This window comes from Orcinus orca, chromosome 4, assembly GCF_937001465.1.
Source record: "Orcinus orca chromosome 4, mOrcOrc1.1, whole genome shotgun sequence".
Classification (NCBI taxonomy): Eukaryota; Metazoa; Chordata; class Mammalia; order Artiodactyla; family Delphinidae; genus Orcinus; species Orcinus orca.
The window spans coordinates 113941956-114086134 of record NC_064562.1 but is presented as its reverse complement, the minus strand read 5'-3'; the positions used below and the strand labels follow the sequence as shown (position 1 = coordinate 114086134).

Below are 144179 nucleotides of genomic sequence, written 5' to 3'. Positions count from 1 at the left end.
GCTGCACATGCCTTGTCAATGGAGGTCATTACCAGCTTCCCTCCTTCCAGGCCCACTCTCTGGGCTCATCGTAGGCCTTCTCACTTTGCTCCTGACTTTGCATCTTGCCTCCATACCAATAACTGCTCCTCCAATTTCCAGCCCCATGTTTACTTTTTAAATTAAACTTGGATTTCTTGACTTGACCATGGTCATGTACATTCTACCCACTGGCTCCACCCACTCCTGGTACACTCATGTTGACCCCTGCCTCACCAATGTCCACCAATAGCCTCTCAGATTCTGAGATAGCTTACATTTTTGATACCCTAAGGTGTGCCCATCTTGGTGTTGGTGTTTTTCCCTATACCTATGATGCTAAAGCTTTTAGGTACACGAGAATTAGTTGAGGAGAGGTAGAAAAATGAATTTCTGAGTCTTATCTTCAGAATTTCTGATTCTATAAGTCTATAATGGGTCAAGAACCTGCATTTCTTATGGTGGATGATTCAAATGGAGGGAGAATCTGGGATGTACTTTGAAAAGCACAGCCTGAAACTGCCCTCATGTGCCTTTGCTGGAAAGTGACCATTTGAAAAAGTAACAACATTTTGCACCCATATGATGCACAGAACTTTTCAAGCAATTTCCTGGCCATTTGTTCTTTCTATTCTCTCTGATTCTCTCTCCATGAATAAATTAAAGAACAACCCAGGCCTTGAGCAGCATCTTCTCTCCCTCCCCCTGTCTCTCTGCCACTTTAACAAGGGCAGTAGCCTTTCCACTGCTCCCTACATCAAAGCAGATGCTCAGAAAGGGATCTGCTCTGAGCACTTGACTGTGGGCCCTCTGGGGACAGAGACCATGGGTCAGAGACCTCTGTATCCTCCCCTGCATCAGAGATGAAAACCAGTGCTCATTACATGCCTGATAACTCTATGTTGAAGTGTTGAGTGGGATTTGGGGAGAGTTATTTGAACTAAAATCTGGTTTCTTGCCCTAAATGAAAACCTACTCTCTGTTGGAAGAATTTCTAGTGGCAGAGAGCAGGTGGGAGCTGGCCCTATGGTTATGTGAAAGGCAGTGCTTATTGGGCCTCACAATGACCTCACAAACATAAGGAGTAGTGTGGCCCCAAGAAAACAGGCTTTGGAGCCAGACAGGGTGTATATCCTGGTTCTACCCACTTGCCCTCTGGTCACATTTACAGGCAACTTCTAAACCTCAGTTTTCTTGTCTGTAAACAAGAATAAACCACCCCTTCCTCACAGGTTAGTTGTGAGCATTAGCAAGTAAATTTTTGTTTGGACCTTGCACCTACAAGGAACTTAATTAATGGTAGTTTTATCAAATGCTCGTCTCTGAATTTTAAAATATAATCTCATTAGAAAGAGAAGACTCACACACAAGAAAAATATGAGTCAGGCCATGAGACTAAACAATGTGGTACTCACCAGAAGAGCTGCAGGGGTTTGGAGAAGAGTAACAATCTGGAAGAGCTCTTAGAGGATGTGGCACCTCCCTGAGCCTCAAAGGATGAGAAGTTGGAAAGCCAAAAAATGGGAGGGGCACTGGCCGGAGCTGCAGCAAGACAGCATATTGATTCAGAGGGCCATTTGGGGAAGTGAGCTTTTAAAAAAAAATTATGCCTGCTTCAATATAGAAAGGATGTGAAAAAAGTCAGGACCAAGAAGATTATAATTTTTTTCAACTAGATGTCAAGACCAAGAATGGGAAATGGAATCAAAATATTTAGGTCATGAAGGGCTACATCTCAGCTATCTGGGGACCATAGATTTTCACCCCAAGTATCCTGGCAACCAAAGGGGAAAGGCAGCCAGAGGCAGTTCTGTAATTCCTTCTGTCAGAGAGAAGGAAAAGATACATATTGTTCTTCAGAAGATGGAAGACTTTTTCCTGTTGTTAGACTGTGAAGAAATTTCTCATTGGAGTTATTTCAAACAATGCTTTATAATCTTAAGCCAGATTCATTTTATATAAAGAGGTCTACAAGGCTATCTCTCAGAGAGTCCCACTATAAAAGATGGAAGTATCACTCAAAATCCAGGAGGATAGAAAGGACAGGATGACACAGCCTCTGTACAACTTACTGATGCTTGGGTTTGAGTCAGCCTGGAGCAGGGCTGCCTGGACCTTCTCCTCATCCCTGAGCACTCACTGTCCACTGGTGCTGAGCTTTTCAGTGGCTTCCCACTACTTTTCCAAGAAAGCCCAACCTCCTCACCAGAGCCTGCAGAGACCAGCACCATCTGGCTCCTGTCTACACCCCAGACCCCTCCCTCCCACCCACTCTGCACCATGACACTCCAGCCACACTGGCCTTCGGGAAAGGTGCCAATCTTTCTCCCACTTCCAACCCTTTGTGCTTGCTCACTCTGCCCAGATGACTCAACCAGCAGCTTCTCACGTGGTAGCTGCCCCCTTCCATTTCAGGTCTCAACCTACAGTTTCTTCCTCCTGTGGGTCTGCCCTGTCTGCCCCTCTAAACCAGGCCTCTCCTGTAATTCTCCAATTCATCCCTGGTGTCTCTCCTCCACGGTACTGATCACAAGCTATACATGATTTATTCCTGCCTTTATTGGGGTATTAATGTCTCCCCACTAGAATGAAAGAACAATATGTATCTTTTCCTCCATGGCATCCTTAGGGCCCAAGATAGCATCTGACAAGTGGTTGGTGCCCAACACGTATCTGTTGAACAAATGGAAAAAAAAAAAGAAATGTTCTTTGGTGAGAGCCTGGTGGGTAGGCTTTTCTGCACTAAATCCTGGCTTAAAAGATCCAACCATTCAAGAAGATATCCTTCCACGAAATCAAGGAACCCCAAACAACATTCACTCCAAGAACAGCTAGTCAACTTCAGTGCTCAGATAGCTCACACCTCTTCAGACAAGGTCAGATTTCTCTTAGGAACTTGTTTTGGGGAAACCAGGTTTGTTCTTTGCTGCAGTCTTTAACAAAAGTGAGGTGGGGGCAGAGGATAATGGGATTCTTTTCTTCTATCCCTCTCAATCCAATCTCCAAAGAAAAGTTCCCCCAGTGGGATGAGAACAGACCTCCAATCTAAAGGCACCAAAGAGTACTACATGGTGTAACAAAATAAAAAAGAGACACTGTCTGGTCATGAATGAAAAAAAATCTCTTACTTGGCCCTTTGCTCATACCAGGGTCCACTGGCATTAGTGTGCAGCTAAGGGCAGCAGCCTCTCTTGAAGTGAAGCTTCCACACCACCCCCCGCAGAGAGGAGCAGTAATCAGGGCAAGGCCACACACCACCGTTGTCCACAGGCCAGACAGAACTGAAGGCTTATTATCACACTCCAGCCCTCTCTGTTCCCTTTGGTTTCCTCCTTCTTTCCCACACTCTTCTATGGCTCCAAACAGGCTACCTGGTGCCCACACCAAATTCCTACTCTCCAGTCTGTCCTTCTCTACCACTACGTGGAGTTAAAGATGCAATTTCTCTAGCTGGAGTCCAAGGTGGTCAGAGAGTTCATTCCTTCTCAGCTGCTCTCAAGCTGTGGGACCTTGAGCAAAACTCTTCCTTGCCTTGGTTTAGTCATCTATAAAATAAGCAAACTGTTCCCCTTCATGCACTACCTTCATGATCTTTACCATGTCTTCATCTTAGCTATTCTATTATTTAAAATATGATTATCTCATTTTTGCCTTTATACTTGCTCACTTGTTAAACAATGATGTCATGGGCATTCCATGTATATTTTTCTAATGTACATTCAAAATATATAACTATTAAAAAATTCATCCATCTACCACTAAAAGCCATCAGTCCAAAATAAGCACACTTTTAGAAATATTGGATTAATTAACTGATTTCTGAGATAAGTTCCTACAATGTATGATTCTAAGGATAATTCTAGAACATAGAACTACTTTTGATTTCTGAGAGTACAAACATTAAAACATTGTGGCTTGCATTTCATCACATCCATGGTGATGAATCCTCTGCTTGGTATTCATGGAATCTCAAATCCACTGTTGTTGGCAATAAGCCCCAAGAGTGAAGGTCGTACTCTTAGCATAACTAGATTTTTCAAGCGTTTAAGCCCCTATTATGTGTCATGTCTGATGCTAGATACTTGTAGAACAAAAACAATAGAAGACATAGACATAGATCTCTCTTCATTAGGTCTAGCAGGAGACAGCCATGTAAACTAAAATTTCCATTGCAGTGTAGTAAGAAGACCAGGCTGCAAACTCCTTGAGAGAGAAGACTGAATATTATTGTCCTGTGAGTACTGGCACCTGGCACTGTACCCAGCACACGGTGGAGACTTTATTGGCTTACATGTTGATGTTCTAGAATGGAGGTATTTACAAATTACTCCAGGGGAATAGTGAAGACAGAGATTTATTCTACATTGGGAGGATCCCTAAAGGCTCTGCTAAGCAGGCTTTTGAAAGAGGAGGTATTCTCTGCTGAGGAAATCCCTCTGGGCAGACAAAATAGCCTCAACAAAGACCCGGAGGAGAAACACAGAAGGAAGTGTAGCAACCTATGAGTCATTAAAACTAGCAGGACAGTGGTTCTATGCAGGGGAGTGATAAGGGCTGAAGATATCCAGGTAAGCTGGACACATGGGAGGCAAGTAAGTGAGCTAAGAGGATTGAAGGTCAACTGTGAGCTGGTAATTAGGAATATTAAGATGGAGAGAAGAAGGCAGATTGACTAGAGACCTCAGGCCCCAAAGGATAACATGGCAGTGAGGTCCCTGGGTTTTCAGGTATTCCAGACTGAGTGCAGAGAAGGCAGGAAGCCCAAACTCCAAGAAGTGCAGACAAAAAACTAACCAAAGGACCAAATGAGAGGCAGCCTAACAAGACAGGAAACTTTTAGATGCTAACTGTGCTACTCCAGCCAAACAGAAAAACCTGCACGCCTCTCCTACCACCACCACCAAGGCTAAGTGGGGAGCCTACATTTCCACCCTCACAAGACATCCACCTCCTCCCCCAGGATGGTATTAGAGAAGGCAAATTAAAGAAAAGGGACGTTCATCTCTCCTGGGTAGTAATGAGCTCTAGGAGCCTGAAGTTCCACCCCTACCTGGCAGTAGAGAGGCGACACACCCCAGCCCTGCTGCTCAGAGCCAGATGAGACCTAGTAGAGAACCAGGACTTTCACAATTGCCCAGAAATAACAATACCACTCTGCAGTGTCGGTGGAGGCCCCCTGATGAGCAGAAAACCTCAAGCACCCCTGCATCTCTCAGCCAGGATGGCATCAGCTGAGGCTGAATGGAGGATCTAGACTTCCACCTCCACCTGGGATCCATAGGGCAGTGCTCTCCTCTCCCACCAGAGTAGTGTCAGAGGAGGCTGATGAAACAGAAGATTGAAATAAGATCCAGATTCTCATAACATAATTCCCAAGTAGTCTAGGTTTCGATCAAAAAAAAAACTCTCTTTCTCCCAGGAGAAAGGAACCTGGAAAATCTCAACTTAAATGAGAAAGACAGTCAACAGATGCCCACACCAGGATGATACAGATGATAGAATTATATGCCCAAGATTTTAATGCAGCCATTGCAAGAATGCTTCAATAAGCAATTACAAATAGTCTTGAAACAAATGAAAAAATAGTCTCAGCAAAGAAATAAGAATCAAATGGATATTTTAGAACTGAAAAATATAATAGCAAAAACAAAAAAGAAGGAAGATTCAAAATCAGTGATCTAATCCAAGGGTCAGCAAACTACTATGGCCCAAAAGCCAAATCCAGTCTGCTGCCTATTTTTGTTAATGGTTTTATTGGAATTCAGCCATACTTATTTGATTACATATGTCCTATGACAGCTTTGTGCTACAATGGCAGTGTTGAGTAATTGCAACAAAGAGTGTATGGCCTCCAAAACCTAAAATATTTACTATCTAGCCCTTGACAGAAAATGTTTTCCAACTTGTGATCTAAACTACCACCTCTAGAAACTAAAGAAAAGAAGAATGAAATCCAACTAAAATAGAAAAAATAATAAAGGGTGATGATGGAAATTTCAAGACTAAGGGAGATATTCTATATCTTGACTTAGGTGATGGTTTCACGGATTTCACATTTTTCAAAACTTACCAAATGATACTCTTCAGATCTGTGCATTTTACTGTATGTAAAATAGGCCTCCAAAAATGACATGGGTCAGATTATGTCACTCTTTAGCTCACAGTCTTCCAATGGCTCTTCTTTTCACACAGAGTAAAAGTCAAAAAGACCTTTCAGTGGCCTCGAAATCCCTGCACAACCCACCCCCCACACTCTGCACACCCCTTCTATTATTTCTCCGACTTCATCTTTGACTCTCCCTATTGTCACTTCTCTCCAAATACATTGGCCTCTTTGATGTTGCTTGAAGATTCTAGACACTCTCCTGCATCAGAGCCTTCACACTGGCTGTTCCCTCTGCCTGGAATGCTGTTCCCCCAGATACTCCAGCCATCACCTCTCTCACCTCTTTTAAGTCTTTACTCAACTGTCATCTTCTCAATAAGTCCTAACCTGATGACCATATTTAAAATTGTAACCCAATCCACCTGGAGGAACCCTGAAACCCTAAACCTGCCCTACATTTTTCTTTTTCCAAAGTATCACCTTTAACACACTATATAAGTTATTTTTTGTGTGTATTGTTTGTCTTTTCATGTTAGGGTGCCAACACACCCTAACATGAAAGCACAAAGGAGGTAAGGATCTTTTTGCCCCACTCACTGATATGACACAACTACTTAGAATAGTTGTGTCACATAGTGGATATTCAAGAAATATTTGTTGAATAAGTAAGTGAACAATAGATAAAGCTTGTGAAGACAATTTAAGTGAAGAAAAGTATGTATAACCTTTATGTGAATCTAGCAAAGCAAAAAATGCTGTTGCTTCACTTTTGGTATTTACTCCCTCTTCCTTGTCTCTTCCCATCTTGGCCTTACACTGATTGAGCCCACATCCTGAAAACCTACATTCTCTGATTAAAAAAAACAAAACAAAAAACAAAAAACAAACCCTAACTCTATGAGTGGCAAATGTAGCACTTTTACCACCTGGTGCCTTATAGGATTTAGAGCATTTTTGAAATGGGAGAGTGATTGTCTCCCTCCTAAAACATGTGGGATCATGGTGTATTTTAACAATGGACTGGCCTCCACTCTCACCAAACTTGGATTTGCAGAGCTCCATTTGTATTTACTACTATTATTGTATCATTAATTTTCAGCACCTTTTAAAAAGATAGTCAAGAATGTGAGGAGAAGGGTCTTCCCTAGTGGTGCAGTGGTTAAGAATCTGCCTGCCAATGCAGGGGACACGGGTTCAATCCCTGGTCCAGGAAGATCCCACGTGCTGTGGAGCAACTAAGCACGTGAGCCACAATAACTGAGCCTGTGCTCTAGAGCCCACAAGCCACAACTACTGCACCCACATGCCACAACTACTGAAGCCTGCATGCCTAGAGCCCATGCTCTGCAACAAAAGAAGCCACAGCAATGAGAAGCCCACTTGCCGCAACTAAAGAAAGCCTGCACAAAGCAACGAAGACCCAATGTAGCCAAAAATAAATAAATAAATACAATTTTTTTTAAAAAGAAAAGGTAATTTCTTAAAAAGTATATTAAAAAGAAAAAAGAATGTGAGGAGTGATTATCAACATGTGGAATTCATTTCTACACTTCTTCAATTATGTTGAAAAATCATCTCAGGTCTTATTGCACTATACCCTTAAGTGCCCTGAACATTTCCCTGTAACTTACAGAATAAAAGGAGCAGTCTTGAGATAACCTTCAAGATGGCAGAGGAGGAAAACGTGAAGATCACCTTCCTCCCCAGAAATACATCAAAAATACATCTACATGTGGAACAGCTCCTACAGAACATCTACTGAATGCTGGCAGAAGACCTCAGACTTCCCAAGAGGCAAGAAAATCCCCACGTAGCTGGGTAGGGCAAAAGAAAACAGAAAAAACAGAGACAAAAGAATAGGGATGGGACCTGCACCTCTTGGAGGGAGCTGTGAAGAAGGAAATGTTTCCATGCACTAGGAAGCCCCTTCACTGGTGGGGACAGAGGGTGGGTGTGGGGGGAAGCTTTGGAGCCATGGAGGAGAGCACAGCAACAGGGGTGCAGAGGGCAAAGTGGAGAGATTCCCACACAGAGGATCAGTGCTGACCAGCATTCACCAACCTGAGACGCTTGTCTGCTCACCCGCCAGAGCAGGTGGGGGCTGGGAGCTGAGGCTCGGGCTTTGGAGGTCAGACCTCAGGTAGAGGACTGGGGTTGGCTACGTGAAGACAGCCTGAAGGGGGCTAGTGCACCACAGCTAGCAGGGAAGGAGTCTGGGAAAAAGTCTGGACCTGCCGAAGAGGCAAGAAACCATCGTTTCGGGGTGCGTGAGGAGAGTGGATTCCTGCTCCATGTGCCCACAGAAGGCAGAGTACTGCCTAAGTAAGCTCAGAGACAGGCATGAGCTTCAGCTATCAGCTGGAACCCCAGAGATGGGCATGAAACGCTAATGCTGCTGCCACTGCCACCAAGACACCTGTGTGCAAGCACAGGTCACTACCCACACCCCTCCAGGAGCCTGTGCAGCCCGTCACTGCCAGGGTCCCAAGATCCAGGGACAACTTCCCTGGGAGAACACACGGTGTGCCTCAGGCTGTTTAAATGTCACACTGACCTCTGCTGCCACAGGCTTGACCCACATTCCAATTATGACTACTGTACCTCTCCCTCTCCCTGGCCTGAGAGAGCAAGAGAGCCCTAATGAGCTGCTGCTTTAACTCCCTCTTGTCTGGGCAGGGAACAGATGCCTGAGTGCAGCCTACATGCAGAGGCAGGGCCAAAACCAAAGCTGAAGTCCTGGAGCTGTGCAAACAAAGAAGAGACAGGGAAATTTCTCCATGCAGCTTCAGGAGCAGCAGATTAAGTCCCCACAGTCAACTTGACGAACCCTGCATCTGTGGAATACCTGAGTAGACAACGAGTGTTCCCAAAATTGAGGCGGTGAACTTTGGGAGCAACTGTAGACTTGGGGGGTTGCTTTCTGTGCCTGATTTGTTTCTGGTTTTTATGTTTATCTTAGTTTAGTTTTTAGTGCTTGTTATCATTGGTGGATTTGTTTATTGGTTTGGTTGTTCCCTTCTTTTTTATTTTTTTTATTATTTTCTTTTATATATTTTTAAATTTTCTTTTCCTTTTTTCTCTTTTTGTGAGTGTGTATGTGTATGTTTCTTTGTGTGATTTTGTCTGTTGAGTGTTGCTTTACCATTTGTGGTAGGGTTCTGACTGTGCACTTTTTTTTTTCCTTTTTTTCTTCCTTTTCTTCTGAGCCATGTGGCTGGCAGTGTGTTGGTGCTCTGGCCGAGTGTCAGGCATGAGCTTCCGATGTGGAAGAGCTGAGTCCAGGACACTGGACCACCAGAGACCTCCCAGCCCCATGTAATATCAATTGGGAAGAGTTCTCCCAGAGATCTCTATCTCAACACTAAGACCCAGCTCCACCCAAAGGCCAGCAAGATCCAGTGCTGGAGGCCCCAGGCCAAACAACTAGGAAGACAGAAACACAACCACACTCATTAGCAGAGAGGCTGCCTAAAGTCATACTAAGTTCACAAACACCCCAAAACACTCCATCAGGTGTGGCTCTGCCCACCAAAAGGACAAGATCCAGCCCCACCCACCAGAACTCAGGCACCAGTCTCCTCCACCAGGAAGCCTACACAAGCCACTGAACCAACCTCACCCACTGGGGGCAGACACCAAAAACAATGGGAATTAAGAACCTGCAGCCTGCGAAAAGGCGACACCAAACACAGTAAGTTAAACAAAATGAGAAGACAGAGAAATATGCAGCAGATGAAGGAGCAAGATAAAAACCCAGCAGACCAAACAAATGAAGAGGAAATAGGCAGTCTACCTGAAAAGAGTAGAATTCAGAGTAATGATAGTAAAGACGATGCAAAATCTTGGAAATAGAATGGAGAAAATACAAGAAATGTTTCACAAGGACGTAGAAAAACTAAAGAGCAAACAAACAATGATGAACAACACAATAAATGAAATTACAAGTTCTCTAGAAGGAATCAATAGCAGAATAACAGAAGCAGAAGAACAGATAAGTGTGTGGAAGATAAAATAGTCGAAGTAACTGCAACAGAGCAGAATAAAGGAAAAAGAATGATGAGAATTAAGGACAGTCTCAGAGACCTCTGGGACAACATTAAATGTACCAACATTCAAATAATAGGGGTTGCAGAAGAAGAAGAGAAAAAGAAAGGGACTGAGAAAATATTTGAAGAGATTATAGCTGAAAACTTCCCTAACATGGGAAAGGAAATAGTCAATCAAGCCCAGAAAGTGGAGAGAGTCCCATACAGGATAAATTCAAGGAGAAACATGCCAAGACACATATTAATCAAACTATCAAAAATTAAATACAAAGAAAAAATATTAAAAGCAGCAAGGGTAAAGCAACAAATAACGTATAAAGGAATCCCCATAATGTTAACAGCTTATCTTTCAGCAGAAATTCTGCAAGCCAGAAGGGAGTGGCAGGACATATTTAAAGTGATGAAAGGGGAATACCTACAACCGAGATTACTCTACCCAGGAAGAATCTCATTCGGATTTGACAAAGAAGTTAAAACATTTACAGACAAACAAAAGCTCAAAGAATTCAGCACCACCAAACTAGGTTTACAGCAAATGCTAAGGAACTTCTCTAGGCAGGAAACACAAGAGAAGGAAAAGACCAAAAAACAAAACAAACAAAAAAAAAAACCGCAAAACAATTAAGAAAAAATGGTAATAGGAACATACATATCAATAATTACCTTAAATGTAAATGGATTAAATGCCCCAACCAAAAGACATAGACTGGCTGAATGGATACAAAAACAAGACCCATATATATGCTGTCTACAAGAGACCCACTTCAGACCTAGGGACACATAAAGACTGAAAGTGAGGGGATGGAAAAAGATATTCCATGCAAATGGAAATCAAAAGAAACCTGGAGTAACAATTCTCATACCAGACAAAATCGACTTTAAAATAAAGACTATTACAAGAGACAAAGAATGACACTACATAATGATCAAGGGATCAATCCAAGAAGAAGATATAACAATTGTAAATATTTATGCACCCAACATAGGAGCACCTCAATACATAAGGCAAATGGTAATGCCCATAAAGGGGAAATTGACAGTAACACAATAATAGTAGGGGACTTATCACCCCACTTTCACCAATGGGTAGATCATCTGAAGTGAAAATAAATAAGGAAACACAAGCTTTAAATGACATGTTAGACCAGAGGGACTTAATTGATATTTATAGGGCATTCCATCCAAAAACAACAGAATACACTTTCTTCTCAAGTGCTCACAGAACATTCTCCAGGATACATCATATCTTGGCTCACAAATCAAGCCTCAGTAAATTTAAGAAAATTGAAATCATATCAAGTATCTTTTCTGACCACAACACTATGAGACTAGAAATCAATTACAGGAAAAAAACCGTAAAAGATACAAACACATGGAGGCTAAACAATACATCCAAGAGATCACTGAAGAAATCAAAGAGGAAATCAAAAATTACCTAGAAACAAATGACAATGAAAACACGACCACCCAAAACCTATGGGATGCCGCAAAAGCAGTTCTAAGAGGGAAGTTTAGAGCAATACAGTCCTCCCTCAAGAAACAAGAAATATCTCAAATAAACAACCTAAACTTACACCTAAAGCAATTAGAGAACAGAAGAACAAAAAATCCCATAGTTAGCAGAAGGAAAGAAATCATAAAGATCAGATCAGAAATAAATAAAAAAGAAATGAAGGGAACAATAGCAAAGATAAATAAAACTAAATGCTGTTTTTGAGAAGATAAAAAAAAAAAAAACCTGATAAATCATTAGCCAGGCTCAACAAGAAAAAAAGGGAGAAGACTCAAATCAACAGAATTAGAAATGAAAAAGGAGAAGTAACAACTGACACTGCTGAAATACAAAGGATAATGAGAGATTACTACAAGCAACTATATGCCAATAAGATGGACAAGCTGGAAGAAATGGAAAAATTGTAGAAAAGCACAACCTTCCAAGACTGAACCAGGAAGAAATAGAAAATATGAACAGACCCTCACGAGAACTGAAATTGAAACTGTTATTAAAAATCTTCCAACACACAAAAGCCCAGGACCAGATGGCTTCACAGGTGAATTCTATCAAACATTTAGAGAAGAGCTAACACCTATCATTCTCAAACTCTTCCAAAATATAGCAGAGGGAGGAACACTCCCAAACTCATTCTATGAGGCCACCATTATCCTGATACCAAAACCAGACAAAGATGTCAGAGAAACAGAAAACTACAGGCCAATATCACTGATGAACAGAGATGCAAAAATCCTCAACCAAATACTAGCAAACAGACTCCAGGAGCACACTAAAAGGATCATACACCATGATAAATTGGGGTTAATACCAGGAAAACAAGGCTTCTTCAATATCTGCAAATCAATCAATGTGCTACACTGTATTAACAAACTGAAGGATAAAAACCATTTGACCATCTTAATAGATGCAGAAAAACCTTTCAACAAAATTCAACACCCATTTATGATAAAAACTCTCCAGAAAGTAGGCATAGAGGGAACTTACCTCAACATAATAAATGGCATCTATGACAAACCCACAGCAAACATATTCTCTGTGGTGAAAAACTGAGACCATTTCCTTTAAGATCAGGAAAAGGACAAGGTTGCCCACCCTCACTACTATTATTCGACATCATTTTGGAAGTTTCAGAGAAGGAAAAGAAATAAAAGGAATCCAAATCACAAAAGAAGAACTAAAGCTGTCACTGTTTGCAGATGACATGATACTATACATAGAGAATCCCAAAGATGTTACCAGAAAACTACTAGAGCTAATCAATGAACTTGGTAAAGTAGCAGGATACAAATTAATGCACAGAAATCTCTTGCATTCCTATAGATTAATGATGAAAAATCTGATGAGAAATTAAGAAAACACTCCCATTTACCACTGCAACAAAAAAAATAAAATACCTAGGAATAAACCTAACTAAGGAGACAAAAGACCTGTATGCCGAAAACTAGAAGACACTGATGAAAGAAATTAAAGATGATACAAACAGATGGAGAGATATACCATGTTCTTGGATTGGAAGAATCAATATTGTGAAAATGACTATACCACCCAAAGCCATCTACAGATTCAATGAAATCCCTATCAAACTACCAATGGCATTTTTCACAGAACTAGAAAAAAATATTGCAAAATTTGTATGGAAACACAATAGACCCCGAAAAGCCAAAGCAATCTTGAGAAAGAAAAACGGAGCTGGAGGAATCAGGCTCCCTGACTTCAGGCTAAACTACAAAGCTACAGTAATCAGGACAGTATAGTACTGGCAAAAAAAACAGAAATATAGATCAATGGAACAGGATAGAAATCCCAGAAATAAACGCACGCACATATGGTCTCCTTATTTTTGATAAAGGAGGCAAGAATATACAGTGGAGAAAAGATAACCTCTTCAATAAGTGCTGCTGGGAAAACTGGACAGGTACATGCAAAAGAATGAAATTAGAAAACTTCCTAACACCATACAAAAAAATAAACTCAAAATGGATTAAAACCTAAATTGTAAGGCCAGACACTATAAAACTCTTAGAGGAGAACATAGGCAGAACACTCTATGACATACATCACAGCAAGATCCTTTTTGACCCACCTCCTAGAGAAATGGAAATAAAAACAAAAATAAACAACTGGGACCTAATGAAACTTAAAAGCTTTGGTACAGCAAAGGAAACCATAAACAAGACGAAAAGACAACCCTCAGAAAGGGAGAAAATATTTGCAAATGAAGCAACTGACAAAGGATTAACCTGCAAAATATACAAGCAGCTCATGCAGCTCAATATCAAAAAAACAAACAACCCAATGCAGAAATGGGTGGGAGACCTAAATAGACATTTCTCCAAAGAAGACATACAGATTGCTAACAAACACATGAAAAGATGCTCAACATTGTTAATCATTAGAGAAATGCAAATCAAAACCACAATGAGGTTTCACCTCACACTGGTCAAAATGGCCATCATCAAAAAATCTACAAACAATAAATGCTGGCAAGGGTGTGGAGAAAATGGAACCCTCTTGCACTTTGGTGGAAATATAAATTGATACAGCCACTATGGAGAACAGTATGGAGGTTCCTTAAAAAACTAAAAATTGAACTACCATATGACCCAGCAATTCCACTACTGGGCATATATACCCTGAGAAAACCATAATTCAAAAAGAGACATGCACCACAATGTTCATTGCAGCACTATTTACAGTAGCAAGGACATGGATGCAATCTAAGTGTCCATCAACAGATGAATGGATAAAGAAGATGTGGCATGTATAAAGAATGAAATATTACTCAGCCATAGAAAGAAATGAAACTGAGTTATTTGTAGTGAGGTGGATGGACCTAGAGTCTGTCATACAGGGAGAAGTAAGTCAGAAAGAGAAAAATAAATACTGTATGCTAACTCATATTTATTGCATCTAAGAAAAAAATAAAAACGTTCTGAAGAACCTAGGGACAGGACAGGAATATAGATGCAGACTTAGAGAATGGACTTGAGGACACAGGGAGGGGGAACGGGAAGCTGGGATGAAGTGAGAGAGTAACATTGACATATATGCACTACCAAGTGTAAAATAGATAGTGGGAAGCAGCTGCATAGCACAGGGAAATCAGCTCGGTGCTTTGTGACCACCTAGAGGGGTGGGATAGGGAGGGTGGGAGGGAGATGGAAGAGGGAGGGGATACGAGGATATATGTATACTTATAGCCGATTCACTTTGTTATAAAGCAGAAACTAACACAACATTGTAAAGCAATTATACTCCAAGAGAGGTTAATTTAAAAACAACAATAAAAAGGAGCAGTCTTTATCCTAACCAGGGGAAATTGCTGTTCCTATGTCTAGAGCAAATGTTACAGAAGGTGGGCCTAAGAGAAATTAATGAGCTCAACAGAAACAAATATTTAGCAAAGTTGACCAGTCAGGGTTCTATTTACATTCTGACTGTCAACTCTAATCATGATTTGAACTCCTATCTGTGTTTATCAATGGAATTAATAATGCCTGTTGGTTCTGCATTTCTCAACCAGGACCCAAGCTCAGTCAACATTTTCATGTCAGAGCAGCAAGAGTTAACTGTGACAACCACCGTTTATATGTCTGCCTAAGTCAGGTCACTTGGATCTTTTGTCTCTGGGAATTTCTCTCCCCACCTGGCTGCCTCTGGCCATCGTATTTGCCCTTTTGATTCTACATCTCTAGCTATGACTGCTTGAATCAAAATGAATACCTGACCTTAGCTCTTTGACTTTGAGCTAGGATTCTAGGTCAGTCAATGAGTCTTTGCAAGTGGTGGCATGGAAATATTATGATTATTAATTATAATATATTAAACCTTATATTATAAATAAAACTAAGCAAATAACTCTTACTACCCAAAATATTGAAAAGTAATACTCCAATTAATTTATTTACTAATTATTTTTTCCAGGTTTGTATAATAGTCCTAAAAACAATCCTAAAATTCCTTATAAGGAATTCTGAATGCAAGAGCTTCATAACTGGCCTCCCAGGCCCCCACCTGTCCATTCTCCCATTCTTCCTGTTTGGTTTCTTCCCTAAGTGCATGGCTTATCAGGTTATGTCCCAGATCCAGAATTTTGACCAGTTTTTCAATGCCTTCAAAATAAAACTCAGTTCCTTTTGTGACATCCATCGTCTGACAACCATCAGTCCTCCTCTCTTACATATTTTACGCCCTTCACTCAGCCCAGTCCCACCCAGGAATGAAAGGCTCGCTGTTCCCCATGATGCTCTTACCGTGACCATGAAGCTGGAGCTCCCTAGACCTACACTGACCAGTATGACTGCCAATAGTCATGTGTAGCTACTTAAATTTAAGTTAATTATAATTAAACAGAATTAGAAATGTATTCCCTCAGTCACACTAGCCACATGTCAAGTGTTCAAATGGCACATCTGGCCGGTTGCTACAACATTGGATGGTACAGATAGAGAACATTTCCAACATCACAGGGAATTTTATTGGACAACACTTCTTTCTTCTAATCTCTACATGTCCTAGCCTACTCATCCTTTCTGGTCACACTCTCATATGCCACAATCTTTCCACATGAGAGCCATATAGCCACTCCGAGAAATTTCAGTCTTTCAGTTATTCTTCTCTTGGTAGTTGTGATAGACTGAATGTTTGTGTCCCCCCACTCCAAAATTCATGTGTTGAAATTCTAACCCCCAATGTGATGGTATTTTGAGGTGGGGATTTGGGGAGGTGATTAGGTCATGAGAGTGGAGCCCTAGTGAATGAGATTAATGCCCTTATAAAGAGGGCTGAGAAAACTCCATGCCACCTTCCACTATATGAGGAGACAGCAAGAAGACAGGCTGTCTGCAAGTCAGGAAGTGGGTCCTCACCAGACACTGAATCTGCCAGTACTTTGATCTTGGACTTTCCTTCATTCAGAACTGTGAGAAATAAATGTTTGTCTATTAATTCCCTCAATCTGTGGTATTCTTCATAGCAGCCCAGATGGACTGAGGCATAGTTAAGTGTCTAGGCTTTGGATCTTAGCTGGAAATATCTCTACTGATTACTAGCTGTGTGACATTGAGCAATTCACTTAACCCATCTGTGCTCAGTTTCTTCATATGTAATATAGAGATAAGATGTACTTGCCTGGTTGCATTATCACAAGTATTAAACAAGTTATTAATATTTGTATTAATGGACAATGTTAATGTATGCAAAGTCTTCCAGCAGAATACTTCTATTAAATACATAGAATATCTTCTATTAAAGGATACAGACAATAGGTAGGCAAGCAAATAAACAAGAAGCTATATTAAGGAGAGACTGGGTGGGAAAAACAGCAGAGTAAGGAACAATTGGAGTGGCCATGGTGGGTAGGGAGGCAGTAACTTCTATGTAAAGGAGGTGGTCAGAATAATTTTCCCTGAGAAAGCAAAGACTTGAAAGTGCTCAAGGAGTGAGTCACTACAATATCTGTGGTAAAAGCATAGTGGCGCAGAGAATACCCTGTGTGAAGGCCCTGGTGGATACAGATTTGAAATATTAAAACAGTGGTTCTCAAAGGGTGGCCTGAATTTTTTCCTACTTAAAATGTCTGAATCAGGATTTTGATGTGGCCACTCCTCCTATGCTGGGGCATTGGGCTTGCCAGGTGGAGAATCTCCATCAAACTGTTAACTAACCTCATCTTCCAAGTTGTCCCTCCACGTAAAACATCCACTACTTGCAAAGTGATGCTGAGGCTTAAAGAGAGCTTGTCCATCCAGGATTCAGTACCAGCCTGGGCATGCAGTAGGACACACTACCTGGTCTTTTTTTCGTATTATCACTGTACAGAAAAGAAAAAAGATGTTTTTCATTGAAATAGGCAAAATTATACTTTGGTTACAAAAATGCTCACATCGCATTTGCTCTTTTTCCCCATAAAGCCCACCATGGATTCAGGTGACACCAGGGCAGATGGTTCAGAGATTCATTCTGCCTCAGGCTTGTGGAACCCCCATCCCCCATGGTGCTGCCAGCATGGGCACAGCAGCGGATATGAGCACATGAGGGTCTCACGCAGGAGGTTAAATGCTTTAATCTGGAGGTAACACACCTCTCCTGTGCTTACAGCCCATTGGCCAGGACTGATCATATGACCCACCCAACAACAAAAGTAATGGTGAGGAGTGGCCCTCGCATGGGCTGAGAACTGTATGTGGCCAACATCGGAAGTCCCCACCACAAAGGTCCATTCGGAAATGACTCTCCCAAGATATATGGCTAAGCAGGGGCACTAACAGGATGAACACCAGCTCTGCCAAACTACAATATCCTTGCTCTCCTACCACATCCCATGCTGCTACAAAGGGCTCCTTGGCAAATAGAGAAAATTCCTCTCAGATCTCAACTGGCTGCTGAGTAAAATCTGAGGTGGACACACTTCCGAGGACACCACCCAGAATCTGTTCAGAGGAATCCCAAAGGAGCGAGATCACACACAGAGAGTCAGAGGAGGGATTCTCCCAGACTGAAGACCAAGGTAACATGAGCACATCTTCAAAGCAAAGACATCACATGTGATACTCTGGAAATGCCTCTTCACAACAGCATCCTCTGCTTATTGTCAGTAACCCACCCACCATCCCTGGGTCCGTACTTCTGGGAAAATGGCAATTGCTCTGTTCCCTAATCTCTAGTCAAACCAAATATCTGGCTTGTGTCTCTTTCGTTGGACAGCTGCAAAAGGCACCATCATTGCTCTGGCATTCGGACAGCTGAGCAAAGCCTGAGCCCAACTGTCACCTGTGCGTGGAGAGAACCGGCTTCCGCTCACTTAGTACATCCAGAATGGGACTTGGTTGCTCCCGGTCTGGAGTCTGGAGAGTCTCTGTGAACAAAGTGTTCCTTTGTAGACAAGATCCCAGTAGAAACAAGCATCTTTTGACAAATCTCCACAAGACAATAATAGTGCTCAACAAGAAAACTCAGGAGGGAATTTCATTTTAAACATGTGCTCCATAAAATGGAAGCCAAAAGCCCAGAGGATGCAGCTTTGGGATGCAGAATTTCCCAAGTTCATATCTTGCTGCTTAAAAAGAGCCCTTTGACTTCAGCACTAGTGGGTCAAGCCACGTTTCCTGCCCTTCATCAGGCTGCTTCGAGGCCAGCTGTGGTGCCAGGTAGCACAGAGGAAAAATGCTGTCTTTGGGAACTAGAGTCCTGAACTCAAGGCCAAATGCCCCATTTTAGCTGTGTGAGCAGCAAAGAGTGGCTCAGTTTACTCATGTGTAAAATAAGGACGAAAATACTGCTCGTGCAAAGTTGAATTAGATAAAATGAGACATAGTGAAACACCTAGAATGGTGTCTGGCTTAAAATGACAATTCAATCTGTTGTGCCAGTCTTCTTAGTTATGTGAGTACCGTTAACTTTTGAAAGGAAAGTCAAAGACAGTGCTGATGAGGTGACATCAGAGGGTACCCAAAAAGTTGGTGGCCCTCAGTGGAGCATCCTTTGGGAATGCATCAGGTCCAGGGTCTGGTCCTTAGTCTCTGAGGTTGAGAAACTTGTTCAGCACACTCAGAGGATCAGTCTCTTACTGATGGGTGGATATAAGAAGTCTACCCTTTCCTGGGAACCCTTCCTAAATACCAAGTGTTAGTCATCAAAATCATCACAGGGTGAGCAAAAGGAAAGAAAAGGCACAGAAGGGTTGCATCCAGATGCCATCTAGACCACTGTTCTCCAAAGTTTAATTTTCATCTAAATGTTGTGTTTTCTTTTAGATGACAGTCTAAAAAGAGCATGTAACCACATTCTGGATCTGAACTACCATATGTGGCTACCAAAATTTTTAATTCAAATTAATAAAAATTAAATAAATTTTAAAATTCAGTTCTTCAGTCACACCAGCCACATTTCAAGTGCTCATGGCTACATGTTGGACAGCACAGCAAGTTCTATTAGACATTGCTGTTCTAGATGACTATTTCATCCATGAGTATTGCCGTAAGATTTAAGACCTCCAATTATGATTTGCCTTTACCACCGAATAAGAGCCAAATAATATCACTTTGTTGAAGGCTGATACTAAAAAGGACCAAGAACATAATTGGTACGACACAGTCCCAGTAGTAGCAGTACTCAAAGTTGTCATATTAACAGAGAGGAGAACAGGTGGGTGACAGCAGGAGGGGTCACTCTATTGGTATGTGCAATCACAGGAGTCCGAGCAGCAGAGGTTTAATCTGTGGCTTAGAGTCCACGATCATAGTGAGAAAACAGAATCGTCAGGCTCTAAAGGAGCCCCTGCCTCCTAATTCCTCCCAATCCATTCAGAAAGTCTCCACGGGGTGTCCCCTGTGTGCCTGCGAACACACAGACTGTTGTTTGGAAACACAGTCCTCTGGGCCGTGGGACACAGCCTGCCATTTTGTCTTTTCCTGCCAGGCCTGGCCAGGTGATACATCTGCCACTTCCTGCTCCAGAGACAGGAGACCCCTGTGGCCTCCTCCCAACCTGGGGAAGCTTCATGCAGAAGAAATATCTACCACCTGTATGCCTTTGTCTTACTAAGTGGCAGCTTTCAGACATTTCAGTGATGTTGCAGCCTTTGTTAGTTTTTTACTGGTGCATCTTCCTCTTTTCAGGCACCGGCCTGAGTCCCAAGCAGGAGGTAGGGCCAGAAGTGCTACATACCATGCTTCACTCACCCATCCCTCCACACCTAAAGGTTTTGGGCGGGGGGTGGAGGAAATGTGCATCTTCATTTTCTTTCCCATTGAGGTGCCCTCCTCCGGGCTAAGTGGAAATTTTTTTTTAATTTAAAATTAAAATTTTTTCACACTGCTATATTTAAAATAAATAGCTAACCAGAACCTACTGTATAGCACAGGGAATGCTGCTCAATATTCTGTACTAACCTAAATGGGAAAAGAATTTGAAACAGATTAGGTACATGTATAAGTGAATCACTTTGCTGTACACCTGAATCTAATACATCGTTAATCAACTATGCTCCAATATAAAATATTTTTTTAATAAATAAATAAAATTCATGATGACAAAAGTAAAAAAAAAATAATTTTTTTTAATTAAAAAATTTAATGAAAAAGAACCTAAGATCCTCCACGTAGAACTATGTTAAATACATTTGTAAAAAGAAGGAAAGAAAAACTATTTCCTGTGGTCAGGTCTGGGTAGTGGGACTCACTTGTTCCACAACTACCTATTGGATGCCTTCTAGGTGCCAAGCACAGTTCAGACACTGAGGATATAGCAGTGAACACAACAAATATCTACCTTCATGGACTCTAGTGGAGAGAGAAACAGTAAAAGCAAAACGAGTGAGAGATATAGTCTATTAGATGGTGATGAGTGCCATGAAGAAAAGTGAAGCAGAGGTGGGAGACAGGTAAGTCTTGGAAGGTAGAGGTAAGTGCTGTTTGACAGTGTTCATTCAGCAAGGGCTCCACTGGCAAGGTACCATTTAAGCATAGAAAAAGGGAAGGGAGTAACCCAATCCCAGTGCAGATTCTGAAATTCCTCCTTGTGGGGCCTCAGCCCTCTATTCTTCAAATCCTCATGAATCACTTCTGTCTTCCAAGTACCACCAACCCAGTTTTGTTGAACTTCCAGGAATTTGCATTAACAAAACAATACCCTGGGTTGTTTGGGGTTTTTTTTAAGCACTCCAAATATAAAATTATGTTCTAATATTAAATATGTTCTTTTAAATGAAACAGCCATTGCCCAGAAATTCTGATGGACGCTCTGTCCCCAGATAACTGCCTTATGGAAAGCAATACTTACAGCAGGTGGCATTCTTCCAAAACCCACTTTGGGCTTTTGTCTTTCTGAAAAATCTGATTTTTCACATTTTCTCTTACTCGGAGACATTTGTGCACATTATACCTTATTAGTAGCAGTCAAGAATTAGTCAGAAAAATACACTGTAGGTATTTCAAACAGGAAGGGAAATAGGTTCTAACAAAATCATTGGAAGAGCTGAAGAAGAGAGAGTTAGGGAAAGCTTCTACCAGATCTCAGATTCACCACTAGTTTTTAGAGGATTAGCAAGTTGCAGTCACAGAACAACCACTGATGATAACCACAGGCAGCAAAGAGACAGGTAATCCAAGGATAACATCTGGAGGCCATCGCAAAGCCTCCCACTTGCCAAAACTCATGCATCTGCCCACCACTGCCGGAGAAGGAATAATATTGATTTGGCCTCTGTTCACCTGGTGAATCACATCTTAGTGCCTGTGGTCATTGATGAAATCTAATATGGAACCTTGCTGCAAGGAATTCTGGGAAATGTTATTCCCAGGCTCCAGCCTCTGTGATTTAGGGGAAAGCATGATATCTTCACCCTAGATAGGTGAGAATGGTGCCTACATTGACAGCAGGCTCTCCTGCCCAGTCAACTCACTATGATTTTCAACTGATAAATGTAACTTGTGCAAAAGTGGTATCCCTCCCCCACTATCCCAGCTGAGCACTCCGAGAGGCTCAGTTTAGCATCTCAAGTAGAGTGACAGAGCTTTTATCTCCTAGGTCTCCTGAGTCTTTCAGTTGTCCTGAGGGAAGACAACAGATAGAATTCTCCCAGTGGCAGAACTTAGCTCCCTGCGGGAGTGGTCAGCTGGTGGGCTATTGACCCAGCACTGTTCCCACTCAGACAGGAGAGTTGACCAGCACCTGAAACAGGACACCCTACATTCAGGTTCTCTCCCTCTTCCTTGTAGCTCCATCACCCCATCCCATCCCACTTGACATCCCACACAAAAAGCCCTGGAGTTTAAGATCTCTCTCCATGGACCCTGATGGGCCATCAGAAAGGGGTTCAGTGGAGCATAAAATAGATCTTCTAATTAGTAGAAATTAAAGCTCACTCCCTTCTCCTCAAGGGCCCCATCTACACAAAACATTGTCTATTTCCATTCTCCTGGGGGGATGTTTTCTATCAATCCCGGGAGAGATTACCCACCTCTGTAGAATGACCTAAAATATCACTTCTTTCAGTTCCCAAAAGGAAGACAAAACAAGTTGAGTGTCCATGTAATTTTGTAAAGGTGTTGAGCCCCTGCTACGTGCACTACAATAGGGTTCCCAGGCACTGAGAGTGAGGGCTGCAACAATTGTGCATTTGAGAACTCCCCAGATTAGGACTCTCCTGAGTTCTGACTGTTGGAAATTATGGTGAATTTTCAGGGATGCACAGTCAAAGACAGTCAGACCGTGATAAAATCACATGGTGTGAAATTTACATTTTACAGAGCACAGAATTGTTTTTATTTGTTCCAAGTAATTTGGAATAACTTTATCAGTAGACTGTGCAGATGAAGTAAATCCAAACGCAATATGTCTTCTAAAAAGAAAATGAAATCACAAACACACTTAGTTTGCAGAGCAAGTACTCAAAGCACACTTGTGTGGATGAAGCAAAAATGTATTCCTGTATAAAAACCAAATGTTCCATATTCTCAAGTTAGGCCAGGAGAGTGTTTAATGTGACCTAGTACGAAGTCCATGATATGGCCTTTGGCTCTAAGAATACCTAAGGTTCTTAATCTTTTTGATCACAGACCCTTTTAACGTCTGGTGAATGGTGGCCTATGTTTGCTATATGTGTTTACTGCTCCATGTGTTTACTCATGTCTCTTCTTCTGGGGCCTGTACAGGACTCCTCTCCCACTCCACGTGGTTCTGTAAGACTGTCAATAACACTGTGGGGCCACAGGGTGCAGATGTGACCCAGGTAGATCAACAAGAGTGGCTCAATGCCCTAAACTCAGTGAATGGTGAAGGCATGTCTGAGTGACCCAGGCAGGGGACTGAGAACCATTCTCTTTCTACTCGGTAGTACTAAGCTGGGAGGTGTGAGTGCAGGGTTTCTGGCAGCCTTTATGTTCACCAAGTGCAAAGAACCTTGAATCAGAATGAAGTGAGAGGCAAGCTGAGTGGAGGGGTGGAGAAAGTGAGAAACAGAACAACCATATTCAGCCATTCTGGAAGCTACTATTGTCCCGGGTATGAGCCCATGGAAAATAAGCCAATAAATTACCTTTATGCTCAAAATTTCTCTCTTATCCAACTAAGAGTTCAGGATAAACAGATCCTCTGCCAACACACATACCTACAACCTGTGTGCATAAAATAATTCATATAATATCAGAGGCTGAAGTCCTTCCAAGGACTCTAGGTAAAGAGGCCCTGCCCATCCAGTTTTCTAGATGGTCTTAGAGTAGAGCAGATTTTACAGTCAAAACCATCTTCTTCCTACGTATCAATGTTCTGTTACACATTAAAAGGTTAGCCCCTGGAAAGGTAAATACCACGAGCCATTACCAGTTGTAACAGCCATTAGCAAACAGTCCAAGGGTCATAACTATAATTCAGAACTACCTGCATAGACTTATTTGGCCACAGATGACAGACAAGTGACATTTTACGCTTAGGATTTGAGTTCAAGCAACTCATTTTCCCCATTTGTGCAGTTTCCCTATTTGTATAATGAAAACTTTGGACATGTTTCCAAAGGTCCTTTTACTACCGGATCTGTTAAATTAACCACAAGTGCTTCTTCCATTTTCGATTATAATATCATCTAAAGCCAAGTCAAAAAAGGAAATATTTCTTCAGTGAGCACAGCACTTTGCTTTCCCCCATCTGTGAGTCCTGATGTTATACAGACTAGCTTTGGTTTCCTCTCTACCAGAGCTGTTTATTAGAATAGTATGCAGAGGAGGCTACAGATTAATAGAGACATCCCATTATCCTTTAATGGTTGCTCTTTTAGTTATTCCAGAAAGACTCCAAACTCAATTAAATTCTCTAGGTTCGCAATCTCCTTGGGAAGGTTGGGAAATGAATGTGTTAATAGTTATATTTATTCATAATTTTTTTTTTTTTTTTTTTTGCGTTACGCGGGCCTCTCACTGCTGTGGACTCTCCCATTGCGGAGCACAGGCTCCAGACGCGCAGGCTCAGCGGCCATGGCTCACGGGCCCAGCCGCTCTGCGGCATGTGGGATCCTCCCGGACGGGGGCACGAACCCATGTCCCCTGCATCGGCAGGCGGACTCTCAACCACTGCGCCACCAGGGAAGCCCAATTCATAATATTTTAAAACAGATATATATGTATAATTAATATATATTGTAATTATATACATATAATATATGTAATTATGTTTATATATGTAATTATACGTAATATGTAATTATATACATATACATACATATATATATATATATATATATATGAACAGAGCAAAACATTTTAAGATACAATGCCCAAATACATGGGAATATTCTCATTGGAGGAATAAAATTTAGATCTTGCAATTTGGAACATGGAAACAGCTTTGTGCTAGAATCATCTCCAGAGGAGAATGTGTGAACGAATAACTATAGCCGAAATATAGTGTTTTTCTCTTTGAAATAATGTAATGCGGGTCCCAGTCTGAGCCTCATCTATGCCCACCCTGAGGTTTATTCACAGCCTGCAATCATGGATGCACAGTGAGGTCCCAACGAGATTTATTTCAATAAGGGAGAGAGAGAAGAGTGCCCTGGTAGGGAAAAGCTTATGAGTGCCTTTATACAAGTTTGACCAGAGAGCAATGTGTCTGCACCTGTGGGGTGAGTCTGGGTACAGCTCACACTGTCAGTCAGAGATCCCTGAGGTCCTCTACACAGGATCTGAGCCTGATTTGTGATAAGGGGGCTACCATACAAAAGCAAATACAAGTTAGAAGAATGGGATACATTATGTGTAAGTTACCCGCACCCCTGAAGCCAGCAGCTGAGGCACCATTGGACAAGGTGTGTTTGAGGTCAGTTTCAGTGGCCTTGAGCAGGCACTGGTAGGCACCAGCAGTCCTGCTGAAAGCTTTGACAATCAATGTCCAGAAAACATATTGAGCTAGAAATCAAGACTGGGAGAGGAACAAAGCTAAAGCCACACAACTCGAAAAGGACAGGTTCCTAGAGGAAAGAAGATGGACCCACTTCTTGGGATTCTCAGAACCATATGGAAGGCTTTGGAGGATACTTGGAGGCTGGAGTTTCTCCCCATTCCACTCCCACCCTCCCCCTGACCCGTGCAGTAAGGCAGAGTTTCTTTATTTTTTATGTTCTGCATTCTATGCAGAAAACCACCCTATCTCCCCTCAAGATGATATGGCCTGGGCAGCAGAAGTACCAATGAGGTAGGCCAAATGGAGCTTTGCCCTACAGTGGTCAGAAGATAATTAGAACATGGAAATTCTGGGCTGGGTTCTACCATTTCAGGCCCTCTGCCCAAGTCGACATTATAGATTCAAACTGAGACCAGCTGCCAGATTTCCAGTTCTCCTTTCTCTGGATTCCCTATTTGTAAAACAATGCTACACCATTTGGATACCTTTGAACGGAAATGTCCAGTGATTGTCAAGGTGATGAAATGAGATTGGAATATTCCAGAAACAAATCTATATAAATGACACTTGGAAATCTTGGGCCTGAAATGAGGAAAGAGTGGGCAGACCTGTTTAATGGTGACTGACTCTAAAAGTCACAGTTCACTGTTCCCTGGTCTGTTATCCAAGAATCTATACTGTATACAACTCAACAACAAAATCCAAACAACATGGTTTAAAAAGGGGCAAAGGATATGAAATGACATTTCTCCAAAGAAGACACACAAATGGCCAAAAAGCGCATGAAAAGATGCTTAACATCGTTAATCATTATGGAAATGCAAATCAAAACTGCAATGAGATACCACTTTGTAACAGATGGGTGGGTAAACAAAATAGGGTATATCAATGGAATATCATTTGGCCAGAAAAAGGAATGAAATTCTGACACATAACAGGATGAACCTTGAAGATATTATGCTTAGTGAAATAAATCAGATACAGAAGGACAAATATTGCATGATTCCACTTCTATGAGGTCCCTAGTGTAGTCAAATTCATAAAGAGCAAAGTAGAGAGGTGGTTGCCAGAGGCTAGGAGGGCAGAAAAATGGAGAACTATTGTTTAATGGGAACAGAGTTTGCATTTGGGAAGGTGGGAAATTTCCGTAGATGAATGGTGGTGATGGCTAAACAACAATATGAATATACTCAATGCCAATGAACTGTACACTTAAAAAATGATTAAAATGGGGCTTCCCTGGTGGCGCAGTGGTTGAGAGTCCACCTGCCGATGCAGGGGACACGGGTTCGTGCCCTGGTCCGGGAAGATCCCACATGCCGCGGAGTGGCTGGGCCCGTGAGCCATGGCCGCTGAGCCTGCGCGTCCGGAGCCTGTGCTCCGCAACGGGAGAGGCCACAACAGTAAGAGGCTTGCGTACTGCAAAAAAAAAAAAAAAAAGATTAAAATGGTCAATTTTATGTTATGTATGTTTTACCACAATTTTTAAAAAAGAATCTGTACTTGCGACCCTTTCCACGTGCCTTTGAGCAACGATCACGTGTTCAGGTTGAGTGTCTCTGACTCTCGCTGGCACCACACCATTTGCTAAGTTGGACGCCCTGTCACGAAAGGTGGCTTCAAGTACTCTGATGAACAAAGTTTACACTCCGAACACTCCCCTTTGCTGATGTGACTAAGTGATTCCACAAGATCCTGTGCAACCCAGGCTACCACCGTGTGGCAGAGAACAGGAAGGGACAAAGAAAAATCGGACATCAGTGTCAGAATGTCAAGCTCCTGCTGTCTCAAGTGGCTGGAGGAGCCCTTAGAGGCACCAAGCCCACTGCAGGGGGGCCGTGTGTCCTCAGTCCGCTCAGCCCCATCTCAGAGAGGCTGGCTTCATTTATGCAGCGCATGTGGTTTACAGAAAAGAGAAGCAGCAGCACCAAAACCACACCACTCCATATGCATATGAAGCCCTTGTTTAGAGAGACTCAAAAGGGAAGTTCTTAGTCTATAATATCTCTTCCCTGAAAATTCCTTCCGGGCCTCCTCCGACCTCAGCACTATATAGAGATGTCAAGTGTTTATCCAAGTCGCCTCCTGCTTTCTGTGGCTCAGCCTATTCAGAAAGAATGTGGCTTCTCTGTTCCCTGCCCCTCTGAATATTCTGGCTCCCCTTCGATTCCCATAGCTGATTTTCTAGCTTTCCTCTTGCTCACCCATTCTTCTGGTTTTCAAATTGATTTTTACCTCACTTGCTTGCACAAAGGACCGGTGAAGCACATACGTACATAAAGATTAGCAAAATGACACAATCAGGATTGAAGAAGAAAAGGAGTAAGAAAATACTTAAGCTGTAAAATTTAGCGTAGCTACTGTAGCTTCAGACAGATGCATTGTTACACCAGCTCTCCGTGCCAAAACGAAGACGCCTAGAAGTTTCTAAGGGAAACAGTGCTTTTGAGGAGAGTAAATTCTGAAATTTCTTACTTTATAAAAGGGACATTGACAGTGAGACATTGTCACACTTTCATGGGATATGAAAAATTTCATATGGCTTTGTCGTGTTCCCATTTTTACTGCTTCCGGATCGGTTAGACCGTTTTCTCTTGGGTTCTATTCTCTTTTCAGTGGCCAACTTGGAGATCAAGAGTTCTTCAAGTTACAAACTTTTCTATGCCATATTTCCTATTATGTGGGAAAACTCAGGTCCTATGGCAAAGCCAGTGAGGAGCTATGGTGTCAGCCTGCACCAGGAAGTCCTTCCTCCCCTATAGATTACTCTCTAAGTCAGCATATCTGACCATCAGATGCTTTTGACTACCTAACCCCTTACCCACTGCCCCGTCCCATTACTGTGTCTAAACAGTTGAAAAGTGGACAGAAGAGCTTTGTGGTGTAAATTTTCCAACATGGTTAATGGTGGATCAGTGACAGCAACTGGTCACAATGCTGCATCCTATCCCCTCCTCCTTGATGTGAAGGGAATAGGGGTCAACCTCTCATCCACCCTGTGTAAGACACAAAAGCAAGCACCCAAACTCATCTCCTTTAACTACTACAGGACAGAAAACAGGCCAGGACACCTGAGATTAACCCACAGAGGAAGAGAGAGAGGAGAGGAGAGCGCAAGCAAGAAGCATGCTTGAACAATGACCTTTAATATGGTAAACCCACCAATTACTGATTTAAGACAGTAGTCTTTTTTTTTTTTTTTTTTTTTTTTTTTTTTTTGCAGTTCGCGGACCTCTCACTGTTGTGGCCTCTCCCGTTATGGAGCCCAGGCTCCGGACACACAGGCTCAGTGGCCATGGCTCACGGGCGCAGCCGCTCCGCGGCATGTGGGATCTTCCCAGACTGGGGCACGAACCCATGTCCCCTGCATCGGCAGGAGGACTCTCAACCACTGCGCTACCAGGGAAGCCCAGTAGTCTATTTTTAAAAAAAATAATTTCATTGAGTCAAGTGAGACTGTAAGGTGTATTACCCCCTGGATAGACCTGCTTGGCTATTTGTTAATTATTTCCCAGTGTGGCAGACACTGTTGGTTGGCTGTCATGTCTCAGTGGTCATTTCCAGACCCTACTACATTATCCATATTTTCTATATTGTTCTAAAAGCTAAAACTTGATCTCCTGGCCTGCCCTGAACTAGGGATGGCCTTGTGAGAGTCCAGTGGTGGCCAGTGAGAGAAAGGAAATAGCCCCTTGGGGAAGCTGTCTGTGGTAGGCAGAATAATGGTCCCCAAAGTTGTTCGTGTCCTAAACACTGGAACTTATGGATGCTTCCTTCTCTGGCAAAAAAAAGACTTTGCAGATGGGATTAAGGCAAGGATCTTGAGATGGGGAGATTATTCTGGATGATTCAGGTGAGCCTAATGTTACCCCAAGGGTGCTTATAAGTGAAAGAGGGAGGCAGGAGAGCCAGAGAAGGAGATGTGACACGGAGCAGAGTGAGAGTGATGTGATGAGAGAGTCAACCAGCCACCGCTGGCTTTGAAGCTAGGAGGGCTTCACAAGCCAAGGAATGTGGGTAGCCTCTAGAAGCTGGAAAAATCCAGGAAACGGATTCTCTCCTGAGAGTTTCCAGAAAAAACAAACAAACAAACAAGCAAACAACAACAACCAGAAACCGCAGCCCTGCCCACACTTTAACCTTAGCCTGCCCACACTTTAACCTTAGCCCACTGTGAATCCTTTTCGACTTTTGACCTCTAAACTTGTGTTGTTTTTAGCCACTGCTGCTTCGGTGTTATGTTTGTGGTAGTTTGTTACAGCAGTAATTAGGAACTATACAGTGTCTCTTCCCAAATGCTTCACTCTTTTTCTCCTTCCCCCTTCTTGCTGAGTGAGATGTAGATACAGGGTCTGGAGGGATAGCAGCTTTCTTGCAATCTTGCAGCAATACCCATGAGGATGAAGGACTCAGGCTCAGGATAGCAGAGCAGAGTCTGGGTCTCCAAAGGCTTCACCAAGCCACCAGCCCTGGGCTGTCCATCCCTGAACTTCATGTCACATGAGACAAATAAAATGTGATATGTTTAAGTCACTATTGTAGGACTTTGTGCAGTGGTGTGCTGGAGCTGACTCAACCAGCCCCTGAGAGGGAATTATTAAATTTTCAGGAATTTTGTGAGCCAGTTATTAAGTACAAACATTATTAAAACTTGTTATATAGTCTTACAATCAAATAAATTATGTTAAAAATAAAGGTAATACTCTTTGATTTCTAAAATATTTTACAAATTTTACTATTATCTATAATCTTGAGACTATGTACCTCTATTGTATCTGAATGATGTTTTCATTTCCCAATTCTACATTATGTACATAGTATATACTATACTAGATACTATATATCTTCACAATTCCATATCCAGTTCCATTACACTCATAGCTTAAAACCAGCCATGATGGGAGTATTTCCACTATGGAAATCAGCAAACACTACAAGTCAGGGTTTTATTTTTTCGAGCGTCAACTGTTAATCATTTACTTATCCGACATTGGTTTTGTATTTCTGCAGCCAAATACATTTCTAATTGATGCATCCCTAATGGTTCTTAATGCTACTTATAGTAAGAGAAGAGCCACAACTTGTCAGTTCAAATTATATTTGTAGGGAACTGGATTCTCCTTGTTTCTTTTAAATAAAGATTTAGGTACCAGGCACTGTGCTAGGCAGGCTCTTTCATATTCTACCTTATATAATCCTTCCTGTATCCCCAAAAGGTAGATATTATAACCCCATTTCACACATGAGGAGACCAAACCTCAAGGGAAGAAGGGATTTGCCAATGATCTGTGGCTCGTTAGAGGCCAAGAGAGGATTTGAACACCCTTTTGACTGAATCTGTGCTCATTCTTCCACAGTACAATGGGCTTTGAACATAGCAGGCACTGAATAGATATTTGTTGAGTTATTGAAACAAATATTAACTCTTCCTTCCAGATAGTTGGGGACCCAAGATGCTGGACTCATGTGCAAGGCGGCTTTCACACCATATGTGCAAAAGACATTGGCACCAAGCAACTTTTCCTGAACATCAAAGAGAGCCCTGAAACACTTATGGTTAGAAGATTGAGTTTCATGAAAGTATTAAATTTATGTTTTTTTGAAAAGCATCACTGGGGGAGGCACCGTGGTTACAACTCTCTCATCTTGAAATAGACACAGAGTAATTTCCTCCTTTGCTGGTTGTCAGCCTGGCTCCCAATCATTCCCCCCAGAGCTGGCAGAATTTCAATGACTCTAAAATTAATCTGTGGGGCAGAGAGTTTGTCCAGTGCCTTGAAACTCTGGGAGCTTTGCTGTGGTCTCAAAGTCAGTGCCTGGGATGGAAAGTCAGGAGGTCAAAGGTGAAATCCCAATTCTTGGCCCAACTGGGGACTTTGAACAATCCTGTGGACACACTTCTTCCCTAGTTTTATGACAGAAAGCCCCACAAATTATTCTGAACTAGAGTGATCTAGTAACTAATAGAATTGCTAGGCACATACATGGAATTTTTAACTTAATTTTTTCAACATTTATTTGAATTCCTAAGGAAGACAGGCATGTGAACAGTTAATGTGATGTGTGTAGTGAAAAAGACATGGACAGGCTGCTATGATTGCACAGAACTTCAGGGTGACTAAGTCCAGTGAGGTGGGGAGGGAGAGATCAGGAAAGGCTTTTTGAGATGATGATGCCTGAGGATAGGTTTAAAGAAAAAATGGAACTAGATAAGTGCGAAATTGGGGTGGGGATTACAAGCAAAGGGAATCATGAACCTACGAAGCAATTAAGATGGCTAAACTACAAGCAGCTCAGTGTTATAAAGTAACACACAGAATGGCAGAGAAATAGTTACAGGAGTAAGCAAAGGTACGGACACATAGGGAACATGGATGTTACAGTAGAGTACCTGTGGTTTATCCGTTATGCAGTGAGAAGCCATCAGAAGTTTTAACCAGGAGTTGACACAGTCCTGTTTGTGTTTAGAAACTCTCCTGAAGGCCCTGAGATCCATGAAAAAGTTCTTGCAAAAGAATAGGTAGGAGATGAGCACCAAGGATGGAACTGTGGTTAGAAGGTAGAAGGTTAACATACACATTCAGAAATATTCATTGAAAGAAGCATAAAACGTACAGATTGAGGTTAGAGCTAACCTAGGGTAATGCTGAGTTTCTGACTGGAGCAACTAGCCGGATGGTAATACCATGAACTAAGCATGGGCACTGGAACAGGTCTGGGTGAGAGAGAGTTATAGAATGAGCTCAATATGAGTTGTGCGTGTGTCGTCCAAGTGGAGATGTCCAACAGCAAATGGACATATGAGTCTTCAGAAAACAGTGTGCTTTATTCATGTCTGAATCCAATCTAGAGCAAATCCTGGCATACGCAAAGCTCTTGACATGTATTTGTAAATTGGAAGGATGGAAGCCTGAATAAAACTTAGGAGAAGGGTTCAAGGTAGGAACAGAGGTTTGATGGAGTGAGGTTAGCAACTTACTGAGTGTGGTTTAAACTGAGAAAGAATGAAACTCCAGAGAAAGAGAGAGTCTCTATAGTGAGTAGAGGGCCAAGAAGAGATCCTTGGGAGCACCAACAAGCAAGGGAGGGGCAAGACAGACCATGCAAGGAGATGGAGACTGGGGGCACAGAGAGATTGGACGGGGACAGAGACAGACATCCCAGAAGCCAAAGGAGTCAGGTGGAGAAGCAAGATACACCCTGAGAAAGGTCCATGGGAGTTCTGTGGGAGTCTTTGCAAGAGCAATTCCCGTGGAATGGAGGAGGTGGAAGCCAGAATACCCTGAGATGTAACACAGAAGTGAGGGAAGGAATATTAGATAGGGTAATAGTGGGACTCAAGGTCAAGGGGGTGATGTTTTAGGACAGGAGAGCCTTACACATGCTGGAAGTGTTAAAGGGTTGAAAATATGAAAAAGAGATGGGATTATCTACACTATAAGATCCCATAGGAGGTGCCCAGGTAGAAGACTGGCAATAAAAGTGGAGAGAAAGGGAGATGTGGATTTGTCTGAGACTGAGAAGATATAGGCTAGGCATGGAGATTCCTTTGAAAGTGCATCATTTACTTACATCATTGACAGAGGATGCAAAGTGCATCATTTACTGTAGCTAAAACGTTGGGGAAACCCTCTGTGTCCAAAAAAAGGGAAACGGTTGTATAATTATGATATACCTACCCAATGAAATATTTTACATTTATTAAAAGCAATAGTTATGAAACCATGTGGTCATATGAAAAAAGGAGTTATAAATGATGCTAAATGAAAAGGACGGAAGATTGCCAATTCAAGAGTTACAATTATTTTTAAAAGAAACTTCAGAAAAACTTCTGGAATATTAACACCAGCTATGATCATGTTATAAAGATTTTGAAGGTGCTTCTTAGTACTTTGTGTTTGATTTTCTACAAATTTATTTAATTTAGCTTGAAAATTAAAAAAATAAAAAGTAGGACTTACTTGATGATAGCCAAGTTTTTCCATTAGCAATAATTCTCATTCTTCTGCGTTAATCCAAGAATCAGAGCTCCAGATAGCATTTCCCTCTGCTAGAAACCTTTCCTCCATCTCAGCTGCCTCATAATTTATTCTTCATCTTTTCCTTCACAGCCCTTCCCCTGGAGAATCTGAAGAATACCACTGTCATGGACATAGGTTTTCAGTTGGAATGTCCAAAGAATTATGTCCAATCCACAGGACAGCATCTGTTCTCACCATAGGGCAGGTGGCCAGGGTGCCAGCCAGCCCTGAAGTTAGCATATGTTTCATTTGACACTTCGCTTAAGGCCTCACCTAATTCTGAAAATGTAATTGAGACACAGAATTTAGGGGGAGAACTCAGGGATTGGAATAAGACAGAACTGGGTTAGAATCTCCATGCCTTCTTCCTATTAGGGCAAAACAATTATGGAAATGGAGCTTCAGTCTCTACATTTGTAAAATGGGGGTAATGAAACCTACTTCACAGACTTTTGAGAATCATAAAAAAGGCATCACCTATGTGTGTGTACGTATATGTCTTATTATATCTATATAGGACAATATCTATATCTATGTATCTATATTTAAATCTATATTAACTTTAGAATTTCTTAGCTTGGGTTTGTATTTCAGTGTGGTCACTTACAAACTATGTGAGCAGGTTACTTAACTACCAGTGATTGAGAATATGACAGGATAATGGAGGAGGAGGATGGTAGTAAAGGTCAAATGGATCAGCCTCTAAAAAGCTTACAGAATTTGCTCATGACCCTGGGGAAAGATGGGACAGACCACTCAAGAGTAAATGGGACTTGAGACAAAAATTAAGTTCATTGTAGAAAAACAAAGGTATATTTCTTGCAGCCCTGAATTTGTGCAGTGAACATTACCTGGTAATTTGGGTGAAAAGGTAGTAGTGGAGATAACTGGCAAATGTGGAAGGAGATAACAAGACAAACCTTCTGTTCCATTCCTGGTCTAATAATCTCATTTTACAAACCAGTCAACGAAGGCCCAGAGAGATGAAACAAATTGTTCATAGCAAACTAGAACTCAGGTCTTCTGGCTCTCAGACCCATGCTGCCTCCCAAAATAGTTTTGTTATGGTTTTACCAAAAAATAAATAAATTAATTTAAAAAAATTAAAAAATAAAAAAAAAACACACAGAATAGGAAGGCCATGTGACCATGCTCTGGGTTAGAATGAACCAAAGCATTGAAGCTGAGCCATTTTCCCAAAGTGCAATTGCTCGAGGGAAGAGTCTTCATGGGAAAGGCAAAACCAAGTCTCTACATTTCATCTGATTCCTGAGTTATGTCTGATGACACATAACCAGTGCATCCTAACTGGTTGGCCTGAGAGATTTTCACCTATAGAGTACACTTATATCAGGTTTGGCTCAAGCCATGATGGCCCAGGCTGATGACTATCAACTAATTGCTTCAGCTCTGTGGTCACTCCAAAATCTTTCAACAGGATACATTCTTAAGTTCAGATTGCCTGTGAGAATCTGTCAATTAGCCATCTTGAACTGATCCAAGTGACATGGGGTCATTTTCTAATCTAAATTATTGTGTTGCATAAGACTCCTTTGGCTGCAGGTGACTGAAACCTGCTTTGAACTAACTTAGATAAGTGTGCAAGTTTCTTATAAGGATGCTGGGTCTCACTCAGGGACAGTATTTGGACTCCAGGACATATTGGAACCAGGGGCTTGAATGCCATCAAAATATCTGCCTCCATCTTTTATTCCTGAGCCACTGTGTCCTTCCTAAATTGAGGAATCCTAAAGAAGGAACTCACTGGCCTGTTTGGGTCAGGAACTGACTGCTGATCAGATCAACTTGGCTAGAGAAGGTGAGTCACAATAGTGTCTCCGTCTCAGCTTCTATGTAAGAGTGAGGTGGGAATAGATAGGCACCAAGTGTTAATTTTAGTATTTACTAAGTGTAGGGCTCTATACTAGGTTCTAGGAAACAGGAAGCAAGGGCAACCAAAAGTTGGAGAAGAATCAGATTCCCCCTCAAGGACCCTCCCACGCTGGAAGAGAAAATGACGTAATACAGCCTAGGCACTGCCCCCACCATGTTGGGTAGAGAGAATAAAATTCCATCTTATACAGGGCTTGGATTCCAAAATTAACAAGCAAAACAAAAGAGGTCTATAGTTAAACACATTTGCCCTAAATACTTGAATCACACCCCACACAAGATTCTCGCGGCACGAGAGACAAGCAGAGCCAACACTGACTTAGACAACTCAGGTCCACATCTCCCACCTCTCACTCCAGGGTACATGCTCACTGAATAGATGGGCAGGCAAAATCACCCCCACTGTCAATAATCATCTCTCTTCTTCTCATGCTCTTTTACCAAGCTTGCGGATTTAAATCTATGGAAGTTAAACACACATAGGATGTGACTCATTAACTTACCAAAGCCACACAGCACCAAGTTTGAGAACCAGGATCCAAGTCCAGGGTTACCTGACTTTTCAGTCCATGATCACACCCTTACACTGGGAAGGCTGCTAGAATTACTTCATGCTGATTCTCTGAGCCTTTTAAAGATGGAGGTCCCCACCTTCTCCTCCTTGGAAATCCCTGGCCCCCAGGATGGAGCAGCACAGAGCTCTGCTTAGGTGGGTCCACATGTGTAGGATTGGGCTGGGCTGGGCCAAGCTGAATTGGGAGGTCATCTGGACAAGCACAGGGGCACAATGATTCTAGGGCAGCTGGTGGGAAGCCATTCATTTTCCTACATTGTATATGCTATAAAGGGCTTATCAAGGAGATGTTTACAAATGGGGAGCCTTGCTGTTTTTAACAGATTAACTGTAACATATTGATTCAGTGACCTGACAACCCATTTCCATGAACTGCTGGTTTACATTTGACTCTTTTCCTGGTCGGTAGGCAGATAAAGAGGCCACCAGGTTGACAGGGAAGAGGCTGGCCATGCCCAGAGCTTCCATTAAGCAATTAAGCATGGGCTCTGCAGGCTCTGATACACCCTAGGATCCAGCCAGAACTCACACCTCACTCTTTCCTACATGGTCACCGAAACCTTCCACCCAACCCTGCCTTCGGCGATGTTCTGACCAACTCTGTGCCAAGCCTCTGCTCCAAACAACACAGAGGAACGTTGCTGTTGTTGCTTTAGTCAATCAATCAGGTTGCAACCACGTTGGACAGGCCAAAAGGCCTCCAGGGCAGGTCCAATTATATTTTCTGGTCTGGAACAGGAAAATCTGACCTCTAGGGACATTAACTTGCAGGTACTGAGCCCTAATCCATGTCAGCTGTTGTCACTGCTTTGATCTCATTTAACCTCAGAACTACCCCAAGAGGTAGGTAGTATTCTCTTCATTGCTTGGGTAAGAAAACTAAGACTCAGAGAGATTAGGTTAACCAAACTGATGCAATTTACAGGTGGTAGAACTGGAGTTCCCACTCAGGTCTGTCAGATTTTAATGTATTTTTTTTCACAATACCATGTGGTCTAATCCAGATACCCTTCCTGTACCTGTATTGGCAGATGCATTTGGATAACTACTACACTGCCCTTTCTAGAACTTCAGTTGGCTCAGATGTCCTATAGCCATGTTTTTCACTGAAGACTAGGATGCTCCCCACCCCAAGGAGGGAAACTTGGAGAGTCTAAACCAATGATTCTCAACCCTAGATGCTCATCAGAGCTCTTTGGAGTGTACACACACACACACACACGTGTGTGTGTGTGCACAACAGGGCCCCAACTGAGCCCAGTTAAATCAATCTCTAAGGGTAGAACCTAGACATCTGTATGTATTCTAAAGACTCCCCAGTTCAATCTCAGCCAGAGTTGAGAATCACTGGCCCTAATCATTTCCCTTACCACTGGTCTGGGATGAGCATCTGATAAAAATTCTGGCCAACGAAAGGGGTGGGAAGTCTTCTGGACCCCTGGGCTTTGAGGAAATTATTCTTCTTTATTTAAAAGAGGCATGGGATGGAATGGGCCCCCTTTTCTTTTTCTGACCTTTGGATTTCGTGCTGTAAAGATGTGATGCCTGGGGTTATTGCAGCCATCTTGAGACCACAAGAGAGCCAATCTAACAGCCAATAGGCTGAGGATGGCAAAGAAGAAAGGTAAGAATCTGGGAACTTGGTAGCATTTTTGAGCAGCTTAACCCCAGAATCACCTTACCCTGAGAATACTTGTTGTGAGAGGTGACCGATATTAATTTTTAAGACCCTTTAAGTTGGATATTCTGTTGCTTGCAGCCAAAATGATCTCAACAGATAACACTCCCTAGTGAGCTTCACCTGCCTACTGCCTGGGCTATTTCTAATAGGGGCAGAAGTACATCAGCAGCTGGGGCCCACTAGACAGTAAGGCCTAAACTCCGTCTTGCTGCCCAAAGGACTAATAACTAAAGCGAGCCCTGGGTGTGTCATTAAACAACTAGTTACCATGAGACCCATTCCAATAATAACCATGACATTTATTATGCACTTACTTCATGCCAGGAACTGTGTGAAGCAAAGTGCTATAAGTATGTCATCTCATTCCATCCTTATAAGTACCCAGTGAGATAAGTATTATTATCTATGTTTTACACATTAGGAAACAGAGACCCAGAGAAGCTAAGGAATTTGACCAAGTTTGCATAGCTACAGAGTGGCAGAGACTGGATGCTAACCCCAATCTGTCAAACTCTCAAGATTTTTCTTAGTTCCAGGAGACCATGTTGTTTCATTTCCCTGTGACTTATGATGTTCTGTGTGCTCACACATTCACTGAAGTGCTTAACGATGCGAATAAAAGGCATTCATCATTGTAATCCCTAATGGAGATAACAGAAATATTAGCAAAGGCTGAAGTGAAAACAGTTCAAGTGAGGCCTAATTTTTCCAAGGCCAAGGGATAATTTACTTTATCACGGCAAAGAATTTTATTTGACAAATGCACACTTTATCATCTCTGGTCTGCTGAAAACGTAAGTTTACATTTTTCCTAGCCATAAAATTAAAATAATTTTGGCTCCAAAAACGTAGAAGAAATCCCGTTCTAGGTTCAAGCATTTGCCTGGAACTTTAAATGCTAAATATGGAGCTTGAATAAACACCATTCCCGTCAGGCAGGGCAGACTCCTGAGTCAATCAGAGCAGGGTTCAAATCCTAGTCCTGCCTCCTGCTGACCAGGTGACATTGGACAAGACGTTTCACTTCTCCATCTCAGCTTCCTGATCTGGAAGATGAGAATCACAACTCCCACTGCAGGACTGGGATGAGGGTTAAACTAGATGCCCTACGTAAACTGCGTGGCAAAGGAGATGTGCTATAAAGCTTGGCTATTATGAAAAATATGTACAAAGTGCCTAGAATGGGACCTGGTGCAGAGTAGCTCCTCAAGAAATCTTTGATGCCTTCCCTCTCTCTTCCCTCTCTTGTTCCTCATCATCAACAGTCTTCAGGGGTGGGCCTTCAAAGAGAGCACCGAAAACAAACTAGACCAGGTCCCCTCTGTTCCTGGTTGTGGGAGGAGTAACGAGACAGCACCCACATCTTGGTTCACTCAGCTTCTTGTCAACTTTTACAGCATCATCCCTACACCTCACCCAAACACAGGGCAGTCAGCCAATCTGTGAGTGGGCCACCTGCCAACTTGGAAGACAAATTTGAGAAAGTGTCAGAGAATTGGGATAAGGGACAGAACAGGCGGTAGAGGTGGGGTGAGAGAAAATGGTTAAGCTGGCTCAAGAGCCAAGGGTTTTGGGGAAGCTGGAAAGAGAAGGTCCCCCACTCTCAAGTTAGAAACAAATGAGGGGATTTCAAGAGAATCTGGACTGCTAGTGGGACAAGCAAAACATGCGGCCTCAGCAGGGCATTATCTAACATGGGGGGCTCTATTGCTGCTCTGTAAGGGTTGGTTAGCCGAAACTGGACTCCAAATCACACTGAGAAAAGCAGACAGAAAAGGCCAATAGTTCATGTACATGTTTAGAATTGTTATAAGTTTTTAAGGTCCTCCCCAACCATGATTAGAGTTTCAGTTCAGCCCCATGGAGTTCTCAGGGCAGTCACCATAGTTATCATCCCCATTTTACAGATTTGTAAACTGAAGCTTCAAAGCTGGCAATATGTTCTTTGTCATATAAGGGAGAAGTAGATACACAGAGAAATGAGCTTGTCCGGCGGTTCCCAAACAGAATCCAGGACACTACATCTGGGGTGGAGCCCCAGAATCAGTATTTTTTTTAAGCTTCCCAGGTGATTCTGATCATAACCAGGTTTGGGAACCACTGATAGCATCTAACAAACTCACTGCAGATAAAGAAATGGAGCCTGACAGAAGTGGAGGAATTTGCCCACATTCACATAGCTGGTTAGTGGCTAAGACAAGGTCAGTAGTCTCTTAGCCAACAGTCTCCAGGACAGCGCTCCTCCCAGGTCACCCACTGGGCTGCTTAGTTGCTTATGACAGCCTACAATACAGATGGGTTTTACTCATTCAATAAACCTTTATTGAGTGCTTCTTCAGTGCCAGGCGCCAGGGAGATACAAACAATAGGGTTGTTGGCCTTAGAACCCTGGGTGGCCTGGTGGTGCCCTAAGCTCAGGGCTAGTGCTTCTAGCTCAGGGCCTCTGGTGAGGCTGTGGTGAGATGAAAAGCTGGAGGATTCACTTCCTTGTACAAGCAAAGGGCACAAGAAAGCTTGGTAACTTCTGTTTGGGGGAGGGGGGGGTGGAGGGTGGGCAGGGGGACTTATAGGGAGGACTGAGGCTTCAGAGGAAGGGAGAGAAAAATAAGGAAAACAGAGGCTCCTTATATGGGAGGTGGGTGACTTTTGTTTTAATAAGCCACTTGTGTGCTGTGACTTTATACAATTCAAGTTAGAATAAACAATTCTGAACTAAAGCTTTCTAAGGATATTTACTGGGTATAAGAAACAATTTGACATTACTGAAATATGTTAAGACCAAAATAGAGGCACCAGGAAAACATCCCTGTAGGCACGAGTCTTCACTACCACACAGAGATCATATCTGCCTTTGCTCACGGTTGCTGGTGAAAGTCAGTCCACACCAGTGCCATGTAGAGGACTATACAGGTCAGAGAACCCACTACATTTGCATGAGGAATTTATCGTCTCTAATGCTGCCAAGGTCATGCGGAGGTGGGCACTTTCATTTGCCATGAGCAGGATAAGTTGTACAACATTTCTGAAGTGCAGTTTGGCAAATTTTATAAAAATATAAAATATTTTCAAAATACCCTTTGAATCCAGCAATTCTACTTTTAGGAATTTATCTCAAGGATAAATATATAAAGGAAAACATAGAAAGAGATACATAGGATGTTCAACAAAGCATACTTTATAATAATAGTGAAAACTCGAGGGGAAAACAAATGTCCATAGATTGCAGAATGACTAAATTATCCTGTTACACACTTGAAAACCATGAAACCATTAAAAATGGTGATGTGTATTTATGTTTATGGATGTGGAAAATGTCTATAAAATCACTTTTATTGACAAAAGCAAATTTCAAAATGAGTTATTTAATATAATGCAATTTATTATAAGTATAGCTTCTGGAAATATGCATTTATGCATATTTGGAAGATGGTTTTTCACCAAAATGTCAACAATAATGAGCAGGGGAGGGGTGATTTTAATATCTTTATTTTTCTCTGTATTAAGTATTTTACAGTACTTCTATAGTCAGAACAAATGATAGAGTTATTTTCATTTGGAGATTAAAATGTTTAAAGAAACTAGGCTAATTCCAACCTGATTTAATAGAGACTGCTAATATTCATTCATTCTTTATTTTTACAGGCTCCCCTTGTAAATATATATTCATGTAATTCATTTATATATTCAGTCATGAAAACAGTTGTTCATTCATTTGAAGTTGTTTAATAAGCACCTACTGTGAATGAGTCACAGGAATGGTAATAAGTAAGTATAACATGATAGCTAAGAGGTCAGGCTTCTGAGCCAGGCAGACCTGGGTTTGGATCCCTGTTCCACCACTCCCCGATTATACAACCTCAGACAGGTTATCATACTGCCCTGAGCCTCAGTTTCCCTATCAGAGATAATACAAGTACCCATTGTATTAGTCACCTATTGCTATGAAGCAAATTACCCCAAGATTTAGTGGCTTAAAACAATAATAATGATGTATTATCTCTCATAGTTTCTGTGGATCAGGAATTTGGGGGCACCTCGCCTGGGTTCTTCTACCTGGAGGTCTCTTGGTGAAGTTGCAGTCAGATGAAAAGCCAGAGGGTTCACTTCCAAGCTGGCTGCATCAGAGGGCTGGCAAATTGATAGCAAGAATCATAGGGGCCATCTTAAAGGCTAACACATATACCAAATGAGAAGAGGTTTATAAAGGGCTCAGTATATCTGCACTGCATCCATTGTAAGCCATGGTGATGATAAAGAGCACATATAACCTTATTCACAAATGAGCCTGAGGAAACAGCCCAGAGACATTAAGTGGTTTGACCAGTCACACAGTCAATTGATTCTTGAGCCGGGAGAAGCAGCACATTTTCTAACTTGTCTCTACAGGGTCCCTTTTTCCCTGCAGGAAATCCCAGTGGAGACACAGAGGTGAGGGACCACTTGCTAGAACAAAGTAGTCACCAGAGTTGAAGATAAACAGATGTTTCAGAAGGAAGGATGGGGAAGCTGTCAGAGGATTCTGAATGTCAGGCTGAGGAAGACATTTTCCTTTGAAGGAAAAGGGCATGAGGAACCACGGGGGGTTTGGAACAAGAGTGACTTAATTCAAACCTGTGCGTCAAATTCAGCAAGCTGTTGGAGCAACCCAGGCATCAGGGGATGAGGGCAGCAGCAGTGGAAAAGGAGGAGGGGCCCGTGGCTGAGTCCTATCCGTGTGCAGCCTGCGGATCTAGGTTAACTAAAGATTAAGGAGGCTGGGTCACAAGGCTTCCATGAGAATAGCTAGCTGAGCTGGTACGTGTACAGCGCTGACGATACTTGCCTCCCTCGGCCCGAACACCAGCCCTGAGTCTCTTTCAATCTACAGTGTAAGAGACCTAAGAACATTCAATATGACTTGGAAGCAGGGCTTTAAAACAAATAGCCTGCCTTTCCTCTCACTTCCAGCTCTCCAGTGTGGAAAACTGATGAAATGAAGGGCGAGACAGAATGGAATGTATGTGGTCTGAGCTCAGCCCAAAGGCCCTGCTCTACTGAAATTCCTGGGGATGAAGGTGCTGGGAGGGTTGTCTCACTCAAGGCTGTCAGGCCAAGCCTCACTTCCCCTGTCAAATCGGTTCTGACCACTCCTTCACCCCTGTCTGGAGGCACTGAGCTGCTCTCAGCACGCTGCCCACCATTTTACCAGGATGGATTCTCTCCTGATACCTAGGATGCCAGGATGCCCTGCTAACTTGAGGGCAGAGACTGTGTCCCTAGGCACATCATGTCCCGAGGGCTTAGCCTGAACACTATGATTCCGCTCTCCAGAAGAGTTTGACAAGCAATTTTCTCTCCTAATTTCATCAGCTTTACATCCAGACGCTGAGGTTGTGATCTAAAGCGCTGAATTCATCCCATCAATAGGGTTGCCATTCATATCACAGGTCTTATAGATTCAATCACCCATTTTCCAGGATAATTAAGTGACCGGCTCTAACAAAACAGTGTGACAATTTTCTAGAAGAGGGAAATAAACCAATGTGAGAAAGGAACGTGTTTTTTTTTTTTATCTAATTGGCACAACGATTCTAATATAGGGCTTAGCAGTAGCCTTATCCATACAGATTTTATTTGGCCAATATAACTTTAAAACTTGGATTGGAATGGCTTTAGACAGGCACATGCTCTCCAAATCACTGCCCACCCCCTACTGTCTTATGCTCTTTAACTGCTTTGTAGTCATTCATTTACCTACCTAGCCCCTGATGCCATATGAGTTTGCAACCCTGCAACATGACCCAACACTTCATAAAGCATAAAGCAGGGGTTTGCAAGGTTCTTTCTTGGGCTGGATCAAAATCTTCTTTCTATAGCTTCTATCTATCCCTCCTATTTCTGGAGTTCTATAGGTTCTATATTGGAAGTTACCTTTTTCTAAAGCGTGGTCTTTCACCTATTTGGAGATGACCAACAGAGTATCTCTCAGGCCCTCCCTTTTCCATCTTAAGCATACTGCCTTCCTTCAACTATTTCTTATGACACTGGATCCCCTCACCATAATCAGAACGTGCCCTCTTAAAGAGGGGCACCCATAAGAGGAAAGATAATGCAGGCATGGTCTAATCTCTTCTAATTCAAAGTGTAATCCAAAAGCCAGCAGCATTAGTATCACTTGGTAGCTTGTTATAAATGCAGAGCCTCAGGCTTTCCTGGTGGCGCAGTGGTTGAGAGTCCCCCTGCCGATGCAGGGTACACGGGTTCGTGCCCCGGTCCGGGAAGATCCCACATGCTGCGGAGCGGCTGGGCCCGTGAGCCATGGCCGCTGAGCCTGCGCGTCCGGAGCCTGTGCTCCGCAACGGGAGAGGCCACAACAGTGAGAGGCCCGCGTACCGCCAAAAAATAAATAAATAAATAAAATAAATGCAGAGCCTCAAACCCCACCCTAGAGCTACTAAATCAAGATTCTCCAGGTGATTCCTATACACAAAACAACTCAGAGAACAGAGACTCTTTTGGTATTAACATAGCCTAAGATTACGAGTCAGTCTTTTAAGAGGCAATTATATTGTTGACCCTGATTCCTGTTATCTGAAATCCCTGTTTTTTCACTCACTGCTAAGCCACATCTTCCTATACAATATTAGGGTTTTATTGAAGCATTTAACAGTCTGATTACAGAGTCTGGTAACTCTGTTTGATGAGTTATACATGTACCTAGACTAAGATTTTAAGGATAAAACACAGATCACATTCATCTCTTTGATGCCAAGCAAAGGTCCTGATACATGACAGTTGCTTATGTAAGAAATAACAAAAAAATAAACTAACACTTGCCAAAATGATAAAGGAAACTGAGTCACGCTGTTAAAACGATTCGTGGCATGGCGTGATCTGGGGCTCAGTGTCGGAGACTGGGATTCTCCCCACTTCTCACCTCTGCTCCCTCGGGGTCAGCTCTGTACTTGGGCAGGGTCGCCCTTTGTGTCCTCAAGACGGCTGCCAGTGTTGCTCAGAGCTACAGCCTTCTCAACCTAGTTCAGCGGGCAAAGAGTCATTTGGAAACTTGAGGGGGTGGGAGCTTTCTTCTTTTCTCTTTTCTTTTTCAGAAACCTCAGCAAATGTACCCTCCAGTTTCATTAGCTCGGATGGAATTAACCACTCATTTCTAAGCCAATCCCTGAGGCCAAGAGGAATTAATATCCTAATAGGTTTAAGCCAATGAGAATCTACCCCTAGAGCCGTGAGAGGCTGAAAATGGAGGAGGGCTCCATCAGGAAATCAGGAAACTGTTGCTGGGAGAAGTGGTGACATGATGTTGGAGAGGAGGCCGACAGATGTCTGCCACAATGCTCAATAGGTCTGCCTTTCCATTTCCTCTGAATCTTGCGACTGTTTTTCAGGATGTCCAACATTATAGCAATCACCAGAATGGGTTATGGCCAGAAAACTTTTCTATTTTTAAACGGCACACAAATTATTATGCCCCATCACATTGTTTCAGTGATCGACTTTAAAGGGCCCTGGCTTACCTCCTCCTGGAATAATAAAGCAGTCACAGGAGGAGTTCTTTGGGCCACTCCAAAAACCACTCCAGAGTGGTTTGCCACACATAATAGAGGGTGCATTTGAAAGGCAGCATCCAATGACCAGTTCTGGCTGAAAACTTTTGTGTTTTCAAAAGTTCAATAAGCAGAAGTGACCACAATGTGTTTGAAACTTTATAGCATGCGTCTTCAGGAGACAAAGTGCCTAAAACTAGATGGAAAGACTTGTAATTTTTTAAATTAAAAACTGTAGACAGGAGAGGTAACAGTCAAAGTAAAATAAGCATGAATCCTACGTTTTTGTTTCAAAAATAAAACCTGAGGTATGGGGAAAATTGTAATATGGAATTCAGAAATCTGCTTTGGCCATATGCTCTATTGCATGTTCACTGTGCTTGCTTTCCTTGAGCCAAAGGCTCTCAATGACTGGTCAAGCTTAGAGGGGAGAGACATAAAACCAATGAGACCAAAGGCAGGGGAGGTATTTTTCTGTCCTTACCTCAGCGATCAGAGGGCAAATTTACAACCACTAGCCTCTCTGGACACACAGCTTGCTGGTCTAGATGGTCGGTGTGAGAAAGTGGTGATGGCCAGCACTGGCCATCACCACTTCTCAAAAGAACAACATAACACCCAGGCCTGGTCAACCCCCAGGAAGGTCAGTTGTGATCTTCACAAATGGAAGGCAACCTAATTCGGTACCCAGCCTAGGCCATCCCATCTCAGAAATGGTTTGTGTGGACCCTGGCTTTACCACTTACTCGAAGAGGGACTTGGTGTAATCACTCACTGCCCACTTCGATGTCCTCATGTGCATGACAGGAACAATGATAACCTTCTCATAGATCGGGGTGAAAATACAATAGCTCATGTGATAAGGGCCTGGAAATGTCCCGGACAGAGCAAGCTCACAAAGGCCATTCTCTTGCCTGCCCCGTTCAGGCCCATTCGGTGCTCTGACTTTATAAACACATAACTAAAGTATTTTGGTCTGATCATAGACCCTATATAATTTCTCTCAGCCTTCTCCAGATGCCTGTACAATCATATATATGTGTTAAGTTATACCTTTTAGTACTGCAATAATTGGGACTGAAAAAAAAGAACTTTTGAAAACTCTTCAAATTTTCACATACATATATAAATGACATGAAATGATCAAAAGGGCATGGCCTCACCCCTTACTGAATGTAAAGCCTTGGGTAAGTTTAGTTCAGTAGTAGACTTCAATCAGTCACAGCTTTAAAACAGCAGCAACAATAACAAACATCTCTCCCACTAGACTGTAGGGTCCCTGAGGGTTGAAATCTTTTACTCAACTTTATATTCTGCTAAAGGCCCTAGCAGACTGACCAGCATATATTAGAAAGATGTTGAAAGGAAGGATAAACTGAACTATCTTGAAGGGCATGCCACCTTGAAAGGCTTAAAAAGGCTGCTTAGTTGCTATAAAATGAAAAATACAGAAATCAAAGTAATGAAAGACTGGACTCAATGTCTAACAAGTACAGCAGTCACGATTTTTTTTTTTTTCAGTACGCGGGCCTCTCACTGCTGTGGCCTCTCCTGTTGCGGAGCACAGGCTCCGGACGCGCAGGCTTAGCGGCCATGGCTCACGGGCATAGCCGCTCCGCGGCATGTGGGATCTTCCCATACCGGGGCACGAACCCGTGTCCCCTGCATCGGCAGGCGGACTCTCAACCACTGCGCCACCAGGGAAGCCCCACAATTTTTAAATTTCAAACCACTCTTGAAAAAGTGTCACCCTGGCTGAGGGACAGAAGATCTCCTATGGGGTCTACCTCTGTGATTCCATGACCTCTTGCAAGTTCCTTTTTTTCTTTTTTCTTTTTTTAATATGATTATACCAGAGCAGCTCACGGCCCTGCCTGCCCCTGCCCAGGTCCTGGGACAGCAGGGAGAGCCAGAAGCAGTCCTGCTCACCCAGCACCAGAACCACCAGGGGCTTTCCCACCTCTGGCAAGTTCCTTTTTCCCTCCAGACTTCGGTTTCCTTAGCCACACAAGATGTGAAATAACAAGTTTTCTAAAATCCCTTATGGCTGTAAGATTAAATGTCCAAAATTTCTACACACACCTCTGGCAAGTCTCCTATGAGGAACGCACCCTGATAGGTACTCCTGAAGGACATGAGAAAATAGAGACCCAGGACTGTCCTTCAATAAGCTCATGGTCTATGAACAATGAAACACAAAGACACAAATAACTGTGATGCAAGGCTGGAAGGTGTAATGGCCATCCAAGAGGTGCTCACGTGGAATTTGCAGCTCTGGAGACAGGAGTGGTTTTGCAGAGGAGAAGCATTCATCCCGTTTCGATGTGGCCAATACAGAGCACCCATATGCCAGCCTGGCACTGTGCCTGCACACAAAAAATGCAACACAACTGTTACCAAGACAGAGAGAGCCCTGCCCTCATGGTGTCTAAAGGCTGACTGAAAGAAGGCAGACATTTAGAGAGGGGGAAGGAATTCCAGGCAGAGGGACCTGTGCAGCAAAGACAGGAAGGCAGAGCATCAGAAAGCATCAGTCACACAGGAGTGAGCCGTGGCTCCACTGGCACAGAGGCAGGCAGTACACAGAAGAGCAGCATGAGAAAGGGTAGGCGGGTAGGATGCAGCTGATATGGAGCTCCTGAAATGCCAGGCTATGGGGTCTGATTTTAACTAGTCCAACAAATACCCTAACAACTCTACGTGACTGAATGTTTATTAAACTTCACATGATCACTGATTTGTATCCAAAAACACTTTGTTTTTCTGTAACTAAAGGGAAGATGGCTGAAAGAAAATTCTCCCCCCAAAGTAATTTAAATAAATTTATTTGCAGGAGAAAAACATCTGAACATCAGGTACAGTCTGATCCACGATGATCCAACAATAGTCATAATTCATTCTGGAAGTACTCTTACACTGTTGGCAGGAGAAAGTCCACATGGAGCATCAGCTGAACATTTATCAGAATTCACAAAGCCATCTAACCTGAGTATTACACAACACGTAATGATCATGATACAATAATAAAAATACAATATCCAATACTCACTACTTTGTGAGCTACAGCTAAAATATAAAGTATTTAGGCTCTTTTTAAAAAAATGAAAAAAATATTTCTATTATAGCTTTATTTCAAGCATTTTCAGTTAGATACAGCTTTATATATTTTCACTCACAATAGACAGCAAAAGAATGCCTTCTTAAGTATCTGTAGATAAAATATATTACTCGTTTAAATGTTTGTACTCTGAAACATACTTCGCCAGGTATGAGTTCAGATAAGAGTATGAAACTGTGCTGTGGCAAAATCCTGGCTGATGATCAAGACTTAGATAGTTTTCATATTTGTTTAAAACAACTTACATCAGGGAAAAAAGAAGTGAGGACATAAAGAGAACCAACATTATTCTTTTTCAATGAAGCAGTCTAATTCCAGAGAACGGGCTTTCCATTTTGAATTCAAAGTGTGTGGTCCCAAAGTTGAATTTTTTCCAGTCCAAGGAGCTGCCTGCGGCTGAGGCAACAGGCAATGATGAAGCGAGTTGAGAGGAAAGCGTTAACTGAACTACAGAGATGGTCACTGATAAAACAAGTTTCTACAGGTCCTTGAGCCCACACAGAGGCGAAGGGGAGCCAGAACTATCAATACAGAAGAAAAATGTGCTCACTGAACTGCACACACAGAGCTTCTAGGAGGGTTAACAGTTCTTGACATAGGTTCCTGGTTGTAGTTTACAATATCTGCCTTCACCACCCTCTGTCATAAAAGAAAACAAAGTTATTATCAGGACATCAGAACATTTAGAAAGAGCTCCTTAAAGTATATTTTTATTTTCTGAACTTTGGTGAACTCCTGATGATAGACATCATAAATGAAGCAGGAGCTGATATTAAAAGAACCAGCCAGGACCAACTAAGGTCAAGCTGGGATATATTTTGGTGGCGGGTGAGGGAGTAGCGGGGCAGGGGTAATTCTGTTAAGGATGTAATAGCATTTCTTTTACTGAGTCTTCTCTGGTTTTATGACAATAATAACTTGAGGTTACCAAAAGTCTAATAAAAAATTGGCAAATCAATATGAAAAATTAAGCCCTGGTTATAATTTAAAGTAAAGGAATTAAAATTAATCATTTATATATCTTAATAGATAAGATCTCACCATTTCAAAGAATATCATTATTTATTAATATTTCCATAAATTATTATATCCAGTCATAACTTTTTAAAGAATGTTTATCAATTTGTGAGTTAGTGAAGAGATATGTCAGAGAAGTTACATATAAAGAAGAAATGTTTTAAGCAACCCAATTTTTAAAACTGTTCTCCCAAATTCCTAACTTACTTCCAAATAGCTCACTATTGGTTATGCATAATGACTCTAACAAAATATAGAATAATGAGAAAGTTAGAAAATTACCTCATATTCATGTTTTTAAAATAATTTAAACCAAAAGACACTTTTAACTCTTCCTTCCTTCCCTCTAACACACACTTCAAGGAATATCTTAAACAATGAATTTAGCAATATGCCCTAACATTCATCTCTAAGTAATTATTTAAAGTAAAACACATCCTTTACTGTTTTCAACTCTTTTACTAACTGTGCACACACAAGCAGACAAAGAAGGGTAACTCAAGGCAAATTTTAAAAATACTCTTTCAATTACCAGGCTATTTCAGGAAAAAATGGTAAGGAATGAATAATGAAATAACTACCTCAATTCTCCACTTCACTGCACATGTAATAAACACAACCATAAAGACAAATACGTTTGAAAGTAACTGAAATATTATTTTAATTTTTTCCCAATTCCTTGTGTAAGTCATAAGTCTCCCAGCAAAGGATCAATTTTTCAAAGTTCTAAACCAGGACTTATGCAATATTAATTCCCAGTAATGTACAATAATCATTTGAACTTCTCTATTCATAAAGAATAAAGAACAAGACAGCATTCACTAGTTCTCCCCACCCTCCTCCCCCAAACTGCAACAGTTTATCAATTAATACCTGCACTACTGTACTGAACAGATTCTACTCTGAGCAGAGTTGGTATGTTGATTATCTTCTTCCGGGTACTTCACTATTTCTGCCCTGACAATATGCTGTCAATTCCATTCAACATAAGATGCAGAAGAAAGAGGAAAAAAAGAAAGAAAAATGGAAAGTTTACTCAATGACTGAAAATAGAAGGGAACAAACACCAAAGGAGAAAAAGAAATACACACATAAATTTAAACATGTCACAAAAGAAATAGCAAAATATATGCATATAAAAGTAAAGAAAATGAACAAAGATCCAAGAAACATTGTTCTCTACAATTCTATTTAATTACTGAAATAGACATGCCTACTGAACCTCTCAGAGAAGCTGTGGGTTCTATTTTTGATATCACAATTACACATAATATATATAACGCCCAATATTTCCGAGGGCAACTAAGAATTTGGGGGCTTTTCTATGCTAAAGTGCAGCCAAGGTACCAATTCAATTTCTTTTTACAAACATTACTGAGGATCTGCTATGTGCCAGTTGCTCTACACTAGGAACAAATGATGAATTACACAGGATTTGTTCATAAGTTGCTATGGACCTAATGGGAAGAGAACATGTACACAGCTAGTTGTCATACCAGATAAGTGCTTTACTAGTGGACTTAAAAATATGTTGTGGGAACAAAGAAGGAGTGATTCATTTTCTTTGAAGGTGGGGAGAGGATGCATAAATCAGAGGAAGCTATATGTCATTTACAATTTTTACATTTAATAATATTTATTACTTTTCAAAGACTTTCTTTTGAAGCTCATTCCCCCACCCCTCACACAACCCTAACCTCCATGTTTCCAAATTCCATACAGAAATAAATAAGTTCAAAACACACTTTTCTATCATTTTAAAAAAAATTCTGACATACAATATTTAAGCAGAACAGCTGTTGTTTTCAAATATCTAAGAGTTTCGCTAAATAAAGAATCAAAACTAGTTAGGTTTTTTGATTGCTATAACCCTTAAGATGAAAAGACCACACATGACAAATATGACAGAGATAACACGCTCCCCCAATTTTTTGGACTTGAAACTATCCTCGCTTTTAATGAGTTCAAATATTTATTTCAGAAATATCTTCCTTCATAATAGCATCTATTAATTCGCACATACAGAAAAAAACATGTTAATCAGGTTGCTGCTTGTGATAATGTTTATAAAGACAGGATAAACAACTGAGAGTGAATGAACAGGACACTACGGTATATTAGCCTTGGATGGGCTCTGCTTCAGTTCTCTAGCAGGCAGTATTAACTTCTGGATAAGACTCATGATTTACTAGGCACTCAGCCTGATGCTATCAACAGAAGCATTACCAACTGCCACATGACGTATGAGGGGGGGTACATCAGTGAAATGCTGAACACCAGCATCTGGCCTCCCCAAAACTAATTGTTTCACACCAAACTATGGGTTACAATAAAGAGAAGGGATTTTCATAATCAGTAAGCAACTCATTAATCCTCCAAAATGATGGTTTAAACCCTATCCTATAAACACAACCAGGTTACTGACCTGTGGTCAAGACATTCTGGTCAACGTTATTGACTAACATAAATGACTTGGATTTTCACCATTAATTCTCATCAAATTAATGAAGAACTAACAAGGCAACATCTTTCTTGGGGGCCTTGGCTGTTTGACATAAAGCTTTGCACAAAGTTCCTGAACTGGAAGCCAGAACCAAAGCTCTGCATATTCAGAGCTTTGCTTTCTATGAGTAAAAAAAAGCATAATTTCCATGTCATAAACTTCATGATAGGTGATTTCACAGTAGTCGGCTTGTTTACAAGTCATTCATTCACTGACATTTTCAGAGAAAATGTTTCCTACAAAATACCCACCTTTATTTTTGGAGCCACAAAGTACACTCAATTACTCTCTGCTATTAGTCAGTTGAGTGAAAATAATGCAGTGGCCCTAAGAGGAAGGGAGCTGTGTGGTTGAACACCAGCTTAACCCTTGTTTTGTCAAAGAGTTGTGAGCGGATACTGGAAATGGTAGCTCTCCATAAGGGTAAGAAAGCAAGCAACCTAGGAGTTGAGGTAAGGTATAAGCAGTAGAGACTGACTCTTCGGAAGACACTAAAGATAAATTTGGTCAATTCTACAACTGTGTTTTAGTCCAGATAGTAGTAACAAATTTACCTTTGCAAAAGTCATAGTTTATCATGCTCAGGATATGGAGTAAACATACTTTGACAGCTGAAACACCTGTCACTATCACTCATTCAAAGCAAACCACTATTCTAGGTATTGGAAATATTCATATAAATAATACATGATCTCTGTTTTTTGAGACACATAAGGGTCTAGCATGGAAAACAGATGTGTAAACTATTAAAGAATATTAAATAAATTAAAGAATACTATGATTGATACAAATTCAGAGTGCAGAGATTATAGGTTACCATTTAAAAGCATGGATATAATATTTTGAAAAGCATGATACTTTACACACAGTGGGAGCTTTTTTTTCTGTATAATGTGCCATTATAGGCTGCCAGTAACATTCACAACTTTGGGCAAGTTACTTCACCTCTTTGGTCTTCACCATCTCCTAATCTGTAAAACGCAAGGTTTATCTACATGGTTTTATCCCATCTGGTTTTGAAACTGTATGAAAAAATAAATTTTAAAAGTAAATAGTGAAAGAAAAAAATGGAATATGATCTATAGGTCTTAGCAATATTTTATTGGAACTGTCTCCTCAGGCAAGGGAAGTAAAAGCAAAATAAATAAATGGAACCTACTCAAACTTAAAAGCTTATGCAGAGAAGCACAGGGAGATCAGCACGGTGCTTTGTGACCACCTAGAGGGGTGGGATAGGGAGGGTGGGAGGGAGACGCAAGAGGGAGGGGATATGCGGATATATGTATACGTATAACTGATTCACTTTGTTGTACAGCAGAAATTAACACTACATTGTAAAGCAATTATACTCCAATAAAGATGTTAAAAAAAGGAAAAAAAAGCTTATGCAGAGAGAAGGAAAGCATCAAAAAAAGGCCACATTAAATAAGCATTAAATAATGAAAAGGCCGCCTAATGAATGGGAGAAAATATTTGCAAATGATATATCTGATAAAGAGTTAATATCCAAAATATAGAAAAAGCTCATACAACTCAATATAAAAAAAAACAAAACAACAACAACAACAAAAAAAAACAGATTTAAAAATGTTCAGAGGACCTGAATAGACATTTTTCCACACAAAACATACAGATGGCCAAGACACATGAAAATATGTTCAACAATGCTAATCATCAAGAAAATGCAAACCAGAACCTCAATGAGATTATCACCTCACACCTGTCAGAATGACTACTGTCAAAAGGACAAGAAATAGCAAGTTGGCAAGAATGTGTAAAAAAGAGAACCCTAGTATACTGTTGGTGGGAATGCAAATTGGTGCAGCCACGATGGAAAACACTATGGAGGTTCCCCAAAAAACTAAAAATAGAAATACCATATGATCCAGTAATTCCATTCTTGGGTATATATCTGTAGAAAATGAAGACATTATTTGAAAAGATATATGCACCCCAATGTTCATAGCAGCATTATTTATAATAACCAAGACATGGAAGTCATGTAAGTGTCCATCAACACATGAATGGATAAAGAAGATGTGCCACACACAAACACACACACATACAGACACACAATGGAATATTACTCAGCCATAAAGAGAATGCAATTTTGCCATCTGCAACAACATGGATGGACTTGGAGGCTATTATGTTTGGTGAAATAAGTCAGATAGAGAAAAACAAATATTATGTGCTTTCACTTATTTGTGGAATCTAAAAAATAAAACAAACAAACTAATATAACAAAACGGAAATAGACTCACAGATGATGGAGAACAAACTAGTGGTTACCAGTGGGGAGAGAGAAGAGGGAAGGGGCAGGATAGGGGAAGGGGACTAAGAGGTACAAACTCCTAGGTAAAAAATAAATAAAATACAAGGATGTAATGTACAGCACAGGAAATACAGCCAATATTTTTAAATAACTTTATATGGAGTGTAATCTGTAAAAATATCAAATCACTATGTTGTACACCTGAAACCAATATAATATTTTAAGTCAACTATAATTCAATAAAAAAGAAAAGAAACTAATGCATACCTAGTTCAAACCAAACGAAGTCATAGTTTATTAACTGGCCAGTGAAAATGCCACTAATTGGGAATTGTAAAAAATGCATCTAGAGCATACTTAACATATTTGTCTGCCTTCATGTATTCTGGGAGTCCTTGAGGACAAGGACTTTAACTTATTCATCTTTGTATCCCAGATTCTAGTGTTCTGGCAAAAAGTAGACTCTCAAAAAGTGTTTGCTGTATTAATAAGCTGCATTCCCTTTCTTTTCTCCCTCTTCCCTTCCTTGAAAAGCTTGTAAAGTGTGTTGATAACTCATTTTATATGACTCCCAAACAGGAATAATCTAGGTTAGAAGTAAAATAGCAGAATCTCTTTAAATAATCAGTGAATGGAACTAAGACTAAAACCTTATTATAAATATTTGTCACAAATGAAATTACTATAGTGTCAACTTGTGTGTAACTGGTGAGTCTATAGTCTAGCTCCTTCTGTATAAAATAATACAAAACACTTTATCACTTTGTGACACCGAATTCCCTCAGGAATCTTTCAAATGACATAAAAACTACAGAAAACAGGTGCATAAGCTCTCTCTCTCCCTCCCTCCCTTTCCTCCCTACTCCCCCACTCTCTATAGATACAAAATCTGAACTTCTTTGGTTTTAAATGAACTTTCAGAAGACATCAAATGGCCAACAGGTACATGAAAAGATGCTCAACATCACTAATCATCAAATTAAAACTACAATGAGATAGCACCTCACACCTGTTAGAATGGCTGTCATCAAGAATGTAAGAGGGGGCTTCCCTGGTGGCACAGTGGTTGAGAGTCCACCTGCCGATGCAGGGGACATGGGTTCGTGTCCCGGTCCAGGAAGATCCCACATGCCGCGGAGCGGCTGGGCCCGTGAGCCATGGCCGCTGAGCCTGTGTGTCAGGAGCCTGTGCTCCGCAACGGGAGAGGCCACAACAGTGAAAGGCCCGCATACCGCAAAAAAAAAAAAAAAAAAAAAGAAAGAATATAAGAGAGAAGTGCTGGTGAGGATGTGGAGAAAAGGAAACCCTTATGCACTATGGGTGGGAATGTAAATTGGTGCAGCTACTGGAAAACAATATGGAGTTTCCTCAAAAAGTTAAGAATAGAACTACCATACCATCCAGCAGTTCCACCTCTGGGTATTTACCCGAAGAAAATGAAACAATAACTCAAAAAGGTATATGCACCCCCATGTTCATTATAGTGTTATTTATAATAAGCAAAATATGGAAACAACTTAAGTGTCCATTGATAGGTGAATAAAGAAAATGTGGTGTGTGTGTGTGTGTATATATATATATATATATATATATATATATATATATATATACACACACACACAATGTAATATTATTCAGCCAGGAGAAAGGAGGACTCTCGTTTGTGAAAACATGAAGAGACTTTGAGCATATTGTGCAAAATGAGATAAGTCAGACAGAGAAAGACAAGTACTGTAGGATATTACTCATATGTGGAATTTTAAAAAGCCAAACTTGTAAAAACAAAGAATAAAATGGTGGTTTCCAGGAGATGGGGGGGACAAGAAAGATGTTGTCCTGTCAAATGTTGTGTCAAATACATTTCAATTAAAAAAAAACTGTGCTTAACACAGCTTGCAAGTATGTTCTTAGAAACATCTTTTAAAAATAATGAACTTTTAAAAATATTAAAAATAAATAAATAAAATTTAAAAAAATGAACTTTCAAAAATGTTTCCACTGTGAAATAAATAATTTAACTGGCAAAAACACCAAATTCATTGATCTCAGGAATGGAGAATGAGGTTTTCCTATACAAAGGATTCTGACAAACACAATAAAGGAGGGCTCTAGCAGCTGACTTCATCTTCAAATGAATGAATTCAAAGTCAACACCAACAAACTGAAGACAGAATTAAACTTCATAGCATAATAAAGAAGATGGAGTACACTAACAAACAAGGTGGGGTGTATAGGGAGGCTGGGGAACTATGTAGTTAACACATCTGATGCTGCTTTTGTTAAAATATGCCTAGATGTTAAGTCCATCTCTAAAGTCCAAACAGTAACTCTTTGGCTCTTGTGACTAAGAGTGAGCTACAAATATTAATAAAGTTTCCCTAGAACTCTGTCTTTCAAAAGTATCCCAGTTACTCCATCTCTCTGGAGTTGTCACTGAACCTAAGCACTGCTTTGGGGCTCAAGCGATGTACACTCCCTTCTCAGTGAAGCTTCCTGTGCCACACCAGTACACCTTCTCCTCCACGGGGGCCTCATCACTGGGTCTCCCCTGTTCTCCATTCCTCAGGTGAGAAACCTCAACGTGATCTTGGACTTCTCCCTTTTATCCAGTCATTCCACAAGTCCTATTGATTCTTCTGTGAAATGTCTCTTACATCCATTCTTTCCCTTCCACCCCAATTCTGGTCCTTATCACATGAGGACAGTAACCCAGTCTCCTTGCTTTCAATCTCTTTCACATCCATACACACACACACACACAAATCCCATTAGATTAATCCTATCTAAAAACTGCTTTCATTTATTTCCCTGCTTAAAATTATTTTCCACTGTCAATACATGAGATAAAACTTATCAACTTGGCATTCATAAATCTCCACAATCTTTTTCTCAAATTCCCTGCACACTGCAACACAAATGGTCATTTATTTTAACCAAACTACTCTTCTGTTTCCAAAATACAACCTAAGCTTTCAACTTTTTCATGCCAGCTTCTTTTTCAACTCCCTACTACAAACTACCCAGTAAATCTTCCCCTAATATGGCGGAATGGAAACATTAGGGGCACTGCTATCAGACAGGCCTGAGTTCAAATCCTGACTCCACCACTGCCTAGCTGTAGATTAACAGATCAAGTTACTTAACCTCTCCACAGCCTCAGTTTTCTACCCATAAAATGATGAAATGCCACCTGCCCCACAGAGTTATTATAAGGGTAAAATGAGATAACACAGTGCCTAGCACATATTAATTTTCTTCACTGAAAGCAGGGACCGCATCTTTTTTTTTTTTTTTTGCGGTACGCGGGCCTCTCACTGTTGTGGCCTCTCCTGTTGTGGAGCACAGGCTCCTGACGCGCAGGCTCAGCGGCCATGGCTCACAGGCCCAGCCACTCCGCAGCATGTGGGATCTTCCCGGACCGGGGCACGAACCCGTGTCCCCTGCATCGGCAGGCGAACTCTCAGCCACTGCGCCACCAGGGAAGCCCGGGACTGCATCTTAAACTCTTTTAAATCTCCTCTGAATCCACCACTAAACCACACTTATATGTCCAATAAATCATTTATGATTGTTTGATAATCATTCATAGACTATCTAACCAGGGAGAAACATCATTTAGGAAGTGAAGCTAAAAAGCAGAGGAATCACTTGACCTCTGGGGTCTGCCAAGGTCAGTACTATCAAGCAAATTATGGTAATTTCTCTTTCTTGTATCCATCCTCCTAGGCCAAAACGAAGTAGCTATTTTTGTGTCTGGGAGCAATTTATATGGCACAAATAACGGAACACTGTGCCTGGCCACAGTAAGTGCTGAAATGTCTTTTGAATAATGAGAAATAAAAGTAGCAGATTTCCAGAGTTCCAAATATTTTAATGAAATTCTAGAAACAGCCATATCAGCATAACAATTTTCTTTTTTTTCTTTTCTTTTTATTTTCTTTTATTTTTTTTACATCTTTATTGGAGTATTATTGCTTTACAATGGTGTGTTAGTTTCTGCTTTATAACAAAGTGAATCAGTTATACATATACATATGTTTCCATATCTCTTCCCTCTTGCGTCTCCCTCCCTCCCACCCTCCCTAAACAATTTTCAATTGATATCTGCTCAAGTTATTTAAACACACACACACATGCACACACAAAGAGCGACCATGACAGAACTAACTCTAAAAGAATTAAAGAAAAATTTAACGATGGGGAAAGATTGTTATACCTTTTTTAGCTTCACAGAGCAGGGACAGAGTGGAGGGGATTAAGGGAAAGTGTAATTTATATGTTGCTTCTAAGTAAATCACTTCCGAAGCCTGACTTTAAACTACAGGCTCTTGCTCTGATTTTTCATTCAATCAAACATGTGAATTGGTATGCTATTGTAGTGGTATTTTTAAATGCTTGATTATTGGTATTCATATTTATTTCTTAGTCTAAGAGAACTGTCTACAAATAGTGAAAGAATTCAGAAAGCCTCAATAATTAATACCATTATTAAATTAACAATAAAATAACATGAAGAATTAATATCATTACAAGGCAGGACCTTTTAGAGAAGAACAGAGAGCAAGACTTTAGAAAAACTAATGTTTTACCAATGCAAACGTGAAAGATGCCAAATGGGGTAAATTCTTACTAGTTAAGACTAACCTTTGATAAATATTATAGTTGGGATTTTGTATAAAATATAAAAAGGATATTGTACAGTAATCATGGAAGAAGAACTTTAATAAAGAAGTACAAAATAATACAGTCAGTTCCTTAACCCATTATTTAACCACTGATGAAATTTTTATTGCATTAATCTCATTTTTCCAACAAAACGGACAAAATGAGGTTTCAATGAGGTTCCATCATTTGGCAAAAAGTTAACATCCTCCATCTTCTGCAATAAACACTGATTCATACACACAATCTATTTTTAAGGCTTTTAGGGATATGTACATAGAATGCATGAATGTAAAAGGATTCAGGGTGAAAATTAATGTCTTTTAAGAAATAAATTATTTTTTAAAATATACAGTTCAATATAATCACCTGTGACTGTTCTATTTCTGCTTTGTTTAACTTGATTCCAAGGATTTCAGCAGCAACTTTCTGAAAACACAGGAAGACCTACATAACAAAAACAGGTTTAAATGATTTAAAACAGGCATGTTTAAGTTACCTTCAAATAAATTGAACTTTCTAAAAAGTGATAAACAGCAAAAACTGCAAAAAATATGATGTACCAGGTTATTCCAAAAATAGCTTTATTTGTCAAATACAGCAACATTTTAAGTATAATAATTTTTTAAATGATTAAACCATAATTTGAAAAGCCATACACTTCACTGAACTGGTCTAAATATACGTTTATCCCTAAAAACTTATGCTTTTAAAGATTTAACATAAGACAATTAATTACAGCTACCAAATTAAAAAAAAAAACTACTAGCATAATAACAAACTCCTATTAAGTCCTGAAGAAAATGAAAATAAATTAGTCTATACTTTACTACCTGGGTAAAGTTTCTCGCTGCCAGTTCTACAATAGTCTTTTGATCTGGCATTAGCCTATCTTCAAAGGTCTTACTTCACAACTCTTTAATAATCTTTGTGGTTCTCATCAATTTTAATAAATTCTCCATATCTCTTGAGCAAAAAACTTATAATCTTTACTGTATTTTATCAAACAGAAAATGAGCAGCATACTCCATTATCATTAAACAAAAATCTATAGACACGAATCAGTCACCGACTCTAATGCATAACTTGTCTTTGTTCTGTAAGTGCTCTATCATATTCTTATCCCTACTTATCTCATGATTACTTACTGAATATTTATCACAACTTTACTAATTTAACTTCGATCCCTAATCAAAAAGAGATACATATCCCCAAAAGGTTTATGTCATTTGTACCCCGAAGAGCATTATATATTATAGTTCACTGATGGTCAATGTTCAAGGAGAAATAAGAAAGCTAGTGCGGTGGAATGGAGAGAAAAAGGGGATTGTAAGAAGAAAACTAGCAGAGAGATTAAGAGTGTACAAATCATGTAAGATCTGGTAAACTATGTGAAGAACTTTGGCTTTCACTCTGAGTGAAATGGAGGGTGGATTGATGTGACTTCTATTTAACAAGGTCAACCTGGTTGTTGTATTGAGTATTCACTATAGAAGATCAAGGGTAAAAAAGAGAAATCATCAAGGACACTAATGTAAGAGATGATGGAGGCTTGAAACTAAGTGGTAGCAGTGGAGATGGTAAGAAACAGTCACCAGATTATGGATATATTTTGAAAGTAGAACCAACAGGACTTGGTGATAGATGTGGTATGTCAAAGAAAGACAGGAGTCAAAGATGACTCCAAAATTTTCTTGGTCTTAGCAACTGGTAGAAGATCTGCCATTTATTTAAGTGGGGAAGACTGTGAGAGATCTGAAGAGGGAATACCAAGAGCTCAGTTCTGGACCTGAATTAAATTGGGACTGGCTGTTAGACACCTAAACAGGAGTGCTGGGGTATATGAGTCTGGAGTTCAGGAAAGAGGTCTGGCCAAAGCCATGAGACTAGATGAGGTCACTAAGAGAATAAGTTTAAAAAAGAGAGATATCCAAGGATTGAGCCTAGGGCACTTCAATATTTAGAAGTTGGAGAGATAAGAAATTAGCAAAGGTGACTAAGAGAGTAGTTAGCAAGGTAGGAGGGAAACCAGGAGGTGTAGTACTCTAGAATCTAAGTGAAGAAGGTATTTCAAAGAGCAGAGAGTGATCAACTATTTTATATGCTGCAACTAAATCAAGTAAGATAAGGACTAAGAACTGACCACTGAATTTAGCAAAAAGGAGGTCACTGGTAGACCTTAATAAGAGCATTTTGGGGTGAAATATTGGGGGCAAAAGTCTGACTGGAACTGCTCAAGACAAACTGGGAGGAGAGAACTGGAGACAACTCTTTCAAAACATTCCACTGGTAACTGGGGGGAAGTAAGCAATAGCTAAAGATGTGGGATCAAGAGTTTTCTTGTATTTAAGATAAGTTATAATATTTTGTGTGCTGACAGAATAATCCAGTAGATAGGAAAAAAATGATGCAGGAGTGAGAATTGCTAAGCAATGTTTGTTACTAGGCAAAGAGAAATGGGACTAATGCACAGTGGAGGAGTTGACCCTAGCTAGGAGTATAGATCCATAGTAACCTTGGAGGAGACAGAAGATACGGGAAGGGATATGGGGTGGGAAGGAGAGTTGGGGTAGATGTGGTGGCAGGAGTTATGTGAAAGTTGTCTTCTGTTTGTTGCAAATATTTTATAAAATAAGAAACAAGGGCATCAGCTGAGAGAATGGACAAGGAAGTTTTGAAGACCTGAGGAGAGAAGAGAAGCTACGAAACAGTGGTATAGGTGAGGGGGAGAGATAATGGCCTAAGGACATGCATAATTACTGAGCAGCATTAAGGGCCCACTTGAGGTTAGCTACTGTGAAATGTAAGTGAAACCTCCAGCATGCCTCTGGGTTTTTTTCTCTGACCACGTTCAAATACAAGAGTGTAACCATATAAAGGCAGGGGCTTGGTTAAGGTTTATCCAAATGAGTCAGATAAAGTGAATGAGCAGAAAGGGACTTGACAGTATATGCATGGTAGTGATTTGATTGGCCATGAGATTAAGTTACAAAGAAAGGAAAATGAGGACATGAAAGGAGGACACTGAAAAAGTGTTAGGATCAATGTCTTGTAGGTCCTGCTGGGGTTGCAGACTGATTGGGTTAGGGCATTCAAGGGTGTGAGCCAGAAAGACAAGATGGTCAGTGATTAGGATGCCTGATATTGCAATATGAGATAACAGAAGGGCTGCAGTAATTTGTAATGACAATGCATGGGAGTTTGTGGCTGAGGTGGGGTGGAAAACAAAGATACTGAAATCACTAAGAATTATGACAAAGGTAGTATTAGAGAAAGTACAGTAAGCCAGGAGCTCAACTCCCTAAGCAATGAAGCGAAGTAAACTGGGATTGGAGATGACTGCAAGTCTTAAAGTGACTTCACAAGAACAAACCATTTCAAAGTTGAATTTAAAAAGAAAACAATGGGGATTTTTACAGGTGGTTCAACATAAGTGCACAAAAGATACTAAGTGGTTTAAACATAAGCTAAAATACTGGAAGTTAAAATAATTCTAAAATGACAAAAGACCCCCAGGAAGATACATGAGGGTGAAAGCCTAATCCATGGATGGATTTATCAAGGAATATTGATATTATACATTTTTTAAATGACACATGTGGGTATGTGCCCGTGTTTGCATTATCCTGGGGAAAGGGTTCCAAAATGTCACATCTTTAGATGAGTCTGACCCCCCCAAAAGATTAAATACCCTTTAAAATATTTAATATTTACCCTAAGCATAAAAACCATCAGTGAAATCATACAGGAAGAACATCAAAAAGATTAAACCACAGAAAAAAATTCAAACTTCCTTTGGTTGAAAATGTCAAGAAAATTAACGGTCAAACAAACACCTGGGCAGTGGAAAATATTTGCAAAAATTATGACAAATGGCTGTTATCCTTAACATAAAAATGGTCATAGGAAATTTTAAAAAGCAATAGAAAATTATAAACAGATAATAAGCAGAAAATTAATAGGTAATGAAATTTTTAAAATTTCAACCTCAACAGCAAAGAAATTCAAATTTAAATAGCAAAATACCTTTTTTTCCTTGTCTACCAAATTGACAAAGATTTAAAAATAAATAAATAAATTCTGAATGTTAAAAAGAGTACAGTGATATGGCACTCATACAATGCTGGTGGTAGTATAAATTAACGAAGGCTTCCTGGTGGTAATTTGGCAATAGGCCTCAATTCCCTTCCAAGGAAATAATCAAAACATCACAGCTTATGGACAAAATTTTACATTAGAAATTTTGCAAAATTTTACAATGTACTGAACTTAGAAATAATCTATATACCCAACGATAGGGACGTGGTTGGATAAATTTTTGAACATTTATTTAATGGATTATTAACTCTAATGGATTATTAAATCTATTTAGTAATATTAAGTGACATAAAATTTTCTACAAATATATTAAATTAAAAAAACAAAATTATTTCTATATTATGATCTCAATTTTCTTTTTAATAAACATTTAGCATGATTAATATGGTGAACCCTGGAATGTCAATCCTTAGGTTTACAAATCCTATCTCCACCACTTATTCTGTGTACCCTGGACCCCCACAACATAACCTCTCTAAGACTATTCTATAAAATAGAGATAATCAGTTAGGATTGCTGGAAAATAAATCTAAATTATATGTGAAGATATTTTGGACTATTTCAAAAATATTTTAACATCATTCTAAGTTTCTTGTTTAAATGGTTATGGTGATTTACACAATAAACATCCAGTCAAATATGAAAAAATAAATTAATTTAATTAAATAGAGATAATCAGAGTAGTACAGTGCCCATCACAAAGTAGGCACTCAGTAAATGCAATTCACTAGCACTAGTGGCAGAAGCACTAATATTTGTGAGCATCAGAAAAATAAGACTAGAAGGAATCATATGAGGTTATGAATGGTCATCTCTGGATGCTGAGATTATGAGTGATTTATATTATTTTTAACTTTTGTATTTTTTAATTCCCTAAAATAACCATGAAATTATGTTAAATGAATTATAAGAGGAACATAAATAGAATAAACATGTTATATCTAACCTGATATTTTATGTCTTTAACAGGAATTAATTTGTTCCAAAAGTTAAGTAATAGAAGTATACTTCCTATGAAAATAAAAGTAAAACATCACTTGTAATATTCAGTATTCATTATTTTACTTACAGAGTCTCCTGTCTTTGCTGAGACAAAGTGGCTACTAAAACCATTTTCCTGGCAAAACCTTAAGTGTTTTTCAGGTTTTACTGTTCGCATATGCTCCAAATCAACTAGAAAAGTGAACAAAAACAGAGAACAAAATTCAATATTAGTTAATCAATACATTTTTAACATGTTTAAATTTGACTTATTTTCTAGTACTGTACCCCAGCTTAGATATGAGCTGTGTAATTCTGGGCAATTTCTTCAACCTCTTTATGCCTCAGTCCCTAAATCTAAAAGCTGGGAATAACAAATGTATCTATCACATATAGAGTTCTTTGAGAATTAATCCATGTTTACTGCGTAAGGACCAGCACATGGTAAGTTCTCAAAAAACTGAAGGCTATCATTCCTATTATCTATATAGCTTCAGGCACATTGATGATACTCAAAAAAGATCTACTTAGTATAATGTGTTTAAACATAGTGATTAATTGCAACATGCACTTACTCAAGCATATCTGGTTTGATAGTTTAATTACTTTAATAATTACAATAGTTTTGTAATTTCTATAAACGTTAATGTTAACACAAATGCATGACTAATTTTCTGCTAAAAGATACCTATATTTCATTGTATATTTACTTTATTTACAGCCATGGTTTAATTTCACAAAGATACAGCTCATTTGCTTTCCAAAACTAAAAGTATCCATTTTGAAAGTAGTAATGGGCCAGGATATATTTTCTTGAATAGTTGTAGGTGCTTTAAAGCAAAGCATAGTACTCATATCCAATACTGGTTTTATCCAGCACAGTCTAATTTTTTCAAATGTGATCTTTTATTTAACAGTTTCTCTTTTTACAACACTACAGACCCTATAAGGGTGTTCACTCAATGCTGTCAAATTATAAGGCAAATATATTCACAGGATTTAAGGACAACTAGGCTCTTTGAGTCAATATAGGAAAAAAAAACTTAAACTGATTTCCTGAGGAAGGGACCCAACCAACTTGTAAAAACTTGTAAATTTGCAAATCTAGTAAGCCTACATAATAGTGGCAATTGATTATCAACTAAAAATTGCTCTCATACTACATAAAAGGCTTTATTTAAAATTATATTGAAGGTCTTTAGTTTGTAAGCTCAAGAGATCTTTCTCTAGGAAATTTTTGATCTAGTGGGGGATTCCTTAGCCCCATTTATATTGCTTAGCTTGGATAATATGCAGCTTTTTTTCTTTTCTGGCCACAAGTTGCTATTCCTTAAACATCACTGAGACTTTATTTACAAGAAGAGGCCAAAAAATGTCCAGATACCACAGGCATCAATTTGTAGAAGACTAAAATACTAAGCTATTAGCTCTGACATTTATACATCTAGTTTATCATAATATTGAAGTTAAAATATTTTCCTAATTCAACAGGAGTAAGAACAAATCATGTCCCTAGGAAAATTCCCCAATGAAATTACTGTCCAGTTAAAAAAAATAAAGTCTGTCATTCAACATGTGCATTTGTCTTTTCCAATGGAAGAGTCTATCATTGTGTCTTTTCTTCCTTTTTTCTTCTCTCCCTCCCCCTCAGCCCCGCCCCACAACTCCTCAACTACTTATATAAACTACTATAAGCATTGGGGGATTTACGAGTCAAGCAAAAGTTTTTCTCCTAACAAAGATAACCATGAGAGACTAATACGATCACCGATCAATTGATAAAAAATTATTCAATAAACATTTATTGAGTACCTATTATATACCAAGCACTGTGGTAGGCAGTGAGAACCCAAAGATGAAAAAGATACAATCCAGGTCCTAAAAAAATCACCACCAGTATTATGAACATAAAAGACCATTAAGGATCATAAAAGTTATTTTAAATAACCAAGACTCTGAGAATTATAGCAGATATAGGAAAAGCCCTCACAGAGCTTGAGTATAAAGTTTTCCTCTATTATGTTAGAATTTAGTGAGCAACATTTAAGAGGACTTAGTTACTAGAGTACTTCACTCTAAATAATGCAGAAATGTAAATTCTGAAGATGAAATTACAGTGAGATACTGGTAAATTCTTTCATTTCTTCTATTTTTAAAAGCATCTTTAAAATTATTATACAGTATTAATCTAACATACATGTGATAACAATCTTACTGCTATGATTTAATCTCCCTTATGTCCTTCAGTGAACAACATCATTTCGCTAGTTCTTGTATTTTATTTTTGAAAATGGAATTAAAATCTGAAAGACAATTATGAAAACGATATAAAAAATGCCACTAACTAGAGACAACTACTGTTAACATTTTGGTGTATATACTTCCAATATCTAAGCAACTGAAGGACAAAGGCATTAACATTGTAACATGCAACTTCTTTTAGCGCAACCATACTACACCCTGCTTAAAGTATGCTTAACAATTTCAATGGATAACCACTTTATTGATCATTCATTCATTCATTCAACAAATATTTGAGTGCCTACTATGGCCAGGCACTGTCCTAGGGGCTGCAGATACAATGAACTGACATTTTTTTTTTTTTAACATCTTTATTGGGGTATAATTGCTTTACAGTGGTGTGTTAGTTTCTGCTTTATAACAAAGTGAATCAGTCATACATAAACATATGTTCCCATATGTCTTCCCTCTTGCGTCTCCCTCCCTCCCACCCTCCCTATCCCACCCCTCCAGGCTGTCACAAAGCACCGAGCCAATATCCCTGTGCCATGCGGCTGCTTCCCACTAGCTATCTATCTTACTACGTTTGTTAGTGTGTATATGCCCATGACTCTCTCTCGCCCTGTCACAGTTCACCCTTCCCCCTCCCCATAACCTCAAGTCCGTTCTCTAGGAGGTCTGCGTCTTTATTCCTGCCTTACCCCTAGGTTCTTCATGACATTTTTTTTCTTAAATTCCATATATATGTGTTAGCATACGGTATTTGTCTTTTTCTTTCTGACTTACTTCACTCTGTATGACAGACTCTAGGTCTATCCACCTCATTACAAATAGCTCAATTTCATTTCTTTTTATGGCTGAGTAATATTCCATTGTATATATGTGCCAAATCTTCTTTATCCATTCATCCGATGATGGGCACTTAGGTTGTTTCCATCTCCGGGCTATTGTAAATAGAGCTGCAATGAACATTTTGGTACATGACTCTTTTTGAATTTTGGTTTTCTCAGGGTATATGCCCAGTAGTGGGATTGCTGGGTCATATGGTATGAACTGATATTTTAATGAAAAGAGACGAACAAGTAAATTACAGTGTATGGCAAATGCTGATATATCTTATGAAAAAAATAAATAAAGGGTACATGAGAGGAATTACTATTTCAAACAGGTAGGTCAAAGACCTTAAGAAAGCTAAGAACAAGGAAATCCGGGGAAAAGCCTTCCAAGCAGAGGGAACTGCAGTGAAAAAGGCCCTAAAGGAAGATTACACTTAGGAGATTCAAAGAAAAGCCAGGAGGCCAGAGTGGCTGAAAAGAGTTAGCAAGAGAGGGAAATAGCAGGAAATGAAGTTTAAAAAGCCAGGAATCATACAGGCCACTGTAAGAGAGATGGGAAGCTATTGGGGGTTGTAAGGAAAAAGAAAAAAAAGACGTAATCTGACTTACATTTTAAAAGGTTTGGGCTGCTGTGATGAGAATAAACTGTAGTCAAATGTAAAGCAGAGAAGCCATCGAGGGGGCTATAATAAAAATCTAGGAAAGAGAAGATGGTAGTTTGGACAAGAGTAGGAGCAAGAGAGATGGTAAAAAGTGGGGCAAATTCTCAATATATTTTTGGAATAAAAAGCGAATAAGAAATGCTAATGGATTTGACATGGGATGAACAAGATAAAGAGAAATCACTTGAAGATAGTTAACTCGAATTTTAAATGAGACAGTATATTGTAGGTTTTGTTCCAGGTACACTCAGCTGCAATGGATGGAGGTATTGAGCAGATGAGGATTTGCATTTAAGTAGAGCTGGGGTTTTCTCAATCACGTACAATTACTGAAAAGAAGGGCAAGTAATTGAAGATAATAAATGTAAGGGAGTGATTATATTGATAGACCATGGAATTTAAGTTGGTAGGAGGGGGGTTCAGGAAAACGAAAAATTGGTAAGATCAACTGATGTTAAGGTCTTATGTGGGTTTAAAAATTACTGGAATTGGGTTACCAAAGGATGTGAGGTGGAAAGACAGGAAATAATAGACGGGGATACATGAAACTGATAACTGATATTATGAAGAGAGTATGGAAACTAACATTGACTAGGTCTCCAGAACAAATATGTTAGTGTAGGTGGGTGGCAAGATTATGGCAGATGAAGAATTCAAGGAACTGAGACACAAAAGTATTAGAAGGATAATCTGTATGTGTACTAAAATTACCAAGAATCATGATAGCAATAGTAGTGGAGTGACTATGACCCAAAGCCAAAATCTTCAAGAAATTCAAGGCAGTGATTCAGGGGTTGGCTGATAACTCCAAGAAATATAAGTAGCAGGAGGTATAATCATATGGCTTGATATTCAAATCTAAGGGTTTTTAGGGAAGATGAAGGAGAATGTTCTGGAAAGAGCAATATGTAACAAGAAGGTAACTACCAATTACCACTACTCCAGTACTAGTGATAAAGTAGATATAGAAGGGGACGACAACATTTGAAAGAGCTTCAGGGGACAGCAGCACTATCATTATGGGAGAGCTAAGTGACAGAAGTAGTTTTAAAACTTTTGTCAAGAAAGATGTTGAGGGCTTCCCTGGTGGTGCAGTGGTTGAGAGTCCGCCTGCCGATGGAGGGGATGTGGGTTCGTGCCCCGGTCCGGGAAGATCCTACGTGCCGCGTAGTGGCTGGGCCCGTGAGCCATGGCCACTGAGCCTGCGCATCTGGAGCCTGTGCTCCGCAACGGGAGAGGCCACAGCAGTGAGAGGCCTGCATACCAAAAAAAAAAAAAAAAAAGAAAGATGTTGAGAATATGTACAAGAATTTTATCGATACAGAAACTGGGGTCTGAAAAGTGAAGGACAGAACTGTATGGGATAAGAATGCAGGAGGTAAATCAACTACATCAATGTCAAAGGCTTTCTTGTGTAGCTGACATAAATGGGGATAAAAAAACATGAAGATGAAAAAATTCTAAGACTGTGTTAGACAGACAAGAAAATCCAAATATTTCACTGTCAAAACCAACTGTGCAAAAAAAAAAAAAAAAATCACTTAGCTCACTTACCCTCACCTGGAAATTAAAATGGAAAGAAAGAAAATAAGTTATCAAGATACTAAGTCTATCTGCCATGTTCTTAAAATCACATGGTACGTGAAATAGAAGTCTTAAGAGAAGCCAATTAACTTTGGCTAACAAGAATAATTTTGATAACAACTTGGAAAGCTGTTTGAAAGCGTAATATGTACAATTTTTAGTTTAATAAATTTAAAAAAATACAAATTACAGTATTTCATATTTTATAATTTAGGTTTACAGCAAGAAAGAGATACTAACAAAAGCGCATTTCAGGGATTCATGGAATATTAACAATCCACTAAGAAGTAACATTTTCTCAGAAATGTAACTAATAATGATATTTTACAGAATGTTAGACCACCTTAAATGGCCTTTTATAATGTTTCACATAAACCTGTGAAAACATTATTCAATCTCAGTATGTAAAGAAATGCAAGTGAGAAAAATGAAGTACTGAGTTCACCTTTCAAAATGAAAAAAGAGAGAGAGAAAGAGAAAGAGAGAGAGAGAGAAGAAACCCGGTGCTGCTGAGAGCTGGTACTACGGGCTTTCTGAAAAGCGACTCAAAAATGTGTGTTGAGCCTTACAAACATTTCTACTCTATGACCAAGTAAGACAATTTGGAAGAGTTTATCTTGAGGAACACATTAGGGATGTATAATAAGAATTATAAATTAAGATCTTCACCACAGTCATTTGTAATATAAAAAAAAATACTGGAAGCAATGTAAATGTCCCAGAATAGAAATACAATTAAATTATGATACAACCCCACAATACAATACTCTTTGGCCATTAAAAATTATGAACTTACGGGCTTCCCTGGTGGCGCAGTGGTTGAGAGTCCGCCTGCCGATGCAAGGGACACGGGTTCGTGCCCTGGTCCGGGAAGATCCCACATGCCGCAGAGCGGCTGGGCCCGTGAGCCATGGCCATTGAGCCTGCACGTCCGGAGCCTGTGCTCACAACAGTGAGAGGCCCACATACCGCAAAAAAAAAAAAAAAAAAAAAAAAAATTATGAACTTAAAGGGAATTCCCTGGCAGTCCAGTGGTTAGGACTCGGCACTTTCACTGCCATGGCCCGGATTCAATCCCTGGTTGGAGAACTAAGATCCTGCAAGCTGCACGGTCTGGCCAAAAAACAAACAAACAAACAAAAAAACAAATCATGACTAGTAAGTGAGGTCTTGGGGATGATTTTTTTGTATTTGATACCAAAGACAAAGGCAAATAATCAAAAATAAACAGTGGGACCACAGCAAATTAAAAAGCTTTCAACAAAGAAAACCATCAACAAAATGCAAAGGCAACCTATGGAATGGAAGAAAATATTTGCAAATCATATACCTGATAAGAGATTATTATCCAAAATATATAAAGAATTCATACAACTCAATAGTTGTATGAAACAAACAACCCGATTAAAAATGGGCAGAGGAACTGAATAGATATTTTTCAAAAGAAGACATACAAATGGCCTACAAGTACACGAAGAGATGCTCAACATCACTAATCATCAGGGAAACGCAAATCAAAACCACAATGAACTACCACCTCATACCTGTTAGAATTACTATCATGAAAAATACAAGAGATACCAAATGTTGGTAAGGATGTGGAGAAAAGGGAACTATTTTGCACTGTGGGTGGGAATGTAAATTGGTACAGACACTCTGGAAATCAGTATGAAGGTTCCTCAAAAAATTAAAAACAGAACTACCATATGATCTAGCACTCTTACTTCTAGGTATATATAACTAAAGGAAATAAAAACAGAATCTCAATGAGATATGTGCACTCCCACGTTTATTGCATCATTATTCACAATAGCCAAGACATGGAAGCAACCTAAGTGTCTGTCAACAGACGAACGAATAAAGATGTGATACATACACATATATAACAATGGAATATTATTCAGCCATGAGAAAGAAGGAAATTCTTCCATTTGTGACAACATGCATGCAACCTAAGGGCACTATGTTAAGTCAGATAGAGAAAGACAAGTACTGTATGATATCACTTACATGTGGAATCTAAAAAAGCCAAACTCACAGAAACAGAGAGTAGAAACGGTGGTTATCAGGGGCTGAGGGTTAGGGGAAATGAGATGTGAGTCAAAGGGTACAAACTTCCAATTATAGGATGAATAAGTTCTACGATTCTAATGTACACATAGTGATTATAGTTAACAATACTGTATTATATACTTGAAAGTTGCTAAGAGAGTAAATCTTAAATGTTCTCACCACAAAAATGTTAATTATATGAGGTGATGATGGTAGTAATCATTATGAAATATATGTGTATCAAATCAATGTACTGTATACCTTAAACTTACATCATGTTATATGCCAGTTATATCTCAATAAAGCTTGGAGAAAGGCTATCAAGTGAAATACACAATAGTACAGGATGTTAAAGAGTATAAAATTGCATATAATAAAACTCCTACTCTGTAAACATACTATATATGTATATATGTGCATTAATAGATGGCAAGGAAAATACTCAAATTTTTAATAAATTTTTAAAAATTAAAGTTGAGAAAAATTTTTGAATGACAGCTTTTTTTTCGGACTATTCTTTCAAGGATGTTTGTATGGCAACTTACAAAGAGAGAGTGTCTCCCTCAGGAATAAAGTGTAAGTTTGTTCGTCATCTGGTATAATAAAGATAATATCTCTCTCCAGAGCAAAGTTCAGAGATTTACTTGGAGACCATTATAAAAGAGACAGATTTCCTAAGTTCAGGATTCCTCAGCTGTGAGACAAACCGCTAGATACAGATCATCTGTGTGGGTCCCCTCACACTGTCCTAGCAGAACCAACACAAACATCGAGCTCACCCTACTTGCTATGCTGGGAGTAATATATTCCTTTATCTCTGATCCAGGAGCCTCATGCCTTCTGCCAGTATCCATGGCAGTAGCAGGCTAACTTGTTAGCTTCTAAGTAGGGTAAAATCTAAGATCCTTCACTGTTTTTGACATAAAGAAGAGTAGAACAGACACATAAGTATAAGTTGAGCAGACTGGATAGCTGTTCATAACCTATACTACATTTTCCAGTACGACCTGCAGTTAGCTGTGGCCATAAGACTAACTTCTGACCAAAGTAATGAATAAATGATATGCAACACTACTAGGCTTGACCCATAAAAACCTTCCATGTATGGTAGTCCTTACTCTCCTTTTTCATGGTAACCCATGAAGCCAACTGTTGAAAATGGCAGTTCCAGAAAATGGAAGGAGTTTGGGTTCCTGAAAGGGAGATGAGCCACTGATAAGCAGTACCTGGTTTTGGTCTTTATGTAAATAAGAAATAAATTTCTATTGTGCTAAGATATTGAAACTTTAGGGACTGTCTGTTTATAGCATCTAGCATTACCTTAACTAATATAGATTGCCTTAACTAATATAAAATAATATAGATTTTTATCTTTCTTGTTAACAATAAACCTCTCCCTGTATATACTGGGTCTTGAGTTATTAAAAATGATAACATGAAGTTATAACTAGCAAGATAATAAAATCTAAGCATTACAATTGTCTCTGAGATTTTGGTTATGTCATATTCAATTAAACAGTTACAAATTATATTAAACAATTATAAATTGAGAGGCACTTGCATTTCTAGTTACCAGGGAGACAAAAACAAACAAAACACAAACCACAGGAGAAATTTTCTTTCTTCCGCCATTAAATGGTTCAAGTAATACATGGAAAACAGTTATGAAAACAAAAATGCATTCTCCTTTGTTAATACATTTTGCTGGAAAATATAAAATGCCTGAACAATAATCAAGTCATGGGGCTTCCCTGGTGGCGCAGTGGTTGAGAGTCCGCCTGCCAATGCAGGGGACACGGGTTCGTGCCCCTGTCCGGGAGGATCCCACATGCCGCGGAGCGGCTGGGCCCGTGAGCCATGGCCGCTGAGCCTGTGCATCCGGAGCCTGTGCTCTGCAACGGGAGAGGCCACAGCAGTGAGAGGCCCGCGTACCGCAAAAAAAAAAAAAAAAAAAAAATCAAGTCATGACCAATCTTGTTCCATCCATATCCCCACTCTTAGATTATTTTAAAGCAAATCAAATATCATTTCATCCATAAATATTTTAGTATGATATACTCTTAAAACACTTTGTTTTGGTTTTATTGAGGTACAAAACTTTGATTTAGAAGCAACAAATTAGAATTCTGAATCTAAAGCTGTCACTTTCATCCTTCATTTGGCCCTGCTGATTCCAATGGAACATTAATTCCCTAAATTGATGTGATGGTTCAAAATTTACTCACGTGGATAACTTTCAGGATAAAGTGGCCTGTATATTAGGACACAGAAACAGATTTTGATGAGTAATAGAAAGTAAATGATGTTTAATAAACAATACACGATTCTGATAAAAATGACACTATGTCAAATATCATCATAAAGAAAGTGTCATTACAGCAATTTTTTCATATCCCAATAAATGATCTTTGGTACTATTTTACTATCTAGAGTGGTAGCTTATATACAAACACTAGTCTCATACAAGAAATAACTTTTCTGAATTTCTCAGTTGTCTGCATTATGGCAAATGTAGAAGAAACAATGGTTCCTCAATAATTCACTGATTTATTTGGAAAGGAAATAGGACATGGTAGTAAAGAATGCAATCTCCAGAGCCAAAATGCCTGGGCTTGATGCCTTGTTACTGTTTGTGGAACCCTGAGCAATCAATCTCTCTGTCTCAGTTTTCTCATCTATAAAATGGGGACAATAATAGTACCTCATAATGTTATTGTAATAGATAAAATAACTAAATACATATAAAGCACACAGAACAATGACTGGTACATAGTAAAGTACATAGTATGTGACTGGCACATACTCAACAAGTATTAGTGTTATTGTCATTTGTCTATCCATTTATTCATTCATGAACTATTTACCCAGGGCCTTCTAAGTGCTAACTGCTAGGAAGGCTGAGAGGAGCACATGTAGAAAAATATTATACAGTGAAATTCTAAGACCAAGAGAACAACAGTGGTCTGTACAAGACAAGGTAAAACAGGAGTAATAGGGAAAGGAAATTTATAGAACTGCATAGGGGACAAGAAAGATCTCACAGAGAAGACGATGCTTCAGCTAACTCCTGAAGAATGAGGAAAAATTAGGCAGACAACCTTGGAGACAGGGTGGACGGACATTCTTTGCCAAAGGAATGTGTGCAAAAGCATCTGAAAGAACCTGGCTTCCAAGAGATGGTGAAATCAGCAGGGATGTGCATGAGGGTCTTGTATGGGATGTTGAGAAGTTCATATGCATGTAGGTAACTTAAACACCGATACAGTTTTCACCCAGCTTACCTCACATATTTCAGTCCACCTGAGCAAAAATATAAGCACAAGAAGGAAATGCTACAGGTGATATATACTGGAAAGGTTTTAACTTTCCCCTGCTGGATTGAAAGCACTTCCATTAACTACACAGTGACAACTTTTGTTTCTAAATTCAGAGACTATTCAAAAGAAAATTACAAATGTTAAAAAATGTTGCACTCCTATAGATTTCAGGAATATGACTTTTTTTTTCTGTTCAGGCATCTTGTATACATAAATAGTTGCCACTATCTATATCATAACTTTAAAAACAGAAGGTGGCAAGTTTTATACTTATACACATGCAGCTGATCATTCTTTCTGCCAAAAGTCATTACATTTATTACACTGCATATTAATCAACCTAAAGATGATTCAGATTAACTGTGTAGTTGCAAAAATCACAGCCTCCAAAAAAAAAAATAGTTCAGGTACTTCTTTAAAATAAGTAAAATAACACCTTAAAATTCATTTATTAAATGTAAACACTTATTATGTGTCAAGTATTGTGCTAAAAGCATAAGCAATAAATTGATAAACAAGTGAACACATAAATAAACAAGTCAATGTAACAATTATAATCAGAAATTGCCGGGGGGTTGGGGGGATTGTTATTGAGCAGATAGAGAGTAAGAGAGTGACAGGAAGCAAGATAGAAATTATGACAATTTTATACAGTAGCTCTGAAAGACCTCTTTGATCTGAGATCTGAAAGATGAGAATAAGCCAACCAAGTTAAGAGGAAGTTGGAAGAGAAAAATGTTTCTGTCACTGGAACAACTAGGATGCAATCTAGAAGAGGAAAATGACTGAGTGCAATTGAGGAAAACAAAGAAACATAATGAGCAAGAGTGGGGATGTGCAGAATAACATGAGGATATCACTGAAACACAGCAATGCAAAGCCATTGGAGGCTTGTAAGCAAGGGCACAATGTGATCTTTGCATTTTGAAAAAACTACTCTGGCTACTACGAGGAGAAAGAATCCAGAAGGGTAAAACAGATGCAAAGAAACCACTCTAGGAGACTTCTGAAGCAACTTAAAGTCTGTTTCAAAATTTACATAACACTTTGGGTCCTCATAACAATCTTGACAAATAGGTAAAGCATTAATCTAACTTCACACACAAAAAACCTGAGGCTCAGAGTGACTTAACCAAAGTCCCATTGCTAGTCACCTTTAGCACCAGAATTAGAACCAAGTCTTCTGGTTCCAAATCCAGTTAGTGTCTCACAAAGAAGAAAGAACATCAGCTTTGGGGATGACCACTTAACGGTCTTTTATTTAGAGTTTTAATTAAAAGAATAAAGACATACAAACTTTAAATGCCCATTATTATAAAAGTGAACTATTATATACGTGGTTATTGCTTACTGGTACTTTAAAAGTATTTATTAATAACAGTAAATCATAAAACTGAGCCCATCAGCATTATAAAATAAGATACTCTGCCTTAGCACTTGATTACATAAAGTCCTTTACAAAGTACTTGCAGCTGTACATACAAGTTGTGAAATTACATAATGTTTAAAAATGATCCATCATGATTAGCCCACACATGACAAGTAAAATACCCTTAATAATTTATTAAATTTGATTTACATGTGCTTAAAATTATGTATATATTTTGACTTCTAAAATACACACACTAATGCTAATAAGCCAAGTGCATGACAACATCTCTTTTTAAGTCCTATTTTTTTGTAAGTCCTATTTGTTTACTGGCATCCAGGCATCCATATTCACGATCTCCACTCTACCTACTTATAGGATTACTGGTATAATGAACAGAATTGTCTTCCAATATACAGTACCAAATGTAATAAATAGCTTAAAAACTATATATCAAATGTATAATAATCAGAGCTACTGATCAAACTAAATAGAAAATTTTAAGTTAAGTAAAATTTTTAAATTCTGAAAAACATTATGATAGTTTCTATATTATTTTTATATTGGCCTAAGAGTTTACAATACTCCTGTTTTCCTAAATATTCACTTTTCAACATGCTATAAGAACATATTCTATAATGAATATGACTTTTTCATTCAAACTAGAATGTATTACTTCACATTTTTTTTAAAAAAGAAAGTATTCTATGATGTTAGCTTATTATATTATTGTCTATACCCTGTCAATGGAAAGCATTAAAAGTATAAACTATTTAGGCTTCTTAGTCCATATATGGCAAAAAGAGAATATTCTCTGTGAAATTACTGTAAAATACGTTGCTGCCTAACTTAAAGAAGCAAAATACAAATATAGCACTTGTACAGATTTTCACAGTAATTTTTGGGTTATCAAGGAAACATCTAGAGTGTTGATCTGGTTATACTCAATTCAAACAAACTACTTGTCACATTAACTACCTCCAGGAAGTTACTCCAAACACAAAATAAACTGTTTATGCCCCTACTCAGATAGATAACATGACAGACTGTTATTAGTTGAAGACAGATGAAATACATTAATTTGATTGTGAGCATATGTTTAATTTTACCCTGCCATGAACACTCTCTAATGCTGTCTTTCTATGATGACATAGTAAATCATACTGTATTAGAAGAATTGCTAATGCAAGAAAATAAAAAATTACCAGAACTTGACTTCAACTTTGTAGATTCTTAAACCAAACTTCTTAAAAAAATACAACTGCCTGAAAATCACTGGGTTCCACAAACACATAAAGAAAAAAGGTGTCATCAAAGAAACTAATTTCTATTATAAATCTAAAAACCTCAATGCAGTTTAACATTTTTCCTATATACTACTTTTTATATTTCTTTGTGAAATGCTTCTTCCCTCCTTTTCCCATTTTCTGTTTTTAGTGTTTATCTTGTTAATGCGTTTAAGTGTCTTCTATAAGAAGGGCATTTGCTATATTTGTTCCAACGTTTGTTTCCCTCAGGTTAGGATTTTCCTTTTCATGATGCTTTACATAGAAATTAAGATTTTATGAAATCAAAGACACTGAGAAAATAAGCTCATTATTATTTAAGCTGCACTTACTTGGTTCTTCTGTTATAGGCAGCTAAAAACAAAAACAAATAAATGAAAAAGCACATAACACAACAGCCACTCAAAAGTACTTGTTGAATAAAGAAAAACATTTTTAGGCTCTTAAAAGAAATATAAAATATTAAAGTGTCTAAAATAATATATATCCTTCATTTTATAGGAACATTATACAGGACTGAAAAATTAATGAGTTAGAGTCTCACACCACAATAAGAATGAATATCACAAATGTTTTGAGCAAACGAAGAAAGACATTAAGGAATACACATAAATGATGGCATTCATAGGAAATTTTGTTTGTTTATTTAATTTTTGGCTGCATTGGGTCTTCATTGCTGCACGCAGGTTTCTCTAGTTGTGGCACATGGGCTTCTCATTGTGGTGGCTTCTCTTGTTGCAGAGCACGGGCTCTAGGTGCGGAGCACGGGCTCTAGGTGCACAGGCTTCAGTAGTTGCAGCATGTGGGCTCAGTAGTTGCAGTGCGTGGGCTCAGCAGCTGTGGCTTGCGGGCTCTAGGGCATGCAGGCTTCAGTAGTTGTGGCACACAGGCTCAGTAGTTATGGCTCGCAGGCTCTAGAGCACAGGCTCAGTAGTTGTGGTGCACGGGCTTAGTTGTTCTGTGGCATGTGGGATCTTCCCGGACTAGGGATCGAACCCATGTCCCCCGCATTGGCAGGCAGATTCTTAACCACTGTGCCACCAGGGAAGTCCCCATAGGAAATTTTAAAATGACAAAATTTACTATTACTTAGTAAAGCATACACAGATGATAAACTAAAAAGAACAGCAAGGAAAAGATCAGAACAAAGGATAGTAGTTAACTCTAAAGGTAGAGAGAGGGTTGATAAAGGTGCCTGGTTGGCCTCTGGCATGCTTGCCAATGCTCTATTTCCTGACCTAGAAATAGCTATTCTTTATACATAAATTTTACATACTTTTCTGTGTGTATATTTCATTATATTAAAAATTACTAATAAAATAATAATATAACAAACTTCTCTTTAAATCAAATTTTTCATATAATCATAAAGAAGGGTCACTGTTACAAAAATATTCATGGTTTTCATAATCTTTCCCAAGGATCTCTAATAACCCCTTATTATCAAATCATACTCCTTTGACCTACCTATATATGTCATGAATCTTGTGGATTTTCTCTTTAATTATTTATCACCTGACTCTAACAGATCCTCATTTGTTAATTACTTTTGCTTCTAGTAATTCTCCAACACTTTTATATTCTCTATATTGCTATAAGATTTACCTAATCACTTTTCATTGTATTTCTATTGCATAGTTATATACATATCTACAAACAGACCTATAAGGATTCTTAGGGGATAATGATGCATACCGTTAACTCTGTAGAGTCACCAGAACACCACCAACAGCAGCCAGTGTCGAAAGGGCAAAAAGGAGAGTATGTAAAAATTCATATTATTTCAACTTATTTAGTACCATTACCTAAATTCCCTCTGGTGGTAGAAAATGACTAACTACCACTCTTCTAACTTCAGAATAAAATGTAATAATAGATCTAAATGAGGACATAACACCATGGGGTAGGTAAATCTTTCTGTATTTGTGACTGTCTATAATTTTTATTGCTTACTGACATTTCTTATTTTGCTTCATGTTTTGGGCAGTCTCCACAGGAATTCTTACTAGAGAATTTCATACTGGCTCAGTATGGCATAGGTTTAGTTGCAAAGTCTGCACGATAGATGAGTAAATAGTATAATAAGGCCCCAGTTCACTTATGCCTTTCATACATAGATTTGTATGAAAAAACGAAGTGTATTTGTCTTCCCTAGACAACAGTATACCCTGGGATTGTAGAAGGAACAGAAGCTATAGTAAGAACGGCTTCAATTGGCAATTATATTATGGTTATTTATTATTTTTTATATTTTCCTCTCTTTTCTAATTGCCCTCAATGACCATACACTAGATCCATTGGGAGAGGCGGAATGATAAAACATGATTTTAAATAACAACAAAAAGTAAATAATAAAGACGAAACTGCCCAATAACAATAGAATTCAGAGTAACAAGAATAGCTAACATTTATACAGCACCACACTGTTTTATAGGCACTTTACACATATTAAATCGTTTAATACTCACAACAACCATCATCTGACAGATGAAAAAACTAAAGCGTAGAGAGGATAAATGACTTCTGTAAGGATACACATCTAGCAAGGGGTGGAGCCAGAACTCAAACCCCAGGCAGTCCAGCTCCAGAGTCTGCATTCTCAACTCTGACACACATGACATTGTTTCATTCATGTCATCCCAAATGGAAAATATCATTCACTTTCACTGTCATATAAAATATCTCTGTATGAACACACCACAATTTATACAACTTTTCTCCAACTGACGCTCAAATTCTTTCCAATTGTTATTATCAACAATGAAGCACCATGACTACTCTTAGTATATGCCACCTGATACATATGTATAGCAATCTGTTTAAGATATAAAACTGTTGAACTGTAGGGTCTATGAATGTTCAACCTTACAGAATGCCAAATTATTTTCAAAGTAGTTTATCAATTTATAATCCATCCAGCAGTGAATATAAATTCCTGTAGATTCACATTATGTCTCTGTAACTTCTTAGCCTTTTTGATTTATACCTTATTAGTTACCGGTGGTCTATTTTTTTAAAAAACATCTTTATTGGCGTATAACTGCTTTACAATGGTGTGTTAGTTTCTGCTGTATAAAAAAGTGAATCAGCTATACGTATACATATATCCACATATCCCCTCCCTCTTATGCCTCCCTCCCATCCTCCCTACCCCACCCCTCTAGGTGGTCACAAAGCACCGAGCTGATCTCCCTGTGCTACGCGGCTGCTTCCCACTAGCTATGCATTTTACATTTGGTAGTGTATATATGTCAATGCTAATCTCTCACTTCATCCCAGCTTCCCGTTCTCCCTCCCCATGTCCTCAAGTCCATTCTCTACGTCTGCATCTTTACTCCTGTCCTGCCCCTAGGTTCATCAGAACCATTTTTTTTCCTAGATTCCATATATATGTGTTAGCAAACAGTATTTGGGGTTTTTTTTAATAAATTTATTTCTTTTATTTATTTATTTTTGGCTGCATTGGGTCTCCGTTACTGTGCACGGGCTTTTCTAGTTGCAGCGGGGGGGGGCTACTCTTCGTTGCGGTGTGCGGGCTTCTCATTGTGGTGGCTTCTTTTGTTGCAGAGCATGGGCTCTAGGCGTGCAGGCTTCAGTAGTTGTAGCATGCGGGTTCAGTAGTTGTGGCTTGCAGGCGTAGGCTCAGTAGCTGTGGTGTGTGGGCTTAGTTGCTCTGCAGCATGTGGGATCTTCCCGGGCCAGGGCTCAAACCCGTGTCCTGTGTTGGCAGGCGGATTCTCAACCACTGTACCACCAGGGAAGCCCATGTTTTTCTCTTTCTGACTTACTTCATGCTGTATGACAGACTCTAGGTCCATCCATATCACTATAAATAACTCGATTTCGTTTCTTTTTATGGCTAATATTCCATTGTATATATGTGCCACATCTTCCTTATCCATTCATCTCTTTATGGACACTTATGTTACTTCCATGTCCTGGCTATTGTAAATAGTGCTGCAATGAACATTGTGGTACACGACTCTTTTTGAATTATGGTTTTCTCAGGGTATATGCCCAGTAGTGGGATTGCTGGGTCGTATGCTAGTTCTATTTTTAGTTCCTTAAGGAACCTCCATACTGTTCTCCATAGTAGCTGTATTAATTTACATTCCCAGCAAAAGTGCAAGAGGGTTCCCTTTTCTCCACACTCTCTCCAGCAATTATTGTTTGTAGATTTTTCGATGATGGCCACTCTGACCTGTGTGAGGTGATACCTCACAGTGGTTTTGATTTGCATTTCTCTAATGATTAGTGATGTTGAGCATCCTTTCATATATCTGTTGGCGACTATATATCTTCTTTGAAGAAATGTCTAATTAGTTCTTCTGCCCACTTCTGCATTGGGTTGTGTTTTTTTTGTTTTGTTTTGTTTTTATTGAGCTGCATGAGCTGCTTGTGTATTCTGCGGATTAATCCTTTGTCAGTTGCTTCCTTTGCAAATCTTTTCTCCCATTCTAAGGGTTGTCTTTTCGTCTTGGTTATGGTTTCCTTTGCAGTGCAAAAGCTTTTAAGTTTCATTAGGTCCCATTTGTTTATTTTTGTTTTTATTTCCATTTCTCTAAGAGGTGGGTCAAAAAGGATCTTGCTGTGATTTATGCCACAGAGTGTTCTGCCCATGTTTTCGTCTAAGAGTTCTATAGTGTCTGGTCTTACAATTTTGGTCTTTAATCCATTTTGAGTTTATTTTTGTGTATGGTGTTAGGAAGTGCTCTAATTTCATTATTTTACATGTAACTGTCCAGTTTTCCCAGCACCACTTATTGAAGAGGCTGTCTTTTCTCCATTGTATATTCTCCCCTCCTTTATCAAAGATAAGGTGACCATAGGTGCATAGGTTTATCTCTGGGCTTTCTATCCTGTTCCATTGATCTATATTTCTGTTTTTGTGCCAGTACCATATTGTCTTGATTACTGTAGCTTTGTAGTATAGCAGGAAGTCCGGGAGCCTGACTCCTCCAGCTCCGTTTTTCTTTCTCAAGATGGCTTTGGCTATTGGGGTCCTTTGTGTTTCCATACAAATTGTAAAATTTTTTGTTCTAGTTCTGTGAAAAATGCCATTGGTAATTTGATAGGGATTGCACTGAATCTGCAGATTGCTTTGGGTAGGATAGTCATCTTTCACAATATTGACTCTTCCAATCCAAGAACATGGTGTATCTCTCCATCTGTTTTTGTCATCTTTGTTTTCTTTCATCAGTGTCTTATAGTTTTCTGCATACAGGTCTTTTGTCTCCTTAGGTAGGTTTATTCTTAGGTATTTTATTCTTTTTGTTGCAATGGTAAATGGGAGTGTTTCCTTAATTTCTCTTTCAGTTTTTTGTCGTTAGTGTATAGGAATGCAAGATATTTCTGTGCATTAATTTTGTATCCTGCTACTTACCTGTGGTCTTATTTTGCACTTCCTTGATTAGTGATGAGACTGCACTTACTTTCATATGTCTTTGGGAAGTCTGTCCTTCTTCTGTGAAATTTCTGTTCATGTTTTATGTCCCTTTTTCTACTAAGTTGCCTTTCTTGTAGATTTGTAAAAGTATACTAATCTTTTGTCAGTTATTTGGGTTACAAACACCTTCTCCCAGTTTGTGGTTTATCTTTTTGAATTATTTAATGTCACTTGATAGAAACAAATGTGTTTATCTTATGTGGTTGATATATTCAACATTTAAATTTAGCAATTACATCTTGTTTAAAAAATCCTTCCACATCCCAAGGTAGGAAAGATATTCTTTCATTTTTTTCTTCTAAAAAAGCTGTGCCATCTACATTTCAGTCTTTAATCCATTTGGAGCTGATTTCTGTGTATGGGAGTATTACCGGCACCATTTTCTTTTTCTCCATAAAAATAAACAACTATTCCAGGACTACTTATTAAACATTCTCTTCTTTCTTGAAGATCTTCAATACCACTGCCATTATAACAACAGAGCTCCCTTTATGTGAGGGTGTGTTTCTAGCATCTCTATTCTATTTCCTTGAGTGAATTCCTCATTGTCTTTATTACAAGCTATTTATAAAAACTTTTGATCCCTGGCATAGCAAATGCTCCTGACCTTGTAATTCAGGAACATATTAACTATCCTTGGCCCTTTTATCTATCCATATACAAATTAGACTCAGTTTGCTTAAATACCACACACAGATAGCATTGGGTTTTGAAATTATGCTGAATCAATAAATCAATTTGAGATGAACTGCTCTTTATAATATTGACTCTTTGCAGCCTTGAACATGGGAGTTGTCTTCTTTTATTTGGGTCTTATATTTATAGCTTATATTAAAATTGTATACTTTTCTCAACGTGGGGATTTTTGATATAGCTATTCATATCATCTGAGAATTTGGTAGTTTTATCTCTTCCTTTTTAATCTGTATGTCTTATATATCTTTTTTCTTCCTGTTTTACAACAGCTAGGACTTCAAGAATGATGTTGAATAGGAGTGGTTAGAGTGGACATCCTTGCCTTGTACCTGACCTCAGGAGAAAAGCATTCACTCATTTGCTATCAAGTATGATGTTAACTGTAGGTTTTTCATAGATGCCATTTATCAGGTTGAAGAAGTTACGTCTCATTCCTAGTTTGTACGGAGTTTGTTTTTTTAATACCATGAATGGATGTTAAATTTTATCCAATGCTTTTTATGCATTTATTGAGATCATCATATGGCTTTTCTTCTTTAGCCTATTTATACAGTAAATTATATTAACTGATTTTGAATATTTGAACCAGCCTTGCATTTCTAGGATAAACCCCACTCGGTCATGACATAGTATCCTTTTTATATATTGCTAAATTCAATTTGTTAATATTTTGTTAAGGAGTTTTTTGTGTCTATGTTCATGAGGGGTATTAGTCTGTAGTTTTCTTACATTGTCCTTTCCTGGGTTTAGTATCAGATTAATGCTGCTGTTATAAAATGAGTTCAGAAGTGTTCATCCTCTTTGGTATTCTGAAAGGGTTTACATACAATTGGTATTATTTCTTCCATATGTGTCTGGTAGAATTCACCAATAAAACCATCTGGGCCTGTAGTTTTCTTTGTGGGAACATTTTAAATTATGGATTTAGGGGGTCTTTTTCATAAATATAGCAATATTTAGGTTATCTAATATTATCTAATATTATCTAATATCTAATATAGCAATATTTAGGTTATCTATTTCTTCTTGAGTAAACTCTGGTAGTTTGTATTTTTGTTTATTTAATCTAAATTGTCAAACTTATGGAAGTGAAACTTTTCATTACATTCCCCATTCTCATTTTAACTACCCACAGCATTTGTGGTAACTTCCCCTCTTTTATTCCTGATATTGTAATTTGTATCTTCTCTCTTTTTTCATGGTCAGTTTGGCTACAAGTTTATCAATTTTATTGATCTTTTCAAAGAACCAGCTTTTGATTTCACTGATTTCTCTATTACCTTTTATTTCTACTTTTAGCTTTACTTTTTCCTTTCTTCTGCTTGCATTAGGTTTAATTTGCTCTTCATCTTCTATTTTCTTGAGGTGAAGACTTAGGTCACTGAGTTTGGGAATTTTTTTTTTTCTTTTCAAATATAAGCATTTAGTAACGCTAAACATTTCTCTCTAAACAACTATTTGAGCTGCATCCCACAAACTTTGATACGCAGTGCTTTCATTTTTATTCAATTCAAAATATTTAATTTTTTGTGACTTCCTCATTGATTTGTAGGTTATTTAAAAGTGGGTTGTTTAATTTCCAAATAATAGGGATATTACAAATATCTTTATGTTACTGATTTCTAGTTTAATTCCACTATTGTCAGAGAACATATTCAATGCTTTTAAATTTGTTTTTATAGGCCAGAATATAGTCTCTCTTGTTCCACGTGCACCTGAAAGCAATGTGTGTTCTGCCCTTGTCAGATTAAATGTACTGTAAATGTCAGTTAGGTCCAGCTGGTTGATGCTGTTCATGTCTCTGTATCCTTACTAATTATTTTCTACCTGTCCTATCCGTATTGAGAGGAGTGTTGAAATCTCAACTGCAATGGTGGATTTATCTATCTCTCCTCTGTTCTGTCAGTTTCTGCTTTAAGTATTTTGAAGTTCTGTTGGCAGATTTATATACATTTAGGATTGTGATGCCTTTTTTGTAAATTGACCCTTTGATCATTATGTAACGTCCTTCTTTATCCCTGCTAAATTCCTTGTTTCTGGTATTAATGTAGCTACTTCAACTTTCTTTTGATTAGTGTTTACAGAATTTATCTTTTTCCATCCTTTTACTTTTAACCTAACTGTATCTTCATATTTAAAGTGGATTTCTTTTTTTTTTTAACATCTTTATTGGGGTATAATTGCTTTACAATGGTGTGTTAGTTTCTGCTTTATAACAAAGTGAATCAGTTATACATATACATATGTTCCCATATCTCTTCCCTCTTACGTCTCCCTCCCTCCCACCCTCCCTATCCCACCCCTCCAGGTGGTCACAAAGCACCGAGCTGATATCCCTGTGCTATGTGGCTGCTTCCCACTAGCTATCTACCTTACGTTTGGTAGTGTATATATGTCCATGCCTCTCTCTCGCTTTGTCACAGCTCACCCTTCCCCCTCCCCATATCCTCAAGTCCGTTCTCCAGTAGGTCTGCGTCTTTATTCCTGTCTTACCCCTAGGTTCTTCATGACATTTTTTTTCTTAAATTCCATATATATGTGTTAGCATACAGTATTTCTCTTTCTCTTTCTGACTTAATTCACTCTGTATGACAGACTCTAGGTCTATCCACCTCATTACAAATAGCTCAATTTCGTTTCTTTTTATGGCTGAGTAATATTCCATTGTATATATGTGCCACATCTTCCTTATCCATTCATCCGATGATGGGCACTTAGGTTGTTTCCATCTCCGGGCTATTGTAAATAGAGCTGCATTGAACATTTTGGTACATGACTCTTTTTGAATTATGGTTTTCTCAGGGTATATGCCCAGTAGTGGGATTGCTGGGTCATATGGTAGTTCTATTTGTAGTTTTTTAAGGAACCTCCATACTGTTCTCCATAGTGGCTGTACCAATTCACATTCCCACCAGCAGTGCAGGAGTGTTTGCTTTTCTCCACACCCTCTCCAGCATTTATTGTTTCTAGATTTTTTGATGATGGCCATTCTGACTGGTGTGACATGATATCTCATCGTAGTTTTGATTTGCATTTCTCTAATGATTAATGATGTTGAGCATCCTTTCATGTGTTTGTTGGCAGTCTGTATATCTTCTTTGGAGAAATGTCTATTTAGGTCTTCTGCCCATTTTGGGATTGGGTTGTTTGTTTTTTTGTTATTGAGCTGCATGAGCTGCTTGTAAATTTTGGAAATTAATCCTTTGTCAGTTGCTTCATTTGCAAATATTTTCTCCCATTCTGAGGGTTGTCTTTTGGTCTTGTTTATGGTTTCTAAAGTGGATTTCTTATAGACAGCATATAGTTGGGTCTTGCTTTTCTATCCATTCTGACTATCTCTATATTTTAATTGGTATATTTAGACCAGGTGTCACAAACATTCTCTGTAAAGGGCCAGACAGTAAATATTTCAGGCTTTACAGGTCCTATGTTCTTCACAGCAGCTACTCAACTCTGCTGTTGTAGTAAAAAAGCAGGCATAGACAAGATGTAAACAGATGAGTGTGGCTCTGTTCCCCCCCTTAGACACTAAAATTTGAGTTTCATGTAATTTTCAGGTGTCAGAAAATATTATCCTTCTTTTGATTTTCTTCCAACCATTTAAAAATGTAAAAACCATTCTCAGGTAGTGGGCCATACAAAAAAAGCAGCATGGGCTGTAGTTTGCTGACCCTTGCTCTACACCACTGCTCAAATCATTCTTCAGCTTACAATCCCTTAGTGACTTTCTATAGCTCTTAGAAGAAAATCCAAACTCCTTAAAATACTGTCTCTGCTTCTCAACTCTTCCTGCCTTGCAGCCTATACTCTAGCATGACAAAATGCTGTATATTTCCCTTACATTTCAAACTATTTCCTAGCTCCTGAGGCTTTATTCATTCTTTTACTTCTTCCTGAACTGTTATTTCTTGTCCTTCTCTGTATGGCACGTTCCTGCATATCCCTTAAGATTCCTGTTAAGTATTTACCTCTGCTGTTAAGTCCTCCAGTACACCAAGTACTTTACTCTAGGACAACACTATCATACCATCTCCCCTACCATTGTGCTTAGTACATCAAAGGCACTCATGAAGGAATGACTGAATGAATGCTTTAAAATATAAGAGGAAACAATGTGCACAAATGTTTACAATAGTAAGAACAAAGTCAAATTCTAAGAGGTAGCTATGTTTTTATGGTCATCGAAACATTTTAACTAAATTGATTATAGAAATTTTTTTTAAAATTCTCATAAAAACTGAAAGCATTTTCTTAACTATAAAATATCTATTAGACTTTAATATTAAATGTAATATAACAAACTCTCAGAAGATGGTGCTAGCCCAATATGTCAATAAGCCAAGAAATAAATAAGACAACTGACCAAAAAAAAAACTTCATCTAAAAAAAATAATGGAACTACTTAAGGAAAAGTCACGAGTACAGATAATTCCTAACAAAAACTTTTTTCTGAAAAAGGAAAACTTCATTCCTGAACCTAAGACTAAACATAAAATTTAATCAATTTTCACCAATTCTTATTAAAGTATAGAATACCAGTCAGTAATCTTTAATGGTTCAGAAAGAGATCCTAAGGAAAGAGTGAACTTAATTGTGAGCTTAATTGCAAACATGAAAACATTCATCTCCACTGATAAAGAATTCAATTCATAGTTTCAATATATTAGCATATCAAATTAAAACTCTATATATAAATGGCAGGGGTAGGGAAGAAGATGGAATAAAGAAGGAAACAAAATTATACACCCATCTTTGGTATTCAGTTTTAAACCAATGTCTTACACTGCATTACACAAGTGATTTTTTATTTTTTATTTTTTTTTTTTGGCAGTATGCAGGCCTCTCAGTGCTGTGGCCTCTCTCGTTGCGGAGCACAGGCTCCAGGTGCGCAGGCTCAGCAGCCATGGCTCACGGGCCCAGCCACTCCGCGGCACATGGGATCCTCCCGAGCTGGGGCATGAACCCGCATCCCCTGCATCGGCAGGCAGACTCTCAACCACTGCGCCACCAGGGAAGCCCAAGTGATATATTTTAAATAACTCACTATGCTAATACTTCAATATGTGATATAAATACATGGAAATAAAAGTGTTTTTTAAAAACCATATCAATGGTAATTGTACTTTAAAAAGTTATAAAATTATTTTACCAATATTTAATAATATATTTTATTAAAATGTAATAATACTTTTGGACCTCTCCATTTGGCATAACTCATCCAACAATTATTTATTTCATTGTCTTTTATATATAAGTGTCTTGTAAGAAAATAAAACATTATAATAAAACCTCATTTGGGGCCAAAAGCAGGTCAATTAACCTGAATGGTTAAATAATTCTGTCTATTGCCAACAAAAGAAGTCAACTTCAAAAATCAAAAATATACTATCTCTGATATTAAACATGTTGAAAACAAAAGATCCACAATCCAATTCCAATGAAGAATCACACGTCATTGAAACAGGTGATCAAACTTTAAAGCTGCCAAAAAGAAAAGTTTAAGACCTTACTTCTTAATTGATCACATCATATTACATTACACATCTAGAGCATAATGTGAAAATGAAAGAGGAGGGAAGAGGGTAGGGCACAACCTTTAAAAGAATGATATAGCCATAAGACATGACGAAGACTGGTTAGAACTGGGTCCACTTTGGCAGAATATTCAACTTCCAGTGGACCTTGAGCCTCATTATATGCTCATTGTAATACATTAGCTTGCTAAATGACACACACACCAGCACCATGACAGCTCTGAGGCTAACCATAAAAGGCCAAAAAGTGGGCGGCAGCCCAATTCATGGAAATTCCCACCCTTTCCCCCTGAAATAGTTGGAATAATCCTCCCACTCATTAGCCTATGAAATTACCCAGCCCATAAAAACTAACCACACCATATTTCAAAGCTCTCTTGCCTTCTGAGATGGCCCACACTCTGTCTGTGGAGTATGTTTCTCTCTAAATAAATCCACTTCTAACCTATCACTTTGTCTCTCCCTGAATTATTTTTGCAATGAGACATCAAGAACATCAAATTCACGGAGAACAAAAATATGTCTCAACGTTGGTTGTCAAAAACCTCTCACTATGCCTTTGCCATAGTGCTGATTTAAAATGACACTTCTGTCTCAATCTAGGCCATTTAAATGTAAAAACTAAGTGGGTCTTTATGGTAAGAAGACTTCAACTGTTGTTTTCTTTTTAATCTATTTATTTTTATTTATATTTGGCTGCATTGGGTCTTTGTTGCTGCGCACGGGCTCTCTCTAGTTGCGGTGAGCGGGGGCTACTCTTCATTGCAGTGCACAGGCTTCTCATTGCGGTGGCTTCTCTTGTTGTGGAGCACAGGCTCTAGGCGCACGGGCTTCAGCAGTTGTGGCACGCAGGCTGAGTAGTTGTGGCTCACGGGCCCTAGAGCGCAGGCTCAGTAGTTGTGGCACACAGGCTTAGTTGCTCCGCAACATGTGGGATCTTCCCAGATCAGGGCTCAAACCCGTGTCCCCTGCATTGGCAGGCAGATCCTTAACCACTGCGCCACCAGGGAAGCCCGACTTCAACTGTTTTTAAGAGATTGTTACATTTGTTTAAATGTTTTAAAAACTAATATTTAAGCACAATAAGGATTTTTTAATCCAAACTATTAAAGGTTTAAAATACCATTGATATACTGAAGAAATATTAAAAATGAGAATACATAGCAGCACTAGGAAAAAAAAAACACTAAGGAAAAGGTGCCAAGAGTAGAAAAGAAACAAAAATTTCTGGAAGATAAAATGAGCTGGTAGAAATAACTCTCTAAATACGAGATCTAATATTAACATTTCTACTATGAACCCTGGAATAGGTAGGGTGTCTCAGGGTTAAGTAAATGAGGCAGAACCAGTATGGGTGATAAAGAAGAAAGATTTATTACAATGGTCAGACTTTACATAACTGTGGGAGCTGTTGAAGCAGTAGATGTAGGCTACCTACATTAGATGCCGCTGCATCTAATCTTGAGCCTGAAGTCACTATAGGTCAGCCAGACCAACAGTCAGGAAGGGAACTGGATAAGGAGAAGAGCAAGGACAAATTGAAACCTGTAAGGATAAGCTGGAACTGATAGAGACAAATGAAATCTGCAAGAACAAACTGGAACCTGTGAGGATGACAGGAACCGGCAATGACAAACTGAAACTCGCATCTGTCTCTCGCCAACCTAACCCTGACGCCAAGGGTGACTATAGGAGAAGCATGCACCCTTCACTACAGAGCTGTACATGCAGGGCAAGTATTCAGAGATGCTGGAGGGGGAAATTTGACAGGAGCTGAAGGAACTGCAGGTCCACATGCTATCCCACACATACAAGGTGACCCAGCAAATCAGTGATACGGCGTGAGAGCTGCCGCAGTGCCTAGTACTCGGCGCTGACCCTCAGAGTCAAAAAGCATGCCTGCCGCTTCACTTCCCTCTTACAAGTCTTCCACAAAATGTCTTTTGTAACCAATGCTAACTGACCAATACATGGAGGGAAATTTTGGGAAACATATTTCCAGTTTAGCCAAGCTAACCTAGTACACTGTCACCACAGAGAGAAACAGCAGTGCACCCACATAACCTCAAGCTGTCACAAAGGTAGAGAGAGAAAGGAACGACAGCTGTACAGAGTGGTAAACTCTAACTCAGTCCAAAGTAATTCCTTTCTAACTTCTACAATGGACAGGGGTCTCAGTTATTGCCTGTCTATCTACCCATGTTACAAGCCTGACTGTCAATATATATACTCTATAGTAAGGGTGAAATATATTGCAAACCCTGAAGATTGTCCTCACGTTCAAGGTAAGAACTACTAAGAAAATCCAATAATGACATTCATCATAAATTTTAAAATCCAGATCAGCTACTAATACTACTCAATTCTATCTTCATATTTAAACAGGAATAAGCAAGAGTCTACAGAGCTTAAGAAATCAAAAACATGAATGGGAGGACACAGAGCTATTAACCCTCAAGAAAACAGTCAATAAAGAAAATGAAGGACAATGAAAAAAAAAAAAAGCAAGCATCCCATTCTTTTCATCTCCAATCTCTTCCCACTCTGGCAGTGGAGGCTACAGCAGTGGCAACAGATGCTGCTGATTCTGTTTCTTTCATTTCAGCTTTGTGGTTGTAGCAATGGCTTCAGCAGGAATTGGAGGGCAATGAGGAAGGCTGGGGCACATCTGGGATGGTAATGTTCAATATTTTGATGAGGATAAAGGTTATATAGGTGCATAATTTGTCAAAATCAACAAATGGTACACTTAAATTTTTTTTCATTTCACTGTAAGTAAATTCTACCACACCAAAAAAAAAAAAAGAAAAAGATCTCTAAGTAACGTACAATGAAGTGTTTAGGTGTAAAGTGTACTGCCTACAACTAATTCTGAAATATATCAAAATATAGATGAACTGCTTAGACTGATAGAGGGATGGATAGATACGTGATAAAGCAAACAGAACAGAATGTTCATTGTAAACTCTAGATCGGGGTCAGCAAATTATATAGCATGTAGGCCAACCTGGTCTGCCACCTGTTCTTATGGCTCATGAGCTAAGAACAGTTTTTACATTGTTACAAAGTTGAAAATAAATGAAAAGAATAATTCATGACATAAGAAGTATGAAATTCAAATTTTAGTGTCTATAAATAACATTTTATTGGAACACAGCCACACCCATTCATTTACATACTGTCCATGCCTGGATTGGTACTACAATGGGACAGTTGAATAGTTACAACAGATGCTGTATGTCTTGTCAAGCCTAAAATGTTTACTATCTGGCTCTTTTCAGAAAAAGTTTGCCAAACTTCTGCTCTAGACAGTGAGTATACAGGTATTTACTGTAAAATTCTTTCAACTTTCCTGTATGTTAAAATTTTTATAAGAATGTCAAAAAATAAAAAACAGAGCAATAATCATAAACTGACTCTACAGTGGCTCATGAGGAGGGGAAGAGAGGGTCCATCAGTCCTGAGTGCTGCAACCAGCTTTTCTAAATCCTACCTGCAAGAAGTCATGTGCTTGGAATTGCAAAAAGGTGAGAAAACTACAACCAAGTCTGTAGTCTTGAAGAGATGCTCTGTCCCTTAAAAATCTGTCGAGTAACACTCTACCCACCAGCCAATGAAAGTGTCAAGGAAGCTTGATGTTATATGAAGTCTTAGGTCAAAGAAAGAAAAATTTTAAAAACATCCATGAGAAATCAAAACATCAAGCCTCCCCCCATTCTCACTCTCAGTTGAAGACTGGTATCAGTTTCCAAGGGTGCTGAAACAAAGTACCATAAAATAGGTGGCTTAAAACAGTAGTAATGTATTCTCTCAGAGTTCTGGAAGATAGAAGTCAGAAATCAAATTGTTGGCAGAGCCAGGCTCCCTCTGAAGGCTCTGGGGAAGAATCCTTTCTTGCCTCTCCTTAGCTTCTTGTGGTTACTAGCAAACCTTGGCATTCCTTGGCTTCTAGCTCCATCACTCCAATCTCTGCCTCCATCTTTACATGGCTTTCCTCCTTAAGTGTCTGTATCTCTGTCCAAATTTCTCTGCCCTTAAAAGGAAACCAGTCATTGGATTTACAGATAGCCCTAATCAAGTATGACTCATCTTAATAACTTGCTTACATCCACGAAGACCATATTTCCAAATAAGGTCACACTCATAGGTACTGGAGGTCAGGATCTCAACATATCTTTTAGGGCAGGGATCCCCAATCTGCCGGGCCGTGGACCACTACTGGTCCATGGCCTGTTAGGAACCGGGCCACACAGCAGGTGGTGAGCGGCGGGCAGGTGAGCAAGCAAAGCTTCATCTGCCGCTCCCCAGCACTCACATTACCGCCTGAACCATCCCCACCCATTGCTCGCATTACTGCCTGAACCATGTCTCCCCACAGCCCCCATTCGTGGAAAACTCGTCTTCCAAGAAACCGGTCGGTCCCTGGTGCGAAAAAGGTTGGGGACTGCTGTTTTAGGGGAAAACAATTTAACCCACAAGGACTGTGCTTCCCATTTCACTGAGTAACTAGAAACAGTCAAGAGTTCTTCTACATGTCACCAGATCTACACATCAAATATAGTATAGGCAGTCGTCTATACTCCTGTTAGCATGAATCAATAAATGATCCATGCTCCTACCCAAAGTCAAACCATTTATTTGTACACTAAATCCTACCCCCCTCAACTACTTAATGACATCACTCCAGCAATTCTAACATCTGTCTCCTACATTGTCAATTTTACTCACTCTATTTCGTTTCTATCAGCATAGAAACATATTTTTTCCATCCTAAAAAATGAAAGCAAAAACAACTCTAAAACTCCTGACCCCACTCCCCCCTTCCATTTCTCTGTTTTCTTTACAGCATACTCCTCAGAAGAATCATCTATACTTATTAATTCTAATCTCACTTTTGTCCTCACCACTTCACCAGAATTGATCTTATAAAAATAAACAATGAATGGTTGCTAAAGCCAAGAGTCAATTATTGATCCTCTTCTTACTTACCTATCAGCAGCATCTGACATAGTTGATTCCTCCTTCCTTGGAACATTCTCTTGAACTAGCTTCCAGAATATCATACTCAATACTAAACACAGACAAGTAACATCCCATGAAATGTCCTATAGGTACATTGAGATATAGGACTTTTAAGGCATTCTTTGAAATTATATCAATTTCATCAAGAATATCAGCAAGGGGCTTCCCTAGTGGCGCAGTGGTTGAGAATCTGCCTGCCAATGCAGGGGACACGGGTTCGAGCCCTGGTCTGGGAGGATCCCACATGCCGTGGAGCAACTAAGCCCGTGAGCCACAGCTACTGAGCGTGCACGTCTGGAGCCTGTGCTCCGCAACAAGAGAGGCCGTGACAGTGAGAGGCCTGCGCACCGCGATGAAGAGTGGCCCCCGCTCGCTGCAGCTAGAGAAAGCCCTCCCACAGCAACGAAGACCCAACACAGCCAAAAATAAATAAATTAATTTAAAAAAAAAAAGAATATCAGCAAGACTGCAGGATACAAGATTAATATATAAAAGACAACCACATTCCTATATACCATCAATGAACAAGTAAAATGTGAAATTAAAAACATTATGCCATTTACGTTAATAACCCCCCAAAATAAAATACCTTGGTGTAAATCTAACAAAATATGTACAAGTCTGTATCTTGTAAAGGAAATGTACATATAGAGAAAAACTACAAAACTCTGATAAACAAAATCAAAGAAGAACTAAATAAATGGAGAGAACTAAAGAAATGGTGATATATTCCATGTTCATGGGTAGGAAGACTCAATATTGTTAAGCTTTCAGTTCTATCCAACTTGATCTATAGATTCAATGCAATCCCAATCAAAATCCCAACAAGTTATTTTATGGATACCGACAAACTCATTCTAAACTTTATATGGAGAGGCAAGAGACCCGAGTAGCCAAAACAATACTGAAAGAGAAAAACAGAGTACTGACACTACCCAACCTCAAGACTTACTAAAAAGCTTCAATAATCAAGACCATGTGGTACTGCAAAAGAACAGACAAATAGATCAATGGAACAAAATAGAGAGACCAGAAATAGACCCAAATAAATATAGTCAACTCATCTTTGACAAAGAAGTAAAGATAATACAATGGAGCAAAGATAGTTTTTCAATTGGTGCTAGAAAAACTGGACACACATGTGCAAAAAAAAAGAAAAAAAAATGAATCTAGACACAGACCTTACATCTTTCACAAAAATTAACCCAAAACGGATCACGGAACTATTTGTAAAATGCAAAACTATAAAACTCCTAGAAGATAACACAGCAGAAAACTTAGATGACTTTGGATATGGCAATACCTTTTTAGATATAACAGCAAAGGCACAATCCATGAGAGAAAAAATTGATAAGCTGGACTTTATTATTAAAATTAAGAACTACTCTGGGAAAGACAACATCAAGAGAATGAGAAGACAAGCCAGAACTCACCAAAGAAGACACACAAATGGCAAATAACATATGAAAAGATGTTTCACATCATACTGTCAATCAGGGAAATGGAAATGAAAACGTCAATGACATCGCACTATAACCTACTGGAATGGCCAAACTCCGGAACACTGACAACACCAAATGCTGCTGAGGATGAAGAGTACAAGGAACTCTCATACAATGCTGGTGAAAGTGCAATCTGGTACAGCCCTTTTAGAAGACAGTTTGGCAGTCTCTTACAAAACTAAATATACTCTTACCATTCGATCCAGCAATTGCACTCCTTGGTAATTACCTAAATGACTTGAAAACATGACCACACAAAAACCTGCACACCGATGTTTACAGCAGCTTTATTTATAATTGCCAAAACTTAGAAGCAACCAAGATGTCCTTCAGTAGGTGAATGGACAAATAAACTGAACTAAAAAGAAATGAGCTATCAAACCATGAAAAGACATGGAGGAGCTGTAAATGCACATACTAAGTGGAAGAAGACAATCTGAAAAGGCTACATACTACATGATTCAAACTATATGACACTATGGAAAAGGCAAACTATGGAGACAGTAAAAACACCAGTGGTTGCCAGAAGTCAGGAGGAGGGGATAGGTGGGGAGCACACAGGATTTCTAGGGCAGTAAAAATACTCTGTATGATATCATAATGATGGATACATTCCATCACATATTTGCTCAAATCTTCAGAATGTATAACAAGAAGAATGAATCATAATGTAAACTATGGACTCTGGGTGATTATGATGTACCACTGTTAAGTTCATCAACCGTAATAAAAGTACCACTCCCGGGGATTATTAATAATGGGGGTAGGGCTATGCATATGTGGGGGCAGGCGGAATATGGGAAATCTCTGTACCCTTCCCTCAATTTTGCTGTGAACCTTCAACTGCTCTAAAAAATAAGTCCTAATAAAGGCATTATTTTTAAAGAATATCAGCAAGCAGGCTGATTGGTTCTGGAATTAAGCTCCCTTGGCTATTACTAAAATTAAGGACTGAATCCCACATAAAACTATGTCAAGAAATGTTGTTTTCCTCAAATCCTTCAATCCTTCACAGTAATTTAGCAAAGAGTTTTCTACTTCAGAAACTGTAACATTAGCAAATCTCTAGCATCATCAAAAGCACTCAAGGTCCTACTTTAGAGCGCTGTGTGTGTGTGTGTGTGTGTGTGTGTGTGTGTGTATACAAATGAGCAGAAGGAATTCTTAGAGAAAGCCAAATTTGGTCCATATACACTTTTTTAAGATCTTGATGAATTTGGCATCATAGGAGAATTAACAGAAACTTTCAACATCTGACAAAGTTCTTGGCTTTTATAGGTCGTGGCAGTTTGGGGGATTTTGTTTAATTTTTTTTTAATTTAATACATGTGCACAGAGTTCTGTGGTAAGAAAAATTTGACAGTACAGTAGTCATACTTTGGAGCAGCATCGATTCTAAACAGCACACAAGTGATTATACTCATAGGATTATCACTTTGAGGTACTACTCTCCCTTTCCATTCCCTCTCAACACCTGCTTGTATTATAGCAGTGAAATATAAAAGAAAAATAAAAGCTTAGGTTAAAGGCAAGATGTGATTTAAAATGTTACACTGACAACTTTATCATATTATCAAATTTATTATCTCTGGTGTTTTAAACTTGAGATAATGTTCAAACTGAAAAGTACAAAAAGTGTACCTGATTGCTTAGTTCAACCTAAAGAACCCCTCTTTGCCATTCTCATCTTTTGGGAAAAAAATTTCCTTTGAGACTTTCATAAAGATTCAGTGAAAAAAAGCCTTATTGGGAAAGACAGGGCAGAAAAGAAAGCATCCTCTTCTTAACCTCAGGTTATCACCTAGCTTTATTCAACCTGATAAGATTTGTGCACAAAAGAGGATGCAACTTTGAAAAAGAATCTCTGAGGAGAAGAACAAGAATTGAGACCCTGATACAATGAGAACCATGAGGAAGAAAATGAAATGCTTTTATAAGATCCTAAATGATGCTTCATCTACATCTATGAATTTGACTTTTATTCCACAATCTGCACATGGTACTGATCCTTTACCTTGATCTCCATTTAATATCCCACCTTTCCATGACTGTGCATAAACTGGTCACTATCCATTTTTAATCTTATAATCCAACCTTCCTCATAATTTTATGGCTATATCTTGAAAACTATCAGGTCTTTAAGGGTAGGGACCATACCTTATTCTTTTTGTATTCCCAGTATTTAGCACGATTCCTGGGCAAAACAGGCCCTTAACAGATGTTCGCTAAATACACATATTACCTTACTTGTATTGATGAGATTATTCTCGTGCTACTCAACAGCATTAATCAAAATATTTGGCTGACTTTTTAAATATTTTAGTGTTAGTTTTAGTCTTGGTAACCTTTACTCTCAAGATTATGACTAAGGAGAATATTTTTACCCTATGGGCACAACACATACTTTAGACATTTGGATTTTCAAGACCAATCCCTAAAAAGAAAATTTCAGTTTATGTGTTTTTTAATCATCAACATTGTCCTTTTCCTCCTTACTTTGCATGAATCAAGATATGTATGGTGTAAGAAAATGGTTCAGTCTCATGATCCAAACAATCAGGATTCCCCACAGATCTGATATTCTGAAATGAACTGATCCATTACTGAGTTTTTCTGATTATTTCTAATTTTTAAAACTCTCTTCATAAAAACAGCTAACCTAAAACACTGGTAAGTATAATCTTTATCTTAGTTAGTATACAAATATGAAGATACAAAACACTTTGAAGATATAAAATATCTGAAGACTGGGGCTTCCCTGGTGGCGCAGTGGTTGAGAGTCCGCCTGCCGATGCAGTGGACACGGGTTCGTGCCCCGGTCCGGGAAGATCCCACATGCCGCAGAGCGGGTGGGCCTGTGAGCCATGGCCGCTGAGCCTGTGCATCCGGAGCCTGTGCTCCGCAACGGGAGGGGTCACAACAGTGAGAGGCCCACATACCGAAAAAAAATATATATATATATATATATCTGAAGACTAAAAACCTCTTAAACTACTACTGCCTCAAGCTCTGTCAGAACAGCTGGAACAAGATTTTCCTCCTGCCATAAATAACTAGAAAACCAAACAAAATATATAAAGCAGACACTGAATATCAGGGAGGATGATCCCTGAGAGATGAGAAACAAATAAAATGAGCTTTATAATCACTGTGACTTTCTACCTGGAGGAACCTTCTAAACTATATAAAGGAGAAGAAGAACACAAGGAAAGTATTGAAAACAATCAGCCTGTAGACTAGAGGAAACTGAGATTGCAGTTCAAATAAACTGAAGCATTTGGGATCTTGTGAAGCAGAGTACCAGAAAGAAGACAGCTACAAAGAGGAAAAGGTCCAGAAATCTTTATGAGAGTCTCCTTGAGTCTGTTCTTGACTACTAAACTACACATGTATAGGCAAAACTCCATGAGACTGGGCAAAGAAGAATGAGAAAGCTGCAACTAGAAAAATTCCCAGAATGCGAACAGAACTGGGAGATACTCAACTTCCAACCACTAAAGAGGAAAGAACTCATTAAATACCAGGGCATTCAATGGAAGAACACAAAAGGGTAACACCTTAGGAATAGGGCTAAACTAGCTCTAGAGTATGGTCACTCTAACAAAGCTTATAAACTATCAAGTTACAAATAATTTAAGTGCCTACCAAAGTACAAAATAAGATAACAAAACCCAGGACTCAAGAATGTAAAATATCCAAAGCCCAGTAAAAAAAGTATTAGATATATGAAGAAACTAAAATACAAGTAATAACCAGGATAAAAAAATCAATCAGAGAAACAGATCTAGAAATAACAAACATCATGGAATTTATCAAGCACTTTTTAAATGAAAAATTCACTAGAGGGGCTCAGTAGCAGACCCAAGCAGACAAAAGAAATAATCAGTGAACCTGAAGGTAGGTCAATTGAGATTATTCACAATCAAACTGGAATAGAGGAAAAAAGCAAATGATTATCTCAATAGATACTGAAAAAGCATTTGACAAAATCTAACACTCTTCATGATAAAAACATGACAAAGATATCTGTTCTCATCACTTCTGTTCAATGTAAATTTAAGCTGGGGCAATTAGGCAAGAAAATGAATTAAAAAGTATCCGTACTGAAAAGGAAAAAATCATCTCTACTTGCAGATGGCATAATCTTGTATGTTGAAAGTCTTAAGGAATCCATAACGCAAAAAAAAAAGAAACTACTAGAGCTAATAAACTTTTTCAGCAAGGTTGTAGTATATATAAATATAGAGAAACACATGCATTTCTATATACTAGCAATGAATATGAAAATGAAATCACAAAAACATTTCCATTTATAATAGTACAACAGCATGAAAAGTACAAAATACTTTATAGATGGGTGAATTTTATACCCTGAAAGCTACAACGTTGTTAAACTTCCATGTTCCTGGATTGGAAGACTTAATATTGTTAAGATGGCAATACTCCCCAAATTGATGTACAGATTCAATACAAATTCCCAGCTGATGTCTTTGCAGAAAATGATAAGCTGATCTTAAAATTCATATGGAAATGCAAGGGACACAGAATAGTCAAAACAATCTGGAAAAAGAAGAATAAAGCAGGAGTATTAGACACTTCCTGATTTCAAAAGTTACCACAAAGCTACAGTAATAAGACAGTGTGGTAATGGCATAAGGATAGAAATACATATCAATGAAATACAAGCAAGAATCCAGAAATAAATCCATATATCTATAGTCAATTGATTTTTGACAAGAGTGCCAAAACCATTCAATGGGAAAAGAACAGCCTTTTCAATAAATTATGCTGAGACAACAGGATATCCAAATGCAAAATGAATTTGGACTCCTACTCACACCATTTAAAAATGTACTCAAGGGACTTCCCTAGTGGTCCAGTGGCTAAGATGCTGCGCTCCCAATACAGGGGGCCCAGGTTCCAGCCCTGGTCAGGGAACTAGATCCTACTTGATGCAACTAAGAGTTCGCATGCCGCAGCAAAGATCCCACATGCAGCAACAAAGATTCTGCGTGTCACAGCTGAGACCCAGTGCAGCCAAATGAATAAATATATAAAAAAAATTTCCTCAAAATGAATTGAAGATCTAAACTTAAGAGCTAAAACCATAAAACTCTTTAAAAAAATACATAGGTATAAATCTTCATGACCTTGGGACTTCCCTGGTGGTGCAGTGGTTAAGAATCCACCTGCCAATGCAGGGGACATGGGTTCAATCCCTGGTCTGGGAATATCGCACATGCCACAGAGCAACTAAGCCCGTGCACCACAACTACTGAGCCTGCGTGCCACAAATACTGAAGTCTGCACGCCTACAGCCCGTGCTCTGCAACGAGAAGCCACCGCAATGAGAAGCATGCACACCGCAACGAAGAGAAGGGTAAGCTGGGACAAAGTGAGAGAGTGGCATGGACATATATACACTACCAAATGTAAAATAGATAGCTAGTGGGAAGCAGACGCATAGCATAGGAAGATCAGCTCTGTGCTTTGTGACCACCTAGAGGGGTGGGATAGGGAGAGTGGGAGGGAGGGAGATGCAAGAGGGAGGAGATATGGGGATATATGTATATGTATAACTGATTCACTTTGTTATAAAGCAGAAACTAACACACCATTGTAAAGCAATTAAACTCCAATAAAGATGTTAAAAAAAAAGGGTAGCCCCTGCTCTCTGCAACTAGAGAAAGCCCACATGTAGCAATGAAGACCCAACGCAGCCAAAAATAAAATTAAATTAAATTAAATTAAATTAAAACTTCATGACCTTGGATAAGGCAATAGTTTCTTAGATATAACACCTAAAGCATAAGCAACCAAAGAAAAAAAATAAATTGGATTTCATCAAAGTCAAAAACTTTTGTGTATCAAATGACCTAAGAAAATGAAAAGCCAACCTGCAGAATCAAATAAAATATTTATAAATTGTATATCTGATAAGGGTATAATATCCTCTAAAGAACACAACACAACAATTAAAGACAACAAAACTTAAAAACGGGCAAATGATTTGAATATGTATTTCTCCAAAGAAGATATACAAATAGACATTAAGAACCTGAAAAGATACTCAACATCATTGTTAGGGAAATGAAGATCAAAATCATAATGAGATATCACTTCACACACACTAGAATGGCTACAATTTTTTTTTAAAAAAGTAAAATAACAAGTGCTGGTGAGGATCTAGAGAAACTGCAGCCCTCATACATCACTGGTAGGAATGTGAAATGGTGCAACTGCTGTGGAAAACAGCTTGGTAGTTCCTCCAAAAGTTAAGTTACCATATGACACAGCAATTCCATTCCTAGGTATCTTCCCAAGAGAAATAAAAACCTATGTCCATGCAAAAACTTATACATAAATGTTCGTAAAAGCATTATTCATAATAGCCAAAAACTGGGAAACCCAAATGGCCATCAACTGATGAATGGGTAAACAATATGTGGTAAGTTATATCCATACAATGGAATATTATTTAGCCATAAAAAGAAATGAAGTACTGATACATGTTATAACATAAATGAACTTGAAAACATTATTATAAGTGAAAGAATCCAAACACAAAAGGTCACATATTTCATGATTCCATTTATATGAAATGTATAGAATAAGCAAACCCATAGGAACATAAAGTAGAATAGTACCTCGCCAGAAGTTACGGAGGGGAAATGGAGGGAAGGAGAAAGGGCAATAGTGACTGCTAATGGGTACAAGGTTTCTTTTTGGGGTAAAGAAAATGTTCTAGAATTAGATAGTGGTGATGGCTGCACAACCCAGTGAATATACTAAAAACTGTGTACTTTAAAATGGTGAATTTTATGGTAGGTGAATTATACCTAAATTTTCTTTAAAAATCCCATAACTATAGCATCCCGTAACTGTGACAAAATTTTTTAAGTATAATATGGTCAATAGTCTCTTGAGGTGATAGAAAGTGCTTTGTTCCTATTTCACCACTCTGAATTAATAAAGCCAATAAAACTTTAGATCATGCATACAAAACTCCTAAACCCTCTCTTAATCCCTAAATTTTGCTCCAATATGATACACAATGAATAATGCCCTCAAACACAATTACATATATACAATTCCAAAAGCACTAACTATAGCTCCACCCATTCCTCGCTCTTTAGAAAGCATATCAGAATATAAGCTGTAATCATATATATTGATCACATTATTATATATATTTATAATACAGAGCCCAACTGATCACATCAAGTGTGTCATGACTGCCTTGTTGCACATGAAAATTTTCTCTGTGATGATCCACTTGAAAAACTATCAATAACAAATCTTTGATTATATGGAGACTATATGATAGATTATAACAATACTAGGTAGAGCTTCTTATTAAAACTCAGTTACTTTTTATATGTGTCCAACAGATTCCTGGATAGTTCATTTGTTCCTCAACATCTTCCAAAAATTTTAAAGTTTATATTTCCATATGCATCATATTTTTTAAATTTGAAAAAAGTCAACAGAAAACCATCAGTTCAAAAAGAGATAAAATAGACCATCTTCTGTAATTAAGCCTAGCATATTCAGTAAAAAAAGAGAGTTCACTTGAATGTTAGATACAGGCATACCTCATTTCATTGCATTTCACTTTATTGTGCTTCGCAGGTATTGCATTTTCTAAAAATTGAAGGTTTGTAGCGACACTGCATTGAGCAAGTCTATTGGTACCATTTTTCCAACAGCATTTGCTCACTCTGTGTTTTTGTGTCACATTTTGGCAATTTTCATGATGTTTCAAACTTTTCCATTATTATTATATTTGTTAAGATGATGTATCATCAGCGACCTTTGATGTTACTGTTGTAATTGTTTGGGGGCATCACAAACTGAACCCATATAAGACTGCAAACTTAATCGATAAATATTGTGTGTGTTCTAACTGCTCCATCCACTGGCCATTTCACCGTCTCTCTTTCTCTCTTCATGCCTCCCTATTCCCTGAGACACAATATTCAAATTAGGCCAATTAGTAACCCTACAATGACCTCTAAGTGTTCAAGTGAAAGAAAGAGTCACACGTCTCTCACTTTAAATGAAAATCTACAATGATTAAGCTTAGTGAGGAAGGCATGTCAATAGCTGAGATAGGCCAAAAGCTAGGCCTCTTGTGCCAGTTAGACAAGTTGTGAATGCAACGGAAAAGTTCTTAAAGGAAATTAAAAATGCTACTCCAGTGAACACACAAATGATAAGAAAGCAAAACAGCCTTACTGCTGATATGGAGAAAAGTTTTTATTATAGTTGATTTACAATGTTGTTTAATTTCTGCTGTACAGCAAAGTGACTCAGTTTTTTTATATATATATATATGTGTGTGTGTGTGTGTGTGTGTGTGTGTATATATATATATATTCTTTTCATATTCTTTTCCATTATGGTTTATCATAGGATATTGAATATAGTTCCCTGTGCTATACAGTAGGAGCTTGTGGTTTATCTATCCTATATATAATAGTTTATCTATACTATATAAAATAATTTGCATCTGTTAATCCCAAACTCCCCATCCTTCCCTCCCCCACCCTCTCCCGCTTGGCAACCACAAGTCTGTTCTCCATATCTGTAAGTCTGTTTTTATTTCACAGATATGTTCACCTGTGCCATATTTTAGATTCCACATATAAGTGATATCATATGGTATTTGTCTTTCTCTGACTTACTTCAGTTAGTATGATAATCTCTAGGTCCATCCATATTGCTGCAAACAGCGTTATTTCATTCTTTTTAATGGCTGAGTAATATTCCATTGTATATATGCACCACATCTTCTTTATCCATTCATCTGTCAATGGACATTTAGATTGTTTCCATGGCTTGGCTACTGTAAACAGTGCTGCTATGAACATAGTGGTGCATGTATCTTTTCAAACTATAGTTTTGTCTAGGTATATGCCCAGTAGTGGGATTGCTGGGTCATATTGTAGTTCTATTTTTAGTTTTTTAAGGAAGCTCCATACTGTTCTTCATAGTGGCTGTATCAATTTGCATTCCCACCAAGAGTGTAAGAGGGTTCCCTTTTCTCCACACCCTCTCCAGCATTTATTATTTGTAGACTTTTCAATGATGGTCATTCTAACTCGTGAGAGGTGGTAACTCATTGTAGTTTTCTTTTAATAACTTTTCTACTACTTTCTAAAATTTTTATTTTATATTGGAGTACAGTTGATTTACAATGTTGTGTTAGCCTCCAGTGTACAGCAAAGTGATTCAGTTATACATATACATGTATCTTTTTCAGTTTCTTTTCCCATTTAGGTTATTACAGAATATTAAGCAGAGTTCCCTGTGCTATACAGTATGTCCTTGTTGTTTACCTATTTTATATATAGTAGTGTGTATATGTTAACCCCAAACTCCTAATTTATCACTCCCCCCCACCTTTCTTCTTTGGTAACCATAAGTTGTCCTAAGTCTATGAGTCTATTTCTGTTTTCTAAATAAGTTCATTTGTATCATTTTTTTAGATTCCATATATAAGTGATATCATATGATATTTGTCTTTCTCTGTCTTACTTCACTTAGTATAATCTCTAGGTCCATCCATATTGCTGCAAATGGCATTATTTCATTCTTTTTTATGGCTGAGTAATATTCCATTGTATATATGTACCTCACTGTAGTTTTGATTTGCATTTCTCTAGTAATTAGCAATGATGAGCATCTTTTCATGTGCCTATTGGCCATCTGTATGCCTTCTTTGGAAAAATGTCTATTTAGGTCTTCTGCCCATTTTTTGATTGGGTTGTTTGTTTTATTGTTATTGAACTGTAGGAGCTGTTTGTGTATTTTGGAAATTAAGCCCTTGTTGGTTGCATCATTTGCAAACTTTTTCTTGATACGGAGAAAGTTTTAGTGGTCTGGATAGAAGATGATCCAACCAAGACATTCCCATAAGTCAAAGCCTAATCCAAATCAAAGCACTCTCTTTAACTAACGAAGGCTTAGAGAGGTAAGGAAGCTGCAGAAGAAAAGTTTGCAGCTAACAGAAGTTGATTAATGAGGTCTAGGGAAAGAAGCCATCTCCATAACATAAAAGTGCAAGGTGAAACAAGTGCTCATAGAGAAGCTGCATCAAGTCATCCAGAAGATTTAGCTAAGTTAACTGATGAAGGTGGCTACACTAAACAACAGATTTTCAATGTAGATAAAACAGCCTTATATTGGAAGAAGATGCCATCTAGGACTTTCACAACTGGAGAGAAGTCAATGCCTGCCTTCAAAGGACAGGTTGACTCTCTTGTTAGGGGCTAATGCAGCTCATGACTTAAAGTTGAAGCCAATGCTCATTTACCCTTCTGAAAATCCTAGGGCCCTTAAAAATTATGCTATATCTTCTCTGCCTGTGCTCCTAGATGGAACAACAAAGTCTAGATGACGGTACATCTATTTATAACATGGTTTACTAAATATTTTAAGCCCACAGTTGAGACCTACTGCTCAGAAAAAAAAGGATTCCTTTCAAAATATTATTGCTCACTGACAATGCACCTGGTCACCGAAGAGCTCTGATGGAGATGCACAATGAGATTAATGTTTTCATGCCTGCTAATACAACATCTTTTCCATAGCCCCTAGATCAAGGAGTAATTTTAACTTTCAAGTCTTATTATCTAAGAAATACATTTTGTAAGGCTATAATTGCCAAAGATAGTGATTCCTCTGATGGATCAGGGCAAAGTAATTGAAAACATTCTGGAAAGATTCATCATTCTAGATGCCATTAAATAACATTAGTGATTCTTGGGAAGAAGTCAAAATAACAACATTAACAGAAGTATGGAAGTTAATTCCAACCCTCCTGGATGACTTTGAAGGGTTTAAAACTTCATTGGAGGAAGTAACTGCAGATGTAGCAGAAACAGCAACAGAACTAGAAGTGGAGCCTGAAGATGTGACTGAATTGCTGCAATCTTATGATAAAACTTTAATGAATGAGGAGTTGCTTTTTACAGATAACTAAAAAATGTGGTTGCTTGAGAGGTAATCAACTTCTGGTAAAGATGATGTGAAGACTGTTGAAATGACAACAAAGGATTTAGAATATTACATAAACTGAGTTGACAAAGCAGCAGTAGGGTTTAAGGGGACTGACTCCAATTTTTTTTTCTTTGTCAGGTGACTATTTTTTGTTGTTGATTTTTTTATTGAAGTATAGTTGATTTATAATATTGTGTTAGTTTTAGGTTTACAGCATAGTAATTCAGTATTTTTGCAGATTATGTCCCATTATAGGTTATTACAAGATAACTGGTATAATTCCCTGTGCTATACAGTAAATCCTTATTGCTTATCTATTTTATATATAGTATTTTGTATCTGTTGATTCCATACTTCTAATTTGTCCCTCCTCCCTTCCCTCTCCTCTTTGGTAACCACAAGTTTTCTGTATCTGTGATTCTGTTTCATGTATACATATATATTCCTTTGTGTTATTTTTTACATTCCATATATAAGTGATATCATATAGTATTTGTCTTTCTCTGTCAGGCTTATTTCACTAAGCATAATATTATCTAGGTCCATCCATGTTGCTGCAAATAACAGTATTTCATTCTTTTTTATGTCTGAGGAAAGAAGTTCTACTGTGGGTAAAATGCTATCAAACAGCATTGCATGCAGAAGAGAAAGTGTTTGTGAAGGGAAGAATCAATCAATGAGGCAAACTTCATTGTCTTATTTTAAAAAATTGCCACAGTCAGCCCAACCTTTGGCAACTACCACCCTGATCATTTAGCAGCCATCAACAATGAGGCAAGGCCCTACACCAGCAAAAAGACAACTTGCTAAAGGCTCAGATGATGATTAGTGTTTTCTTAGCAATAAAGTATTTTTAATTAAGGTATGTATGTTGTTTTTTTAGACATAATGCTATTGCACACTTAACAGACTACAGTATAGTGTAAATATAACATTTATATGCCCTGGGAAACCAAAAAAATTGTGTGACTCACTTTGTTGTGATATTCGCTTTACTACGGTAGTCTGGACCTGAACCCACAGTATTTTCAATGTATGCCTCCGTGATTCTAAAAGTCATATGTGATATTCTATTTCTGTAAATCAACTCACTTTCCTTTCCTTTGGCTTCCATTATAATTTTAGAAGTACCAGAACAGAACAAAAAGGAGGAGGGCACCATTTGCTTTTAGAAACAATAATTTGCATAGTATGTGCATTTGATTCTGATAACAAAAAGTGATTCAAATAATCTAATCCACAGTTTCATATATTAAATATTCAAAGGTGGTCTACAAATTTAACGTCCATTGATTTTCATAACGTTTTCAAAAGAGCTCTTATTTTGTCTTCCTCATTAGTAAATGAAATAATAAAATCAGAAGATTTCTGAATTATTCTAGCTTCAACTTCTATGATTCTTTGAGATTTACTTCTAACATATTAAAGCATAATGGCTCTGCTTTGGGCTGAACTATGTCAAACCTGCTCTCCCTCAAATTCATATGTTGAAGTTCTAACCCCCAGACCCACAGAATGTGACTTTATTTCAATATAAGGGCCTTTAAAGAAGTAATTAAGGTAAAATTGAAGGTCATATGGATGGGCCCTAATCCAGCATGACTGCGATCCTTAAAAAAGGAGATTCGTACACAGATATGCCCGAAGGAAAGACCATGTGAAGATAAAGGGAGAAGACAGCCATCTACCAACCAACCCTACAGACACCTTGATCTCAGACTTCTAGCCTCTAGAATTGTTAGAAAATAAATTTCTGTTGTTTAAACCACCCAGTTTGAGGTACTTTGTTATGGCAGCCCTGGCAAACTAATACAGGCTCTAATATTTTTTGTTATTTAGATCCTCCTAGCATGGAAACAAACACCAAAATATGGAAGTGGAACTCATATTTTAAGAAACTCTAAAATGAGTTCTTAGGAGATTTTTTTTTTTTTTGTAAAAAAGTCAACATTTAAATCTTCTGCCCATTTTCTTTTTTTTTTCTTTTTTTACATTTTTATTGGAGTATAATTGCATTACAATGTTGTGTTAGTTTCTGCTGTACAACAAAGTGAATCAGCTACATGTATACATATATCCCCATATCCCCTCCCTCTTAAGCCTCCCTCCCACCCTCCGTATCCCACCCCTCTAGGTTGTCACAAAGCATCGAGCTGATCTCCCTGTGCTACACAGCAGCCTCTCACTAGCCATCCATTTTACATTTGGTAGTGTATATATGTCAATGCTCCTCTCTCACTTCGTCCCAGCTTCCCCTTTCCCCCATGTCCTCAAATCCGTTCTCTATGTCTGCATCTTTATTCCTGTCCTGCCCCTAGGTTCTTCAGAACCTTTTTTTTTTTTTTTAGATTCCATATATATGTGATAGCATATGGTATTTGTTTTTCTCTTTCTGACTTACTTCACTCTGTATGACAGACTCTAGATCCATCTCTTTCACTACAAATAGATACACACTACTATATATAAAATAGATAACTAATAAGGACCTACTGTATAGCACAGGGAACTCTACTCAATCCCTGTAATGACCTATATGGGTAAAGAATCAAAAAAAGTGGATATATGTAAAACTGATTCACTTTGCTATACACCTGAAACTAACAGAACAATGTACATCAACTATATTCCAATAAAAAATAAATTAAAAAAAATTTTAAAAGCCAACATTAAATTCCAAATGCAGAGATACCCCTGAATTGGCTCAAGACTTACCTATAACAAGATGTATCCAAACCCTACCAGTTTTGCAAAAACTCAGTTTGAGGTCTACATTCCTCTTAATCTTTTCCCTCTCATTGAAACAGTAGTGCTAAACTATATGTTGTTTTTCTTTTGTACCTTTTGTCCATTATGTTAATCTTACTTCCACAAAAAGACAAGTTTCCTGAAGGCTGGATTCATAATATATGTGCCTAGGAAGCAGCCATGTGCTCACAGAAAGAGCTTATTGCTTTATGGTTTGACTGTCTTAAATACAATAGTTATATTAAGTTTGCTATTATCTTTCTATGCTGGTTAATTTTAAGGTATTTCAAATTAGAAAGAACTGAGAACACGCCTTTAACACGTGTATAGAATCACACATAGATGTGAAAACATCCTACAAGAATTACCTAATTTAGCCTAATTAATCATCTAATTAATTCTTTAATTATTAGAAAAATACAGACCATAATATTTATTCTTATTTTTTCCACTGTTAGCAATATATATCTTTTACAGTATACAGTGGTTAATTTTTACCATTCCCTGAATGATAATGAGAATATATTTTCACAGTAGCAATTGGTGACATTTCAATAAATCAATGTGCTGCAGTGATACCTAAATAAAAGCTTATTTCACTATAATGATGCTTCCAGGCTTCCCTCAAGTCAGGTGGTTACTTGCAGTTAATGATCTGTGACATGCCACACAAGTAGTCCTAAAAAGACTTATTATCCACCGCATGTGCAACAATATTTGCTTTATGGATGGCTAAATGAATGAAGACATTCAATGTAACTGTAAAAGTAAAATCAAAAGAAAACTTACAAGTAACATGTTTTCTTTAAGTAAAAGGGCTGTGACCATTTTCCATTAATACTTAACCTTTTGCTGGAGCAGTGCAACCACATATAATGCTCAAATCCATAAAGCCCAAAAGCTGTTCTGGGTTAATGCTAATTAACTGCCCCCAATCAAAAGAGCAGTAACTTTCCAAAAATGTGATATCATCAGCCTTTATTACTGACGTCAAAGTCACATCACAAAGCTTAATGAACAATAAAAAAAAAAGACAAATATGCTTTATACATAAGTTGAGAGTAAGTCTTTCAGTCGAATTTACATATAAATATACAACAAAAACACACCAAGAAAAGAATTATTACTATCATGCTTCAGAGAAAATTTGCTAATCTCAAACAATACACTATCTTTTATAGCTGCCAGACTTTGTAAGCATTCAAATCTTTACCATTTATAATTTTATTTCATTTACTAGACTCGGCTTTTGTCCACCATATGTCCACTGTGGATTAACTATTCCCTTAGGTACAATTAAGGCCTTTCCATTTGTTGTAAGAAGAACTAAGTATGAAGGACACAGCCAGAAATAACATTTATACCTCAACCAAAAACAGAAGTACATTCAAACTCCAACGATGGTTTATGCAGCATCTTTTTTTTTATTAGACACATGTCTACAAAAGCAAAATAAACTTGAGATAAAAATTCATGGCAACTGTACACCAGCTTTCACCATTCAGATTGAATATCAAAATTATATCACCTCCATTAATAGAATTTAAATATTTTTTCAGAAAAATATACTTCTAAACTACAAGTTAAGTGACGGGTGGCTTCCAAACAATAATTATAACCAAAATTTTAATCATTTTTTATGTATTTCAAAGACATTCCACAAAATCTTTAATGTTTTTGATTTTTAAATCCTTAAATTAAAAATATACGAGACTTGGCAATACCTCCTCCCAGTACCCATAACGAGAAGAGAGGATCTGGAGAAAGAGTGGGAAATACAATAATAACAACTAACACATACAGCACCTATATATACCAGGCACGGTTTTAGGAGCTTTATATATATTTAATTTTTATAACGACCTCCTTATAAGGTAGGTGCTATTGTTATTTCCATTTTACAGATGACAAAACTAAGGTACAAAGAGGGTGAGTACCTTACCATGGTCACACATTTAAATAAGTGAGCCCATATCTGAAACTAAGTGGTCTTACTTAGAAGTCTGTGTCCTTGACCACTACTCTACACTGTCTCTATATTAAAGATATTAAGGTGCTAGAACACACTATAAAATAAATATCCATAAGGGAAAATACCACTTCTCATCTTTTTAAAATTAAAATTTTGAATGAAAATTAAGCGATGAGGGCTAAGAGTTTCCTTTTCAAAAGAACTATGTGTGTAATGTCAGAGGCATTTTACATGATCTTATGTAGTAGTAACTCATAAGCACCAAGTGAGGCTGTTATTATATGCCTCTTCCAGATGAAAAACCTAGCCTCACAGTATTACAAAAGCTAGGAAAAAAAACAGTATTATTTTCTCTTTATCATCTCAAAATTTCCATAGTTTCATCTTTTACTAAGGTAGAGAATTAATAATTTTCTAGTCATTCATAGCAAGTATTTATTGAGTATCTTCTGTGTGCCAGGGACTGAGCTTGATACTAGAGACACAGCAGTGAACAAGGTAGACAGTCTCTGCCTTCATGGAGCTTTAGTTACAGAACACCTACATAATTCCAAACAGTAAAAAAATAAAATAAAAAACTCTGCTCTAAAAAAGGTGACTTTTTCAGAACATTATAGAGATCAAACTAGTCACTACCAGTAAAGAGAGGGAAGGGAAGAGGGGCAAGATAGGGTAGGGGCTTAAAAGGTACAAACTATTATGTATAAAAGAAATAAGCTACAAGGATATATTGTACAGCATAGGGAATATAGCCAATACTTTATAACTTTAAATGGAGTTTAATCTATAAAAATATTGACTCATGATGTTGTTTACCCTAAACTAACATAATATTGTAAATCAACTATACGTCAAAGAAAAAAAAGAAATGCTATTTTTAGAGTCCCAAAATCACTTGAAAGTTGGTCATATTTCCAGGGTGTGCCTGGCAAATACTAAGAATTCAATAAATCTTGGTTATATTTATTGTTATTAGGTATATGCACCTATTCATGTATATAGAAAATGGATACTTAATAATCTAATAACTGAATGATAAAATGAGCCTAAGAAATCATCTCTGCAAAGATAAGAAGACAGGATTTCAATCACATGAAAAGTTAAACTCTCTTAAAATTGTATGGCAACAAATATGTTCAATTAATCAGACTTACAACTAAACATAGTTTGGGTCATCATATTTTAGGAATAGAAGGTGCTCATGATTGCCTAGTACAATCCCCTTATTTTATACATGAGGATCATCTTAAGTGATTAAATAAATTGCCAGGGTAATGTAGCTAGATAAAATGAGAGTAGCAGGACAAAGTTTTCTGATCCCCACTATAGTGTTCTTTTAATCTATATTGGATTTATTAAACAATCACAGCAAATATAAAGTAAATCATTAAAGGGGCTTAAATTACATTAATAAAAATCTCAAATCTTTTCACAAAAAGTTTTTATAGCTGTATTCTTTTTTAATTTTTAATTTCTTCTAAAATTTAAAATCAGAGAGTCATCATAAAAGAAACAACAGGTGGATTATGTTTTCTTTAGCATTTAATACACTTTCTCTATCATGACAATGAAAGACAGACAGAAATCATATAAACAGATTGCTATGATCGAAATGCTTACACAATTCCCCCAAAACAAACAAAACAAAACCACAAAATCCTTAAACTTCTCAAGCTAAGTAAACTGTAATATTGCCAAAATGGTTTAAAGTAGGCCAACTAAAAAAAAGTAACTATGAAATGACATAATAACATCACTGCAACAACTGTCAGGTGAAAAATAGTTTCTGATTAGTATTATGAAAAAGCACTTATTTGACATTTTCTTCCCCAATGTATCAGTCACAACACCAATGTGAATGCAAGCTTATGCGTTTAATTTGATAAAACTACTCAACCAATTAAACTTGAAATACTATCAGTGTTCTTAAAGTACAGTAGGAGTGTGAAATACCACATAAGAGAACAGCTGTAAGCGTACGTATTAAAATACTCTCGCACTCAGTATACAGAGCACTGATGCTATCCGTAACAGAATAAGATGCTACCAGCATCCTCCAGTATGTAAATAGTCATAGCTCTATTTGACAAATTTATATATAAAGAGAGGAAAAAGCAAAAAGAAAAAAAAAATGAAGCAACAGAAACATTAGGTCCATCTGAAAAAGACACTTGGGTCTGATACTTTTGGGATTACTATCACCAGAACAAAAAGAACCATATTAAAGTAAATGGGTAAGGGGCAGAATGTTATAATTTAGACTGTATAAACAGAATGAACTTTTCAAATCCCCAAAAGAGTTTTTGTTTATGCTTTATAAATTGTAAACTCTTTTAAACAAACTGGTAATAATGACTCACTTGCTCACTTTTATAGAAGTTGATATGAATCCTTCAAAACAGGAATCAAAGTAAATGTTACTTACTTCATAGTTTCACATTTCCACTCTCCAGATACAATAAGAATTTTTGAAAACTCAAAAAGTCGCAGTATAGGTAAGTACTTTCATGTAAATTCCCATAAAGTTCTTAAAGTCGGACATAAAGCCATCTCTTATACTCATCTATTATGAAGAATAAAGAAGAGTCTTTAAAAGCCTTGTGATAACTTTACTGAGAGCATCAGTAAAATTTTCAACTTAAAATTTACTTGTTTTACTAATACATTTCCATGGAGTTCAGGGAACACAACTTACAGGGTACATTAAAATGTAACCTTTGAACCTCACAGTGTAAAACATCACTTCCTGGGCAGAGATAGTACTCCAAGAACAATCAATCACTGTTAAGAAGAATATACACTCAACATTGTTAATTAGTGTTGATGCACTCTTCTCTATGCCCTCATCTGTCATGAAGATTGTTTAAAAATCTGAGTTATTAGTCTTTATTTGGGAAAGGATCTGTTTAATATCTTTAAGAGTAGAAATCATTCATCCATCCACTCTATACTGGAGCATGATAATTCCTACTCCCAATACAAGTTACTGATAACCACCACCCCTCCACTAACTAAGATGCTATAAATCAGGAAGGGGGCAGCTCCTATGCAACCCTGTTAATTTCTGTTTACAATCTATCCAACTGAGAATGTTAGCTAGTCAGGGGAGAAACTAGGTGATGGATCAGATAGTAGGAAAACATAACAGCTTAAAGATAGAAAATAACAAAATGACAAATTAAAATGCCATGTGGTTATAAAACATGGATTGAATATAAAATTAATCTTTAAAAAATTAATATTCCTGAGTGTTCATTTCATTTTAATCTGAACTTTCCCTGAAACACTAAAAGAAAAACTAAACGTGTATTTGAGTGCAGACTCTGATTTTTAAATTAAACACACAAATTTAAAATTTGTAAATAAAAAGTTGAAAGTGTAAGTTTCTACCAGTATGTAAAAGTCACAAGAAAATGAAGCAAAATTCTTAATTTTTTTAGATTTATTTAACCTAAAGTCATGATATAAAATCTATGACATTTTATCTCTAACATGACCCAGCATAATATAACTTCAATGTGTTTCTTAAGAAACTCTGACATTATTCACCAGAGTGGAATTCACTAGGCCAGTTGGGCCTGAAGGCCATCTAATAAGTTCTCTGTTACCTACTTATTAAGAAAACCATTTTCCCTGAATAACATATCCCAGGCCATATACACTTTTAATTTCAAGAGAGTCTTCCTGAAAAGGCTTTTATTCACTCATTTGGTATTCATTCATTCAGAGATTGTTCTAAGTGATGAGGTCCCTAGCTTTCACAGAGCTTAGACAGACAAGAAACAAACAAGAAATGATATCAGATGACAATGAGACTATGCAAATAACTGAAACAGAACGTCCTGACAAAAAGGGACTTGATGACTCGTTTAGATTTGAGTGGTCAAAGAAGGTAACTCTGAGGAGATGACATTTAAGATGAGATCCAAATGACAAAATGGAGCCAGCCAAGACAAATGTGCCTTACACATATAGTGGACAAGGGAGCATTTAGTAGAAAATGAGGTCTGAGATGTAGGTAGGAGCCAGATAACCCTGTGCTTGATGAAATTGGATAAGGAGTTTGGATTTCATTCTAGTGTGATGAGAAAGCACTAGAGGGTTTTAAGGAGAGAAGTCATACAGTATGATTTGCCATTTGGGAACTGGATTTAGGAGATCAAAGCTAAGAGCAGGTGGAAGAGTTAGGAAGCTAGTGCCATAGTTCACATGAGAGTGGATGATTATGTGTTGGGCCATGGTCAGGTGCACCTGTAATAAGCCTGTAATAAGTGGTCATATATTGAAAATCCCTAGGTTCTGCAGCACAGGCTCTGATCAAGTGAGAGTGCCCCGATGCTGGGAGAGCAAGACCTTCAAGGCCAGGAAATCAGGTATTAAGCCTGGTGCAGAAGTTGCCTTAGATGGTTAATATAATTGTTTCCAGGTGCTTATGTGGCTATATTCATAGCCGATCAGACAACGCACTGTACTTGGAGCTGCAGACATCATCAAACTCCAATGGAACTTCCACAAAACACACAGAATAAGTAGATGACTTACCCCTTTCCCATTTTTTTTTAATAAATTTATTTATTTTTTTATTTTTATTTTTTTGGCTGCATTGGGTCTTTGTTGCTGTGCACAGGCTTTCTCTAGATGCGGTGAGCGGGGGCTACTCTTCGTTGTGGTGCGCAGGCTTCTCATTGCGGTGGCTTCTCTTTGTTGTGGAGCATGGGTTCTAGGTGCACAGGCTTCAGTAGCTGTGGGACGCGGGCTCAGCAGTTGTGGCTCACAGGCTCTAGAGTGCAGGCTCAGTAGTTGTGGCACACAGGCTTAGTTGCTCCGCAGCATGTGGGATCTTCCCGGACCAGAGCTTGAACCCGTGTCCCCTGCATTGGCAGGCAGATTCTTAACCAATGCGCCACCAGGGGAATCCTCCCTCTTTCCCATTTTGAAAGTTACTACCAGGAATATTTTTTTACCTCACTAGGGAAAAGTAGGGCCTTCCATGGAAATTTGAACATAATTTATTAATCCCAACAACCAGACAAAGCAAAAGAAAGTCAAATTCCTAGAAAACTTGAAGATGGTAGAGAAAAAGAATAAAATTAAGACCCAGATTAGCAGGTCCCAATCACTCCTTAAGCACTCTCTGTGGTTCAACCTTTGCACAAATTAACAATGGCTAGCTGAATACACATAGCTGGCACTCGACAATGTTTTCTGAATGAATTGCCCTACCCAACACACAGCATGAGAAGTATCGTGGTAAAAAGCAAGGAATAAGATGGTGACCAAGGAATTCCCTAGGAACCATTTTCTTCAGGCTACTTTTGTAAAATATCTATGTCAACTGTACTAATTTGTAACCTGTGATCTTTCTAACTGAAACTATAGTCCATGCTTTTAAAAGGCTATTATGATTAATAATAATAACTAATAGTTATTGAGCACTTACAGTGTACAGGAGATGTGTTCCAAGTGTTTTTATGTAATAGTTCATTTAATCCTTAAACCAACTTTATCAGACAGAAACCATTATCCTCATTTCCAGATGAAGAAATTGAGACTTAAAGACATAACTTGTCTGATGTTACACTGCCGATAAGTGAAGAAATTGGGCTTGTAAGCAAAGTCTGTCTAAATTTAAAACCCTCTGATCTTAACCACGACTCAATACTTCATTTAAAATCTTAAACAGTACAAAGAAATAACACTACTGTTTTATAACCTTTTAGAATTGAATATAAAATAAAATAAATTAATTTGTTTTAAGTACAGCTGACCCTTGAACAACACTGGTTTGAACTGTGCAGGTCCACTTACATGCAGATTTTTTTTTTCAATAGTAAATACTACAGTACTACATGATCCGAAGTTGATTCAATCCATGGATGCAGAACCGTGAATAAGGAGGAACAGAGTTTACAGAGGGATGACTATAAGTTAAACGTGGATTTTTGACTGCAGGAAGGAACTATGCCCCTAACCCCTGTGTTGTTCAAGGGTCAAATATATTATATACTTTTAAGTATTATATACTGAAATAATTAACTTACTAATTATCAATTCTATTTCATTAAAGCAAGTCCCTTCCTCTGCTGCCTATATCATTAACCTACACTAGTTAAACCATAATAAAATGTAATTTTTACAAAAATAAACCTGTAATTCATCTTTACCTAAAACTATTCTCAATCCTCAGCCCAAATTTCTGAGAGTTTACCATATTTTAATAAAAAGTACATGATTTTATAACTTACTAATTATAAGCTCTTACTATGGAACAAATTCACACACTCTTTGTATGGAAATTTTCTCTGTATCCCATCTTTTTGCTAAACTTTGGCTAAAAGTTGGCTACTGCTGCCAATATTTTCATAGCCTACACATATTTCTTTTCAACATATGCTTTCTATTCAAGCAAAGAATAGGACAGAATAACGAATTTTTAAAAGATCATTTAGGCAGATGATGACTCTGTATATAGATAATGATCATAATAATTCAGCTTCAAACGTCTTCCCATCATGCTTCTTTTGCTTTGCCTTTAACCAGTATCTAAAGTCTTTGCTTTTAATTGAGGAAATTCATTGTCAATAGATCTACTCTAAAAGAAATGTTAAAGGAAGTTCTTCAAGCAGAATCTGCTATCAAACAGACTCTTGGATCTAAACAGATAAATAAAGAGTGCTGGCAATGTAATAAGTAAATGTAAAATAAAATGTACCTTTTTTTCTTATTTTTAATTGCTCTTAAAAGCTAAATGACTGTTTAAAGCAAAAATTATTTATAGAATATGTAAAAATATATCTGACAATAATAACACAAAGGATTGGGGCGGGAGGTAATTAAACACTAATGTTTAAGTTCCTTATACTACACACGAAGAGATATACTATTATTTGAAGGTAGACTAATTAAGGCTGTATAGTGAACATCTTAAGGAAACAACTAAAAATATAATATATAAATATATAATATGTATAAGTTAATAGGTGAAATAAAATGTAATAATAAATGATCAATTAACTCAAGAGAAAGCAGAAAAAGAGGAATAAAAAGAAACAATAGATTGAACAAATATAACACTCATCTGATGAATGAAAAAAGTCAGATGAAACAACTGTGAAAGCCTTGCCATCTAGAACATTCTCTGAATCTGGGAGCTGCTTCCTTGACTTGGAAAACGTTCCAATGTTTCATGAGGCCCTTGATATAGAAACTCTTAATAAAATCTCTTTAATTAGTTTGGTGTTGCTCAAAAAAAAAGCCTTTGCTTTTTAATATATTCCCAAAAAAGAAAATGAGTGCATACTACTATAATGTAACATCAACTTGTAAACACAAATTGTAAGATCATTCACTACATGATCATATTGATCATATGAAACTGGGCCGGTGACAGAGAGCAGTAAATAATATCCAGGAAAATGTTCATCTCTAATCACTTAATTTTACACATGTAACATTCTGTGTGTCTGCATACTCTATTATATGATCATATTCTGAAAGAAAGTATTATAAATACAAGAAAGGGGTTAGAGCTAAACCAAAAGTGAAAAAATTCTTTTGACTTTCATGCAATTATATCTCAAACATAACACTGTAACAGTTTTGTGCATAAATTCATATAATTATATAAATGTTTGTTTTTGAAACCCAGGAATGGCATCACCAGCACAGTCCAATAGCCCATCTAGCCTGACATCCTGTCTTAGACAGTGACCAATGGCAGAGGCCTCACAGGATAGCATAAACACATAACATAATGTATATAATTGTGCACCACTACACCATTACTCCAGATGTAGTTAGATTATATCCTGAAAGAAATGAAAACAAATCCCAACCCCCATCACTCCCTTACTCTATAATTTCCCAAAAGGTGACGGGAAACCTCCAATAAAGCACAAATCTAACTATAATATAAAACAATGCTTTGGTGACATGACGAATGACTAACAAATTATCTCCTAAAATGAAAAGCTGCACTCAGAAACAGAACCAAAGCTCATCAAAACTTATGATTTGTAAAGGGGGATTTCAATGAATTGAAAAGCATCTGATTCACTCAATTAGATCTAAAAAATAGATGAGCAAAATTTAACTAAAGCTTTAAAAAAAAAAAAGTTTCTTTTAGCCAAGCCATCCATTTTGTGATATGTGATACTGTTTTCTAGAAAGTATTATAAAATTTATATTTTTAACTCTTCAGAGAAATGATATTCACACCTGTTTTGTAATGGTTTTGAAGTAAGGCTTGGATTTATTAAATGTTCATCTAAGTGTGCAAAACCACATAATGAAGAAATCATGGCTTGGTCCTTCAGGAAGTACTATTTCCTAAACAATTATGGACAAAAAAAATGCACTGCATTTTTAAAGACTTTTGGAGAAGATAATTCTCTTGGTAGTATACTTGGGTATTGATTTAACAAAGCTTATAGTCAGGAAACAGTGCCTGACCTGAATCCTCCATGGTATAATTTAAATTCATTTTCTCTTTTTCTGACCTCAAATAGGTTGTAGAAGATTAGGTAATATCATATCTTATATATTTGAAAACTCTTATTAAGGTCCCCTTTACCAGGGTAAATGCATTGCAGGACTATGAACCAAATAATAATCCTGTACTGAATTCAGTCTTATAATTTTTATATGCTGTATATCATAGCCCAAGAGACAGATCTCAAAAATTACTTATCCATCATTTTTACCAAGCACCACTCCTCTCCCAATATACTCTTTCTCAAAAAAAAAAAATCTATATTTAGGAACAAACCTCAAAAATTTAGAAAAGGAAGTTTATGAGCGCTGAGAGCAAGGAACAATGCACACAAAATTCCATGCAGACACTACTTCCTTCCCTAGAACAGGGTATCATTTAATGAAATGTATCTCTCAAAATCTCTGGGGCAGAGCTGAAGCTGCAGTGTAATATCATAAAATCTGCAGCTGTGTTGCTGTTCTTAATAGTCCACACTGCTTCCTTAGACAACAGGAAGCCAAAACACACACACACTGCAGAACAGAACTTACCTTAACAAGGAATTGGCCAAAGTGGCAGAGCAGTTACGATAGATCAAGCATCAAACTGTTATTGAAAAGACTGTACACATCTTTAGGAATTTTCTCCTCAACTTGCTCACTCCAGGAAAACAGTATCTATTTATGTTTCCAAACATCATTTTTTTTTAGGAATAAAAACTACAGGATAGACAAATAAAGTTTCCTATATATAAATAAACATTAATAACTTACTTTTATTGCCCACCAAGGCAACCAGTGGCTGAGTTTCAGACTCCTCACTCACTTTCTTCACCACAGAATACCAATCTTCTAAATTCTCAAAGCTTTGATAATTTGTAATATCATATACCAAGAGGATTCCCTGTCGCAAAAGAGTTACAGAATATTTATAATATACTACTTTAAAAAATATTAATAATGAACACTGTTAATAGATATGTTGAATAGAGTATAAAAAGTACAAACGTGGACTGTTTGTATCTGACTTCAATTTAGGTATTAGCAGACAGATAATACTGAATGTCTTCATTCAAGATAAATCCAGCAATTAAGATACAATGCAAGCTAAAGAATAATTTTCTCAAACTGTAAGTGGTTTTCCAATGAGATATCTGGGATATGCTTGGTAAGTTTCAATAAAATGTAAGAAAATCATATCATAGAGGTGAAAAAAGCTTCAAGGTCTACAATTCTGCCTGTCACTTTCATGAGGTCAAACATTTAAACCTTTCAATAAATAACCATCTGCTGCTGCTCTTTTTAAATATTTTCAAAAATGGAGATTCCATGACATCCCCTGACAGTCAATTTCAGTGTTTAACACAATTTTCTTTAAATGAAATAAGTCGATTTCCTCTTTTGGTCCTCTGTGCATTTGCAGAACAACATGAGAGTGTCCTCCTTATAATAACCTTCATGTACTTGAAAATAGTTAAGTAACTCCTTCACCATCTCCTTTCCAGAATAAACAAACTCAATTCCTTAAACTTGCCTCAAAGGACCTATTTTCTATCCCTTTAATCATAGTTGTTGGTTCTTCCCAGGACATGCTACATATAGTTTTTTGACATCCTCTTTAAAATGAGCAATGTAAAACTGGACATGATACTGTAATAAGAGCCTGAACAAAGCCAAATACAACAGAGGGATTGCTTCCTGCCTCTTATATATCATATTCCTTTTAATATATCCCATTATTTTGTGTGGGAAGGAGAAGAAGTATGTACACTCACAAAAATAACACTGCCACATTCTTGATTCTCATCCAATTTGTAGTCAAATACTTAATACAAAGCTCTCTGCATATTTAAGGCTGGCCCTAATGGCATTTATGTCTCCTTCTTCTTAAGTTATAATCATAAATGTTGACTACTTTTTTACACCTACTATGTACCAGACAGATATGTGGATCTTTTCATTAATCCTCACAAAAATCATGCAAGACTGGTATTATTATCCTCATTTTACTAATAAACACAAAGTCACATGGAGCCAGGATTTGAATCGAGGACTGAATGAATATAAAGTCCACCCATTCAGTCTACAAAAATTTGTCTGCCAACTATATGCCAAGCATTGTGCTGGGTACCAGGGATATGAGGAACAACCTCAAGGAACTCACAGTCTTGCAGCAAAGCCAGGCACATAAACAGACAAGTATATAACACAGAAGTCATGGCCAATGATATGCTAGTAAATATTAATTAACCAGCGTGAGGCATGGCAGCAGTGGGGAAGGGATGAGAGAGTGTTACTTGTAGCATCTGCCAATTTCTATAGTGTAAATACTCCCGTGGTCATTTTAAAGCTATCAATGTCACTTCACTGAACAGAGTTGGGTAGGACACCACTACACAGCACTTCCACCATACAGATACACTAGATATAAATAACCTCAAGAGCGTAAACAACAGAAATATATAGTAAAATAATCAGTAAGTGATGCATTTTGATCATATAAATCTTTGTTTTTAATATAATTTATGAGTTTTTATATATATTTTTAATAATGAATATATTCAATAACCGGCTCACAAAAATTCCTGAAAATTTAACAACTGACTCTCCCAATGTGGCTCTAGCTTACTACTATTATGAACTTCCAGTACTATGCTCTTTTCTTCCAGTTTTATTAAGAAATAGTTGACATGCATCACTGTACAAGTTTAAGGCATACAGCATGATGGTTTAATTTACATATACTGCATGCTCTTTTATTAAACTACACTGGCCCCCAAGTCACTTAGCTTCTCTGGGTCTCAAGTTATTTGCCTCTAAAGTTAGATCATTGAATTAAACACTCTATATCCCTTTCAACTTAATTATTCCATAATTTTTATGCAAAATTGTTTGTCTGATTTATTTTAGTAATTTATAAATCTATTTCTGCCTTCCCAAATGCTTTGAAATAATGCCCAGCACAGAATTATTTGAAATAATGAACATAATCCTACTTTTCTTATTAAGAATAATGTCCCAGAATTAGCCTGTGAACAAAGCTAATATTCAATCTATTGACTCCACCTCCAGTTGACATGAGTGATACAATATATTATGTTGAAAGAGCTCTGCCCTAGAAGTCAGATTGCCTTTGGATTGTAGTCCTGGCTCTACCATCTACTGATCTTGGGCAATGCTTCTGTCATTCACTTTCATAATACCTGTCATGCCTAACTGATTATGTAAAGTAATAAAAATAGACAATTTAAAACCAACAAACTACACACTTACTGGGAACTTTTTTATTATTATTCTGAATAAATATGAATCACATTTTCAGGGCAAACGTGAGATTGTTTTCACTCTCATAAACTGAGCCTTGACCTATGATGCCTCTTAAACCTTAAAATTTTTAGAACCCTTCTAACTAATATATTAAAATATTCATCGCAACATGGTTCAATATCTGAACATAATAGAATATGCAAATAAAACATGGCCAGCATCTCTTGATAATCAGTACTAGACCAGAGCTATAGAATAAAAATTAACTATCACTGATCTAGACCAGGAGTTGGTAAACTATGGCCCCCAGGTCAAATCCAGCTCATAGCCTATATTTGTAAATAAACTTTTATTTAAACATAGTCACACTCACTTAAGTATTATCAATGGCTGCTTTTGCACTATAATGGCAGAGTTGAGCAGCTGCAGCAGAGACAGTCTGACCTACAAAACCTAAAATATTTTCTATCTGGTTTTTCAAGGAAGTTTGCCAATTTCTCATCTAAACTGATATATCCCAATATTCTTCAGTCAGCAATACCTATGAATTGTCCAGGAATCATAAGAAAGATAGAAGGATAAACACCTTTTCATTAATCTAGCTATCTACCAACCCAAACATCTATCAGTTCATATATCCATTTCTCAATACCATTTAATGCAAAAATTATGATTTTTATTCTTTGCTCCTAATATGACAATTTTGTACCAGTTTTGACCTACACCCATCTGGTTAAAAACTGAGAAGGAGAAATGAGAAAACCAAAGACATTAACATACAAAAGAAGTTCTAGGACTTTCAGTTTCAGCTCAGACATGTAAAGAGCTTGGAAGTCATCACATCTGTTCTTACAATAAGAAAATAGCTGGACAAACTGAAAATCCATGACTTTTCTTGGACACAACAGAGAGTTGAGTTTGCAGGGCAAACTGCCACCCTGAAATCCGGACTGATGGGTGAATCCAGAGAGTCACAGCCAAAATCTGCTTATCTGGAACAAAAGCCACTAGAGCCAGTAAATAGTAGAAACATTTAAATGGTCATTTTGATGAATTGTTGGAGGCTGAGTGTGGGCTAGCTTGAAGATGAGAAACTCCTGAGGGACACAGTCTTTGGGATACCCCCAGACTTTCATGTGTTTTACCTCTAGGAACCCCACAAGATCCTCATGGTGAAGAGACAAGAAAAATCCCCTCATGGCTCTGGCATGAGAAGAGAGAAAGTAATCATTGTAAAATATGCCTAGAGCATTATGTGTAAAATGGCATCCTCTCCAGGAAAAAATCTCACAGTCTTCTACCACATGAGAGAATGGCATTTTCCAACTCCAGCCCCTTCTAGTCATCCTGTCTCACCTAAATGAGAAAAGCTAAGAAATACCTAAGAAGGTCACAGCCCAGGGACACAGATGTTTAAGTCACACAAGGCTGTGACTTAATCATAAGAGTATAGAATGTTTCCCCTCTTCCATACTTTAACACACCAATAGGGCTCCAGTATAATAGTAGATTACATTTGAAAGAGCTGTAAGACACAAACTCCAACTAAGGAAGAGTTCTTTGAGATGCCCAAAAAGACAGGGGAGGAAAAACACAAGGATATTAGAGGAATTTGATGGCTCTGCCATCTAAAGATTCAGCAAACATTAAACACAGACCAACTTCTGACCAAATTAACATAAAACCTCACACTAAAAGCCTATTTATTTGAGTTCTTATTACTCGATACATCATGTCTAGTTTTCAACACAAAATTAAAAGGCACACTAAAAGGAAGTTTGAAGAGAAAAAGCAAACATTAGAATCAGATTCAAATCAGATTTTGGAGTGATCAGAACAGGAATTTAAAATAAATGTAATTAACATTTTAAAGATTCTAATGGAAAAGGTAGACAACATGAAAGAACGGTGGGTAATATACACAAAGAGATAGAAACATTAATGAATAATAAAAAGGAAATGCTAGATATCAAAAATACTATAACAGAAATAAGGCCATTGATGAGCTCATCAGGAGACTGGATACAACCTAGGAAAGAAACAGCCAGCTTTAGGATAAGACTTAGAAACTTTCAAAACTGAAATGTAAAGAGAAAAAAGAATGAATAAAATAGAATACAAAAGAACTATGGGACAATTCTGAATGTATATGACACATGGAACTGGAATACCAGAAGGAGAAGAGAAAATGGAACTTAAGAAATATCTGAAGTAATAATGGCCAAGAAATTGCCGAAATTAATTAGACACCATCCACAGATCCAGGAATCTCAGAGAACATCAAGTAGGATAAATACCAAAACATCTACACCTAGACATCATATACTTAAACTCCATAAAACAAAACACAAAGAGAAAATCTTGAGAAAAGGTAGGGGGTAGAAGCCAAGGGGAGGGAGGGAATACCCTATCTATAGACCAACAAGGATAAGAATTATAGAGAATTTCTCATGGGAAACTAAGCAAGTAAGAAAAGAATGAAGTGAAATTTTTAAGGTGTTTAAGAAAAGGACCAATCTAAAATTCTAGACGTAAAAAATCCTTTTCTAAGTAAGGAGGAATAAAGACTTTCTCAGATAAACAAAAACTGAGGGAATTCATAGCCAGAAGACCTTCTCTGGAAGAAACGTTAAAAGAGGTTCTTCAAGAAGAAGGAAATGATACAGGTCAGAAACTCAGTTCTACATAAAGAAAGGAAGCGTATCAGAGACAGAACAAGAAAAGGTAAAAGAAAATCATTAATTTTTCTTATTCTTAATTAATCTAAAATATAAATATTTAATAACAGTAACAAGGTATTGAGTGATTATAGCATATGGAAAAGAGAAATGAATGACAGTGATGCCATCAGGGACAGGAGGGATGAACTGAGAATATTCTTTTATGAAATATTTTATGAACTACACAGGAAGCAATGTAGTATCATATGAAGGTGGACTTAGATTAGTATAAGATGTATATTGCAAACTCTAGGGCAATTGCTTAAAAAACAAAGTTTTAGTATAATTGACAGACTAAGAGATAAAATGCTCAAAAAACCAGAAAAGAAAGGGGGGGGGGAGGGAAGCAAGCACAAGGATCAGAAAACAAACATGAAAGATATGAATCCAACTATATCAATAATCACTTTAAGTGTGAATGGTCCAAATATACCAATTAAAAAATATTGTCAGAGTGGATGAAAAACCGAGACTCAACTATATGTTGCCTACAGGAAACACGCTTTAAATATAAAGACACAGGTTAAAAGTTAAGGGATAAAGAAATACCATGCTAAAAGAAGTGAAAAGAAAGCTGGAGTAGCTATATTAATTTCAGACAAAGCAGACTTCAGAATAAGGGAAATCATGAGGTATAAAGATTGGCATAATGGTAAAGGGGTTAATTTTCCAAGAAAACATAACAATCCTTTGTGTATATACACTTAATAACAGAGTATCAAAATATGGAGCCCAAAACTGATAGAACTTGAAGGAATTCAAAATCCACAGATCCACTAATATAGTTGGAGATTTCAACACCCCTTTTTCATTAATTGATGTATCAAGCAAGCAGAAAATCAGTAAGTTGACCTGAACAGCAGTAACAATCAGCTTCATCTAATTGACATTTATAAAACAGTCCATCCAACAACATTAAAATGTACCCTCTTCTCAAGCTCATATGAAACATTCACCAGATAGACTACATTCTGGACCATAAAACACACCTTGACAAATTTATAAGAATAGAAATCATACCAAGCATGTTCTTAGATTACAATGGAATTATCAGAAATCAATAATAGAAAAAGCTGGAAAAACTCAAAATATTTTGAAATTAAACAACATACTTCTAATAACACCTGGGTCGAAAAAGAAGCCTCAAGAGAAGTTTAAAATATCTTAAATAAAATACAACCTATCAAAACTTGAAGATACAGCAAAACAGTACTTCGAGGAAAATGTAGAGCACTGAATGAATATATCAGAAGAGAAGAAACATCAAAAATCTAAGCTTCCACTTTAGAAAACTGAAGAAGAAGGGCAATTTAAACTTCCTGCAAGCAGAAAAAAATAGTAATAATAAAAATTAGAGCAGAGATCAATGAAACTGGAAAGAGGAAAACAACAGAGAAAATTAATAAAAACCAAAAGTTGGTAACCTCTATCCAGATTAACCAAAAAGAGAGACAGAGACAGAGTCAGAGAGACAGAAAGATAAAGAAAGAGAAGGCACAAATTAATGAGGGGTCATGACTACTGATTCCCACAGACATTAAAAAAATAATGAAGGAATAATATGAACAACTCCATAGCCCAAAATTTGAAAACAAAGATGAAATGAACCACTTCTTTGAAACACACAAACTACCAAAACTCATACAAGCTGCCATGGACTCCCAGGGCCTCTACCCACCAGCTTCAGCACACCAAAGCCAGACCTCTAAGTACTCATCTCTTTGGGAGCCTATAATATAAGTACCCTCAAACCCCTGAGTCTCTCACCCCATCAATCAATCCAGTTTTCTTCTGATTCCTTTCAAAAAACTATCAGAAAGTACAACTCCCTCGGAAATGCAACACATCTTGGCAACAACTCAAGTCTAAGAAGAATCTACGGGGAACTGCTGGAAATAACTGTTTCTTGGCAATCTTGTGGCCATCCAAACCCACCACCATATCTCATGTCCCTGATACCCTCTTTTATCACCTATCCACCATTTATCCTTCTGCTATGTCTTCATCCCCATACTGTCCTGTGCTTCCTCTTCCTAATTTACCCTCCACCTGCTCCTCTTTCTAAACCTTTCTGCCATGACTTTTGGAAATGAGACTTCAAGTTTAATAAATCCTTCTACATCTTTGAATTCTTCACAAAAATTTCCTCCATCTTCTATGCCTTAACTTCGCTTTCCCCACCTCGCCCCCACAACTGCCAAAAGATATTACCACCGCTTCTCTTTATAAACCTTAAGACTTTTAGTAAATATTACATAATATTATATAGTACTTTGTTTTCATCTATTTCACTTATCACCATATCTAGTAAGCATGATGAGTCAGTAAACCAAATGGATACCATTTTCAAAGGAATAACTGACAGCAGTCTTGAAGGAACAAACACTGTGGCAACACTTAACAGTATTATAAGGTATTTCAAAATTTAGTTCTAAAATTTAACAGATACAGTACATACAATTTAGTGAAAGTTACCCATTTCCAAAATACAGGTATTTTTTTCTCCTTGATTTGTACAACAAATAATCTACTTTAGTTTTTAATTATATATAGAAATGAATTAAATCATATAGATTATACAATAGTCATAACAACATATACTGTACTTTGCTGTATAAGTACAACCTGTAAGAAGGAACACTAATGCAAGAGAGGTCTGTAAATATAATAAGTTATAAGTTGACAAATATCCAATGAAAAAATTCATGGTAAAAGACAGCAGAGAGTCTCAGGGAGTCCAACTTTGAGATATGCTCTCTCCCCAGTTGTCATACTGGCACCACAGGCTTTTGTTGGTGGTTAACAGGGTGGCTCATCTGTGTGGGGCACTGGTACACAATAGTAGTTATGTTCTACCTCACAAATGAGTACACTTCATTGAGTTTATACTCAGTAGGGCAGTGTTTGCAAACCACTTAGATTCCAGGACGGAAAGAGCTACAAAAATGAAACATCCAGTCCTTCTCTGAGGCTTGTTATTAGCCTCTGTTAGCCACAGGTTACAGGGCACTAAACACTATGTACTGTGTGTTTGCTTGTAACCACTATGAAAAATAGCCTATAACATCTTTCTGAAGACTCCTAGAAAATTTTAAGTTAATTTAAACTCTGGGAATTTAACTGGGACATACTTCAATTCTTATAACTAGTTTCTGACAAAATACCTCACTAATTCTTTCTTCGGTGTCTATTCAATATTGTTTCAACCAACACTATTCAATATACTATCACTAAAATTTAATGCAACTGGTGGGGAAAAAGTGAAGAGGGTAAAATAGTCAGTTTTATTTGAAGCTAAGTTAATTCCAGCCTACAAATAAGCTTCTTCCTGGATAAGAAATGCTTTAGAAAAATGAATTCACATAGCTTAATAGCCCAGATATGTGTAAGATAATTCTTTCCATACACATTACATAAGTTAGAGAACCTAAAACAAAATGCTAAATAAGACATTATACTGATGTCCTCAAAACAGCTTGTCAAAACACTTCTCAAGGATTTCTGTCATGTAGCATGTGCACAAAAATCCAAAGTATTCGTGAGATGGGCAATGTACAGCATCTACAACAACTCTAGAAACAGTATAGATCTACTTTGAAGAATAGTTATGTAATTATATAAAATTATTAAAAGCTATTAAAATGTTTATGAAAGCACTGTTTTTTTAAAAGTAACGTTTCTCCCAATTTATGGTAGTGAACTGTAGTCTGAGCTTCTCTGGCCTGGGTAAAAAATTTACATGTATTTTAACAAAAGAAACTAGTGGCATATGTACTTAACTGCATTTTACATAGCATTTAATTTAGAATCTCTGGAAAGCAGAGAAAATTTATGACAACTCATTTTATCATCTCAAAATTCCTACTTTCCTGGGACAATTTCATGAAAATGTTCATGAAATTCCTAGAAATACTTTATTACATTGTTTTTTAATAAAACAGGGTATATGATTTACAGAGATTGTAAAGTATAAACAATGTAAGACACTGTCAAAAGAGAAAAAAATCAACATGTACCTTCGAAACAGAAATCTCATGTGACATTCTCTTTCTCCCAAGATGTGAAGTACATTAGAAAAGAACAGACATTTCACTAAACTCAAGTATCCTCAAAAATGATGGAATTTTTTTAAATTTCTACAAATTTGCCCATTAATGTCTGCTGACTTTAAGCAGCTATGTAATAGCATAAAACATACACTGTAAAGAAATGATTTGACAGGATGGTCACACAACATTATGAATGTACTATATAGCACTGGTTATATACTGTAAAAATTGTTAATTTTATATTATGTGACTGTCATATCAACACTAATTTTTATATAATAATTTTATATTAATAAATTTAAATTTTCTATAAATCAAACAATAAATTTTTTAATGATTTAAAGTAAGGTAAAATTAAGTCTAACCCATAAACATTACATTCCCCTAATTTTTAAGTGAAAAAAATGTATTAATTGAATGTTTTATTATTATTTACTCTGAAATGCATAAAAACTTCCCATTCTCCACTAACTTTAGATATATCTATAAACCATAAAAAGCTAATCTATTTGACATTCAGAGTCAAACATCATTAGAAGCTTGACTAATCTAGTTTTCATTTTTTTTAAATCCAATATGTGTCTATGAAGATAGATTTTAATGGAGCAAAGAGGAAAGAGATTGTTATTTTCAAATCCCATTTTACCAACTAGGTGAATGAAACAAGGACTGTGGCTTCCCACAAATCTCTGTCCAGCAACTTTTCTTTAGCTTAATATCTACTTTAAACATAATCAGTTTAAAACAGAAACAAACAACAATGAAAAAGCCAGACACAAAAACCTGAGAAATATTTTTTAAGAGAAAAATGAACAGTCATAAAATATTAAGTCATATGGTCACAACTGAAAATGTTAAGTGAGCAGAAATATTTTCCAGGAGACAAAGAACAATGTAGAAGAAGAGGCAAAGAAGGTTCTCAGAGCCCAATCTATATATCAATAACGCAAAAAACAAAACCCTAGGGCCTTTATACATGATTAAGAACCATATGAGCCTCATCCTTCTCTGAATATTTTATAATTCAGAATCTATTTTCCATCCAAAATTAAGGCAATGGTATTTGTTAAGTATCAAACTTCATACAGCAGAGTGCTTAATATTCTGTCTTCATCTTCTAGATTCATTTCTTATGAGCAACCCAGCTCCACATAACCATGTTATGATTCTCAACTTAAAATATCGAACTCCAATAAAAAACTAAGTGAGGATTATGAATATTATCCCCCCAATACCTCATGATCATATGAAAGATACACACTAACTCAAAGTAGAAAAGCAAAAGTAACAGCATGTCAGTAATTAATTTGTTAAGCATATTACTACTATGTATATTTTCTATTTGTATAATTTAATTTTAAAACTTATAAATTATGTCTATATAAGCTAATATACCAAAGAATTTTTGTTATATAATCATTCAAGTGGTTTTCCTACTCTACATAGATTTTCTTCTGAAAAGACACCACACATGAGTATCATGTTAAAATGCTGTATTGCTTCATATATATAATTAGTCATATTTAGCTTTCTGATACAATATATTGATATATCTGTTAAATCTGAAGAACTATAAATATTTAATAGACTAATTCATGGCACAAAAATATATAGGCATATATGTATGCTTTTTGTCCTTACAACTTAAAATGAAATTAAATTTTCCTCTCTAATATTTATCATTCAATTTATGTATTCTGTAAGTAGTCCACAGAACCAAATCAGTTACTAAATATCAAAATATCATTTATCACTGCATGTATTCAACTGCTGACAATAATAGTATTAGTAATATAAGTAGCATATGAAAGCTATTAGAGTCATCCAGTTCCCTGACCCAAATCATTCCAAGCATGATTTTGGGGGAGGATGAAATCAAAGGATTAGCACAAATGTAAAATCAGTCTCCTTACATATCAGATAAAAATCAAGGTAGAAAGAGCATGTATGTGTGTGTGTACCTGCTTGTGTGTTTGTAAGGAGAGTATCTTCAGTACTGGAATAATCATACAATTTGTTTCATACCTGTGCTCCATAGATATATTTATCCAACATCTTGCCTCCTATTGTCTGCCCTCCTATGTCCCAAACTTGAAGAGTAACATTCAAGTTTCCTAGAGTACAAAAAAATGAATATAAAACTAAGAATACAAAAAAAGTTAAGGAACAATATAACAATTGAATACAGTTTCACAGAACATTAAGTCACAGTGATAAACTCTGAACCTAATTTGTCTTTTATTCTGCATGTTCACATGGTCACATATTTGGAATTGTGAAATAATGTTGTCAAAAGAGATAACAGTGGGAAATTTAGATTTACACTTTACCCCATTTCCATGAAACCACATTTATAATCACCTTCAAAACAGAAGAAAATAAAAAAAGCTTTAATTCACAAACTTCTTAAACCTTAAAGAATTTCTTTTCTTAAACAGAGCATAAAATAAAGCACTTATATGTGGAATAAGATATATAATTTAAAAATTAAAAGTGGGCTTCCCTGGTGGCGCAGTGGTTGAGAGTCCGCCTGCCGATGCAGGGGACACGGGTTCGTGCCCCGGTCCGGGAAGATCCCACGTGCCGCGGAGCGGCTGGGCCCGTAAGCCATGGCCGCTGGGCCTGCGCGTCCGGAGCCTGTGCTCCGCAGTGGGAGGGGCCGCAGCAGTGAGAGGCCCGCGTACCGCAAAAAAAAAAAAAATTAAAAGTGAACTTTATATACTAATGTACCTTATTACACATAATGAATTTTCCTGTAAGTTCTAAACTCCATAGGTTCTAAAACTCACAGATTACTAATAGACTACAAAAATGGTCCCACAGTTTCAACTTCAATGAATTTTTAAATTTGAATGTCAGCTACTATATACAATAGTGAACATAATTTTAAAATTGTATGTTTTGAAATTTAACCTATAAAATATGAACATTTTGACAGCCCTCTTCAGAACTGATGTAGGTTACATACCCAGTATATCACTAAATATTATGATGCATTTATACCTGTTCAAAGCGTTCCACTGAAACAAATTATAATATGTGCTTCAAAGCCCTCATAAAATAGTCTAACAAATCTCTTCCCCATACAAACATATAAAAGCATTCTAAAATACTAAAGGGCAATCTTTAAAATGCTTTTGTCCATTTTGCAAAATATTTACTTGTTAAAAAAATTATGTTATTCTCTATTATCAATGCAATTACAAAATTTAAAGATCAAGTTCGATATGCTTTACAGTTTAACATTTCAAACTATTTCTCCTAATAAAATTATGCAGCTTTCTCCAAAGGCAGACAAAATCTCAACTAGTACCTTCAAAATGAGCTCCCACACCAAAAATGTATCTTTCTGAATGATTTGCAAATCAGGAAAACTCAAAAACTTAGACACTAAGAAACTAGTCTCACTTCAAATACAAACCAGAAAAGGATTATATAGATATGAATTTTTATGCCAATGCAAAACACTAAAACTGGAGAATGTTAGTCACACCATTCAACGTTGCAACTGAAAAGAAAGTACGACACTGGATTAAGCAGCCAAGTTTTACCCTTAACTCTAAGTCTTGTTGGGTCTGTATTACAATCTTTCCATTATTTGGATGTAGGTCTGTTCCATCTGCCAACCTGCAGAGGATTTACATGAGCAACTTCCATTAGCATTAATGAGAGCTACTAAAGTTCATTACCCGTCATCATTCCCAAATATACACACTTTCAACGCTCACAGAGTAATGACCGAAATGTTCTTAAAGGTCTATGAATAAAAAAATCAAAACGTCACAGACTAATACTTACGCAACAACTTATGTAAACCCAATATCTTAAAAATCTAAATTTTTCGATACTCAAAATTCATTCTCCTACAATGCTGTCTCAAATTAAGCAGGTGAGAAGGGGCTAGTCGACACTATAAGTATATCAAATAGTTTCAGAAGCCCCTAAATAAACAGGCAGTACTCTGTTCATTTTACTCTCAAAATTCTTGTTATTTGTTTACTAAAAAAAACAGTACTCAACAATATTAACTTTTTTAAGTAAGATTTTAGGCAACACTTAATAAAGGGCATTTAATCCCATTTTCTTCAAAGTCAATAAATCCTATCACTTAACTTCATATCAAGAAATATGAAGCTTTTTTCCTTTAATTTCTGATATTTAGTTATGATATTTAGATCCTATCCTATCTGTAACTTTAGAAACATGATCTTCATTACATGTTTTCAAATTCTGACTACATCATTTCAAGACTGACTCTAAATCGTTTATAACTATCTCCCACCTGAGAGGTTTATATTTGTGTGCTGAGGATATTTTTTAAATCCATACTTTTCCAAATAAACACTGTTTGTTGTTCTTGGCTTGTTTTTCTTTAATACACATATTCTAGTGCCTCAGATAAAAATAGCTATGCACTACTAATAACCCACTAATACACAATGCTAGCCAAAAAATAAACTTTTGCTATCGTTATAGCTACAACAAATGATATTGACTTCATAGTTATTTCATGTATCTAGAAAAGTATTTTTAACTTCCACATGTGAATTTTAGGCTTATTAACACATAAAAATAAAAATAAATGGGAGTTTCCTATTTGGGAAACAAAATAATATAGAATTCAAATTAATATTCCTTTTAGTTTTTGCAAGCAAAAACATATGAAGGCTTCCAGTATATTTTCAAAATGACATGCCTATAAAGCTATATAAGAATTTTCAAATAATCAACATTGAAAAATTTTTAAAAACCAAGAATCCATCTAATATAAATCTGTAACTAATAAAGAATGTTAAGGAGGAAACTGTCAGCAATCTAATCTCAAATGCAAAATACTAGAAAATTCCTGCTCTTCTGTAAGCAATGACATTTAACTAGGGAAAAAAATAAATAAATGAGGTGACAAAATACAGGTAAGTTGCTTTTGGTATGAATCAAAGCCACCAAGAGGATTCAACAGTGACCTTGTAAAAGTACACTTGGTGCCTTGGTTAACCTTACTTAAAGTGCTGCATAGTCAAGATGGAACTAAAAACACAAGTCTGCCCACTTCTTGTACTAAAGACTTAGAAATCCTTTTCACAGTAGAACACTGTTTACTGACTGTACCCACAAGCTTCCTGAAAGTATTTTGACTAAGGCTCTTAAGAAGCTCTATCAGCAGAATCTCTGACTAACAGATACACTATTTTAAGCAGTAAAATCTGCACAGTGGTTGCATCCAGACTATACAGCATACCAGATCATGAAATATACTAACATGGATGAGTATTTGCAGAGTAATGACCTTGAAAACTTGCATGAAGAGAATGTCAATAGATGAACAGGAGGTATTACACCTCTAACAATCTGAATGGACAGAAGACTTACTAGAATACTAACAAATATTAGATTTGCCTCCTATGCTGCTGTACCATAAATTCAATTAATGCTGCCTGTAATGTTTTAGCAAATGATACAAATATTAATCCTTGGACACAATGAATTAAAGTTAAAGTATATAAAGGGTATAATATAAACCTTTTAATTTATTAACCTCATTTCTTAATGTACCTATTAATATAAAATCAAGTTACATTAAAAATTTTTTTCTTACTGAAATTTCTACCACAATTTTGAGTCAATTAAATAGAATAAAACCAACTGCCATTTTATAAAAAAAGATATTTTTCTGGAACTCTGTCCATCAAAATAAAACCTTAATCAGGAAAATTAAAATATATATTCATTAAGAGTATATATTTCCTAATGTTATTTTTAACCTAAGTACTTTCTAACTCTAAAATATATTATAAATTTGGATTTCAAAAATACCAAATATTTTTTACAAAGTCATCAAAATTTAAAAATCAGTAGTATTGTGCAAAAAATCAGAAATTATCATATATATTACATATATAAAATGTCCAAAACCAGTCTTAAAATGTTTTTAATGTTTGCGTAGATGCTTGCTCCTTTAAGTCTTTGAACTGAAAAATCAGAAAAATTAAACAATATTAATAACATAGAAAGTTAGTGCTTTTGCTACTTATCATCGAAAACAAAACAGTCAGTAATTAAATACACTTTGAGGCTCTCTGTGTACAACTGGCATCTCTGAAAAAACTGTTGCAAAATAAGTTTTCAGTATGTATATTATGGAATTTGTACATGTAGTCTACTAGTGACTGTTGTAAATATTCTGAAAGCAGTATTAACCTATCCATAAGAGTGAGAATAATAAAAATGAGATTTTCAGTTTTGAATACATTAAAAGAAAATACAAATGAAACAAAATACACGTTTCTCATTAAACCTCTTTATGAATAATAACTTAGTAATGGCAAAAGAACTGGAATTCTTTTCTCAAGCTATATCTTCTAATTTATTTTTCATTGGTAGCCGAATACCAACCATCACAAAATATAAGAGAGTATATTACTAGTGAGATATGCAGAATACCTTCAATTACCAAGAGTTTTCATTAGCTGTTCTAAAACATTCATAGAGTTGTCTGATAGATGGAGCATTTGAGAGGTTAACATATTTCAAAAATATCATAATTTATTAAACCGTTTCCCACTATATCACTCACGTTCCAGTATATGAATCTGACACTACACTTGCAACTGTTTTTATTCAAATGTGTTTCCTCAGAGAGGAGAAAGATGGACTAGTTTATGAAGTCAATCAAGATAAACTGCTTTTAATAAAATACTTTAAACATATAATTTAAGCACAAGTGAATAGACAGAGCATTTTAAAGCCCCAATTGTTCAGAAACTAACTTAAAACAGAAACCACTCTTTTTTTGTTATTATTTCCCTGTATTTCCCACAAAATGTGCTGCAACTGGCATCTAAATAGTTTCTTTGCATGGTGAACTGAAACATCTTGAATGCTCAAACTGTATTTTTATGAGTGCCTAGGGACCCTAAATTTTAGTGGTCTATTAAATGCCAGCAATTTCATGCTGCCTTGCATAAAACAGCATTCACATATTAGAGCACAGAAGTTCCATAGCTACATTATACTTCTGTTCCAACTTTCTCTCAAACAAAAAACTGAAGCAGAGGTTAATCAAAATAATATTTAAAAAAATAATCCTTTCCAGTCTTCTCACATTTAGTTCATACAATACCTGTTGATAATTACATGGCATTTGATTTTGTTTTTAACTTTAGAATTTTATAAGCAACTATTGTTTATCCACAAGAAATGTGCAGTGGTCAGAGACACTGGGAGAGTGGGGAGGATATAAACTTTTTCCTTACACACATGGACAGTATGTCTTCATGGTAGATGCTGATGAAAGTTAACCTCCCTAAGATAGATTTACTGATTATATATATTTTCACATACAAACAGCCCCAAAATTTATTTTACACATTTCTGCTTATGTCCCTTATTGTCAGATATGGACAATTTTCTATGTTAATACATTTTAGTCTCTTACCTGGTAACATTATTCTTCTCAAAAAGAAATCCAGTCCTATAGTTTGTTTGTACTGTTTCCCAAAAGTTTCTTGAGCAAAACACGTAGCTAAGGAGGTCTAAAAAATTGATGCACAGAATATCAAAATTAATGTCTTTGTTTTAGAAATGTAAACATAAAATCACTACTAAATCTTATTAAGTAATCTTAATATTTATATTCCCATTAATCCATCAAGCAACTTTAAGCAGTTCTAATCAGTTACAAGGGGAAGAGGGACTTAACATTCCACCAGGTAAATTTCACTTGCCAACCAGCTATCAGTGGCAACAACAGACTAATCAGCTAAATCTCTTTCAATCCCCTGATTGTCAAGCTCCCTACACCTTGCTGGAAATTCGAATTTGAGAATTATCAACAGAGAAAACTAAACCAACATGATTAAAGATCTGAATCTTATATGTCCCTAGATATCAGTTCAATACAACTTTCAGAGATGTTTCATTTCTGAGGTTAAACATCTGAGTAGTTTGTGCCCTCAGCCAATAAGAAGTAGAACTAATTAAGGAGAGGAAAGCCTGTTTATAGAATTTCCTTTCTTTTCTCCCCCCACAAGAAACATGTCTAATTTTTCTCTATATTAAAAATGTTGTACTTCCCTGGTGGCGCAGTGGTTGGGAATCTGCCTGCCAGTGCAGGGGACACGGGTTCGAGCCCTGGTCCGGGAAGATCCCACATGCCATGGAGCAACTAAGCCCGTGCACCACAACTACTGCGCCTGCTCTCTAGAGCCCGCGTGCCACAACTAGTGAGCCCACGCGCCTACAGTCCGTGCTCTGCAACAAGAGAAGCCACCGCACCACAACAAAGACCCAACACAGCCAAAAATTAAATATAAATAAATAAATTTATTTTTAAAATTTGTTAAATGAAAATTATTCTATAGAATGACTGATAATATTTATCCTTTAAATTAAGAAGATATTTTTAATATTAAGCAGGCAAAAATAAATATATTCCATCCAAGAACCATAAAGCTTAAAAGTCACAAGAATATTATAACCAGAACAAATATATATATACATTTTTTAAATAACAACTCTAAGTTACATTCAAAACTCTAGAGTTTCTTTAGGGTACCATTTCTTACCAAAGCAAAAGAATAATCGAGTAACAACTGAAATAACTCAATAACTCAAAAGCTTCTTAAACATTTTAAATGTATTATTTATTTATTTGTAGACTTCCCCAAAAAGAAGAGAAAGGGAGTTTCATGAAGCTTTTATGCTCTTCAAGACAGATTCCTAAAGTTAAGGAAAAATAGCTCTTTCTTATTTTGAAAGTTAAAATTAGATGTCAATTCCTAAATAATGAAAACTAAGATAAAATTTCCAAGATAGCTTACTATAATTAATTACAACATAAGTACAGTAGTGCAAAAGAAAACTTGGCCAAACTTCAATTCCTTTAAACAAAAAGACCTAAAATCCCTTTGACATAAGAACCATATTTTTCATATAAATGGCAATTTGCACACACTAACGCCAATTCTTTTACTATTTAAATACTCAGCATTTGTAAGAAATCACTAAAATATTTGGTCAAATATTTATTGAGCACCATAAGAAAGATGTTCTGCTAGACTCTAAGAAATAAACTCACTACACCAAAATGAAAATTCATTTGGCGTCCTTGATAATATAAAAACTAAGAGATTAGAAAAAAAAAAGTAAGCATTCTTTTTTAGATCCTTTTTTCATTTGCCTTGTTTATGCCATTGAGCTTATTTAACTTAGAGCACAAAATCATCTGTGAAGAGGCTCAGAGTTCTAGAGAAAAATAATTAACACTACTTATACTATTACAGATATTTCAAAATGTTTAATATATGGATGGCTGAAACACCTTTATAAATCTAAGACAAACTCAAGGCACATGTAACTTCAGCTTAGTGTTTCTCTTCCTAAAAATCGGACTTCTAGATTTTGAAAGTCTCACACTTTTGAGGCAAACATAAAGCTAGAATTTTCAATTGGAATAGAGTACAATCTGTCAAAAGTATAGGTCATTGCAAACAAAGAATATTAAAATGGGTTCTTATACCATCTCCAGACATCAGACTATAAAAATTAATCAGAGAATCAACTGAATCAGTGGGAAGGAGGCACATCCTCTTCAATTATCTAGATATTATGCTATCTTTCTCATTCAATAATTTCTCAGAAGTCATTATATAAATATCCTTTTAAAACAATTATGAAGAGAAGAACCATCTTTCATATCTGTAACTCTTTTTTTCTGATTCTTTATAGTTTTTTTGTTTGGTGAACTTTTGCTAACAATTTTTAACCATACTACATTTACTAATACTGAAAAGACACCATAAAAGAATATTTTGCCTCAAAAAAAAATCTTAAGAAGTATATAATAAAATCCAAAGTATGACTCAAAACAGGAAAGAAACAGAAACACGTGTTAATAGCAAGAGGAGCTAAATTTCTCTTGAATAAACTGTTAGTGGTCATCTCAATATTCTATTGCTTTTGTAAGGGTGTATAAAAATGCCCTGAGTTAGAACTAGCAAGAAAAACTGATACTAGAAAAAATGGCCAGGAGTTAAATCAGGATACAAGTAAGAATGAAAGAGAGGCTGAATTCATAATAGAAAAGAACAGTAAAAGAAACAGAATGGGAATGTTGGTAGCTGCCAATAATACGGCAATAATCTGAAAACTGAACAGGGTATGGAAAAAAACAAAAGCTGATATATGAATAATGAAAAAAGGTTAGATTTCTGATGCTGGTATCCAGAAATTTCTGACAGAAAACAATCTTTACAATTTTAAAATAGATTAGTCAAGATGACAAAGACTAAATCAGAACGCCATAAACAGTATCACTGTTATCCTTTGAAGCAGAATGATAATCTTAATTCAATAATATAGAAGGAAAAAAGTACGCTTTGTTGTACACTAGATAAAATTTTTGACAGAGATGAAAAATCATAATTATTCACACTAAATTAGTAACAAGAGGAAAATGTATGACAGGCTAGATGAAAAACCTAGATAGAAATTATGAACAAATTTCAACAGAGAAATACATGTATGATAATGGATGAATATTGGGGAAAAAAATTAACAAAAATTTAAAGAATTATGATAGAATGTAAGATAATGGAAAATTTTTGTCTTTTTATACATGTATTAGTGTTATAGACAGTCATTATAGTTTTAAACAGGAAATAAATTCAGTTATGAGTTGACCATAAAAAGATTTAGGAAATGAAAAATTAGAAGACATTCAAAAGAAAATACGAATGAGAAAACTATAAAAATAGAACTTAAAATTTTTACTGAATAAGGGTGTTAGAAACAATGCTGATTCATTTAAAACAACTCATCCATTCAAAAAGTTGTTACAAGTGTACAAAAACTCATATAATTAATACTTTATAAAGAAAAGTGATCCCAAGTTCTTTTCTTCCCCAAAATGTTTAAAAGTAATCAGAGCATATTAAGTTGTTTTTCCTCAATAATAAAAACCAATAACAAAATATCAGGGATGGCAAGAAAGAAATTAACAAGAATCCTCCAAATCCTGCATATGAATGACACCTTTCCCTAGGGCCCTAGGAACTCAAATCTCAGAACGAAAGACAGGAGCAGCTGTGCAGTGCCAACTGCCAGGGAAGATGTATCGAGCAGTCGTCACCATAGGAACCAGGGTCCAAACTACACCAGGAACATGAAAACGTGAAGCCGAAAACGGGAAACTGGTAACAATAATAACCAGCGTTTCTGAAGCCTCTAGTTGAGAAAGCGGATGGAAGAAGAAAGGAGACAAACTCTAACAATATTCCCAGAAACAGTGTTGGCGCCATTGATAGGAGCGACAGGTGTGAAGGTTGGCCGGGCAGAGGCTCTTCACCTTATTTGGGGCGTGGATCAAGAACCCTTTAAGATCTTATGGACCATCTCCAAAGAGCAAGCACCGGGCAATGTTTATTCCATCTCAGGAGCTCCACAACCCTGGGTTAAAGACCTGTGCCTACGAGGTAAGGGGACTGGCTGCCAGATATTCTCACGCACTCACTCTCATTCATTCAACCAACTGTCACTGAAAGACAGACTTTAAGGCAATGATCCCCTCTGTCACGTTAGCAGCTCTGCCCTCAGCAACCAGTCCAGAATAGGAGTTCAATAGATATTTGTTGAATGAATGTTTGTGTTGACAGGTGCTGTGCTGGGAACAGAGATGAACAGATATGATGCTCTAAAACTGCAACTAACATTTACTGAGTGCACACCATGTTATGAAAGCTTTATGTAGATTTTCATATTTAATGTGGATTTGCACACTTCACCCTTCGAGGAGACCCCTATCAATATACCCATCTTACAGATGAAGTACAAACAGGATAGCAATTTGCCCTCCAATGATCCGACGAGTAAGTGATGGAGCCCCAATTCTCTCACCCAGGGAATCTGATTCCAGCGTCAAGTTCTTGGGAGATCCCAGTACAGTGGAGCCATCAGAAACGGTAAACGGGGGGAAAGGAGCAAAGTGTGACCTGGACTAAAGTAAAAAGAGGTAAGGTGCCTTGGCAGATCCTTGCCAGCCCTCAGAGGCGAGAAGCTGGAAAGCTTCCCAGGGAGACGATACTGGCTCGTGTCTTAAAGAAGCAGGAGTTCGAGATCCAGGCAGGGGTTAGGCAATGACTTTTTTTTTTTTTTTTTTAAATTTAAGAGGAGCTGGACAGCTCTCGACGGACTTCACCAAGCGCCTATTAGTGTCGAACCCCAGGCCACGACCTCGCGGGCCCAAGCCCAGACGCCCCAGGGCTCGGGGACATAAGGCGACGCCGGGGGGGCGGGGAGGAGGCTGGAGGACGCCAGAGCCGGCCGGGGTTCCTGCAGGCCTGGCACGGCGGGCCCGCTCGAGGACTGACCTTCCCGGAGGTGCCGTCCCCCAGCACGACGATTTTCAGTTGCCGGTCCTGGCTCTCCTCCTCTGAGTCCGACATGGTGTCCCAGGAACCAGGCCCACCTCCCCTCCCTCCCCACCGAGGTAGAAGGAGGAAGGGAAGGAGGGGGTCTCTGGGGGCGGGGGAGAGGAAGAAGGGTAGCAGTGGGGGCAGCACCCCCCGTCCCGGTGTCTCAGCGGTCGCCGGAGGTATCCGGGCAGAATCACTCGCCAGAAGCCATCTTGCCCGCCTCCCCTACCCCTTGCGCGTTGGCCCCGCCCCCTGAGCGCGACGTCGGGCGCGCTCCCCCGCATCTGTGCCAACCCGCGCAGACCGCTAGCCTTCCTGGCGGGCCGATCCATCCGCAGGCCTGGGAAAAGGAGGCGTTCGAACCGAGCAGGCGAGACACAGCGCCACACTCGCAGGGACATTTGGCAAGAGAAAAAAAGATGTGTATAACTTAAGCTAGGTAGAAAAACGGGGTCAGAGTAGCGCGCAGACGTTCTATTAAATTCCCTTGTTTCCATCTCCCCCTGTGAAGGTTCCTGAAGCGAATGGTTTAGCCCGACGAGGAGGGAGGGTGGGGTGACGCCATGGCCGCGCGCCGCGGTTGCCATGGAAGCCAGGACACAGGAGAGGCAGCGGGGCAGGGCCTGCCTCAGGGCGCCGGGGACGCAGGTTGCCAGGCGGAACGAGCTAGGGAGGGGCCTCTGGAGCAGTGTGGGCGCCGGGGTTCGCTCCCCGGGAAGAGCGGCGACTTGGTGGAGGAGGGGGCGGTTGCTAAGGACGTAGCTGCTGAACAGCGAGGCTGCCGGGCGGCGCGAGGCGTGGAACGTAGCTCTGGTGCTGCTTTGTTTTCTCCTCTCAGACCTTGGGTTTCCTCGTCCAAACAGCGGAATCTGATCATTCACGAAGCACTTAAGCTAGAGCAGCAGTTCTCAAAGTGTGATCCAGGGAACCCTGAGGGTTCCAATAAAGTCAAAACTATTTTCCTAATAATTCATTTATTTTTTTTTTCCTTTCTCACGTTCATGCTCTCACAAGTATAAGTAGAAGTTTTCCAGAGGATGCATGATGTGTATATCACTCTGACAGCTAAGGGAGCAAACATTTCTCAGTATTCATTTCGATGCAGTAATGAAAGCTACAACTTACATAAACAAAAACTATTTGGGGTACACAATAATTCTTAAGAGTGTAGAGGGGGCCTTGAGCCTCAAAAGTTTGGGAACTTTTGTCCTGGATGGATGATCTCAGTCTAGTAGCATAGGTAAAAGACATAATTGGAAATTTAAATATAATGAGATAAATTCCACTATATAAATATATATATATATATATATTTTTTTTTTTTTTTTTTTTTTTTTTGCGGTACTCGGGCCTCTCACTGTTGTGTCCTCTCCCGTTGCCGAACACAGGCTCCGGACGTGCAGGCTCAGCGGCCAAGGTTCACGGGCCCAGCCGCTCTGCGGCATGTAGGGATCTTCCCGGACAGGGGCACGAACCCGTGTTCCCTGCATCGTCAGGCGGACTCTCAACCACTGTGCCACCAGAGAAGCCCAAGTTCCACAATATTAATGCCAGACTACTATATTTGTCTCCTTGTTAATTACTTTTCGTGGATTCACCTTCACTCCTCATGGGAACCCTATAAAGTAGGTAGAATTATGTCATTTTACAGATGAGGAAGCTTAAGTCACAAAAAGCTTAGCTCAGAGGCAATAGTCCTGGAAAGAATATGGGAATTCAAATGGGAAAGCAGTACAGTTTAAAGAAGTACCCATCCCTGGCAGCAGCACTGAAGTTCTAATCACAGACCTGCGCTTATTAGATGTGTGACCTTTAGCCACAATTTCCTTATCTATCAAATAGAGGCACTACCTCCTTCATAGGGTTGAGAATTAAATGAAGTAATCACTGTAAAGTAACATAGCACAATGCCTGGCATATAATAAGCACCCTCATCATCACCATTAGACATGGTCCATATTGGAGCATCACTGCTTTCTACCCAGGTTATCTTAAACAGGATTCCTATGCAGAGCTTCAGTCCCTTCATCTGTAGATAAGGTTATCCACA

General features: G+C 37.7%; 1 protein-coding gene across 4 annotated transcripts; it reads right to left on the bottom strand.

The window, feature by feature from the left end:
* Positions 1-48094: 48094 nt before the first annotated feature.
* On the bottom strand, positions 48095-142387 carry RAB28 (RAB28, member RAS oncogene family). 4 transcript variants are annotated; one of them, XR_004478520.2, is made up of 8 exons: positions 142085-142383; positions 137155-137251; positions 131745-131833; positions 120458-120587; positions 64029-64132; positions 59231-59308; positions 52870-52946; positions 48095-49043 (listed from the first exon to the last, which is right to left on the bottom strand). XR_004478520.2 is itself a non-coding variant. In XM_004282539.2 (8 exons), the coding sequence occupies exons 1-7, from the start codon at positions 142157-142159 to the stop codon at positions 50300-50302; spliced, it is 663 nt and encodes a 220-aa protein (XP_004282587.1). In that variant the 5' UTR covers positions 142160-142384; the 3' UTR covers positions 48095-49043; positions 50295-50299. The 4 variants fall into 4 exon arrangements, 3 of the variants coding, with proteins under 3 accessions (XP_004282587.1, XP_004282586.1, XP_049564795.1); XM_004282539.2 differs by lacking the exon at positions 52870-52946 and adding an exon at positions 50295-50389 and having other exon boundaries at positions 142085-142384; XM_004282538.3 differs by lacking the exon at positions 52870-52946 and having other exon boundaries at positions 142085-142382.
* Between the last annotated feature and the right edge of the window lie 1792 nt (positions 142388-144179).

Bases quoted from the DNA above. Each gene is read 5' to 3' on its own strand.
- RAB28 (XM_004282538.3), bottom strand. From the start codon at position 142,159: ATGTCGGACTCAGAGGAGGAGAGCCAGGACCGGCAACTGAAAATCGTC. The intron at 64,133-120,457 runs GTAAGTTATTAA...TCACTTTTCTAG, and splicing joins TGCCTTGGTGGGCAATAAAA to TTGATTTGGAGCATATGCGA. The intron at 49,044-59,230 runs GTGATTATATTG...CTTTTATGACAG, and splicing joins CAGAAATAGAACAGTCACAG to AGGGTGGTGAAGGCAGATAT.